A 127,598-nucleotide genomic window follows, 5' to 3' on the forward strand; every position below is an offset into this window, starting at 1 on the left:
TTAACCATTAGAGAAAAAATAACAATTTCATAGATGTAACATTATGTAGAGCGACTTTCAATACCACTGATATTTATTTAGACTGTTTTTCTCCAATTGATAGTTAACTTTGGCAATTACTTCCTCCAAAGCATCAAGGTGGCCACAGATCTGATGAGACAATGCTGTTTGCACTGAAGTCCAGGAACAGAACACCGCTCTGGTTTAGATCTGCCAGGTCATTCACCTCATTGGCCCTCCAGGTCTTACTGTCGTTGCCATTATGAGCATTGAAGTCTCCCACTAAGACAACAGAGTCCCCATGTGGAGCGCTCTAAAGTACCACGAAGGATTCCAATGAGGTCGTGTACTCTGAACTGTCACAAACGCATAAGCACAGACAACAGTCAGGACCAGCTCCCCGACTGCCGTCCGTTCAGCTTTGGTGAAGGTGAAAAGTGATCTTCTTACTGATGCTGATGGTGGAGTCATCTTATCTCTCTGACTCATTTTCACTGCTATGCAAATGATACCCAACATTATCCATCTTGAAGCCAGATAACACACACCAATTAATCGAACTGCAGGAATGTCTTAAAGTTGTAAAGGAATGGCCTTTTGGGAGGACCTCTAATTTTCTGCTTCTTAATTCAGATCAAACTGAGGTTATTGTACTCGGCCCTGAAAAGCTTAGAAATATGGTATCTAAGCAGATTCTTACTCTGGATGGCATTACCTTGGCCTCCAGTAACGCTGTGAGGAACCTTGGAGTCATTTTTGACCAGGACATGTCCTTCAATGCACATATTAAACAAATATGTAAGACTGCTTTCTTCCATTTGTGCAACATCTCTAAAATGAGAAATGTCCTGTCTCAGAGTGATGATGAGAAATTAATTAATGTATATATTACTTTTCAGCTGGACTAAAACTCCCTGAAAAGCCTTCAGTTGCTGCAGCAAGAGTACTGACAGAGACTTTGTTTATATAGCTCCAAATCACAACAAAAGGTGACTCAATGCACTTTATACAGGTAATACATAGACATAATACAAAGAAAATGGTGAAAACCCCAACATGGGACCCCCCCCCCACACACACACTTGAAAACCTCCCTGGAAGAACCAGGCTCAGGGAGGGACGTTCATCTGCCATGACCAGTGACCATCTGCCTGGGGACCATAAATAGAGCTATTCCAGTACTCCAATTACTAATGAAAGGAGCACCAGTGCTTCCTTTATTGCCTCCTTTAGCGTCAGACTAGCATTTATGAAAGGAGAAATGAAAACAATCAACATAATAAACAAAATGGTGCCGATCATCCATCCTCTTCCACTTATAATTATAGTTTTTAAGTATTTATCTTTTGTGATGTTGCACTGACCAGAGACATCTTTCAATTTCATTGTACCTGTGACAATGACAATAAAGAATATTCATTCATTCATTATCCTTATGAGAGTCGCGGGGGGCTGGAGCCTACCCAGCTAGCATAGGCTGAGAGATGAGGCACCCCGTGGACGGGTCATCAGTCTGAGCACAGCTGTCGTGGGTCAAGTAAATGTAAATGTTAACTGTGACTGCTTTTTCCATTTTATGTGATAACTTACTGCTATACTGTTTTGGATTTCTATGACTGAGGTCAAATTTCCTTCCATTTATTACTTATCCTAACTGACCTGTACCGAAGTACAAATGAATCCTGAAGACTGCAATACAGCAAAGCTCAGCTGTAATGAAAACTGATTATACAAAACCAGTGTTACCAGTTCATAGACCATAATCTTTCAATTCAACAACCAGTTTTTACTCCAGTAGTGTGATGGTCAGGGTTCAGCTGTGCGTTTAACAGATCTTATAACGTATCAACAGGTTATGACGTTAAATAGAAAACGCAGTTACAATGAATATTTACATCATCTGCGCCACTTTGTTCATTATGACGAGTTGTGCGCCGCAATGAACTATGGGACTGCGTTTTCTCCTCCCCTTTCATCAAGGATAGCTCGCCGTATCCTATGATAACAGAAGAAATAAAGGACGCGCTGACGCTCATTTCCTTAGAGAACTGAAACAGCTGATGTGGATACTTTCGGCAGCGATTGGTCTTAAAGATCAAGCAAAACACAGTATTTACTTACTGCTCGTGGAAAAACGTTTGTAACTTAAACAAGTGACTCTTGTAGCCGAACTGCATGTGGTGACATGATCACCAGTGTTTTTAATCACATGTATTTCCTCAGCGCGGAGTGATGACACAGCCATGACTCGTGACACACTCATGAACTCAGGAGGACAGAAGTTTCTGGAATAAAGGAAGTCTTCTTTCTGTCATTGTTTATTAACTTCTAATATAGAACTTGTATTTTATTTACAATAATAGCACTGCTGCGTTTGTCTGCTAGAAACAATCAAATAAATGTGCTGTCTGGGACGTAACAGCAGAAAGAAACATACAGTCGAGTTTATTGTCAAGTTTGATACAATAAATCGGTATGTGACCGGAAGAGAGAATCATAACGTTATAAATAAACTTATATAGATTGTTTTATTCTTTGCTTTCATCGTACATAACAGAATAATCTGATAATATCGACAACACAATGGCAAACCAAAACAAGGCATGTAGCACTGCGCGTTGGTGCAGAGTGCGAAGCTGCTGGAGTGCAGCATTCATGACCGGTCACTGTCCACTGACTCCATAAAATATTATAAGTTCTTCGTAAATAAACAAATAGTTCAACATCCAGGTTTATGGTTTATACTGAAGTGTTTTCCCGGAAGTTGTGTATCATTTGTAGTTTGACACGGTGCACAGGTTGACTCCTCTTTGCCACGTTTCACTAAATGATGTAATCCCTCCTACGGAGCTTGACAGTTCGCTGTTGCGGTAACAACACATACTCAGCTGGAGGGAGAGAAAAGGCCGGTTAGCCAGACGTCTGCCCATATCACCTGTTTGTTCACCTTAGCGTTACCGCTGTAAAACGAAATATAGGTCTGTTTTATTCGTGAAAGCGGGTTTCGTAATTTGTGTTACCCCTGACTCGGCTGACACAGTTGGCTAATGTTAGCTGCTTCCTGGTGGACGTTGCAGCCATTTTGGATTTTTACTGAGGAACAGCTAACCGGTTTTGGTTTGGAAACCAGAGTAAGCTAGTCGTAACGAACGCTGTTTATCTGTAGAGAAATAAAGGGGACATTCACTTGAAGAGATACACTATTCAACGAGTCAACAATGAATCCAGAATAGTAAGTATCATACTTACACGTAGACATAAAGTTGTGTTACATTTTGGTCAGCTAGCTAAGACTAGCTCTGCGCTAACAAGTAAGTTGGCGTTGGCAAATAACTTGATGTTGAGTTGTAACCTAGCAGTTGAGCTAGGTTAGCTAGGAACATCAGCTGACCCTAGCCGAAACGTCCAGGCCGATACTGTACTCTTAACACTCTATGTTCACGTGAAGCAGTGGTGTCTTATAGGTTGTCACAGTGCTAGCCAGCTGTTGGGCCAGCACCCTAGAGACTCTGGTGTTGGTTCCCGGTGTTTCAGATGCAGGAAGGGAAAAAGTAACCGCTTTTGTTATGCTTAACAGCTTCTTTAATCTGGTTAAAATTATATTATTGAGCCATCACCCGTATTTTTGCTAAATTCATCAACTTGTCATTACGGGGCCCTAAATAATTTACGTTAGCATACATGACCTGTTGCTGATCTGGTTATTGTATACAGCAGGTGCTGTGGCAGAATGGACCCACTGTTTACGTGCAAATTGTTGTTTTTGGTCTTTGCTGTCTATGAGTCAGTTTTCAGTCTTATAGCCTGGTTGTGCTTTAACGCTCCTTTCACAGTCCCAGTCATGTGTTGGTCACATGATGCAGGACAGACTTCCACGCTGCAGTTTTGAGTATTAGTTCCTTAAGCTTTGGATCAGTCTTATGTTTTTCATTTGTAAATGTTCACATGGGCTGATTGTTGATATTTTCCTCTTTCTAATAAGCTGTTACACAGAGCTCCTGTTAAATATTTTAAAAGTATAGTTTTCAAAGTGACAGTTAAGTAATAACTGTGTACACCTCAGTTGAGTCCTTAATCTTGTGATTCACTTTCTTGGTATAGGCTAGATATTTGGGTCAACTCATCAGTTTAAAAATGAAAAGAATCGAGGAAACTTGGAATTCTATGCATGAATACAGACTTTCTGGTTAAAATGTCAAGCAAGTACTTTAGGAAGGTCTAAATTACACAGTTTGACTCTTTTAAACAAGGAGACTGATTGTAATGGGAGTTAATAGTTTGAACCCCAAAGTTTTTCATATTCTTTTTTCTGGTCAGTTTGCTGCCAGAGTTGTGTTGAGCAGTGCAGTTAGCGTTTCACAGGAACCACCATTGTTCATAGTCACAGGCTTACCGAAGAGGGAATGATTGGAATTTATTACAGTGAGAAAGTAAAGAACTGAGCTAGTCCTCAAAAGCAGGATAACACTGACTGAGATACTGAGAGAATAAAGTTCTGCATTTATGCTTTGCTGTTCATGAAAAATGAAAAGACTGACTGTGGCTATTATTGATTTTATTCACTGGTAAATTATTAATTGTTAATAACTTTGCTAAATTTTATGTTCCACTGAATGTAAGTGTTTTATCAATAATCCACAGATTAAAAATAATATAAAGTACATTTATTGTGTGACAAAAGGAATGCCTGACTTGATATTATCAATATCATATATATAGATACATAAGACATAGATCCTTTTTGAATGTCTTTTTCCAGTGGCTTCCTGCCCTCTCCTCCAGTCACTCTTGACAGATGGCCCCGCCCCTCCCTGATCCTGCCGGAGGTTTCTTCCTGTTAAAAGGACGATTTTCCTTCCCGCTGTCGTCAAGTGCTTACTCATAGGGGGTTGTCTGGTTGTGATGGTTTCTTCTGTGTTATTGAGACTCTTTACCTTGCTAATATAAAACACTTTGTTGGGATTTGGTGCTGTATAAATTGAATTGAACTGGAAGGGTACTGGAGAGTCTCTGTTAAAATGGATGAAGACTTAAGCCTCCTGTTTAAAGTTTGCTTTCAAACCTGCCTTTGTTGCATTTTTAAGGTGATTCATTTGGTTGATAGGGGTTGAATTCTCTACCCATAATATGTAGTTTGTCATGTGCCTCAGCAGGGTTTTTGCCGAATGAAAATGGAGAGTCTGTTACCCACTCTCCACAGTTAACTTCACACAGGGTGGTCCGATGACTGGCTGCACCAAGACACTAAGCCCAAGTTGCTTTTCAATGTATCTGTCCAAGTGTGAATGTGTGTGAAAGCACTTGCATAGAAAAAAGTGCTTCTGTGAATGAGGAACGTTGTATAGAGCACTCTGAGAGCCCAGGTAAAGTAGAAAGAGCTGTCTAACAACCAGTGCATTTGTGGATCCTGAGAGTTGGTTTCATGTGTTAAGTCACACTGTTACATGTACTTCTTCCACTACCTACTCAACGCTACACTACTTGGCTTCACTCATTTACCATTAAAAATAAACACCGTCTCAGTGTGTGTGGGGTTGTTAAAGCAAGGCAGCCCCATGACATAATTTGTATGTGGCAATAACACAACACAGTAGAGGATGTTGACGCAATGATATACCTGATCCTTGGTGTATGGCTTTTTGTGCCACCATGTCTCTCATTGCCGGGTTTCAGAAATGGTGGTGTAAACACGCATGACGGACCCAGTGGCGTTTTGACCATCTTTATTAACCCACGGTTACGGTTGCTAAACACACACAGCTCTCCCGCTGCCAGCTCAACATAACAACAACGTTACCTCAAGACTCCAAACTTTTAAGCCGGCAAGGCGTGATTGCAGATGGCGTGCAGGTGCGTCCATCGCACATCGGGGTGTGTGGCAAGGCATCACAAACACGCCTCGCGCTGGTGCTGAGGTGGGTCCGGGGGTCGCCCACGTATCCAGCAGCAGCCCCGGAGCTGGACCGGGGGCCACCCATGTGGCAAGCAGTGGTGCAGCAGGCGTGGCAGTGAGCCGGGGCTCACGTGCAGCTGGGCAGGCTTCAAGCAGGCCGCACCACACCAGCGTGCTTGACACCGGTCTACCCTGCCCGCCGACCTCGGGCTTAGGTTGCGCAGGCACGGGCACCTCCATCTCCTCACGCGGCGCCTCCACCGCTGCGTCTCTGAGTTGGATCAGCTCCCCGCACGGTGCCTACGCCGCTCCCGCCTGGAGCGGCTCCCCACATGGTGCCTGTGGCGCTCTGCACTCTGGCTCAGGTTGACTTGGTCTCCTCGGCCTTCTTCCGGGCGCAGGAACGGGCACCAGCCCCTGCTGAACCCCAATGGCTCCCACGCAAGGGGTGGGAACGGGCGCTGCAGCAGGCTGGTCACACCCTTGGGGCTGGCACAGGCGCCGGATCCAACCGGATCTCCTCCACTCCGGCGCTGTGGAGCACACTGGTGGGGTTAGCGGTGGTGCCAGCGAGGCCCCTATCTTCCGCAAATGGAGCTCAGTCTGGACCCGTAGTTATTAGGGGTGGGGGAAAAAATCGATACTGTGTAGTATCGTGATATTTTGTTTGCTAATAATGTATCGATGCAGGGACAGCAGAAATCGATATTTTGTTACAAAAAAGGTTTTTGTGCTCTGACTTCAGAGCATGTTGATCCTTTTTCTGAGCAAGAATCCTGACATTCCTTCACTCCCCAAATGTGTTTAACTTTTTTTTTGGCAGCAATAAACATGACCGTTTACTTATTTTAATTTAAGACATGTTTTATTTTAATTAAGTTTAAAACTTTTTTATTTAATGTAAAATTATATTTTGTTTTAATTTACTTTCAAATTCTTCAGTTGCTGAATGGGCTGCATAGTTTTCATAAATTGCATAGTTCAGAATAGCTGTAATTGTACCAGATGGTTGCATCCAGTTAAGTTGGACTAGACTGTAATACAAACCGTTCAGTTTGTCAACAATAAAACTGACTGAACTGAGAGAAAGACTGAGTGTGAGACTTTGTTATTAGATAAAATGAATATTGATAAAGTTTACCTTTATGTACAGAATCTGAATATTGCAAAATATTTTAAAAAATTGCAATAATATCGTATCGTGCGTTAAGTATTGTGATAATATCGTATCGTGGGATGTATGGTGATTCCCACCTCTAGTAGTTATTCCAGCTTCCCGCCTTGCCGGCCCAGCTGTGGGTCTGCTGTGCCCCCCATCCTGGGTTTCAGCATCACTGTAAACATGCACGATAGACCCAGTGGCATTTTGATCATCTTTATTAACCCACAGTTATGGTTGCTAAACACATGCAGCTGTAGCTCTCCCGCTGCCAGCTCAAAATAACAACAACCTTAACTCAAAACTCCAAACTTTTAAGCCGGCTGAGGCATGATTGCAGATGCCACGCAGGTGCGTCCATTGCACCTGCAGCAGCATTGCAAACCACGCCCCGCCACACGTGGTTTCATTGAATGACACCAGTGATCGGCCAGTCGGTGGCACACAGTCTGTCGGCATCACATTTTCAAGTTGACTTGGTTCTCTTTGAACCCCAGTCGAGTAGAAACTAAAACCTAGTACCTAACAGAAAACCCTAAAATCAAGTCGAGCTGAGTTGGTACTAATGGAGGAGAGGCGTTAGCACGCTAACTTCTGTAAATCTGGGAGAGTTCAGCAAGGATGCTTGTCATGTTTGTTTGTTTGTTTGTTTCCCTTTGCTCATAAAATGTAACCTTTCATCTAAGAAGATGTTTAGATGGAACTAAGACTGAGTATTGGTCAGAGCAACCTTATGAATAAGAAGCATGATATCCTGAATGGTTCTTGTGTGTTTCCTTACTATGGCAGCATGAATAATATCTTCAAACTAGAGGTTTTATTTGTGCCCTTCCCTTACAGTGACTATTTATTCAAGCTACTCCTGATTGGTGACTCTGGTGTTGGAAAGTCCTGCCTTCTTCTTCGATTCGCAGTAAGTTTTGCCCCAAAAGCAAATAAAGGGTGTTTCTTTAAGTCCATTTGACTTAAACTGTCTCAGTGTCACAGTATTGGTTTCATGCAGTCCTTTGAAAATGTTTTCACTTGGATAATCTTAAATCATTCTGCACAATAGTAGTTTTATTAACTTATTGCAGTTTCTTCAAAGTATTTATTTAAAAATAAAAACAACTGTCTTGTTTGTAACATTCATTGTAACGTGCTCCATTTTTTGGGTAGAGCAATCATTACTCAAGGTTAAGATTTTTGGCTTCCAGCGTTTCTAAAAATGAAAAAGTGAATGTGATGAATTCATTTTGATCATAACTCTGGTTTTAGTTGATAAATTTAGCAACCTTTTCTTATGGGGAGACATTTACCTTAGAAGGTAAATGAGCCACAAACATAAACTAAGATTACACATGTGTACACTGATTTGTGTGTAACCTTTGAGGACTCACAAATGAGTGTTCCAATTTGTACACAAACACAGAGCGTTGTGACCACATATAAAACGTTTTTACAAATGCGTACATCCAACCTGTTTATGCACAATTAAGTAACTTCAGATTCAGAAATCAGAAATCCCTCCACGCATGCAAATGTCAAAGACCACATGTAACATTTCTCTCACTACAAAACCTTCAGTCTGTGTGCAGCAATCGCCTGATACGCACAGATCGCATCACATGCCTGTGTAAGGTTTTGAGATAAATTTCACACTGCCAACTTTGCACAGATCCTCAAATGTAGGCTGTGTTTATGTCCCAGTCTAAAACTGGGACACCAGAGCTTCCTCTGTCCTACTACAAAAGTCTTGTTTGTTAATTGTGATCCTAATATTGTCTCAAGTAACAAGTGATGATTTTTGCCATAATTGAGCAGCCCTGCCTTGGCTACTATGTCCTAGAGTTAGATGGGTGTGTATATATGTGTGTATCCTGAAGCACAAAGTGAGCAAGATGTATGGATCATCTAATTACCTTTGTTTCTTTTTGCAGGATGACACATACACAGAAAGTTACATAAGCACTATTGGTGTGGATTTCAAAATACGAACTATAGAATTAGATGGAAAGACCATTAAACTTCAGATTGTAAGTACTCTCCTGCTACACGAAGCTGTCTTATGTTCATGTCCGTCGGTCACCATCTTTCAGTTCATGTTCATGTCTGTGTTTGGAAATTTGTGCACCCAGAAACATGAAGAGATTAGTCTGCCATAACTGTGTTGATTTCCTATTATTTTCTTATCGTATGAAAGACGGTGCATTCATTAGTCTAACTTACTGGTATGTCTTGTTTCCAAGCTGCTGCCCAGTACTTTTTTTTTTTAGATTACTGACAACAACAGTGGAAAATCTATATTAGGCTTTAGAACAAACACACTATTTTTAATTTCATTTTGTGCATGGATACTCACAAGAACATGGCAACTTTAATTACAAACCACATGACGAGTGAATGACCTAACAACTCAGGATGCTTGTATTCTTGTATTTTTGTTGCTATTAGAAATTGTTGTCCAGTGAATTTTTCAGTGTAGAGATAATTGTATTGTTATTTTGTGTGTTCTCTTTGTCTGTGTTCATGCAAAGTCAGCTATCAACCGGATAATCTTTATCCTTTCACAGTGGGATACAGCGGGGCAGGAAAGGTTTCGTACAATCACGTCCAGCTACTACAGAGGTGCTCATGGTATCATCGTAGTGTATGATGTTACAGATCAGGTCAGTCAAACGACACATAATTCACACACGTAATACAATTGTAATACATCCATGTTTTTCAGCAGCACTGATAATTTGTGTAGAATAAACTATGACATTTAATCATCTACTGTCTAAATGACAAAACACAATCTGACTGGCTGTTTCTGGGTTCCTGAGGTCCAAAGAAATAAGCCAACCACCATGTTTCCATTTCATGAGCTGAGAGTCATTAAAGATGGCGTTGATCAGAGTATACAGTGTAGCCATGCTGTCCTCAGAGAAATGAGAAAGCATTCCTCTTTGATACACATTTGATGACTGGCCAAGTTGAAATCGTGTCTATCATAGAGCGTCGCCTGTGAATAGATCTCTATCTTCTGTCTAATGTCCAAAGTTCAAACCTCACTGCTCAGGTTTATCGGTTTCTTGTCCCAGGAGTCCTTCAATAATGTCAAACAATGGCTCCAGGAGATTGACCGCTACGCCAGTGAAAATGTCAACAAGCTACTGGTCGGGAACAAGTGTGACCTGACGACAAAGAAAGTGGTGGACTACACAACAGCAAAGGTAAAGTTTCCTCACATAGCTTCCCAAAACCATCTTGAGGTTAGTGTAACATGCAGGACATTCATTGAATGACTTCTTATTTAAGATGGATTACCATTAAGGTAAGGCTCTAATGAGAAATGCACTTCAGAGAGCCCTTGAATGTAACTGTCTCCATGAACCTTAGCCAAGTGGTTTGGGTGCTTTCAGCTGCATAAACAAAATCCCAACTGAATAAGTGACTTATAAGGGTTTCACTGAAACCGGGTTAAAGCCCTGGGGTCATAGTTTACATTAATGGTGCACATAGATAACAGGCGAACCTTCTTACCTTCAGACACATGATCAGTCATTGCATAAAGTGGGCTTGACACCTGACAGGCAGAGCAGATGTGTGTATGTATGTGATATGCATATATGTATATATGACACACACACTACTTTCTTAGGTAAGTGACTCTGTCCCTCTGTTGTATCCAGGAATTTGCAGACTCTTTGGGAATCCCCTTTTTGGAAACCAGCGCAAAGAATGCCACAAATGTGGAGCAGGCCTTCATGACCATGGCTGCTGAAATCAAGAAGAGGATGGGCCCTGGGGCCACAGCCGGAGGAGGGGAGAAGCCCAATGTCAAGCTGACTCCAGGCACTACTGTCAAGACTTCATCAGGTGGATGCTGCTGAGAAAGGAACCACTTTGTTTAACCCCCTCCCCAAGAGAAAAAAATTGGTATGTGAGAACAAGATGAAGTTGCCTGTATTTGTACTGTATATAATGTAGCCACACTACCAAAAAAACAAAAAGTGCATCATTGTTGTCATACTGTCTAGTTATTGACAACAAATTCTAAAGATCCCCATCATTCCCCCTTTCAGAGCTGTGAGACTCCTCTCTCTTATTTGGTCACCTGAATACAAGTTCATGACAGCAGTGTAGGTGGACGTGTCTTTTTCTCTGCATTCCTACAGCAAAGTTGATACATGATTAAGGTTTCTGTTTGTACCGACCTTTTCTTTCTCTCTTCCTTCAGTGATGATTTTGCAGTCTTTTACATAATCTGTCTGTTGCGATACAAGCGTGTTTCTTGTTTTGTTTTGTTTTTTGTCCAAGTTTTCTCACAAACCTTTGCACAACAGTGTCTCAACTGTTAAGCAGCTTTAGTCTAGTGTAACAGTATATGTACATAAACATTATGTATATATCTGTAAAATCAGATTTGGTTCTGTTTTGTTCCAACCATTATTGAAACAGTTTCACTTTCTCTGCATTACATTTGTGGCTGAAGACAACTGTAAGTTGGTTGCTCAAAATGTAACACTTAAATTGAAAATAAATATTGTATTACTGGACTGTATGAAATGGGAGGATGTGTCTGGGAGTTTTAGTAAGATGTAAAAACAAACAAACAAAAACGTGCCTACTTATTTAAGGTTTATGGCATATCTGCTGCCAGATACACAGGGTCTGCAAATTTCTGGGTGTAACCACAATACTGAATTCAGTTTGAAGCAAACTCTGGATAAGAAGAAGTCACAACACGATTGTGTGTGTCGCTGGATGCACATAAAGCTTAAGAAATTCCACTTGCTGTACGGAAATGACCTGTAGCCTGAACCCATGGAGCATCGGTTAACGTCGGGTGAGCCAAAGCATTTGTGCCCTAAAACATGTCATTTTAAATACTCAGCAAAGAAAAGAACACTGAGGCCTTTCTGATCTGCAAACGGGAGGGGAAATCCAAGATAATATACACTCTCAGTCAAAGCTTTGGACACACTTTCTCAATGAATGTTTTTTCTTTATTTTCATGACTCTTTACATTGTATGTTCTCATTGACGGCGTGAAGACTATGAATGAACACAGAAATAACTCAAAACATGTTTTATATTTTAGATTCGTTAAAATATTTGCCCTTTGCTTTGATTACTCCTTTGTGCACTCTTGGCATTCTCTCAATGAGCTTCACGAGGTCGTCACCTGAAATGGTTTTCCAACAGGAAGGAGTTCCCTGAGATGCTGAGCACTTGTTGGTCCTTTTGCCTTCACTCTACGGTCCATCTCACCCCAAACTTGGGTCAGGTGACTGGAGGCCAGACTCATCGGACCAAAGCACAGATGTCCACTGGTCTAATGTCCGTTGCTTGTGTTTCTTGGCCCAAACAAATCTCTTCTGCTTGTTGCTTCTCCTTAGTCGTGGTTTCTCTGCAGCTATTTGACCATAAAGGCCTGATTCACACCGTCTCTGAACAGTTGATGGTGAGATGTGTCTGCTACTGGAGCTCTGTGTGGCATCTATCTGGGCTCTAACCTGAGGAGCTGTTAACTTGTGATTTCTGAGGCTGGTGACTCGGATGAATGTATCCTCAGCAGCAGAGGGGACTCTGGGACGGTCCTCATGTGAGCCTGTTTTGTTGTAGTGTTTGATGGTATTGTGACTGCACTGCACACAGTCAGTTTTAGCCATTTTTAGGACTGACTGACCTTCAGTTCTTAAAGTCATGATGGGCTGTTGTTTCTCTTTATTAGCTGATTGGATCTGTCAAATAGGGCTGTCAACTATTTACCAACCTGCCCTGCACAACACAACTGATGGTCCCAACAGCAATAAGAAGGCAAGAAACTCCACAAATGAACGCTGACAGGCTCACCTGTGAGGTGACCATGTCAGGTGACAACATCATGACGCTCACTGAGAGAAGGCCGAGGGTTTGCAGCCCTGTCAACAAAGCAAAGTGTGGCTGCTTTGAGGAATCTAAAATATGAAACATATTTCTATCCATTTATTTAGTTATTTACCAATATTTTTTCTTTGATACATAATTCCATGCATCTTGCTTCATATAGCTGATCTCATCAGTATGTATCTGCAACTTTTGACTGGTAGTTTACATGGAGAGGGAAATAGCTGGATATCAAAAGCACAATGGGAATGAACAAAATAAAATGCAGATGAAAGAATAAGATAAATGGAAGACAAATGAACAAAAGTAACCAAGGTTACAAACAAGAAAATGAGAAAAGAATAATTATAGTAGTAGGAGATAAAAAAAAAAAACTAAAAATGGTTCCCTAAATTCTCAGAATTGAATGTGCTGATTTCTGTAAAGGTTTAGTTGATGTCTAAATCCTGCAGCAGTGCAGAGTAAAGCCTCTAGTCACAAACTGTCAGACCTTCAAGGACAGAAGTTCATTTATCAACTGCTTACTTACACAGGAGCAGTGTAACCAGGTATGTAATGGCTAAACATGTTTTAATTAAAACGCTTATATTTGCAGCCACCACTGATTAGTGAAGTGAATAATGTTTGGGATTTAGCTGCAGTGTTCATCCAGGAACTGTTGTCTGCTGAGATTTTGTGTGAATGTTAAACATACTGTCCACTTCAGTATGGCTCCACAACAACACAGCCTGGGGTAGCTGAATATTTTCTTGTGACTGCTGTTTTACATCGAACTCATCAATAATGAGTATATATTACTGTACATGGTTGTGTCACTTGTCTCAAGTCTGCAGCATGAATTAGTCAGAGACATAACTTTCATGCTAATAACCATTAATATAAAGATCATACAAGGTCATACAAACAGTTGAGAGTTGTTCAATATTGTAACTATTTGCATTGCAGTGAGTATAAATCATATCAGGATATAAATGAACCGGCTGCTAATGTATGACACACACCAACTAAAGGCGGGCCAATCCTGATTCTTGAAGTCACTTGTTTCATACAACTATTCCATTTTTAAATTCAATTTTATTTATATAGTGACAAGTCACAGTTACGGTTGCCTCAATGTGGTTTATATTGTAAGGTTCCTAACCCTACAATCAGACAACCCCGTGAGCAAGTGCTTTTCCTAGGGAAGTGGAAAAAATCCCTTTTAAAAGGAAGAAACCTCCAGCAGAACCAGGCGTAGGGAGACCTGGTTCTGGATGTCAGGCAATCATAGCGGCTTCAACAGGTTGTGGAGGATATTTTTGCAAACCATTCTATTTGCAAAAGAATAGCTAAAACACCATGAAGATACTTCACTACACATAACACAATGTATGATGGACAGGTTGTATCCAAAATAAATAGTCAGTGTTGGGAAGGTTACTTTTAAAATGTATTCCATTACAGAGTACAGAATACATGCCCCAAAATGTATTCTGTAACGTATACCGTTACGTTACTCAATGACAGTAACGTATTCTGAATACTTTGGATTACTTAATATATTATCATGCTTTTTACAACAACGTGAATGTACTATTGCTGTGTGATTTATTACTATTACTGAAGGTCCGCGACTCCGAACTGTAGTAAAGGGACCTCTGACTAATACGGCGGGGTCCCTGTCGGCTCGTAGCCGAAAAATAGCTTTACTTTGTTGTGTGGGTCAACTTTGCTAGCAGAGACAGAGAGAGGCGTTGAAAGGCTCCAACGGTCGAACACGGTCGAGTCTTAATAGCTTACTTACAGCTGGGCTCGTCAGGCACTCTTCTTGGCTGCAGTGGTTATTATTATATTTATCAGAATCAGAATACTTTATTGATCCCTGGGGGAAATTATTTTTTGTTACAGTGCTCCATTTTAAACCAACATTAAGACAAGACAGACAATACACTAACTAAGAATAGTACAATATATACATATATATACATGCATACATAAGTCACTCATAAATAAATATTTGGAAAAGAAACATGTGTAGTTGTAGCAGCAAACAGTGTGTTAAGTGGATGCGTTGTACAGGGAGATGGCCACAGGCAGGAATGATTTCCTGTGTCGTTCAGTGGTGCTTTTCGGTAATCTCAGTCTCTCACTGAACGAGCTCCTGTGACTGACCAACATGTCATGGAGTGGGTGGGAGGTGTTATCCAACATTGTCTTTATCTTGGACAGCATCCGCCTCTCCGACACCACCTTGAGGGAGTCCAGCTCCATCCCCACAACATTACTGGCCTTACGGATCAGTTTATTGAGTCTGTTGGCATCTGCTGCCCTCAGCCTGCTCCCCCAGCATGCAACAGCATAGAGGATCGCACTGGCCACCACAGACTCATAGAAAATCCTCAGCATTTTCTGGCAGATGTTGAAGGACCTCAGTCGCCTCAAAAAATAGAGACGACTCTGGCCCTTCCTGTAAAGTGCTGTGGTGTTTTTAGCCCAGTCCAGTTTATTGTCAATGTGAACTCCAAGGTATTTATAGTCCTCCACAATGTCCACACTGACCCCCTGGATTGAAACAGGGGTCAAGTGTTTCCTGGTCTTCCTGAAGTCCACGATCAGTTCCTTGGTCTTTGCCACGTTGAGCTGCAGATGATTCTGCTCACACCACGTGACAAAGGAGTCGACCACAGCCCGGTACTCTGTCTCATCATCCCTGCTGATGCATCCAACCACCGCAGAGTCATCAGAAAACTTCTGAAGATGGAGGTCTCTGTGCAGTGGCTGAAGTCTGTGGTGTAGAGGGTGAAGAGGAAGGGGGAGAGGACAGTCCCCTGTGGTGCCCCTGTGTTGCTGATCACCTTGTCAGACACACACTGTGGGAGACGTACATATTGTGGTCTTCCTGTCAGGTAATCAACAATCCAGGACACCAGAGAAGCATGCTTCCAGCTCCCGTTTTTGCTCGATGACAACTCGTACCTTTCCACTCCCCTTTTGCTCCCTCCTCGCTCACAGACCCATAACGTGTATGGCAGTCCATTCTCCCTGCAACACGGACTACACTGCCCATGATGCTACATTCTTTAGAGCTATGCTTGTAGCATTCTGCCTGTTAGCTTAGCACAACAACAACAACGAAAAGGCGCTCTCTCACCCAGGAAGCACACAGTCACAGAGAGAGCGTCGCCCTGTAACCATGGCAACCGTAACGCTGCCGCCTGGAACAACAGAACGTAGCTGTCAAACAAACCCAAACAGTCCTGACCCGCGACAATATGAAACAGGAAAGTACCGCAGTGTAATCCATTTATTTCAACAAAGTAACTGTATTCTGAATACCACCTTTTTAAACGGTAACTGTAACGGAATACAGTTACTCATATTTTGTATTTTAAATGCGTAACGGCGGTACATGCATTCCGTTACTCCCCAACACTGTAAATAGTTATTCTGCAGAAAATGTTTCCCAACATTACTGCTGAAGGCTTCTATTTAATCCTGAGTCTGAGGGATTAAAAGTATTAATAAAAAACAGCTGTTGCCAGCAAACAAGCGACCGTTTAGTTCCACGTTTAGTTTTTTTTTTTTGTCATTTGCTCACTGAACTATAATGCCTTACATTCGCGGGAAAAAATCACATCCGTTATAACACATCTTTCCACTCAGAGGGGTCACCATCCTCTTAAAATAGTTTTGTCTATACATACGATATTCTATAATGTATCAAACAGACAACCTGTTAATTATTTATTAATTAATTAATTAATTCTACTTTTTGTTGCTACGTTTCAATTAATTTCAACCCAAATGTTATTGTCTTTTACCCTAAATCACACACCACCCCGTTTCACAAGTGGTTTCCTCCGAAATGGCGCGAAATTGGAAAGCCCCGCCCATTATAAAAATCTTAGCTCCAGGACTGTAGAGACAAATGGCGGAAACTACATGAATTTGCCTTCAAAATAAAATACAATCGTAACCTCAACTTAGCTTTTTCACGGACGCACTTTTTGTTTGAAGGGCTGTTGTCGGAAGCACGTTTCACATTTCTCTCTGCTTAACAACAACGCGTCATTCGGGCTGCAGAGTACTAACGTCAAACTCTTTTCGTTGAATGTTTTTTCACGTTTTAGACAAAGGAACATTTTCGGACATACTACTCCGACATAGCACAGCTATCATAAATACAAGCAGTCTCTTGGGTAGAGTGAGTTGTATGACTGTTTGGATAACTTGCTTGTATAATTGACGAGGCTCCGCTGTTTTGAGCAGAAACGAAACGCTTTGAAAAGCTTCATAGACAGCTGGAACAACCCGCATTAGTTGGACTGTCTGCTTCGCTGCCAACAACAATGAGCTGGTAAGTGTAATGATCGCTTCGCTCACCGCAGCAACCATGTTTCACAGAAACTTGTATTTACGGTGCAGGAAGCCGCTGCAGTATTGCCCTGAACGATATCCGTCGCTAGGTGTCGCCACTCAGCGTTTTTCAGGAGAATACAAGACCGGAAGACAAGACTTTGTCCAGTGTTTTTTTCTCACAAACACTAAAGTTTTCACCTGCGCCAACATGTGCTTCTGTATAAGTGTATGTTTCCGAGCTCCTGTGCTGGAGTATCATTAAAACCGACACGATTGTACACTCGTGACTTAAATCCAGCTGCGGCGCAACGCGCCGGTAACAAAACTGGAGGGGTGCGCGACACGTGTGACGCGTGGAGCACAAGTGCACTGTAATAACTTGGCTCAAACACCTGTACAGGTGAACGCAAAGGCGGCAGGGTAGCCGCTATAATACTGCAGCCCTGAGTCTCCCCATTCCTAACATAATAATTACAATTTCCGATAAGGTATCCTTTTTTCCCTGTAAAGCTTCAATGCCCGTTTACCAAGGTCACCGTGTGCCCAACTCCCACCCAGACAATAAATGCATCCTTTTTCTGTTCCTTTCTTTATCACCATTAATTAACCAGAAGGACTAACAATGATTTGCAGTATTCTGAGTCACAGATGTTCACTGATTATGAAGTTTCAGATTGAAACTGTCTGAAACTGCACCCTGTATGGTAAGTATCTACATTCACTTTTGTGAGCTTAGTATGTTATATGCAGAGTATTGAAATGCTCATGTTGTACTTCATCCCTTCAAATCAAATGTATCATTTCACCTGGGTTACAGGGCCTAGGAAAGGTCTAAATGGCGTTTACTCACCTCTGTAAAGATGGCAGGAAAAGTTTTACTGAGTAGATTTCATTGTTCTGCTGATAGCCTAAAAGAAGAAACTCGAAGTGTCTCCCCTCACTGCCCCAAACCTGACGAGTCTGAGGAGCCGCTGGGCACAGCCATTGAAACTGGTGCTACTGCAGGTGAGGTCCGCTTTTGATGTTGCAAAGGAAGCTGAGATAGACGCTGGTTTAATGAAGGATGTGTTTTACTGTCCTGCTGCTTAAATCTCAGATGACACTGATGAGATGAGGCCAGTTCATTAGGAACAGGGCTCCGTGTCACATGCTCATTAACTAGTAAATGCTAATTACCTTATAGTAACTTGTGTTACTGAAAAGATGCTGTGCGCATAGTCGTGTTCAGGTGGTGTCAATGTTGTGGTTGTTTTTAAGATGAGAGTATGACAGCTGAAGTGGTGATTACTAAGGAAATGGAGGAAGAAGAGAAGAAGCTAATGGAGCAAGGCGAGAGGAAAGAGGAGGAGATGATGAAGAAGGTATGCTGTTTAATTTCTCAAGGTGGGAGTTGTATTTTGACATTAAAAGCTTCTCATTATTAAACTCATCATTAGTTTTAGTTGGTTTTTTGTGTGGCTGGTACAGATTTTAGGGAGTAAAAGGCGTATAGATGTGTGTCTGTAGCTCACCGGTTCATGTGATGATGAGCCACAATTGAAATGTTTCTACATCACTGATGTTCTGGATGCTTTCGAGCCCACTCATGTTAATGTAATTGCTTTCAACTTTTCCCATAAGGCCAGGGAGTCTTGGGAGAGGGACTCGCATGACATGCGGTTCAAGAGGCTCCAGCATTTGCTTCAGAAGAGCAACATCTATTCTAAGTTCCTGCTGACAAAGATGGAGCAACAACAGAATGAGGTATGGTGTCAAATGTGGACGTACAGGCTGTTTGCACCTGTCCACTCAAGGCTAACACGTCACTTCTGCTCTGCTAATGATTATCTCAGGAGAGACTCGGGAAGGAGAAACTTGAGAAGAAGGCCAAGAAGGTGATAGATTTACTGTCATCATTCACAGTTACAGTCATGTTTTCAGCCGTACTCACGGCAGTTTGTTTCCTTCTAGATGCAAAATGCCAGTGGTCCAGAAGCTGTCAAAGGTGGGCCAGTATGCTAATATTTCAACTTGCAGTATGGAGCTCAAATGTCAGTTGTTTAGTAGCATTTACACTCTGTGGACACTTTATTAGGTACACCTTGCTAGTACTGGGACCCGTGTTGCTTTCTGTCATATGAGGCACAGGAAACATACATACTGGCCATCACACAGTTTGCAGCTTTGATGGCTGCGTATCCACGAGGCAGCTCTCTCGGTCCCCCTCAACCCAAAGATTGGTGACGATCTGAGTGCAGTGAACTTCTGTCATGTGGCATCTCAGTTTAATCACACTGTGGGTACACTGTGTACATAAAGGCGTGGATGTGGTCATCCACAATACTCAGGCTGGGCATTTTAAATGAGTGGGGACAAAGGGATGTGTCAAGAAGATGGCCCCGCCTCTGCTACGTCACCACAACCAACCTAAACCGTTAATAGAAGTGAGGATGGGGCCTTCATGTATCTCTATGCCAACCCTGCCATTCAAATGTGGCAGCAGATATTGAGACTTAGCAGACCAAGCAATGCTTTTCCATCTTGTGTTGGTGTTTGGTGAGCCCATGCAAATTGTAGTCTGAGTTTCCTGTTTTTGGTGGGCAAGAAGTGTGTTCTTTGCTGCTGCTTCAAGGTTTGACATGCTGGTCTGGTCTTTAGCTTTAAGGTAGCAGGTGTTTTTTTTCTTACCTGTCTTTTTAACCCTTGAGATGGTTGTGAGGTAAAATCCCAGGAGATCTGCATTATTTAGCCGTTCCACATTCAAAGTCACATACGTCACCACATTGTCTAAGTGCACTGAGGTGCTGCTGTGCGACTGGCAGATGAGATGTGTGGTTTACAAGCAGTTGAACATGTGTACCTAATGAAGTGGTTGGTGAGTATCTACGGTCCTAATGACGTGACTGTATTTCTGTCAAAGCAGAGAAGAAGAAAAGGAGAAGAGATGAAGACTATAAAATAGCAGATGTGATGTCAAAAGAAGTAAGTCTCACTTTAGTTTGTGTGCAGCTTTAACTTTTATCTGTTTATCTTCATCTTCTCTCATGTTTCTCTTTCAGGAAATTATGTCGCAGGCAAAGAAAGCGAAAGTGGAAGAAGTGGTAGGGAGACTGTTTTTCCCCGCCGTGGTTGAAAAGCAAAAGAAGTGTTTGCACATGATGAATCCAGCGTACAACTGTGCCACACACATGCATGTCATATCTGATTCCAGGAAGCGGCACCTGCCCAGAAGAAACTAGAAGCTGAGGATATTGAGAAGATGAGCGATTCCAACCAAGATATAAAGAACCGGCTGTCAGAGACGGTGCGCGACAACGCTAAGCACCTCCTGCATCCTCATAGGAAGGTGAACGGGCAGCCAGTTCCTGTTCAGCAACCACAGCTCTTCACTGGAGGCGTCATGAGGTGGTACCAGATCGAAGGCATCGAGTGGCTGAGGGTAAGAGGAGATGCACCAAATGGCATTGTGCGAGCAGATTGTCTTTTGTATGTGATCCTCGGCACAACAAATGACGCCTAGATCAGCGGTGCCCAACCTTTCTCGCTCCACGGACGGTTGAATGTCACTGACCGGCCTTTAAGGTGTCGCGGATAAAAACAACAAAATAAAACGATACGACCGAGACACAAACTAAACGTGAATTCACTGTGTAACTTTATTAGCAGCGTCCTCCTGAAATGCACCAACATTGAGAGTAACGTCCAGCTCTGGTTGCTATGGTAACGTGTAAACGTGTCTTTCAAAATAAGACGCATAACTACAACACGGGAAAAGACCCAGGGAAACCGAGTAAACGATAAAAACCTTGCAAACCATAAATTTCCAACCTGAGCCTCAACTTTCGCGGCCCCGTACCGAACGACTCACGGACTGGGACCAGTCTGTGGCCCGGGGGTTGGGGACCGCTGCTCTAGACCACAATAACGTAGCAGTTAGGGACTGGAGCTGACAGAGGCAGACACACAGATGCCCCAAAACAGCAGCTGAGGCCCATCAATCAAAGTGTTAACGATTAGAAGTGTGGTACTGACGCGTGACAATGACGACGGTTAGTCGGCTAGATGACGAGTTGCGTGCGTCCGTGCCACCAATATGCCGCAGGACCAGGAAGGATTGTTCTACCCCTCAGTCGTAAAAGGCTGATGGGCGTCATCACCCTGCTGGGCGGGTGGCTGCCAAGCAACGTGGGCCCAAGTTTGTGAATATGAAAACTTCAAAATGAAGCGGCGTTTCGTCACAGACGTATCTACTCAAACATCTCAATGACCTTGACCCCAGTATTTTTAATGGCCACTCCTCTGAGAAAAACAATGATTTACAAAATATCTGTTTTGACAAAAGTAGGGCTGCTACACACGTGTCAGAAGAGAGACACGAGGAACCTTGTGCAGAGTTGACCTGCAGTAACATGCGTCACACGGCATCGGTGTTCGGTTGAAATGAAGCGTCTGAACAGATGGGTCACACAGTTTCCCTAAACCATAAGTTCACCAGTTAGCTGCACAAGTGCATAGACTCCATTAGATGTTGGATGGCTGGAAACTTTCTTCAACTAAATGAGGAGAAGACTGAAGTTCTTGTTTGTGCTCCTAAAACTTTTGTACCTAGTGTTATGGAAAACTTGGGTCCATCTATCAGGAGCCTTGGTGTTAGTATTGACTCAGCTCTGACTTTGGATGCCCATGTAAAATCTTTGGTTCGCTCCTGTTTTTATCATTTGAGAAACATTGCTAAGCTGAGTCCCATTGTATCGCGCTCCGAATTAGAAATTGTCATTCATGCATTTGTTTCATCTCGTCTGGACTACTGTAATTCTTTGTTTACTTGTTTATGTAAAGCCTCTTTGGATCGTCTGCAAGTTGTTCAGAACGCTGCTGCAAAGCTTCTGACCAAGTCCTCCAAGTTTTCCCATGTCACACCCCTGCTGATTCAGCTGCACTGGCTCCCCGTTAAATTCAGGATCCAGTTTAAGGTTTTGACCTTGACTTTCAGGGCCCTGCATGGACAAGCACCAACACATATAAGTGAACTTTTGCATCCATACATTCCCAGCAGGTCCCTGAGGTCATGTGACCAGGGCTTGCTTGCTGTCCAGCACACGAGGCTGAAAACAAAAGGCGACAAAGCTTTTGTAACTGTGGCCCCCAGACTGTGGAACTCTCTCCCTTTGAGCCTGAGATCTGTGGACTCAGTGGTCTCTTTTAAAAAACAGCTAAAAACCCATCTTTTTAAACTTGCTTTTAGTTGATTTTTATTTTTAGGTTTTAGCTTCTGTGAAGCACTTTGTGATTTTTATCTTGAAAGGTGCTATATAAATAAAGTTTTACTTACTTACACTATTCTCATCCAGGCGAGTGCTTTTGAAAACGGACTGAAAATCTCAGTGTTTACGGTCTCATCAGTCTGTGTTGTTCCTCTGCTGTCAGATGTTGTGGGAGAACGGCATCAACGGGATCCTGGCTGATGAGATGGGCCTGGGAAAGACCATCCAGTGCATCGGTCACATTGCCATGATGATAGAGAAGAAAGTGCTAGGCCCCTTCTTGGTGGTGGCTCCTCTCTCCACTCTGCCCAACTGGATCAATGAATTCAAACGCTTCACACCAGAGGTCAGACAGCAAGCTGCTCAGCGTCTGACCCTGAAACACAAAGTCTGACTTACGAATAGAAATGAAAACCTAGAAAGGTGTCAGCGGTGAATGGCACTAGCTGACACTGAGTCTTGTTTGTGCTAGGTGTCTGTGCTGCTTTACCATGGCTCTCAGCCAGAGAGGACCGAGCTGCTGAAACAGATCTGCCGGCCTCAGGGGCCTCTCAGCATGTGCCCTGTAGTCATCACCTCCTTTGAGATCTCCATGATTGACAGGAAGTTGTTACAGGTACGATCCCTGCTGCTTCTTAAATGGCAGAGGGAGTTTTGGATAATAACTTGGCTTGTGTCTGTGTTCTGCAACAGCGCTTCCAGTGGAAGTACCTAATAGTGGACGAAGGCCACAGGATCAAGAACCTTAACTGTCGGCTGGTGCGGGAGCTGAAGATGCTGCCCACTGACAACAAGCTGCTGCTGACAGGCACACCGCTGCAGAACAACTTGGCTGAGCTCTGGTCCCTGCTTAACTTCCTCCTGCCGGAGGTCTTTGATGACCTCAAAAGGTAACCTTTTTTCTGCTTTGTTTTGCTGCTTTCAATGACAGCCAATCATCTACTGTGATGTGCACAGAAATGTGTCTGTGGGGGAGAAGCAGGACTTCACAGGCATAACTGTGTTTAACATCCCAGTTAACAAAAACTGGGCAAGGTTGTGAGCATCATTGTATATATGCCAAGTTTGTTTGGGAATCATCCTGTCAGTGTGAAAGTGTTGTGTCCACTAAAGAAAGCTGAACAGCAGACTGGTAACAAAGTGAAAGTAACGTTTGAAAAGAGTCCGGTGCAGGGACCGGAGTGGAGATGGTTTAAAAAGCACTTGATGCCTAAAGGAAAATTCCACAATATTCCTCAAGACTGCTTATGAAGCAAATTCAAGAAAAGAAGTTCGCGACTTATTGTGTTACCAAAATAGAAGCTGATTTGTTACAGTGTATCTGAACACCAGACACAGCTGATATCTGTGCTCGATGCTTCTGATTGCTCGGCTTTGATCTCTGACATGTTTGCCTCACAGCTTTGAGTCGTGGTTCGACATTAACACCCTCGGTGAGGTCGACAGTATGGTGGTCGCTGAACGTGAGCAGAACATCCTGAGTATGCTGCACCAGGTCAGTCATCATCGCGGCCGTCTGTGACGCTGCTAAACGTCATCTGCAGAGATACTGAGAACATAACCACAGTTAAGAAAGCTTAAACTTGGCTACCAAGAAACATTTGGTTCCTGTGATAAGTTGGAGGTAAATTTGGTGCCTTTAAGTCCAGTGTTAAATGTAAGGTTTTGTCTGCTAACGAGCAGCAGGTTTGCCTGGATGTTTAAGTTTTTAATAAGGAAATGTAGCATGAAGCTGAAGCATATCCAGTTGTTCAAAGGCATAAGCAATAATCTTAATCTTACATCCATCCATTACTTAGCTGGGCCATAGAGTTTGCAATCCCTGAAACAGTTAGCACAGCTCTTCAGTGGGTAGCACTCGAGCTAATTCAGGGTTTTCAACCTGACGTGACTCTTCAGTCCGTCGAGCACGGCCATGATCTGCCTTTTACCAGCAGTACAGCACATCGTCAGTTGTGGACCCCAGGACATTTATCACCATATACCCTCATCCGAGGCCCGCCCACCACCGGCTGGGCCTGTCATGGTTTCATGTGGTCATTGACCCAGTCTGCTTCTGCTTTAGCCACAGCAGAAGGAGATCTTCTCATGACTCAAGTGACTAACCAATAGGTGGGATGCAGTCTGTTGACATCGTATTTGTAGATCACCTCAGGATTTAGCTGTGGACGAGCTGTGACAACATTTCTAAAACAGTTTATTTTGAAAGACCTGTTTTGTTTTTTCTCTTGAATATTTAGTTCTTCCCACCAATACAAATTCTTCTCTTTTTATTTATATAGATCTATAATTGCTGCCCTACATTATATATAGATATTATAAATGATCTTTAAAACATTAGCTATCAGTTGTCTGTGTATAGACACTGCAGGTAAGCAGAAGTAAGTGTTATTGAAGGTTATCTGTTGTTTCAGATTCTGACTCCATTCCTGCTGAGGAGGCTGAAGTCAGATGTGACGCTGGAGGTTCCTCCTAAAAAGGAGATCATTGTGTACGCTCCTCTGACAGCCAAGCAGGAGGCTTTCTACACTGCTGTAGTCAACAAGACCATTGCCAAGATGCTGGGCCAGGAAAAGGTAACAAAGAGCCAGAGCTGGGAGCACATTAGAGCAGGAGTCGGCAACTCTTTGGTCCTTATAGTGCGGCCCTGCGTGGTTTGGGTAAAATAAATGAGAAGTGTTTAGCTGAAGTGTATTTTATTTGTGTTTAGTTCTTTTTTAACTTGTAGTTCTACATTGGAAGATTATTGTGATATTGAAATATAAAAATTTATATTCTATTATTTTTTCATCACTCAAAATAAGCGTCACACTCGTGGAAGCCGGCGTAGCCGCCGAAACGCCGTGCATTTATCGAGACTTTCAGCCCCAGGTAGGCCAGTTATGGATCTTGGGATCCACATTATGTCACCAGCTGTTCTCCACCGTGAACTGTGTTAAAAACAAACACGCTCACGCCTCACAGACGACAGCTTACAGTCCTGTAGAGATAAAGTGACTTCGTACAGCCCCGACCTGCAGACGCTGTGCGCAGAGGTTCAGGAGCAGAAGTCCCGTTGTAAACATATCACGGCAGACCCGACGATGTTTGTATGAACGCGTTTTTCAGCATCTCTTTATCGACCGCTTTTCACACACGACTGCTGTGCACACAGCCGACTGTAGCTTTGCAGCTCACAGCCCGACACAACAGCAGGGAGAGCACAGACTTGTGATTGTGGGTGCCGCTCAGGTGCGTCCGCCCCCCCTGCAGCGGCGCTGCAGACCACGCCCCGCCACACACATTAACCAGGTAAAATACATATTTATGCTATTTTTTTTTAGCAGCATAGAGCTTTTTAAAAGTCAGGTCAAGGCTCCAAAAGCACAAAGGTGATATGAGGGGGCGGCTCACAGTGTTTTTGTTTGCGTGGAAGCCGGGTCCAAGTGGCTCTTTGGGGGTTAAAGGTTGTGACCCCTGTGTTAGAGGTTTAGGCTTGGGGTATGCAGTGATACCCTCGTTATTGGACAGCACACGTCCAGGTCAGCTCGTGGCGTTTCCATATCATTATGCTTGAGTATCTGCTGATTAGTGTCATTTTCTTAAAAAACATTAACAAACCAGGAAATGAGTCACTCGAACATGCCTGCTTGTCAGAATATAGCTAACAGCTGAAACCCTGTGAGAACCGTGACCTTGTGACCCCTGTGTGTCATCATAGACCCCTCCATGTCTAATATAAAACACTGGCCCACTGGCTGTAGCTTTGACCTTCCCAAGAACAAGACTGTGGTGGACTCATCATTTCTGGTTTGAGTGTGATCCTAAGGTGAAAACCGAGTGGTGAAAGTTGTTGGTTCTCCTGGTGTACTTAGACAGAGGCGCCTGTAGCCCTGACATCCAGCGGCAGGCCGAAGCGGCGCAGCCGGAAGGTAGTGGACTACAAGGAAACGGATACAGACGCTCCATATGACCTGGAGAAATATCTGGAGAGGGTTCGCAAGGAGCTGGAGCCGAGGTGAGACCGCCTCCAAGCAGCTACTGTGACAGGAGAGGAAAAACAATGTTACCATGTTCAGCGTTATTTAGTTTCATTTGGAGTCATCTGCCTGTTATCCCCACCACAAGGTAACAAATCCTCCTTTGACAGACGTTTGCTCACATCTTTTGTCCTCCGCTCTGCTTCAGCTCCCATCCAGTGCTGGATGTCCAGAGCCCGCTGGACGCTCAGGTCAGCCTGAAGCTGCAGAACATCCTCATGCTGTTAAAGAGATGCTGTAACCACCCGTACCTGGTGGAGTACCCGCTCGACCCCGCCACAGGGGAGTTCAAGGTAACGCTGCCTGTGCTCATTTAGAAGCACTAACAGTTCAGTTAAATAGAATAAGCTCGATGAAGAAAAGGCTCGTGCTTGGATAACATGTTCACCCCAATCTTCCTGCAGATCGATGAGCAGCTGGTGCAGAGCTCTGGGAAGTTTCTCATACTGGACAGGCTGCTGCCAGCGCTGAAGAGAAGAGGTCATAAGGTGAAACGAACGCAGAGCTGCATGTGATGCAGAGCTGGGACAGAAGTGTGTGAAAGGAAGAAGGTTGTGCTACAAACAGGAAATGTCTGTTAAAAAAGTGCAACATATTCATGAACCTATTAAACGCTAAAGTCAGCAGTTTAGACACAAAGTGACTCTGAGGACACAGGCAGGAATCGGACGTATTTAGTGAAGATTACAGGAGCAGTCCTTTCAAGGCTGCTGGCACGCTCTGGACGAGGACTGGGGCACCAGCTCTGTGTGAAAATAGGGACGCAACAGTTTTGGCTCCAGGAGCACAATTTCTGCCACGGTGACAAAGAGCGACCTGTGGCAGAAGTGGTTCAGTTACAGGATGCCTGAGCTCTGGAACGAGCTGTTGCAGTGAATGTGGGCTGACGGGCGTAGTTAGTTTCCAAAGTTCAGAAAATGCACAAGAACCGTGATCGCTGACGTCTGTGGTAATCTGAACTACTGAACGTACTGAATTACAACCTTTACATGAAAATGTTTTGCATCAAAATCTACATTTAAAAAACGTTCTCAAAACATCACACAAAATGAATTGGACTGCGTAACATTTTCACCTTTACAGTGAAAGGTGAAGCTCATCTGCCACTGTCTCTCCTCTGTCATACCTCAGCATTATCTTCTTCCACCACATCCATGAGCCTCCTCGTCTCCTCCTCTGACATCCTCTCTCTGCACATCTCAGCCTTGCTTCTGTCTCCAAACAGCTCCGCCTCACCCTGTCATCCTGCTCACTCCCAGTGGAAAGCTTAGCATCTTCAACTCTCCAAATAATATATTAGGAGAAGACATTAGAGAAGCGAGTTTTAGATGGTTTGGACATGTGCAGAAAGGAGACATCGGATAATATTAGAAAAAGGATGTGGAGTATGGAGCAGCAGGAACAGAGGAAGTTTATGGAGCTGGTGTGAGATATAGCAGCAAAGTAGTTTGTGACCTTTGTTCAGAGAAACACTTACAGATGTTGTGCTGCTCTCCACACTGGTCCCTTTTCTTTAGGTTCTAATTTTCAGTCAGATGACGTCTATCCTGGATATTCTCATGGATTACTGCTATCTGCGGGGCTTCCACTACAGCCGCCTGGACGGCAGCATGTCATATGCTGAGAGAGACGAAAACGTGAGTTGTAGATTGTGAACATGTTGCAAAGGTAACAACCTCCTGCATAAAAAACATGTTTTTAACTTGATGGTGCAATATTCTCTCAACTCCAGAGATGTTTAGCACCCAAACTGCCTCTCCGAGTAGATTGTTGAGTCATTCTTGTCGTTCTCGGTCTCTGAAAGATGGCCAGGTTTTCCAAAGATCCAGAGGTGTTCATCTTCCTGTTGAGCACCCGAGCAGGAGGACTGGGAATCAATCTGACAGCTGCTGACACCGTCATCATCTTTGACAGCGACTGGGTTGGTGCTGATGACAAATCTACAGCAGCTGTTTCTTGTACATATCTCATTGAGTCCATGTTTGATGCTTCTGTCATCTCTCAAGAACCCACAGGCAGACCTGCAAGCTCAGGACCGCTGTCACCGCATAGGACAGACAAAACCAGTAGTGGTGTACCGCCTGGTCACAGCCAACACCATCGACCAGAAGATCCTGGAGAGGGCGTCTGCCAAGAGGAAGCTGGAGCAGATGGTCATCCACAAGAGTGAGTGTCTTCACTGTGATGGGATTGCAGCTGTTCACACCTTGCACCAAGTTTTCAGTTCATGTTTTGAAATGTGGTTGATGGTGTCTTTCCTCCACAGACAAATTTAAAGGTGGGAAGGCAGAGCTGAAGCCAAATAAAAGCTGCATTGATCTGGATGAGCTGCGGGAGCTGCTCAAAGCTCGAGGCACTGAGAAGTAAGCACTGACCTCCGAATCAAAGCACCGTGAACGAGCCTCGGAACCGTAACTGAAGGCTAATCTTGGCTGTAATGTTTGTCCCACTCAGGGAGGTTAAAGCTTCGAAAGGGAAGGTCATCAGTGACAAGGACCTGGAGATTCTGCTCGATCGCAGCGACTTGCTGGGTGAGGAAACGCATCATTTCATCAGTACCAAAAAACCCGATTCAATCATAGCCTGGTTTTACAACGAGTGCACCGACAATGTCCTTTCAGTAACCACAAAACATGTGAAGTTCACGGGAGTCGGATTTAGTGTTGCTCAAGACACAGAAGCCCTTCTGACTCGACTCTTTTGTTAAAACCACTTTAACTCGTGAGACAAGAAATGTGACAGTTTCTGTGCATTTTTCAGACAAAGAAAAGGACGGCATGAAGAAGGCGAAAGTGGGAGTCTTCAGAGTGATCGACGCCAAAGAGTCATCGGAGATCACGCTGGGCTGAGAACAGCAAAGCTGCAGCCATGTCACTTACAGCCACTGAACACCTGAAACTGCTGTTTGTACAGTTTGTGTTTTGTATGTAAGGTGCTCCCCTGTAGTCTCAGGAGTGAGGGTTTTTTTGCTTTTGTTATGATGGCCCTTCTACGACTGGACTGACTCCAGCGTGTTCAACTTTTAACTTCATCAGGCAAAACCAGATTCTCTCCAGCTGAGCCAACAAAACTGCCACAAGCTAGTTCACACACTTTGGTGTCACTGTGCGGATTTTTACAGAGAAATATTTCACTGAGATACTCTGCTGCTCGTTAACAAAATAGTGCCCAGGGTCGATTTTCTTTAAGGCTCCTTTTAAAAGCCGTTTATCATCATTCCCAGAATTGTACTTAAAACACTTTGATGCAGCTGGAGTTGGATATGTTCTCATGCCTTGAAATAAAGAGACTTAATTACTGTTTTATTTTCATGCAGTTTCTGATTAAAAGTTTTTGTTAATCAAAAAATGCATCGAGTCAGTTAAACCTCTGAGATATTGATCTGTCAGGTAAGTAGCAGACTGAGGTTGGTAAAGTTTCAGCAGCTTTGGTGTTAAATAATTGCTTATTTCAATGTTTTTTCTCTTCAAATGTGGAATTTCAACCAGGCGCCCTGTTTGGGCTAAACAACGCGTTTACAACAATGTGTTTTAACCCTGTCCTATGGAGGTCATGTAAACAAAAGGAGCTGTAAAAAGTAGCAGAAATGAACTGAAAGTAGCTGCATTGTCTCAGCACTGCACACAGCAAGCAGTGTTTATCAGTAACGTCATCAGTATTACTGATGGTACAGAGGCTTCCTAAGCAAAGTGGACTAAACGCACCCCTAATCCCTGATATGGACCGTATTAATAACTATGGGCAGAGACTACAAGCCCATTATCATCAATGGAGCTCCAGTGGAGAGGGTGCAGTCCTTCAAGTATCTTGGTGTCCACATCTCCTCAGACCTGACATGGGCTGCCCACATTCAGGTCCAGACCAAAAAGGCTAGGCAGCGCCTGTATCACCTACGACAACTGAGGAAGTTCAGGGTCTCTCCAAAGATCCTCAGGATTTTCTATACAGGCGCTGTGGAGAGCATCCTCACACAGAACATGACATCGTGGTTTGGGAACAGCTGTGTGAAGGACCAAAAAGCTCTCCAGAGAGTGATCCGTACAGCAAAACGCTGCTGCAGGATTGCTCTCCCCCCGCTTCAGGACACCTACACCAGGAGATGCCGGACTAGAGCAGATACTGAAGGACCCGTCCCATCCTGGCAACAAACTGTTCCAACTTCTGCAATCTGGTAGAAGGTTCCGCATCTTCCAGGCAAGGACAGAGAGACTCAAGAGGAGCTTCTATCCCCAAGCCATCCGTGCCCTAAACACACACACCCGCCCTCTCACATCATCTATAATTGACTGAGACAGGACTCTTCCAGACACTCTAAACCAAGGCACAATGTACATTTCAATTCCTTTAATTTTAAATATGTTTATATTGTCTATCCTGTAAAATAGTCAGATGTCTATTCATATTAATGTACAGAATTCACCTGCTTGCTGCTACTACTGCACATTCACCCAGTGTATATACTATATATATATATATACATATATATAGTTCCCTGTATATATACAGGGACGAAAACAGGGCGTTGTTGGAATGCTACTACGCAAGTAACCCCGGCGGAAGGGGCTACATGAATAGGATGAGGGACCTATGGATTCTTCGATACCCAACATCCACAATGACGGCGAAACAACTAGTAGCTCAGTGTTCCAACATTCGAAAGAAGGGACTGCTCTCACAGCTAGAGATTGACGAGGTACAACACAAATGCTACGGCAAGGAGGAGTCAGGACGCCAGGTCAGGGGGGAGATATCATCACCCCCACCCGAGATTGGGTACATAGCCCCAAGTGCGATAGGAGAAGGATCGTTGAGTGCGAGAGGAACTGACCTGAAAAATAGGATCATGGCCAAGCTTGAAACCTGGATCCCCCGTAGCCGGTTACCAAGATTACGTGAAGTACCCTCAGAAGGTCTGCTAGATGATGTTAGTGCAGCACTACGGGCAATACCTACAACCACGATTACCGACACTAACAAGCTGATCTACAATACGGCAGCAGTGATCAGTGAGATGCTTGGCTACAAGTTGAACAGCCACAAGGGGCAGTACCCTCCATGGAGAAGGAGGCTAGAGGGCAAGATCAAAGTAGCACGGAGGGAGGTTAGCCAACTAACAGAGTTGCAGAAAGGTGCGACAAATAAGGTGCCTAAGAAATACAGCAAGCTGTCCATACCTGAGGCCTTGGAAACTGCCAAGCAAAGACTCACAGCCTTGGCCAGCCGCTTGAGGAGGTACACCAGAGAGATAGAAGGCAGGAGAATAAACCAGCTGTTCTCCACAGAACCAGCAAAGGTGTACTCTCAGTGGCAAGGGAACAATAAGAGAACAGCACCACCAAGGCTGGAGACGGAGCAATACTGGAAGACCATATGGGAGAAGGATGCAACCCATAACGGCAATGCTCAGTGGCTAGGGGATCTGAGGGCAGACCACAGCGACCTCCCTGAACAGGGTCCAGTAACCATCACAGTGGCAGATATCCAAGAAAGGGTCTCCAGTATGAAGAGTTGGACAGCACCAGGGCCCGACATGGTTCACGCCTACTGGCTGAAGAAGTTGACTGCACTCCACGAGCGTCTGGCAGCACAAATGAACCAGCTGCTAGTTAACGAGAGACACCCGGAATGGCTAACTGAAGGCCGGACGGTCCTGATCCCCAAGGACCCCAAGAAGGGACCGGTCCCCTCCAACTACCGACCAATAACCTGCCTCAGTACTACATGGAAGCTCCTGTCAGGCATCATATCGGCTAAGATGAACAGGCACATGGGTCAATACATGAGCGGGACACAGAAAGGAATTGGCAAGAATACCAGAGGTGCAAAACACCAGCTACTGGTAGACAGAACAATCAGCCGAGACTGCAAGACCAGACTGACCAACCTGTGCACTGCCTGGATTGATTACAAGAAGGCCTATGACTCAATGCCCCACAGCTGGATACTGGAATGCCTAGAATTGTACAAGATCAATGGGACCCTAAGAGCCTTCATCAGGAACTCAATGGGGATGTGGCGTACAACACTAGAGGCCAACTCCAAGCCCATAGCACAAGTTACCATCAAGTGCGGGATCTACCAAGGAGATGCTCTGTCCCCACTGCTGTTCTGCATAGGCCTGAACCCCCTCAGTGAGATCATTAACAAGACTGGCTACGGATACCGACTACGGAACGGAGCAGTTGTCAGCCACCTCCTGTACATGGATGACATCAAGCTGTATGCCAAGAGTGAACGAGACATCGATTCACTGATCCACACTACCAGGCTATACAGCAATGACATTGGAATGTCGTTCGGACTGGAGAAGTGTAGTCGGATGGTAACAAAGAGAGGGAAGGTAGTCAGAACTGAGGGGATTGAACTACCAGAAGGCAACATTGCAGACATAGAGGACAGTTACAAGTACTTGGGGATCCCACAGGCGAATGGGAACCATGAAGAGGCCGCTAGAAAGGCTGCAACCACCAAGTACCTGCAGAGGGTCAGGCAAGTCCTGAGGAGTCAGCTGAATGGTAAGAACAAGATCCGGGCCATCAACACATACGCCCTGCCCGTGATCAGGTACCCTGCTGGGGTAATAGGCTGGCCAAAGGAGGAGATAGAAGCCACTGACATAAAGACAAGAAAGCTCCTCACCATGCATGTAGGGTTTCACCCCAAGTCCAGCACCCTGAGGCTGTACGCTAAGCGGAAGGAAGGGGGCCGGGGACTGGTGAGTGTCAGCACCACAGTCCAGGATGAGACAAGGAACATCCAAGAATACATTGGGAAGATGGCCCCAACTGACCGAGTGCTCAGTGAATACCTCAGGCAGCAGAAACCCAAGAAAGAGGAGGGAGACGAGGAACCATCATGGAAGGACAGGCCCCTGCACGGTATGTACCACCGGCAGATAGAGGAGGTGGCTGATATCCAGAAATCCTACCAGTGGCTGGACAAAGCTGGACTGAAAGACAGCACAGAGGCACTAATCATGGCAGCACAAGAACAAGCTCTGAGTACAAGATCCATAGAGGCTGGGGTCTATCACACCAGGCAAGACCCCAGGTGCAGGCTGTGTAAAGATGCCCCAGAGACAATCCAGCACATAACAGCAGGGTGCAAGATGCTAGCAGGCAAGGCATACATGGAACGCCATAACCAAGTGGCCGGCATAGTGTACAGGAACATCTGTGCCGAGTATAACCTAGAAGTCCCGAGGTCAAAATGGGAGATGCCCCCAAGGGTGGTGGAGAATGACCGAGCTAAGATCCTGTGGGACTTCCAGATACAGACGGACAAAATGGTGGTGGCTAACCAACCGGACATAGTGGTGGTAGACAAACAGAAGAAGACGGCCGTAGTGATCGATGTAGCGGTTCCGAATGACAGCAATATCAGGAAGAAGGAACACGAGAAGCTGGAGAAATACCAAGGGCTCAGAGAAGAGCTCGAGAGGATGTGGAGGGTGAAGGTAACGGTGGTCCCCGTGGTAATCGGAGCACTAGGTGCGGTGACTCCCAAGCTAGGCGAGTGGCTCCAGCAGATCCCGGGAACAACATTGGAGATCTCTGTCCAGAAGAGCGCAGTCCTGGGAACAGCTAAGATTCTGCGCAGGACCCTCAAGCTCCCAGGCCTCTGGTAGAGGACCCGAGCTTGAAGGATAAACCGCCCGCAGGGGCGTGCTGGGTGTTTTTTTTTTTTAATGTATACATATATATATATACATATATATATATATCTATGTATATATATATATATAGATATATATATAGATATATATATATATCTATGTATATATACATATGTATATATATATATATATATATATATATATATATATATATATATATATATATATATATGTATAAAAAAAAAAAAAAAAAAACACCCAGCACGCCCCTGCGGGCGGTTTATCCTTCAAGCTCGGGTCCTCTACCAGAGGCCTGGGAGCTTGAGGGTCCTGCGCAGTATCTTAGCTGTTCCCAGGACTGCGCTCTTCTGGACAGAGATCTCCGATGTTGTTCCCGGGATCTGCTGGAGCCACTCGCCTAGCTTGGGAGTCACCGCACCTAGTGCTCCGATTACCACGGGGACCACCGTTACCTTCACCCTCCACATCCTCTCGAGCTCTTCTCTGAGCCCTTGGTATTTCTCCAGCTTCTCGTGTTCCTTCTTCCTGATATTGCTGATATTGCTGTCATTCGGAACCGCTACATCGATCACTACGGTATATATATATATGTATATATATATATATATGTATATATATATATATATCTATGTGTATATACTGAATATAATTCATTATGTACTCTATGGAGGCATGTACTTCTGTTATATTAGCATTGTACTGTTACTGTCGCCTTCTCATTGGGTGTTTAGTGGAATAATTCATTTTTTTCCCAGTTCAATTCAACTATGTCCATGGTTTCAAACTACGCTTGCAACTGTAGCTCATTACAGACTGTGCAGAAACAGCTAAATATGGAAACAAAATGTGCAAAGACTTCCTGGTCTTTCTTTTGTTTGTATAAAAATCCTGATGCAAACAATAAACGAGGATCCTTATCACGCAGGTTTTCAGCTGACATTGATAACGATGTGAGGGCACAGCTCTGTGTGCGGCTTTACAGCCTCAAAACAGGTTTATTCAGTTTGAACAGGTACGTATCATTTAGACCACAGAATGTCTTGAAATAAAACAACATTGTTTTAGGATTTTTTTAATGACAACAAACTATTAACAATATCAAACATTTACTGTCTTAAAATCATAACTTATACCTGCTTCCTTGTCTCAAACCATCAGTTATGTAATTAACACTCAGGCTTTTGCCACGGTTTACATTTTACTGCTGCACTGGGCCGTTCACACTTTACAAAAGAACAAATGTAGAACTAAAAGATAAAAGTTAGTATGTAACAGCGAATTCCATCATCTGAATGTAACATTTTGAACACAAGTAACCCATGTAACTATATTTAGTAACAAAAATATAACATTTCTGTTATTTCAGTGCTGAGAGGGTTAAGAACTCAAAGGCCCTCATTTGTCCAAAAACACCCCAAAATAACCAAAAAACAAATGAAATCACTGTAGAAACAGCACGTTACATACAAACCTCTTAGTGCCCATTTACAACTGTTACACAGCAAGTACATAAGCAACAACTTGTCTGTTATTATTGCTTATGTTCAAATATTATTTACAACAAGGACGCCTCAGTTCTAGAATCCGTGAGTCTGACTAAACAGAGACACTTGGCTCTTTGTATTTGATCCAAAACAGTTTTACCTTTTTTACCTTAGATTTGAGATTAACAGACGGAATATTGCACAAATTAAAATGCTTTTTATTACGAGTTTTTCCTTCTGTCCTCAGTAACTGTTGTGCAAACAGATCACATATTTCTATGATGCAGATGCAATTAAGAGATCGAGTTTGGGACACTTAATGATTCAAACTCTCCCTGATATTTATTCTCCAAATCTCTAAAATCCAGCATAAGTGATGACGAGCATTCCTCCAAATCTGATTTCATCATTGTTAGTAGCGTAATGCAGGAGAGCACTGTCCAACTCAAAGGTCCAAAATCCCCCACCGGTGTTAAAATGGCTCGAGATCATGTGACTGTGGGTGAAATGTCACATGACGCACACACAGTAAGCCCTTATGTGATCCTGGAAAAGACCACAACCATCAGGAAATGTTTCCTCCCAGGTTAGATGTGATCCCTCTGCTCTTGTAAAAGTGTCAGATTCCAACATTTACGTTTTTCTTTTCTGCTTGGACAAATGGTACTTCTGTTATTCTTTTTTCAACATCAACGCATTTTATACTGGAATGAGCTACAGCGCATTTCAAGTTAAAGCTCAGGTCTTCAGGTTCACATCTTTTAACTGTTCGATCACAATATTAGATGTAAGGATGCTATTTTCTATTTTTGACGTCCTGCTGCTTGCTGACCTGAGATCAGTCAAAGCTGTGCTCACTCAACACCTTTTTAGTTACACAGGCCTTCACTCAGTGGGTGTTTTTTATTTGACTTTTTTCTGCTTTTTAAACTTATATTTTGTGGTTCTCATTGCCTTAAGGCATTGTAAACGTACACGGGTTTTAGCACGTGTGCTGCATAAATAAAATTGCCGTTTCCATATATATCAACACAGGTAGTTTACATCCTGTTACAACTGAAAACATGTTATCTTAAGGTAACAGCAGGGACATTTAAAGATCATGCTGACAAGCTGATGCAATGTGTCCAGTATCCCCAGTTTAATCATCTAAGAAGCATTGAGTGCAGTTACATGCAGAAGCCTCCTCTCAGACTCGTGGCTAATGTTGTTTTCAGCTTGCTACAGATCAAAGAAGTCCTGAATCAGATAAAGAAGAATAACTCATATTCTGATCTCTGGACTGTAGATTTGCACTGTTTTCAGTTCACATCTATTTCACTGTTACAATAAAGGAGAGTCCAGCAACTCTGTGACAATAACATACATTTTGATTCTAAAATGACCTCAAATGGACACAGCACGCAATTGATTTCTATTTATACAGAAAACACAAGAGGTCGCAGCTGACTCTAATAAAACCCACTACAATTTTCTGTGTACAGTAATTCAAATACTGATATATTAAAAGATCTACAGATATATGCACAGAATTCTGGGGAAAACGTCAGTAGACTCATTTTAAACTCACATTAAGTGGGGAAAATAACTTTGATCCACTTTAAAATATATGAAAAATGTTTTCAGTCGATGTCAACATCTCATTTTTTAACATGTCCAGACATGGAAACTCATTCCAAGCTGCTTATTAATATGTCATTAGACAGGTTTCTGACGTGGGCTGCTTCGGGACACTTGAGGTGTATAAAATGTGTATCGTCCTCTGAAGTTTCTCAGCAAATATCATGACAGAGAGAGTTTCTTCTCTACAAGTTAGTCTACATATTGGATTCATTTCTTCAGGTTAGGCTAAAACAAACCAGACGCGGTTCTGATTTTTTACATGAACAATAAAGTTTTGTTTCTGATAAACATAAATAGTCATTGAAACCTTGATGACATTCCTAACATGATTCCTCCAGATGTCATGTGTTAATATTTTTATAGTAAACTCATAAATTAGCTACGCATCTCATGCTGACCAAGCACTGCAGTGAAAGCTCGGCCTGTAAGCTTAGCTCCCACAGGGCAGCAAGTTTATGTAACACTAAGAAACCTTAAATGACAGCAAGTTAAAATTGTTTCCATTTTTAATTTTTTTTTACATTTTTTTAGACATAAAATGTGACTTCAGTTGCCTGTACAGACGTCTAAATGTAGAGTGGATTCCTCAGAGTGTCCATTACCACGTTCTTCTTTGGTGGCCATCAAACTCAAAGTGCTTTGATTGGTCAGTAAGACTAGAAAAGCACTCTATAAATACCCGTCCATTTCCATCCTTTATTATTCTCATCTTGGTTTCTCTCTGCCTCACTCCTCTTCGCGTCTGCCTTTCATGCTCCCTCCTTGGGTCAGAGGTCAGCTATCAGCAGGTCCAGCAGCTCTCTGTAAGCTCGGTAGCTCTTTATAGATGTGATGAGGTGGAAAAACACAGTTTGAGTGTGTATGGGTTGGACCCATCTGAAAAAAGAAACACAAACAAATGCATACTTAGCATAACAGCCTGACTGGTATATCAACTGTGATAAAGATGTGAGGGCAAAAGGAATGGTACAGGTTTGGCTTGATAAGGCTCCCTTCCATGTATTTGCATTTAGCTGGAAAAGAGTGTCTGTGTGTGTGTGTGTGTGTGTGCGTGTGTGTGTATGTGTGTGTGTGTGTATGTGTGCGTGTGTGTGTGTGTGCGTGTGTGTGTGTGTATGTGTGTGTGTGTGTGTGTTATGTGAGAATGTGTGTGTGTGTGTGTGTGTGTGTGTGTGTGTATACCATTGTCCTCAGACCAAGTGAGGACAATGGTCTAATTTCTGTCCACTATGAGATGAAGGAGAACAACAGCCTGATACCTGCAGCAGGCACGTGCAGAGGGGGGGGGGGGGCTAGAGGGGCTTGAGCACCCGCCCCTTTCCTGATGGGTGCCCAAAGTGCCCTTTTGTTGAGGCAACTTTTTTTTAAAAAATTATTATTATTTTTTTAATGTGTGCGTGCGTGCGGAGTCCTGTCTGTGCCCCTCAACAATAATATTTAACTATTAATCACAGTTTTGCTAAATAAAAGGATCTGGCTTGCATCAGTTGTGTGATTCTTACTCTGAATCTGAATAAGTACGCGGGACCACTGTGTGCGGTAAGACCATCTCTTTACTTCCTGTATTACCATCTACCGGCATGCATTGCCAGTGCGTAACACGTAATTACACAATCAAACAGTGAACACATACTGCCCATACAACAAATGTACCAGAGACAATTATGAATACACCACATCTCCCCTTTTAAACAAAAACAGAATATTACTTTTCTCAAGACAGAACTTCCAACCAGACTACCTCTTGATTCTTTTTTTCTCTTTTTCAAAGCCATACAAGAACATCTGGCAAACAATCTGCATTACATTTTTAACCTTTTGTTTTTGTTTTCTTGTTCTTTTCTTTTCTTAACAACTCTTTTTAGCTTTATTTTACTGTGCTCTACAAAACCATTATAACACAGTTACATAACAACAACCTTTTTTTTTTCTTACAGATCTAACTTTTTAGGTTTAACTATTGGCCTCCCTGACTTGGTTCTGACCACATCAGTGTTAACAGGTGTAGCAGGGATCACACTGGGTGTTTGAGGCTTCTGCAACACAGGCACATTAGCAGGTTCATGCACAGGTGAACTTAAAGGAATCAAATGCACACGATTACGCCTCACAGTCCCTTGTGGTAACTCCACTGTGTATGATCGGGGTGTAGAGTGATTTTGGATAACAGTGCCTGTAGTTTTGACATCAGTCACCCAAACTTGCTCTCCTGGGGACAGGCTGCATAAAGGTTTTGCGCGGTGGCGCCTGTTGAAGTTTGCCATGTCCATCATCCTCTTCTCCCTTTCCTTTCGAGCGAGCAGTGCGTTGTCCGGCAGTGTGGGCTCCAGCTGCGATGGAAGCATCGGCAGTGTGGTTCGCAGACGTCTGCCCATTAAAAGCTCTGCAGGGCTGTATCCGGACTGCAGTGGTGTAGCTCTATAGGCAAGAAGAGCTAGATAAGGATCAGCTGCTTTTTTCAGAAGAGTTTTTACAGTCTGCACAGCACGTTCTGCTTCTCCATTACTTTGTGGAAACTTGGGACTGCTTGTGATGTGTTTGAAGCCGTATGCTGCTGCAAAGTCTGTAAAGATTTGACCTGAATACTGCGGCCCATTATCAGACATGAGGACCTCTGGGATGCCGTGACGGGCAAAGAAAGATTTCAGGTGAGTAATGACGTCGTTTGATTTTGTCCTGTTTAACAAAGCAATCTCAACAAATCTAGAGTGATAGTCAACAGCGAGAAGGTAAGTTTTCCCTCCCAGCTCGAAAAGATCTGTGCCCACTCTCTGCCATGGGCGGGCAGGGTATTCTGTTGGCATGAGTGGCTCACTGTTATTGTGTCTTTCTTGAATACACGTTTTGCACTTGAGCAGCATCTCAGAGATTTGTTGACTCAGCCCGGGCCACCACACTGTTTGGCATGCACGAGCTTTACATTTTACCACACCTTGGTGTCCTTCGTGAAGTTTTTCCAGCACCTCGTTTCTCATTGCTGAAGGAATGACAAGCCGTGTGTCTTTTAACAAAAGGCCGTCTTCAACAGTGAGCGTGGCTCGGTCAGGCCAGTAATTTCGCAGTAAAGGCTCTTGTTTTGCATGTTCTGGCCAGACTTCGGTGCACATGTCCATGACGCGAGCACACACACTGTCGCTTTTCAGTTGTTCCTTCAGTGTTTGCATATATGATGAACTGACAGGCATGTTTGCTACAATACTGTCGACATATATGTCTGTGCTTTCCATCAGCTCTTTGTCTGACAGGTTCATTGGTTTTTTCAGAGGTGAGCAGGACAAAGTATCTGCTGTCCAGAGCGATTTCCCTGGGGCGTACTGCACAGTGTACGAGTAACGCATGAGTCTCATTCTGAATCGCTGGATCCTGGGTGGCAAGAGATCCAGAGCTTGTCCTCCCAGTAAGGAAACGAGAGGTTTGTGGTCCGTTTCAAGACAAAAATGTTTACCAATCAGGAAATCACGAAAACGCTCACACGCCCATGTAGATGCCAGTGCCTCTTTTTCCACTTGTGCGTATCGTTGTTCTGTAGGAGAAAGGGACCTCGATGCATACGCCACTGGTCGCCATCCTTCTTCCCACAGCTGCAAAAGAACACCTCCGAGACCATAGGATGAAGCATCTGCTGATACTTTAATGTCTCTGTTGGGGTCATACATTGCGAGCACTGGGGGTGAGGTCAGGGCATCTCGTAATGTTTTGAAAGCTCTCACTTGGTCAGTTCCCCAATACCATGCGTTCTTTTTGGAAATAAGATCTCGCAGGGCTTTGTCTTTTTCAGCTAAATGGGGGATGAACTTGCCCACTTGATTCACCATGCCCAGAAAACTGCGCAACTCTGACACAATAGTTGGCTCTGTCATTTCTGTAATTGCCTCCGTTTTCTTCGGGTCAGGACTGATTCCTGTATCCGCTATGATGTGACCCAAGAAAGCAACCTTGCTCTGGGAGAGCTCGCATTTTTCAACATTCAGCGTTATGCCTGCTTTTTCCAGTCTTTGCAGTGTAGCATGGAGACGGGAATCGTGCTCCTGATGGTTACGTCCCCACACCAACACATCGTCAATGTGACACACCACTCCTTCGAGACCCTCGATGACCTCCGCCATCATGCGCTGAAAGTGTTCGGGCGCTGAGTTGATCCCAAACGGTAGGCGGTTAAAGTGGAACCGCCCAAAGGGTGTGATGAAGGTGGTGAGTTTGGCAGACTCATCGGACAGGGGAATCTGCCAGAAGCCCATGTTGGCATCCAGTTTGCTAAACACTTTGGCTCCTGCGAGCATTCCGAGACTTTGTTCAACCGATGGCAGCACATATTTTTCCCTGCACACATACTCATTTAGTCCGGTAAAGTCTACGCAAAGTCTTAGCCTAGGGCTGTTTTTCTTTGGAACAACAACCATGCCGGCACACCAATCCGTTGGTTCCTCAACTCGGGTAATGACACCAAGCTCTTCCATTCGTTGGAGTTCCTCTTTTACCCTTCCCATCAGAGGCAGAGGAAGCCTTCGCGGAGTTGTGAGTGAGTACGGCACAGCATTCGGTTTGAGTTTAATGTGATAGGCCCGCTGCACTTTCCCTAGACCATTGCAAAGTTTAGGGTAAGTAGTCTTCAGAGTGTCCATTGAAACCGCGTCAACTCGCACCAGCAGGCCAAGAGCTGTAATGGCGGGCAGGCCTAGCAGTGGAGTGCTCAGGTTTCTTACAACATAGACCTTCTCTGTTGTCTGTTTCGCTCCGTAGTTGAGCTGTAGCTTTGTAAAACCTGCAACGTCCAGTGGTGTTTTTCCAGGGCCTAACAAAGGTTTTTCTGGCTGCTGGAGGACTGGTCTGTGTTCGTTAGCAAAAATCTTTGATAAGTCCGAGTCAGCTATTACAGTCACATCTGCTCCCGTATCCAGTTTGAAAGTGATTTTTGCATCTTTCACTTGTATGTTGGCTGTCCACGCCTGGCCGTCACTGGAAACTGAGCCTAGGAAGAAACCTTGCTCCTCTTCCTCCTCAATACTTTGCACTGTCTTGCTTTGTCTGCAGACTCGCTGGTAGTGACCTTTTTTTCCACATAAATGACATTTTGCATCATTTGCTGGGCACTCAGGTTTCGGATGTGGAGAGCCTCCGCACTTGTAGCATTTATTATTTTGTCTCTTGCTATATTGCTGTTGTGTTTTGACAGTTTTATTTTTGAACATGTTGAACTTTGTTTTGTCGTGCTTTTGTATCACTCTGTCAACTGTTTTCGCATTTACATGCATTACATTTGTTTCACTTCTCAAAGCTGACTGTTGCTTTTTGATTTCTTCTGACTGCCTGGCCATATTTATAGCTTTATCCAAGTCCAAGTCTTTTTCCATCTGCATGCGCTCAGACAGCCTCGTGTCGGCCAAGCCCACTACTATTCTGTCTCTTATCAGCTCATCGTGGAGCGGTCCGTAGTTACAGTGCTCTGCTAATGCATGCAAGGCAGTCACGAATGCATCAACAGTCTCATTCGGCTCTTGTTTGCGCATATTAAAACGTGCGCGCTCATAAACAACATTTTTCCTGACAATGAAAAAGTTGTGGAAGCTATCTCTCACTTTAGCATAGTCCCGTTGGTCTACATCACTTAACTTTAGTCCTCTCAGGACGTCATCCGCTTCGTCTCCCATACAATATATGAGAGTGTTCACTTGATTTTCCTCCGAGCTCGCAGACAGATTACTTGCCTGACGGAATCTCTCGAAGCGACGGACCCATCTTGTCCATTCGTGTGGTTTGGAAAAATCAAAGGGCTCCGGTGGTTGGATGCTAAACGTAGCGCTGGGAGTGCTAGCCGCGGTGCTAACTCCTGCCCTCGGACGATCGTCTACGTCGTCATTCGGCATTTTGTTTCCACCTTCCCCTTCTCCTCACACTCGGCAGATGTATGGAGTCTTACAAGTCACACAGCACTTCTGACACCATGTGTGATTCTTACTCTGAATCTGAATAAGTACGCGAGACCACTGTGTGCGGTAAGACCATCTCTTTACTTCCTGTATTACCATCTACCGGCATGCATTGCCAGTGCGTAACACGTAATTACACAATCAAACAGTGAACACATACTGCCCATACAACAAATGTACCAGAGACAATTATGAATACACCACATCAGTCACATGATCACATTTAACCAATGATCGCCCTCGACGGCAGAACGCGCTGGTTACGAGCCGGGAACGAGCTCACAAAGAGCACGCGCATTTTTAGCGGTCCGGAGCTGCAGGAGAAACACAAGTTAACTCAGAGACACAGACTGATGCGACAAAACCAGTAAGTAGGTGTACAGCGTACACTGTAGTGTGTAGCACCCAGGAGTATTAGCTTATTACGTACACGTTGGTAAGTTGTCTTGTTGCAACTGACGAACTGAAACAAACGAGCGTGCTGTGTGTGCAACAGCGCGACAAACATTACCTGTCCTTTTATTAACTGCACAAGTAGTGCTGGTCATAGCTGCTGGCTACCTGTGTAAGGCTGTCATGGGTCTGTAGCTCTGTCACCGTTTTAGGGAACATATTTAGTTTTAAAGTAAGTTTCCGGGCTTTTCCTGCCTTTCTGGAGGGATTATATTTCACTAAAAAACGATCTAATATGCATGTCCACATAATAATTATTATAATTATAATATATTAAAAAAACACACGCTGTATTTTAAAGAACATACATTAAGAAGCAGATTATATTAGATTTATATTTTAAATAAGACAAAAGTTGGATTTTACAGCAGTAAAATGATTGTATCTCTACAGTTTAAACATGTAATAAGCTTTGCCCTGCACAGAGTGGATAGTGAAACAAATGCAATCATCATAAATACATTATTTCATATTTATTACTTCCCCCTCCTCATTGCTTTATTATTGTAGCTCTAGTAATAAATAATAATGTAAGGATTCTGGATCAGCACCATGATGCCCATAGTATATACAGTATTCTGAAGAAGGTCTAAAATGTCACTGTGCGTGCATGTGTGTGTTTTATTTAGATGGATTTTTTTTTAATTATTACTCAGGATATAACATTGTGCAGACATGCCTGGTAAGGACATGAGGAGGAAACAGCAGGACCTGTGTGAGGCTACTAAAGGCAGGGCTATAACATTTTTCTGTCATCATTTTATTTTAGATTAAGTGCTGGAGTTGTTAGGTGTGGATAATTAGATTATAGTTTATTGCAATAGCAAGTTGTGCCTTGTTCTCACATAGACAGCAAGTGGAGAGTGATATATGAAATGATGGGATGGAAGGAAGAAGAGAAGCAAAGAGTGATTCACAGGCAGAGCCTGAATTATTTCTCACAGTTTTTTGTGTCCTTATGGTTCCAAGCGCTGTCACCAATCTTTGCATTTTGTTATTATCTCATGACACTTGTTTAATCAGCTACCATCTCTCCTGTGGACTTTTTACTGTCTACAGTCTCAGATCAACACAGCCCTGCCCTTCCCATATTAGACTCTTGATGAATGTGTGTTGTTGTTATTCAGCCTGGTTCAATGTGCCCCTTTTTAACTTTGAGCACCCGTCCCTTTAAACCTCTCTGCACGGCCCTGACCTGCAGGCCTGACAGCAGCAGATGTATCACTGCTGTAACACCTGTAACACTCAGCAGGCGCCTCATTGTTCTGACACACACAACAAAACTGTTGACTACACTACACACTGACTACACACTGACTACACACTGACTACACAAGATTTGCGCTAAACGTCTCAAATCTCTCACATCTCAAACACGCCGTCACTCCTAAAACGTCCCCCGTTTCTTAACAACTAGATGCCACGTTGCCATATCATTTTTTGATTGGTCGAATGGCACTTTTTTGGACGAATAGGAAAGGCAGAGGGGGGTGGGGTTTGTCTTTGCTCACAGGCTTTCGAGCGTTTTCCTTATGAAACGCCGTTTTTACCGTTTCTTCCCACAGTAAATATAAACAACGACAGTATTCAGGAAGAAAACCAAACATTGCGTGTTTTTTATCATAACTCTGGTTTTACGTGGCCGATCAACACGATTTAAAAACTGGTATAAAGTCCACACTTTTCCCGTCAGTTGTTCCGTCTGTCCTGCTCACATCTCCAATGGTTGTACACTAACGTGGCTTCACTCCACATCAGCCGCTTTGCTAGCTACAACACTGGTGCACTGCAAAACAGAATTGTTAAAGTTTTAATTTTAATTTCAATTCAGTTTTTTTTTGTGCGCAACGCAGATTTTCTGTGCGCAGACACCATGCCAGCAGTGCGCAATTGCGCACGTGCGCAGCTTAGAGAGAACATTTCTAAGAGCTCTTCATATTAAAAGAGAGCCATGCGCTGCTAAAAGGACTTAGCTCTTCACTTTACTATCAGAATCAGAATCAGAATCAGAATCAGAAAGGGGTTTATTGCCAAATGTTGAGCAGGTTTACAACATTAGGAAATTGCTGCGGTGCTTCAGTGCAAACATAGTGTCATAAATAGCACTTAAATAGACATGAAAAAATAAAAGTAGGGATAAGAATTAAAAGTGCTACGTAGAAAGATATGTGCATGAGATATACATGAGATATATACATGAGAATAAGAATTAAGAGTGCTACGTAGAAAGATATATACATGAGTGCAGGTGGTGATCAGTGCCAAACATGGAATGATGCAGTGACACAGCGTAGGGTCATGTGTTAGTAGCGGGAACAGTCATACGGTTATTGTTCATGTGTCCAACAGCAGAGGGGAAGAAACTGTTCTATGGCAAGTGTCCTGGAGGACAGTTTAGGATTTGATGCCATGTAAATAAAATTACATTAATTGGAGGATGTGACAGTGCAGTATAAAATGTAAAGCATGGTTAGTACCGTATTTTCCGCACTATAAGGCGCACTTAAAATCCTTTAATTTTCTCGAAAATCAACAGTGCGCCTTATGTATGAATTCTGGTTGTGCTTACTGACCTCGAACCGATGTTATGTGCTACACAGCGCCTCGCGGGGTAATCTGGGTCCTAAACTCCGTCCGTTTCAGGTCCCAAAGTCAAACGAACACTGTGGCATCACTGAGCATTGAAAACTGTCTGAATTCTTTCATCTTTAATTAAATGATCAGCGTTGCTGCTTTACCAGGTGTAACGATTAAGTTTAACATTCAGGCGTCCATGAAAACAGGATTTATTATTTATTTAACAGAATTAGAGGTTAGCAGGAAGTCCACAGTGCAGACTTTCATCCTCAAGGAATTAAACTAACATTAACTGCATTAACTGTTTAAATTTCACAAAATAATTTTTACAAAATAATTTTTTCTACTTCAGATGTATTTTCCAGCTCCACATTCAGGAATTATTTGTGAAGTTTCCAGCATGAGACTGACAGAGTAGGCAGTGATGGATGTTTTTCTCATGGACTTACTGGGAATCCTAATCTGGTAGTGGTTGAGAACAGTAAGAACCTCCACAGCCTCTGTCTTACTGTCAAACTCCAACAAGCCGGAGATGGTCTTAGAAGAGGCTGAAAAAAGAGACTGAACATTAAAAGGCAGGCGATGACCACATTCACGAGACTTCATCTGTTCAATCAAATGTCTACTTACGTTTGGCATCAAACATCTTAAATTTGACAAAGCCAGGCAGATCATGCTCCGTGCACAGCTACAGAAACACAGACAGCAGCGTGTGAGCAGTTCTGCACTAGGCAACAATTAAACATACAACTTATCAGCATTTGTTATACAATGTGGGAGTGGATTTCTTTATGGCAAAGACTGCTCAAGAAATCAGGCTCAACTCAAGAGGATCTTTGGGCATTTAAGGATATCTTGTTAATTCAGAAAAAAAGGGCAGTCTTCTTAATAACAATGGGTTTTTTTGGAATTTCCAAGATAATAATCATATTAATTCAGGAAAAAACAAGAAATTATGAAGTAGATTTTGGATACATCTCTGTATGATAGGATAGAAAATGTTTTAGGAGGTTTGGAATACCTTTAAACAGTTCTTTACAGTTACACAGAAAAGACGGACAGCGAACAGACAGAAGTACTTTACCCTCAGTAAATGATCCTGTGATATGCACGGAGGAACGTTATAGTAGTGCAACACTGCAGATGGAGGCTGGATGATGTTTTTGGAGGCTTGTCCGGCACTGCTAAAGCGATTGTTTCTGGTCATAGCAAAGTCCTTATAGCTGCTGCTGCCATCCTCTAACTCAAAAACCTGGCTGGGGATTACTGCGTGCTGCTTCGACACACTGCAAAAACCAAAAACATCAACTGTGTTACTTTTCTTATCAAATCCATGCATAACAAATCTACTGATCATGAAATAGTCTAGATAATATACACAGAAATAAAGAAGTATATGGTGCCAAATTGCCTCAGTGCGCTTTATGTTGTAAGATAAACACAAAAAAAATAAAGAAAACTCCCCAACAATCATATGACCCACTAAGGAAGCACTTTGGCGACAGTGGGAAGGAAAAACTCCCTTTTAACAGGAAGAAATCTCCGGCAGAACCAGGCTCAGGGAGGGGCGGGGCCATCTGCTACGATCGTCTGGGGGTGAGGGGAGGAAAACAGAGAGTAGAAGGATTTTAAATTTGACTTTGGAGATAACAGGATCAAATAATGAGAAGCCAGTATGGGCAAAATATGCTTTCTAGCCCTTTTCAGTAATCATGCAGCAGCATTCTGGATTAACTGAATTCTGTTCAGGGAACAGTCCTAAAAGAAAAATGAATTTTGGGGGGAAAGTCTGATAATAATGAATTTGTGGAGGATTAAGGTCACTGGAAAAAAAAAAGTGGGCACGTCAGAATTCAAGTCAGAATTCAAGTCAGAATTCAGACTTCTTTCTCAGAATTCTGGAAAAGAAGAAGAAAAAAAGACGAGCCCACTTTTTTCCCCAGTGGCTCTAATCCTCTTCCGTATGAATTACAGGAGTCCAGCTTAGAAGTAATAAATAAATCAACTAGTTTTTCAGCATCACTCTGAGACAGGATATTTCTAATTCTAGAGATGTTGCGCAAATGGAAGAAAGCAGTCTTACATATTTGTTTAATATGTGCGTTGAAGGACATGTCCTGGTCAAAAATGACTCCAAGGTTCCTCACAGCATTACTGGAAATTTTAGCATACATTTTCACTGCTATGCAGATGACACCCAGCTCTATCTGTCCATGAAGCCCGATAACACACACCAATGAGTTAAACTGCAGGAATGTCTTAAAGACATAAAGACCTGGATGGCCGCTAACTTTCTGCTTCTTAATTCAGATCAAACTGAAGATGATGTCCTTGGGAGCATGGTGTCTAACCAGATGCTTACTCTGGATGGCATTACCTTGGTTATGCACAGATATGTCTTCTAATGATGCTGCCTAAGGGAAGCATGTATAATGTAAACAGAATTGGTCCTAGCACTGAACCCTGTGGAACTCCATAATTAACCTCAGTGTGTGAAGAGGACTCTCCATTTACATGCACAAACTGGAGTCTATTAGATAGATATGATACAAACCACTGCAGCGCAGTACCTGTAATACCTACAGCATGTTCTAATCGCTCTAATAGGATATTATGGTCAACAGTATCGAATGCTGCACTGAGGTCTAGCAGGACAAGCACAGAGATGAGTCCACTGTCAGAGGCCATAAGAAGATCATTTGTAACCTTCACTAAAGCTGTTTCTGTGCTGTGATGAGCTCTGAAACCTGACTGAAACTCTTCAAATAAACCTCTGCAGATGATCTGTTAGCTGTTTGACAACTACTCTTTCCAGGATGTTTGATATAAAGGAAGGTTGGAGATTGGCCTATAATTAGCTAAGACTGCTGGGTCTAGAGATGCTTTTTGAGTAAAGGTTTAACTACAGACAGCTTGAAGGCCTGTGGTACATAGCCGATCATTAGAGAGAGATTGCTCATATTTGAGATTGAATCTCGATCTTGGAAGTAAAGTGTAAAGGATCTGACCTCTTGGTGGCGCTGTCACTTGGTGTTCGCTTGCTCTGCGGTAGAGTATCACTTCCTGTTCCTGCTCAAACACAGTGGTGTTTCTGAGTAGCTTATTTGCTTAGCAATTTAATTAACAACTTTTAAATACATTCTTTTTCATAGTATAATCTTCACGTGCTTCATCCGAAGCACACTTTCTGTGTACTCACTACCTAATTTATAGCCAAAGTATTCACTCACTGTCTCGCTAGCTTAGCTTAGCTCGTAGCCGACTCGTTAGCACCATGGCTACTTCACATGTCCCTCCTGCACTTTCTTGCTCATTGTGTCAGATGTTTAGTTACTCCTCGGCCTCCTTTAGCAGTAATGATATCTGTAACAAATGTAGCATATTTGCAGCTCTGGAGGCCAGGATTACTGAATTGGAGACTCGGCTTCGCACCCTTCATTCACCCATAGCTAGCCAGGCCCCTGTAGCTGGTGCAGCCAAAGATAGCGTAGGCCCCGCTAGCTGTTCCCCGGCAGACCCCAAGCAGCTGGGGAAAGAGGGCGGCTGGGTCACGGTGAGGAAGAAGCAAAGTCCTAAACAGAAGCCCCGGGTACACCACCAACCCGTTCATGTGTCTAACCGTTTTTCCCCACTCGGCGACACACCCGCCGGGGGTCAAACTCTGGTAATTGGCGATTCTGTTCTCAGACATGTGAAGCTAGAGACACCGGCAACCATAGTCAATTGTCTTCCAGGGGCCAGAGCAGGCGACATTGAAGGAAATTTAAAACTGCTGGCTAAGGGTAAACGTAAATTCAGTAAGATCATAATTCACGTCGGCAGTAATGACACCCGGTTACGCCAATCGGAGGTCACTAAAATCAATATTGAATCGGTGTGTAACTTTGCCAAAACAATGTCGGACTCTGTAGTTTTCTCTGGTCCCCTCCCCAATCAGACCAGGAGTGACATGTTTAGCCGCATGTTCTCCTTAAATTGCTGGCTGTCTGAGTGGTGTCCCAGAAACGATGTGGGCTTCATAGATAATTGGCAAACCTTCTGGAGGAGACCTGGTCTTGTTAGGAGAGACGGCATCCATCCCACTTTGGATGGAGCAGCTCTCATTTCTAGAAATATGGACAAATTTATTAAACCCCCCAAAATATGACTATCCAGAGTTGGGACCAGGAAGCAGAGATGCAGTCTTACACGCCTCTCTGCAGCTTCTCTCCTCCTGCTACCCCCCAAAAACCCATCTCCATAGAGACTGTGTCAGCTCCCAAACAGACAAAAAACAAACTAAAAACCAGCAACAAACAACTTAAACATAAACAATTACAAAGAAAGAACAATACAGTATCCACATCTGAACCAAAGAGTAAAACAGTGAAATGTGGATTATTAAATATTAGGTCTCTCTCCTCCAAGTCTCTGTTAGTACATGACTTAATAATTGATCAACAAATCGATTTACTCTGCCTTACAGAAACCTGGTTGCAGCAGGATGATTATGTTAGTTTAAATGAATCAACACCCCCGAGTCATTCTAACTACCAGAAACCTCGAAGCACAGGCCGAGGGGGCGGTGTGGCAGCAAGTTTTCACACCAGCCTATTAATTAATGAAAGACCAAGACAGACTTTTAATTCATTTGAAAGCCTGATGCTTAACATTGTCCACCCCAGCTGTAAAACTCAGAAACCAGTCTTACTTGTTATCATCTATCATCCACCTGGGCCTTACACAGAGTTTCTGTCTGATTTCTCAGACTTTTTATCTGATTTAGTTCTGAGCTCAGATAAAATAATTATTGTGGGTGATTTTAACATCCATGTAGATGCTAAAAATGACAGCCTCAACATGGCATTTAATCTGTTATTAGACTCAATTGGTTTCTCTCAAAATGTAAAAGAACCCACCCACCACTTTAATCACACTCTAGATCTTGTTTTAACATATGCATAGAAACTGAACATTTAACAGTGTTTCCTGAAAACCCTCTCCTGTCTGATCATTTCCTGATAACATTTACATTTACAATAATTGATTACACAGCGGTGGAGAGTAGACTTTATCAAAGTAGATGTCTTTCTGAAAGCGCTGTAACTAAGTTTAAGAATATAATCCACCCACTGTTATCATCTTCAATGCCCTGTACCAACACAGAGCAGAGCAGCTACAGTGGGGCAAAAAAGTATTTAGTCAGCCACCGATTGTGCAAGTTCCCCCACCTAAAATGATGACAGAGGTCAGTAATTTGCACCAGAGGTACACTTCAACTGTGAGAGACAGAATGTGAAAAAAAAAATCCATGAATCCACATGGTAGGATTTGTAAAGAATTTATTGGTAAATCAGGGTGGAAAATAAGTATTTGGTCAATAACAAAAATACAACTCAATACTTTGTAACATAACCTTTGTTGGCAATAACAGAGGTCAAACGTTTACTATAGGTCTTTACCAGGTTTGCACACACAGTAGCTGGTATTTTAGCCCATTCCTCCATGCAGATCTTCTCGAGAGCAGTGATGTTTTGGGGCTGTCGCCGAGCAACACGGACTTTCAACTCCCGCCACAGATTTTCTATGGGGTTGAGGTCTGGAGACTGGCTAGGCCACTCCAGGACTTTCAAATGCTTCTTACGGAGCCACTCCTTTGTTGCCCGGGCGGTGTGTTTTGGATCATTGTCATGTTGGAAGACCCAGCCTCGTTTCATCTTCAAAGTTCTCACTGATGGAAGGAGGTTTTGGCTCAAAATCTCACGATACATGGCCCCATTCATTCTGTCCTTAACACGGATCAGTCGTCCTGTCCCCTTGGCAGAAAAACAGCCCCATAGCATGATGTTTCCACCCCCATGCTTCACAGTAGGTATGGTGTTCTTGGGATGCAACTCAGTATTCTTCTTCCTCCAAACACGACGAGTTGAGTTTATACCAAAAAGTTCTACTTTGGTTTCATCTGACCACATGACATTCTCCCAATCCTCTGCTGTATCATCCATGTGCTCTTTGGCAAACTTCAGACGGGCCTGGACATGCACTGGCTTCAGCAGCGGAACACGTCTGGCACTGCGGGATTTGATTCCCTGCCGTTGTAGTGTGTTACTGATGGTGACCTTTGTTACTTTGGTCCCAGCTCTCTGCAGGTCATTCACCAGGTCCCCCCGTGTGGTTCTGGGATCTTTGCTCACCGTTCTCATGATCATTTTGACCCCACGGGATGAGATCTTGCGTGGAGCCCCAGATCGAGGGAGATTATCAGTGGTCTTGTATGTCTTCCATTTTCTGATGATTGCTCCCACAGTTGATTTTTTCACACCAAGCTGCTTGCCTATTGTAGATTCACTCTTCGCAGTCTGGTGCAGGTCTACAATACTTTTCCTGGTGTCCTTCGAAAGCTCTTTGGTCTTGGCCATGGCGGCGTTTGGAGTCTGACTGTTTGAGGCTGTGGACAGGTGTCTTTTATACAGATGATGAGTTCAAACAGGTGCCATTCATACAGGTAACGAGTGGGGGACAGAAAAGCTTCTTACAGAAGACGTTACAGGTCTGTGAGAGCCAGAGATTTTCCTTGTTTGAGGTGACCAAATACTTATTTTCCACCCTGATTTACGAATAAATTCTTTACAAATCCTACCATGTGGATTCATGGATTTTTTTTCACATTCTGTCTCTCACAGTTGAAGTGTACCTCTGGTGCAAATTACTGACCTCTGTCATCATTTTAGGTGGGGGAACTTGCACAATCGGTGGCTGACTAAATACTTTTTTGCCCCACTGTATCTGAACGCTACTCCAACAGAGGTTGATCATCTTGTTAATAATTTCACCTCCTCACTACGTACGACTCTGGATACTGTAGCTCCTGTGAAAACTAAGGTCTCTAATCAGAAGTACCTGACTCTGTGGTATAATTCTCAAACACGTACCCTAAAGCAGATGACTCGTAATCTGGAGAGGAAATGGCGTGTCACAAATTTAGAGGATCATCATTTAGCCTGGAGAAATAGTTTGCTGCTTTATAAGAAAGCCCTCCGCAAAGCCAGAACATCTTACTATTCATCACTGATTGAAGAAAATAAGAACAACCCCAGGTTTCTCTTCAGCTCTGTAGCCAGGCTGACAAAAAGTCAGAGCTCTTTTGAGCCAACCATCCCTTTAACGTTAACTAGTAATGACTTCATGAACTTCTTCACAAATAAAATTTTTATCATTAGAGAAAAAATTACCAATAATCATCCCACAGATGTAATATTATCTACAGCTACTCTTAGTACCATTGATGTTAAGTTAGACTCTTTTTCTCCAATTGATCTTTCTGAGTTAACTTCAATAATTACTTCCTCCAAACCTTCAACGTGTCTTTTAGACCCCATTCCTACAAAACTGCTCAAAGAAGTCCTGCCATTAATTAATTCTTCGATCTTAAATATGATCAACCTATCTCTAATGATCGGCTATGTACCACAGGCCTTCAAGCTGGCTGTAGTTAAACCTTTACTCAAAAAGCATCTCTAGACCCAGCAGTCTTAGCTAATTATAGGCCAATCTCCAACCTTCCTTTATATCAAACATCCTTGAAAGAGTAGTTGTCAAACAGCTAACAGATCATCTGCAGAGGAATGGTTTATTGAAGAGTTTCAGTCAGGTTTCAGAGCTCATCACAGCACAGAAACAGCTTTAGTGAAGGTTACAAATGATCTTCTTATGGCCTCTGACAGTGGACTCATCTCTGTGCTTGTCCTGCTAGACCTCAGTGCAGCGTTCGATACTGTCGACCATAATATCCTATTAGAGTGATTAGAACATGCTGTAGGTATTACAGGTACTGCACTGCAGTGGTTTGTATCATATCTATCTAATAGACTCCAGTTTGTGCATGTAAATGGAGAGTCCTCTTCACACACTGAGGTTAATTATGGAGTTCCACAGGGTTCAGTGCTAGGACCAATTCTGTTTACATTATACATGCTTCCCTTAGGCAGCATCATTAGAAGACATAGCATACATTTACACTGCTATGCAGATGACACCCAGCTCTATCTGTCCATGAAGCCAGATAACACACACCAATGAGTTAAACTGCAGGAATGTCTTAAAGACATAAAGACCTGGATGGCCGCTAACTTTCTGCTTCTTAATTCAGATCAAACTGAGGTTATTGTACTCGGCCCTGAAAATCTTAGAAATATGGTATCTAAGCAGATTCTTACTCTGGATGGCATTACCTTGGCCTCCAGTAACGCTGTGAGGAACCTTGGAGTCATTTTTGACCAGGACATGTCCTTCAATGCACATATTAAACAAATATGTAAGACTGCTTTCTTCCATTTGCGCAACATCTCTAAAGTTAGAAACATCCTGTCTCAGAGTGACGCTGAAAAACTAGTTCATGCATTTATTACTTCCAGGCTGGACGACTGCAATTCATTATTATCAGGATGTCCAAAAAACTCACTGAAAAGCCTTCAGCTAATCCAAAATGCTGCAGCAAGAGTCCTGACAGGGACTAGAACTTTTTAGAAAGAGAGAGCAGATTTCTCCTGTTTTGGCTTCCCTTCATTGGCTTCCTGTTAAATCCAGAATTGAATTCAAAATCCTGCTCCTCACATACAAGGTCTTAAATAATCAGGCCCCATCTTATCTTAATGACCTTGTAGTACCATATCACCCTATTAGAGCACTTCGCTCTCGCTCTGCAGGCCTACTTGTTGTTCCTAGAGTATTTAAAAGTAGAATGGGAGGGAGAGCCTTCAGTTTTCAGGCCCCTCTTCTTTGGAACCAGCTTCCAGTTTGGATTCAGGAGACAGACACTATCTCTACTTTCAAGATTAGGCTTAAAACTTTCCTTTTTGCTAAAGCATATAGTTAGGGCTGGACCAGGTGACCCTGAATCCTCCCTTAGTTATGCTGCAATAGACGTAGGGATTCCCATGATGCATTGAGTTTTTCCTTTCCAGTCACCTTTCTCGCTCACTATGTATTAACAGACCTCTCTGCATTGAATCATATCTGTTATTAACCTCTGTCTCTCTTCCACAGCATGTCTTTTATCCTGTCTTCCTTCTCTCACCCCAACCAATCACAGCAGATGGCCCCGCCCCTCCCTGAGCCTGGTTCTGCCGGAGGTTTCTTCCTGTTAAAAGGGAGTTTTTCCTTCCCACTGTTGCCAAAGTGCTTGCTCATAGGGGGTCATATGATTGTTGGGTTTTTCTCTGTATCTATGAAGCACCTTGAGGCGACTTATGTTGTGATTTGGCGCTATATAAATAAAATGGAATTGAATTGAATTGAATTAAAGATATGCACATCTTACCAGACATTCAGTCTTTTACCAAACACCTTAATGCTGTTGAGGTGTGTGATGGCCCTGTCCACAGCATACTCATCTCCCATCTCAACCAACGCTGTGCCAGGAACACTCTTCATAAACTTAACCTATAACAAGCACATAGATAACAGCTGTTCTAAAGAGGTACCATACATTGTGAAAGCCGTGTACATGCTTTACTGATGTAAACATTCTTTCATGTTAACCATTAGAAGACACAGTGTACATTAGAGGACATTTGGAAGGCTATCTAAAGTCAGGATATTTTACACTTGTGCTTTTTTGTGACATCAGGTAGTAATTTGCACAATCCACATTGGAGAATATAGCTATTCTGACTGTGTCATGAAATCAACATACTCTATGAGAACACTGAATGGGTTTGATGTTTGGGGAAGTTCTCTAAGTGTTACAGGAGCAGCAGAATCTATTCGTTATTTTGTTATAAGGTAGCGATGAGCAGATATGGAAATATTATTAACCCTCTCAAGGCAGGCGTTGCCGATTTGCAACAGTTAAAAATTAACAACCTGATTACCCCACATACATATTTTATGAGTTTTTTTTAGAAGTACCACTGCAGGACTTGGTTGTGCATTAGCAACAAAAAGTTTAATTTGAGCCTGAGAGGGTTAAAGTGCTGGGAGTAATTTATGGCATACCGAAAGTGAACAGGAGGAGGCAGATAATTAAACCCTAAAGTTAAAATTTCAATTGTATGAGAAAACAATGTAAACAATCTCTGATATCACATTAAAAAAGGAGAATCAGACCTATGTTTGGTTTGGTTTGGTTTGCAGGGGTACATCACATGTCCTGACATTAAACAGAATTCAATGACACACAAGCACATGAGTGACAACAAGAAAACGGATAGTACATTTCTAAATAATGCAGTAGGTGTTGATGTACAGAGGTCTAATCCCATTCAATATACTGTCATTTACTTGTGAGTAGGACTGAAGGGCCAGGATATGATAGACACACACACAATTTCTGAGTTTGCTTCCACTGGAATCTTTTTATTGTTTTTACTAGCTTTTCCCTTCCAGCACAATTTCTACAACCTAATTATTAATTAATTGTTAATAAAATTAACAGCTGTTGCCGTGTTTCTACAAAAACACGCCAAAGACACATGAAGAATACACAAACAAACACTTACCTTCTCAATGTTGCCGTAGAGGCAGAAGAGGTTGAAGATGCGGGTGCAGTTCATCTTGGATGGATGGAGGCCACTTACCATGGCAACAGAACTGGGGGCATGGCCAGAGTATGACGAGGATGACTGCGGCAGTGGATAAGACACCATGTCTGGAACGTCCAATGAAGTGAGCTTGTACCTGCTGTTGCCGGGCAGTGGCAGCAGGGGACATGGTGGACCTGGGAAGGCACACATCAAAACAGTCGCTGTCTTGCAAGAACAATGAAAGCCTGTCTGCACCAATCCAATTCTGAACCACTTCATGCGCCACAGGTGAATAAGTGAGCGCACACTCACAGCCAACATGTCATTGGCATGGAAGCTCTTTACTGTGAGTGATGAATCAAAGTACGCCAAAGTAAACTGTGGGGTGACCACCACAACGACAAATGTATCAACAAAACTAATCAGACACTTAAATCACCCCCAACCAAGCAGCAACATAGGAAGACAACTGAAAATGAGAAAAGGATTGATGCCCTGTTATGACTTTGGATGACGTGCCCTAGTTTTGAGATGTGTCATCATCTCTGGATCAGTGTTGGCTTAGGCTAGTGATGGTGATGTGGGAATGTCAGCCTGCTACATCAGATACAGGTATGCCTCTACAAGTGTGCACCCTCTGTTTGGCTGCCTTTTCCTTAGCTGTAGCCTGGATCTGTTAGGATGCCTGGGTCGTTGACCCAGAGTTTTGAGTTTATTATGTTACTTATCATTTCTAGTCTTTGGTTTCTTTGTTGGAGTTCTGTCTTATGGTTTATGTCTCTGTGTTCTCTAGTTGCTGTCTCTCTGTGTCCAGTCAGAGTCTGTGTCTATAGTTCAGTCTGTGTTATGTTTCCTGTTTTACTTTGAAAATCCGTGTCTCATGTAAATGTGTCTGGTTTTGCTTCCTTTGTCTCGTTAGGCCTGATTTGCCCCAGCTGTGTTTCCCTCCTGTTGTCCATTCCCTGATTGCTCTGTGTGTATTTAAGCCCTGTGTTTCAGTTTGTCATTGTCGTGATCTACTGTTATCTTGCTGTGTGGTTTGTCTGTGTAGGTGTATTTTGTATTCTTAATTTTTGTTACCCTTTTGAGTTCAGCATTAAAGCTGTTTTGAGTTACTTTCTGTCTCCGGAGTCTGCACTTTGGGTCCTTCTCCTGCCTGCACACAGCCATTTCATAACAGGATCTTGTTATAAAAGCAGTGAATGTATAAAAAGATCCAACATCTGCAGATGAAAGTTTCGGCCTGCCTCAGCATTGCAAAACCTCCAGCTTCCAACATCAGCATAAAGAAGAGGAAGCCACTCTCATTGCTTAGTAATGACAACAACATTGTCACCCTTCAGACAGACATGTGTAGGTGCAAGGAAAGACTATCATGAAAAGATTTTGTCACTGCTCAGTGACAAAAATACTTATGAGCCCAGGTCTCAGAAGAGGGTGATTGATTGTCTTAACCAGGAAGAACAGGGCGATGCTATTGACTGGACCTCATACCAAATGCTTTATCCTGGGGATGCTACACCAAGGCTGTATGGTTTACTGAAGACATAAACATAGTGCACCTTTAAGACCAATTGTCTGTATGATCAACTCTGTCCTCCATTGGAGGTAGTTCATAAGAGATTACAAGATGACCCTGACCTCAGCAAGAGGATCACTTTCAGCACCAACTACTGTAAGTACTACACCCAGAAACATGGGTGTGCCATGGGTTCCCAAGTTTCACCAATTGTGGCCAACTTATACATGGAAAAAGTCCAAAAGAAGCTTTTGTATCCTACCCTGGAACACCACAAAGTCACTGATTTTCAGCTATGTGGATGACACCTGGGTGAAAATCAAATCTCAGGACGTTCCACATTTAACGGATTACATTAACTCGGTGGACCAACAAATCAACTTCACCAGGGAGGATATGAAAAGTGGGAGGCTAGCCTTCTTAGACTGCGAGATTTCCATCAGTAATGGGGGACATCTAAAAGCTGACGTGTACCGTAAACCTGCACATACGGATCAGTATCTAAGGTTTGACTCGCATCATCCACTGGAGCACAAACTGGGTGTCATCAGGACGAGCAAACACCATTCCCACTGACACAGCGGCCAGGGAGGCAGAAGAACATCACATCAAGAAGGCCCAGAGGATGTGGTTATCCCAGCTGGACTTTTGTCAAAGCGGGGAAAACTCCTAAAGAAAGCTCCAGGCGATCCAGGAGAGAAGGACAACCGCTGCCTAAGCGAAAACCTTTAGTAATCTCGTTTGTCAGAAGTATCGGAACAGCTGAGGTGCATGTTCTCTAAACACTGTATCTCTGTGGCTTTCAAAGGATACATCTTTCACCATCTTACAATGCTGTGATTGCAGCCATTCCCTAACTCTCTGTGAATGGTACTCATGGCCATTGATCAGTTGCCCATTTTGCCAATGACAATTTACAAAATAATAACCATGAAACTGACCTTGCGGCCTATTGTTAGTCGGTGGTGCTAGTGTCTGTCATTATGCAAATGTACCGTTGGGGAAACCTGCAGTCAGCTGAGACTGAAGAAGTCACTTGAACTTTCTCCCACTGAAAACGCTACATAGAGATGAAGAGAATAGACTTTTGGGGATTTCCTTACCTGGATGACTGAGCATGCATCAAGATATTTACTTGGACATTTTCCTACTAACTGCTCTACTGTAGTTCTGGCAGCACTAAGTGCTTGGAGGGACTTCTTGTTTGGAGAGCGCTCGTATTTAGCTTTTGGAGCTCAGTTTACTTAGAAAACAAGAGTAATTGTGCTGGACCTGGCTTCAAACCAATCACTGTTCTTAGAGGTCTTCGTCCCAAAGGTAGCAAAGGCTATTCTGTTTTCTGAGTTGTGCTGTTGGGCTACAGACAGAGCTTTTGTAAGTTTGGGGGGATCTTGGCAAATTCATCTACTACTACTGCATCTGGGAATCGATGCAACCTCAACTTGCAACACACTGGTAAGTGGTCAGTGGCCAGCTATGTTCTTTGTCCTTGAAAGTACAGTGGGGCAAAAAAGTATTTAGTCAGCCACCGATTGTGCAAGTTCCCCCACTTAAAATGATGACAGAGGTCAGTAATTTGCACCAGAGGTACACTTCAACTGTGAGAGACAGAATGTGAAAAAAAAATCCATGAATCCACATGGTAGGATTTGTAAAGAATTTATTCGTAAAGGAGGAGTTGGCCGTCCGACTGCGGTCTGGAGTGTGGAGCCTTCCTGCTGCTGCGGAGTCGGGGCGGTCTGCCTCCCCCCACCGCAGGGAAAAGGGAAACACCACCTGGGTCTGGGTGCAGTTCCCCCCTCCAGGGGCGGGGGCACCTAGACCCGGTTTGTAGAGTACGCTTGGGGAGTGTGATCGTGTGTACAACGTCTCTTTATGTCTGTCTCCACGTTGGTTGAGTGTGGAGTAAGTGCATATGAGAGCATGAGGGTGGGAATGGATGTTTGTATCTGTGTGTGCCTGTATGTCTGTGTCTATATGTCAGGTTGGGTGTCAGGCGCCACCTCTCTGGGGACATCTCAGGCCCTCCAAGGTTTGGAGGCCTATCTCCCCCTACCACCACTTCCCCTGCCAGTGGCGGACCCCCTCAGACATCGGTGCGTTGGTGGTTCTTTGTGTCCGGGGATGGGCGTCCAGGTACACACCGGCTCACTCCTTGGCGGCCGCTTATCGGGGCCTGGAGCCTGGGGCTCGCTCGGGCCACTTCGGAGGTGGGGTGCCCCCGGCCTCTCGGCCTGGGGCTCGGTCACTCAGGCGCAGCTGGCTGCCGGCGGAGCTCACGGGCGCGTCACTGCAACTCCCCCTGGCTTCTGCTCCGCGGCTGCTGAGTGAGCCCTCATCTGGGACTCTCCTCAGCTCTTTCCGGGACAGTGGCGCAGCTGCCCCTCTGTTGGTCTTCCTTGGTCTCTTGTGTTCTGGGGGCCTCTGGATGTCTGGAGTTTTGATCTCCTCCATACCTGCTTCATGCCCTGGAGGACGGGGCTGTGGCCCCCCCACACCCTCTAGCAGATTATTACATGAAGGAACCTTTTAAAAAAACAAAAAACAAGCGCGTCCATGCTCACAGGTGTACACACGGGTGATCACACCCACAAACTACACCCTTTTTGGCTCCTACCTCAAAGCACACTGTGTTCTGTTGATCTTATGTGCTGCACAATAATGTTTAACATTTAGTATTTACTGTCATATTCCCATATATCATTGTGATGTTGTTTATTCTATTACTCTTGTTCTCTTCTGCTTGCTTTCTTTTTTCTTTCTCAGCAGGTGATCCAGGTGATTGATATATGCATTTTTTTTTCTCTGCCCGTTCTGTTGGTTTTTGTCTTTTGCCCTTCTCCCCTGTCCCTCTTCTCAGCTGTTTCTCTTTCCCTCTTTCTTTCTCCCCTTCTTTCCCCCAGTCAAGTCTGTCCCGTATTCAGTAAGTGAAAATAAAATAAACAATAAAAGGTGAATCAAATGGACCATTACGGCAAGGCTGGGATGGTCAGTTTGGTAAAGTAAATCCGTTGGGCATCTTTCTTTGCCTTTAGACAACAATTCTGATGCAAAAGAGCCAAACGGGACAGGCAAAAAAAAAAAAAATAATAATAATAATAATAATGTTGGTGGCGTCAGTTACACAATGGACCCAGAGCCAGCGCAACGTGCCAGCAGTGCACAGGCAGGAATGCATTTCTAACTTGGAAATTCCAACACCACTTCACATTTAAAGAAGAAAGGGATGAAGGGCGAAATCTGACCGTGCGAACTCTCTTTGCCAGCAACCAAGCTGCTCTCAGCGTCAAAAGACTCCAACCTAAAGAAACATCTGGAATTTCTTTTTTAAAAACTACGTTAGCCTACTGCAACTAACTTGTTTTAGTTGTGATAGCTGCCTGGGTTATGTACCACTTAAGTATCTTTGATGTACTATTGCTGTGTGATTTATTACTATTACTGAAGGCTACTCACCACTGAGCTAACATTGTTAGCTGCCGTTAGCTTAGGTCTACCTAGAAAAGAGCTGAGGAGAGCCATGGATGGGCGTCACCTAGCAGCCACTGTGCAGAAGCCACAGAGGGCTGTAGCGACGAGCCTGCAGGCTCCACCGAGTCTCGGGCCCAGAAACCCAAAGGCCATCCACACCCCAGACGGGGCCCGACAGACCATGGAGTCTGGGAGTGAGCCACTACATACCTCAGCACCCAGCCCTGGACACCAAGAACCAGCCACCAGCGGGTGGGGGCACCAGCCACTGAAAGGGAGTGTGGTGAGGGGAAATATGTTCTGAGATAGGTGGAGTATAAGACCCAACCTGACATATAGACACAAACATGCATTCCCACCCTCATCCAACATAGAGACACACAGAACTGTATGTAGTACACATGCTCACACTCCTCATACAAACACTATACTCCCGGGTCCAGGCACCAGCATCCCCGGAGTGGCAATCCACCCCCAGACCCAGAAGATGGTGAAGAAAACTGAAGGCTCTGCTTCCATTCTACAGGGTGAGCCATTTATATGGATACACCGTAATAAAATGGGAATGGTTGGTGATATTAAAGTCCTGTTTGTGGCACATTAGTATATGTGAGGGGGCAAACTCCTCAAGATGGGTGGTGACCATGGTGGCCATTTAGAAGTCGGCCATCTTGGATACAACTTTTGTTTTTTCAATAGGAAGAGGACCATGTGACACATCACACTTGTTGGTAATGTCACAAGAAAAACAATGGTGTGCTTGGTTTCAACGTAACTTTATTCTTTCATGAGTTATTTACAAGTTTCTCTTTGTTCACAGCCATTGACATGTCGAAGAGGTTAACACGTGAGGAGTGAAATCATGTTGATATCTGGTGAACGCAGTAACCGGGTCATTGCAGCAGATTTCAATGCAAGACACCCTACGAGACCACCCATCTCCCATGCTACAGTTAGCAAACTGCTTGCTAAGTTTCGTGAAACTGGTTCAGTGTTGGATTTGCCAAAATGTGGACGTAAGAAAACTGTCACTACTGAAGAAACATCAGTGGCTATCCTCGCTTCATTCAGCAAGAGCCCACAGCGTAGCACTCGCCGCATGTCACTGGAGAGCGGCATTAGTCGAACATCCCTTCGGCGGATATTAGCTACTCACAAATGGCACCCTTACAAACTCCAGCTACTGCAGCATCTCAGTGAGGATGACCCAGATCGGTGCACAGAATTTGCAGAATGGGCAAAACAAAAATTGGAACAGGACCCTCAGTTCACGCAGAAGATTTTGTTCAGTGATGAGGCAAACTTTTATGTGAATGGTGAAGTTAACAAACAAAACCACCACTATTGGTCTGACACTAACCCACATTGGATGGATCCCTCCAAGACTGTTGGAACAACAAAAGTGATGGTTTGGTGTGGTATATGGGGCACAACGATAGTGGGTCCATTCTTCATCAATGGAAACCTCAAGGCCACTGGATATTTGAAATTGCTACATGATGATGTGTTTCCCTCTTTATGCACTGAAGCTGGCACGTTCCCTGAGTTTTTCCAGCAAGATGGTGCACCACCACATTATGGGTGCCAGGTCCAAGCATTCCTAGATGAACAGTTTCCTGGAAAGTGGATTGGTCGTCGTGGGCCAGTTGAATGGCCCCCAAGGTCTCCCGATCTGACCCCCTTAGACTTTTATCTTTGGGGTCATCTGAAGGCAATTGTCTATGGTGTGAAGATACGAGATGTGCAGCACCTGAAACTACGGATACTGGATCCCTGTGCTGGCATTTCTCCTGCGGTGTTGCTATCAGTGTGTAAAGAGTGGGAGAAGAGGGTTGCATTGACAATCCAACACAATGGGCAGCACATTGAACACATTTTATAAGTGGTCAGAAACTTGTAAATAACTCATGAAAGAATAAAGTTACATTGAAACCAAGCACACCATTGTTTTTCTTGTGACATTACCAATAAGTTTGATATGTCACATGGCCCTCTTCCTATTGAAAAAACAAAAGTTGTATCCAAGATGGCCGACTTCTGAATGGCCACCATGGTCACCACCCATCTTGAGGAGTTTGCCCCCTCACATATACTAATGTGCCACAAACAGGACTTTAGTATCACCAACCATTCCCATTTTATTACGGTGTATCCATATAAATGGACCACCCTGTACTTTTACACAGTGTTGGGCGAGTTACCTTGAAAAAGTAATTAATTATAGTTACTAGTTACTTCTCCACAAAAGTAACTAAGTTAGAAACTGAGTTACAAGATTCTAAAAGTAATTAATTACTTGAAAAGTAACTATTGCGTTACTTTAAAAAAATGTTTAACCCTCTGGGGTTGTTTTTGCTCATAAGCAGAGTGTTGCTGCGCTGTCCTTAGACCGTAAACAATATTTTTATATATTTTATTTATTGTTTACTCTATTTAATTTGTAAAATATGTGTACACACACACACACACACACACGTAGAAAAATATTTAGTATACACATCCAGAAATGCATATACTATTATATATTGTACATATATTTATTAGTTTCAGATGTAGCCATTCTTGTATTTTGCTTGTTTACATTATTGTATTTTGCACAACTCTGTTGCTTGTGAAGCTCGCACACAAGAATTTCACTCACATGTGCTGTACCAATGTACCTGCACATGTGATGTGACAATAAAAGTGATTTGATTTGATTTGATTTGATAAACGTGACGAAACTATTGAGGAACAAACACGCGTATATATTGTTTATCATGACTCTGGTTTTACGAGGCCTATCAACACAATTTATAAACTGGTATATGTCACCTTGTTGCTTTGTCTTTAAGTGGTCATGTTATTGGCTTACCACCACTACTTTATTCTTCCTCAGTCAAACAGCAGCACTCATGCGATCGTTTTGCCCCCTTAGCTCCAGGTTTTGTGCCTGATTATTTAAGACCTTGTATGTGAGGAGCAGGATTTTGAATTCTGGATTTAACAGGAAGCCAAAACAGGAGAAATCTGCTCTCTCTTTCTAGTCCCTGTCAGGACTCTTGCTGCAGCATTTTGGATCAGCTGAAGGCTTTTCAGGGAGTTTTTAGGACATCCTGACAATAATGAATTACAGTCGTCCAGCCTGGAAGTAATAAATGCATGAACAAGTTTTTCAGCGTCACTCTGAGACAGGATATTTCTAACTTTATATATGTATATAAGAATATATTATGGCTTTACGGGATTTGTAAATCATCACATTCTGGGGTTTCTTTTGGGGTTTTTTTTTAACATTTTACTCAGTGTTCCAACTTTTTTAGCCCCGTGGATGTATCGACATAGTGGGAGTTCAAAACAGGTAGATTTCGAAGCATCAAAGAGAGAAACCAGGTCACTGTTGCCATGTGCTTTGCCTTCACAACAGTCGAAAGGAAGAAGTCATTGTAAACACAAAAAGCTGTCTTCAGCAGAACCAGGTCAGACACCTGGCAGATGACGGAAAGACAAAACATCAACTACGAGAGAAAGAAGGCAAAGAGTTAACCGAGTGTCTTTTTTTTGCCATCAAATGAGTTTTTATTTTCTATTTAATTGTGATTATTCCTGTCTTTGTACTGTGCATTGTGTCTTCATGCTTGTGAAAAATCCTTACTTACCATAACCATTATCACTGTAGGAAGATGGGTGTTCGCCTAAAATGGCCTGTCTCTGTCTTCCCTTTCCACGGTCTGAAATACATACAAATACAGATAACACAAACCAATTATGTGAATGCGAGAAGATTTCACATATACTGATTTAAATGACATTAAAGAACACTTGGAAAGTGTTTCATTCATTCACTGCCTCGTTAGAGATCTGTTAGTACCAATCAAATGGTCCATTAAGGCCGAATGCTTGAACGGGCTGGGTCTGACTGTCTGACTGAGCCTATGTTTGGCAGTGCTTATGTGCTCCCAGATCTCAGCGATTAACTTGATGATTAAGTCTTAATGTGTGACAAATAAATAATACTCTACTTCATTATACTGTTTGACAGACAGTCACAAAGTAAAAAAACACAACCAGAAGACAAGAGAAAGTGTCCTCCACTAATCAGAAGGCTGACAGTTCAGTTCCCAGCTCCAAACAAGCAAGTTAATCCTAAAAACGGAAATACAGGAGGTTAACAACAAGGTGGAAACCATCTAAAAGAGTTTCAGCTGAAACCCAAATAAATGCACCAGAATGATGAAAATAGTAAAGAATTCAAAAGAAATGGAAAGTGTACCACAACATCTATCAGACATGGTGGAAGGCAGCAATGAATGACTGCCCGTGGAACAGGGTCGCCGGCGTTTATTGATGATGTGTCTGCTGGTAAAAGTCTGAATTGTATGGTGCTAGATTCTCTGCTCAGGTTCAGTCAAATGGATCTACACAGCGCTTCACAGTACAAATGGATCCTGCCAAAGAAACCCAAGAGTGTCTCAAAGCAAAGAGGTGGGAAACCTTTCAGTGGTCAAGACCTGATCTCCACCCGACAGAGCATGCTTTTCAGTTACTGAAGGAAAAGAGACCAACAAAGAAGAAGCAGCTGAAGTTGGCTGCTTCAAAGGCCTCGCGGAGCGTCTACAGGGAGGAGACAGTGTTTTGGATTCTTGACTATATCTTTAAAAATCAGAGCCAGTTATTAACAGTGCTACATTTAAAATGATGCAATGTTGCAATTTTGAGTTTGATCAATCACGACTCACATCTGGAGCATTCATGAAACAGTTCAGCTGAACGCTCTTTTAAAGCAGGATTTACAGTTTGACAAAAAGGCCTCCGTTTCTTCCAGTGTTCATATTCCTGCAGAAACATCACAGAGGAAATCTGTTTCCTCCATCTATGTTTATTGTGGGATTCATTTGGAACTGAGGGGTAGCTTCTATCTGATACTGTGCCCATGAAAGAGAACGACACAGTCCTGCAGAGCCATGGCAGATGCTGCTAATAGCTGAGATCTGAGACACTAACATGCCACTTCTTTGGTACAAATCTCTGCCACACAGATTCCCTGAAATATTGCCCTGGCTTTCCTAAATATTACATTATATTACAGTATTATAATAAATATCATTGTGACATTTTCTTGGACTGGGAATAACACAGACAACTAAGAATGCTGCTGCTTAACATGGTCAGTTTTTAATACATCAGATAAACTCTCAGTTTTAACAGCTGTAAATCCACACGAGCACAACAAGCATGCTCAGCGGCAGACTACATGTGAAGGTTATTAATGTCCTTTATATGCCTTCATTGTGTTTCCGGTTGAGTTGAGTTGGCCAAATTAAAACGGTCATGCTATGCACATGACAACTCAAGAAAAAGAAGATTTTATCGATGCCATCTGCCATGCAGAGATCAGAATTTCAAATGAAAAAGATCAGAAATGTGAGGTTTCAAAGTGAAATGAAGAGCAGCTGCTGATTTTCTACAGTAGTTTTTTGTGTGTGTTTGTACACATTTATTTCTATTTATTTAATCCCAGCTGCTCCCAAAAAATAACAACAAAACTACTTATGGTGGTAATGGAGGTGAAAAAATAAGAAAAACAGTTTTGTGGTGGTTTTATTCAGAGAAGAGCAGGAAAAACAATACAAACACATGTGAACAGAGATAAGAAAGAGACAGTACCTGTGAGGCATCAAGCTTTCTCTTTTTTCTCCCTCAGCACAAAAGAACATCAACCTGCATTACATTATCATCACAATGATAAAAACATGACCATTATCAAAACTCTCATCCATCAAAGCATTACATACTGTATATGCTACACACATGTTGGAGGCACACTGACATGACACAGACTTTCTGACGATCGGTCCCATACGTACTGCCAGGATAGCGTCTTATCCACAACACGTCTGTCTGCAGTGCTGTGGATCAATCACTGTGTCACATGGCTGAAATATGCACCCACTCAGGATCAGTGTTGGTCAAGTTACTCGAAAAAAGTAATCAGTAACTAATTACTAATTACTTCCCCAAAAAAGTAATCCAGTTACTTTACTGATTACTTATTTTCAAAAGTAATTAATTACTTAGTTACTTAGTTACTTTTAAAAACACGATTTACAACCTGAAGAGGTGATAAAGCGATAGATCTTTCAGCCCAATTCTACTTTTTCTGCATAATCCATCATACAAAATGTAATCAGATGGAAAAGTCTCTTTTTAAAACTTGTTTTATTAGTTTTAATCTTTTAACTTTATGCATCAAGCAAAGATTTAATTATATGCAACATTCTCTGACTGGAAGAAATTAGTTTAACATTTAAACCTATTTTCTGCACATTCCAGCACATAAAATAAAATATTTTGTGTGTTTACACTCAGTCTTTTAAATAGATGCAAGTAAAACACAGCAGAAAATAAATAAAGTCAAAGACTCAGCGGTCCTGTTGCTCTATTTTCACCTGTAAAGCAGGAGTGGGGCAGGCGGAGGTTTACCCTGGTGCAGGTGTGCCGCGGTCAGTGGAAGAATCCGCGAGTTTCTCTGTGAGTTTCCCATTACGTCGTAGCTACTCGGTGCTTGCTCTGAAGTTTAGGGGTTTTTTTCGCTGTAAAAAGAAGTTTTCTTCCCACGCACAGCGGACACTAATGTTTTTGTCACTTTTTATGGAACCAAACTCAAAGTAAGGTCAGTACTTCCACACTTTAAACGCTGCACGCTCATACTCTCTCTGCACTCGATATATGATCCATTGTTGATCTGCACACAGCTGTTGTCACCAACGTCGCACTCGCTTACGTCACTGTCATGAGACATTCTCGCAAAATAAATCATGGTTTTAGTAACGCAGTAACGCAGCGTTCCTACGGGAAAGTAACGGTAATCTAATTACCGTTTTTGCAGTAATCCCTTACTTTACTCGTTACTTGAAAAAGTAATCGGATTACAGTAACGCGTAACCCATCTCTGCTCAGGATAGTGGAGACAAACTGGACTCCATTTCAGTGAATCAAACTGGGATGACACAACCAGTTTTACGTTTACTTTCCACATGAGGTTGGATTTGTGTATTTATGTGTTTGTCTGTTTTCCATGAATAAATGAAATCATCGTTTTATATCTACTGTGTTTTTGTCAACGGCTAAAATTTGCTTGACAATCTGAAACATTTCAGTGAAGTCAAGTAGGTGACAAACAGTTTTTCATTACACTGTAGAAATATGCACTGCAGTGAAATCAAAGGGTTCACAGTACTGTGTGACCTATCAGGTCATTAAAGTAACATACAACACGCTTCAATGCAACTTTCCTTTGATTTAAAGAATAAATTCTCAGCTCCCAGGTGGTGTTAAATTTATCATATAAATAATTCACTAACTATTTTTGTATTCTGGCAAGAATTTAACAGTAAAATACTCTTTTTGCTTTCCCCTGCTAAGCTTAGCAGATTTAGATCATTTTGTTTTGCACTCTGAGCCTGCTTGTGTATTAAAGTATCTGCTATGATGATAATGATAAGCTCAGTGTGCGTCTTTGCTGAGGGTGACCCTGACTGCATGATTTTGGGTTGTCTGACAACAGGCTAAGATGTTGTGAGAGGATCTGTAGTTGACGAGCCAAAACAAACCAGTACATCTGACTGTATTGATTGCAGCTTATGTATGTTTAAATATCCGTCACCTACACCTGCTGATGTTTTGGTCTCTGTTTGCGTTTGTTAAATGTTCAGCTTACATTATATGCACATCACCCATATGTAACATAAGATTCACCCAAATTTCTGTCTGTGATTGAATTGTGATGCAGCTCTCCAACGGAGTTGCACCTCCTCCCAAGATAGAGGATCCACTGGATGCTAATCACTGTGCTATGATCCAATTTCTTTCATGGACAGTATATTTTTACAATCGTGTGATCTCACAAAAGCGAATCAAAGCAAGCCCCTTTGACATCATGTCCTCTTTATGATAGATTAATAGTAGCAGCAGTTATTGGATGAACGGACTTCAGAACCCACAGAAGGGGATTCTCAACATGCATCAGATACCATCTACATGGGAGTGAAGCTGTTAATAATTGTATCATGCACTCCCAGATTTGGTCTGAATACAAAACGAAGAACGTCAAGAGACGTTTTCACCTGTGGTCCCAGGTGAGCCAAGAATGGTCTCTCCAGCGCATTAATTACACAGGATGTGAGGACAAGTGGTCAACAGTCATTAAGCTTAGGTGTGTGGTTCATTAAGTGCAGTTTGCAGACACAAATCAAACATGCAAAGTGTACATAGCCGCATTTGCCTACCTTTGCAACAACTGTGGTTGCTACAGGTTGTTGTTTAACGAGAGGACTACACTATGGTCAGACCTTCCAGTGCAGGGCATAGAGCAGCTCTAGCACCCCATCTTCTCAAGTGGGACAACGGACATACTATTGATGCAGTCTGTATTCCAACAGCTATCAATACCCAACCCACAGAAGCGTGCTTTCACAGGAACACGTCGGGGACTGACATTTCTATTCACCCAAAAACTCTGCAGGAACAAAATGATGAACGTGCAAAACATGGAGGAGTGAAAGCAGCAGAGTATGACAGGGTAGAAGAAAAGGGGCAGGTTGATGGAAATGCACATTGGCACAGAGAAGCAGAGAAAGTCAGAGACGAATGGCGTTCGAAGATGCACTCAGCTGTCTGTGGATGAAAGTAGATAGAGCTCACTGTATGAATGTATGGTTAAACGTGACTTGCTGTCTAAAGTGATGATCATTTTATCTCACTATTATTGTCATTATTATTTTATATTATTGTTCTGTTTATTTTTATCCTTCTGCCAAACTAATTTCCCCTTGTGGGACAATAAAGAAATTGAACTGAACTGAACTGAATTTAAAGTAGAAAAGTATCACGTCAGTATCAGTCCGCTTCCATTTCCATAAGGTTAATAACCTCATGCTAAACGCAGCTACTAAAGTAAAAGGTACAAGTAATATGTCGGTCAGTCTATGAGCCCATAGCTATATGCTCTCCTCTGGTAACGTACCCTTTGACAACATCAACCACTTCCCCCTATGCAGCCAGGGCGACCTTGTTTGGGTAGTTTAACCATATCCATGAATGGCTCTGTTAGTCAAAAGCAACAGAACCTGTGGCTGATGAGCATGTTTATTTTATCAGCAGTGCAGGGAAAAAGAACTCTGTGCTACTTCCAGCTGCTCCCTTATCACAGAGGGCAACTTTGCATGTTTGATTTGAGTTTTCAGTGGCTGCTCTTCCTGACGTAACCTCTCCTTCTCGAACCAAACAGGGGATCTTTTACTTGAACAGAGTTTCAGACAACCGATATTCTGGGTTCCTTGATGTGCTGCTGGTGCTCCTCAGAACACTGTAGCTTGAAACACTGCTGCATTTTTTCACTAGCACAAGGAACTAACAAAGGGGTGCACAGTCACTGTGATAGCGTGACTGGTCTTCTTCTGTGGTGTGGGAGGGACCCAAACGGCTCTGTGGCTTTACCCAGTTTTAGAGGCCGTTCACACCACCTGGCTGCTGCCAGTAATGTGCAGAACTGCATCAGTCTTCTGGGCTAGTATTCTAACCTGTTTTAGCTGACACAACATATTACAGCCAAAAACAAATCTAGGTTTGGGCCCAGGGCTGGACATTCTGGCAAAAGCTGTAAGGCTATAAAGATAAAAATAAGAGATAAAACATTTTAAAATATGATTTGTTTGATCATCTAAAAATGTATTTCATGCCAAGATAATACTTCATATTTATGTGAATCTTCCCCAAAGTGCCTCATTTAGAGAAGGTCCAAAGCAGTCTCCCCAGTGATGGTTTACTGTAGCAGCCATGTTTAAATACAGTCCCCCTCAAACACACGTGCACAAGTGTATGTATAAAAATACAGTTCACTAGCTGGGCCCACGTCCTCATTTGAGGTTTGACAGCGTTTTAGTAGATAATGGTGAATGGTTGGCCATGAATTGAGCTGTGGTTTGGGGAAGGCCTCAGAGGAGACTGGCGGCTCATCATGTACTAAATAGAAGTTAAGAAGTTAAAGAATTGAAAAGGGGAGGGAGGGGCATGTAAACGAGAACGAACAGCTTGTAGAACTGGAGGAACACATATAGATGAGAACCAGAAGGAGCGTGTTTGGAGGCGTGGTCCCTGAAGTTCAGATACTTTATCTCCAAATATATAACTTCTATCAAAGGAACACAAATTCATTCATGTAGGTGCTGGATGGTGGAAATGATTAAAGCAGCACAAGAAAAGAGCAGCTAGTACAGAGGGAATATAAAGCAAACTAAAACTGAGCAGTAAAGGTACTAGCAACCACTATTGTGGAAGCTAAATACATAAAGAAATACATTTTCATACTCCACCAGAGACCCCAACACACCCCAGCCTCACTGGTGACTTGCCCCAGTCTGTGTCAATGCAGTGCACCCCCATGAAATCATATAACACAGCAGATAAAATGTATTTAGTGACTATTTCAACTAAACAGAGTTGGGACCAGTTCATCACAAAAACAATCGTTTAATGAATCATTTTAAAACAAGGCTGTTTAAGGTTATATTAGGCAGCCAAAACTAAAATATTTAGTGGTCGTTAATGGCACTTCGGGGAATGTCAGAGTCTCACAGAGACTGTAACAAATAATAAATAATGCTCTGTGGATATCAAAAGAACATTTCACGGTGAAGCTGATACTCTGGGCAGCAGCTGTTAATGTTGCCATAGACTGAAGCCAGGGGCTGTGAGCTTACCGCTTTCAGATGTCGGGCAATTTTTAATCAGTGCTGTCTGAAAAAAAAACAACAGTTTTTTTTGAATTGAGTGAATTCAGGATGAACTGACTCCAACATCAGTCTCATCACACAGTTTCAGATAATGGACCACACAGGACTGCGATCACACAACACACTCATGCAGTAATACAACGTAACAACTTTTGGCTTTAAACAAGTCACTGATACATAGTAATGAATCTTTCTATCAAAATATACAAATCAAGGAGATTTAGATGGCTAAATGTAGAGCTCCTGATTAAGGCTGTCACAATATACTGGCTTTCACAGTTAGTATTTCTTAGAGTTTGCAGATTCGTGTACCTTTGCTGGTTGGCTGATAGCAGAACCAGGCCGTGTGGTTGACGGTGAGTCAGCACTTTTTCACCTGTTTGATTCTTTCCACCAAGAATTCAAAGGCTTGGCGGTCAACAGCTAACTCTGTCTCAGACACACTAGAGGCTGTCTTTGGTAAGAGCATGTTCATGCTAACTAACCTAAATCCTTTGGTAGTTCTCGAGTTACATAACTTGCTGTTCAAATTAATACTGATTTAGAGTCTTTCAGTCTCATTTGAGATTTGCTATTTAACATTTCATATTTGAGGATCTGCAATAACACCAACACTGCTTTTTTAACTACATGGCAAATTTAGACACTTGAACCCAGATACACATGTGAAGGAAGCTGACACGCCTACTCACAGTCTTTATTTATTCACATGCCTATCTACCAGAATATTTAGCTGTCATCTGAATAGCTACTGTATCTGCTTCTCTCCGTTTTTCAGACCTGTAACAGCCAATGAAATTCTCAATTTAGTGTTCTATCTTAATTATAAGCAACATTGTAAAGATAGTTCTTAGTTTATCGTTTTTGGATACCATTTTTGCAGTAAGGTGTCATTAAAAATCTGATATTGTGACAGCTCCAATTCAGACAAAATAAAGCAACAGAGAGCAGAGTTTTGATACTCATAATGTAGAATCACATAGCCAGAAACTCAACTTATTACCCAATAAGGTGTTTTCATCAGATTTTGAAGAGGAAACAAGGATTTGATTTCACTTGTTATGTCGATGTTTGGTAAAAAACATGCAAGATTGCTATAAAAAAGCAACACTGAAAGTTAAATCTAACATGTCGAGGCTCTGGAGAACAAAAGACGTTGTGCAGACCAGGTGTCAGGCTATGTGAGACTACTTCTGCAGACAAAAGGAGATTAAGAACACAGGGTAAAATAGGTGGAAAGGAGGCAGTGCTATCCTGCAGCGAGTGGCAGGGAAGGTGGCTCCTGGGCATGTTGAAGCAGCAGCTGCATGGTGGTCAGCAGGAGTGAGATCCATCTCTTTTTCTCCCTCTCTTTCTCTCTTTGCTGGGTTGCAAAGGTGTAGATGGAAGAAAGTTGCTGTGCATGGCCAGCCTGACGTTCTCTGCTCTCTCACTGTCCCTCAATGTGTCTCTCTCTCTTTCCCCACAGTAGGCAGAGGTGCAAGATTGTCAGAGGTCGGAAATTGGCTGATATGAGAGTGTTTTGATTGGAGATGTAGAGGCAGGAGGCGTAGGAGTCTCGGTGTGATGGAGAACTATGTTCCGGGACAATTTTCAGGACTACACTGAATCCACAGTCAGAAACAGGCAAATAACAACTGAAGATTTGGCCACGGATTCACAAATCACTAAAAGGTTTCCTAAAAGAGCTGTAGTGAAGGTGAATATGTCCCCACAGAGAATTCATGCTGAAAACAGTCCTACCTTCAACATTACAGCAGCTCAAGTATTGCAAAAAGATAGGAGCACCTCAAACAGTCAACCTGTCTGAGTCTGACCGTACGGCTGAAGTTAAAAGGGAGACTTTGACCTACCTCGTCTGACCAGGTATGGTTTTGTGTAGTCCCAGCTCTCGTTGTCATTCTTAATAACATTCAGACGTGTTGGCTGTTGAAAAGAAAGATGAAAAAAGATTCACGATCTAGCTGGATGGATCTGTGATACCAAGGAGAGTCTCAGAAGCCACTGAAGAAAACTCCAAACACTGCAGTGCATCAACAGTTTATGAGTTTGTCACACATTTGTATACCTGTACAGTCATTTCATGACACAAAGCATAAAGTGCACAAAAAGAAATTAACCAATTTAATTTATTCATTTAAATTCTAAAATGTATTTTGAAATGTGCAAAATTTAAGAGTAACATTTGAGATTTAGTTCTGGTGTGGGTAAGGATCTATTACTGGTTATACTGAGAACCCAAACAGGTTCAGTACACTTGATTTATTTGTATATAAAACTAACTCAGGTTGGTAGAAAGTAGATTTAACACATTCTGAGTATCGTTTGCCGCAGGAAACCTTGCAGTCAGGGTAAATCAGTGCTGTCTACATAGCACAAAAACACTGTGGATGCTGCTGATGTTTCTCTTACCCTTGCATATTCAATCTTTAGTGTACAGCAACCTGCATAGATGTCAGCTCCATTCAGAGCTGCTTTCGCCTTCTGAGCACACTGAACTGACTCAAATCTGCAGAAGCTTGGTTAAGGAGAGGACGTTCAAACACAGAGATATATAAATGACATACATTTGCAGATACTTATCCATAGCTACATTCAATAATGGCAATGAAACCACATAGAAGCATGGGTAAAATACATACATTATTCCTTGCTCTGCATCTTCCTCACTCTTGTTGGGACTGTGGTTAATCCTGCACTTCTCCATGGCTGGTGCTAGCAACAGCAGCCTTTTGTGAATGTGAGGGCTTGTTACTAGTTGCTGGTTTGACTGTTGACCATGCAGCACCAGCAGACCAGACAGCTAACCTGCCGGTTAATTAGACACATTTTGCTGCATTTATTTGTTGTTTCTTTCTCTTTTTCTGGCTTTTCAGCTCCACCTTTTTCAAAATACACTCCGTTCTACAAGTTGTGTGAGTGCACAGCAAAGGTAGGTACTGTTAAGAGATTTGAGTGGGAAACACAGTGCCAGTAATGGAAATGAAAGAATGGGCTGCTGTAGCATGTAGGGCCGGTGTGCACCATCCCTTTAATTTACACATCTGACCAAAAGTGTGTCACCCCATTGGTCAAATGTCCAGTATGCCAGATTACCGTCCAGCCCAGCCTGGTATACTTAAGGACTCTGAGCACGCCTGCTCTCGTCTGATCTGGGAAGCTAAGCAGGGTTGGGGCTGGTTATTACTTGGATGGGAGACCACCTGGGAATAACAGGTGCTGTAAGCTTGGGTGGGGGTGGAGCAGGTCATCTACTGATTGGAAGGTTGGTGGTTCGCTCCCTGGTTCACCCTAGTCTGCATGCCAGATACCATTAGCCAACCCTAAGTTGCTCTCTGATGCATCCATCTGTGTGTGAATGTTAGTTAGTGAGCACTTAAAATCACAGCAGAAAGTGCTTGTGAATGTGGCACGCTGTATTAAGTTCTTTGAGGACTCTGAGTAGAAAAGAATCAGACCAGTTACTGTAGGACAAAAGGCAGGATACAAACTTGACTGGTCCCAGTCTGTTACAGTGCAAATAGAAAGAGACAGACACTTGTATGGGCGATTAAGAACCACCCACTAACCTACCCCTACTGTGACATAAGACACAATCCAATTTACATTTAGTGGCCAACAGAATATGAACATGGGTTTCTGTGTCGAGTCTTGTCTTCTGCCACTGCAGGCTGACACGCACTCCCACAGCCGTTAACATAAACCCCCCTCAGCAGTGTTTCCAAAACTCTCTGTTTTAGGATCCTTAAGCATGAGGGTTATGAATGACAAGAAAGAATGTAGCCCTGCATCAGACTGGCGACCTGTGCAGGTGTACCCTGCCTCTTGCCCTGTGGTAGCTGGGATAGGCTCCAGCCCCCCCACCGACCCTGATAAGGAAGAGTGGAAAAGAAAGGATGGATGATGGAAGAAAAGCACTAAATGATTCATGTCAAATAATGCATGAAAACATATCTCTCTGGATGAGTGTCAAGGATACAGTCAACCCTTGAAATTCACGAGAGTTATGTTCAAAGAGGACCCACAGATTGTGAAAAACTGCAGATTTTGGATGTGGTCAGAAATGCCTATTTTTATAGTTTAAACACCAAACGTGAATTTGGGCAGGATCTTAGGGCTTTCACAAAAAACATTGCCGTGTCCAAATTCATAGGCTGCATCCTCCTGAGGACATGGCCTTCGCGGTCTAGGTGCGCCAGGTCCTCCGAAGGCCGGGTAGGCCGGAAGCGAGCAGCTGTGAAATTGGACGGTGAAGCCTTCAGATCTGCGTCACCGCTGTCTCAGGGGCGTTTAATGAACTCGGCCGTCTGCTCCTTGCTGTCTAAAATATAACAGGACACTGGAGTAAACTCTTGACCGTCTCACACTACTGTTTAATCAGTTTTCTGTTTGACGTTTATTCAGCTGTGTAAAAACTAGAACTTTAATCTCAGCCAAACCGATTTACTCAGGAACAAATAAAAGACTGAAAAAAGCCAAACAATAACATTTTGAAATTATCTAAGTGACTCATATGTCATGTTTAACCTGAGTAGTGAAAGACGGCGGGTGTTTTGAAAACGATGTGCTGGGAGTCCGCTGTTCTCGCCGGCTCTAGTGAGGCTTGAACCCCGGGCTAGCTATCGAGCTGGTGGGTAACAGACGTCTCGGAAAACGTCGGAACGCTTTTACAAATATGTGATGTCTTGATAAACCGAGCAGATATTTGAAGTTTACGCAGCTACATTCTGAAAATATCTTAAAAGTTTGTTTTGTGTCCCAGAAACAGTAATAAGAGTAATATTAAAACTAACAGGGCTCTAGACTAACTTTTTGTCATGGGCGTACCGGTACGCCTAACTTTAAAAAGTTAGGCGTACCACCACAAAAGTTAGGCGCACACAGATTTTATAATAATTAATATAATGTGTTTTTCTGGATACACTGTGCTTTCTCAGCATTCAAAGATTGATGACACTGTGTCAGAGCACTGGCTATTAATTTCAGAAGCATCAGGCCTTAACAGAAAAGTTAGCAATAGTTCTTTTCCTATTACAGCTACATCCACGTCTGTCGTGCCTAGGCTGCTCATAGGGCTGGGTATCATCACTGATTTCTACAATCCATTCGATTCCGGTTTTCAAAGTCCCGATTCGATTCAACTTAGCCTCAGACAGTCAGAAATATTATAATTCTGATCATTTATCAGTACTGACTTCATCAGAATTGTGAACATCACAGCAGATGCCTTTGTGTGAAAGTAACTGAGAATAAAACAGAAAAGCATGAAGGAGATTTTCCTGGTCTGGCTTTTTATAGCAGATAACCTTAAAAATATTCTACAATGTTCTGCATATGAAGTTTAAATTTCTTCAGTATTGAACAACAGAAAAAATAGGCTTTCTTGTCCGAGGTCATTTAAGTGAAAAAAAGAAAAGAAAAAGACAGCAGCCACAGCGCTGTAAACAACGGTAGACTGGTGGGTAATAAGCGAATGAATAATACAGAAAACAGAGATTGGAGACGGGAAACTGTTCTTGAAGTACAGAGAGAGAGAGAGAGAGCTAGCTGTGCATGAAGTGTGATTTTAATAGTTGTGGAAGCAAAACAGCAAAATGCATGACGACATTGATCAAATGTGAAGCGCAGTTTGCTGCTTCTTTTGCTGCTGGCTCGGTGAATTTTGGTTGGAGAGACAAAACCTGCAGCTCAGAATCAGCACAAAAAGACGTAAACACAGCGCGGACCGGACGCATCAGAACCGCTAAGCTCCGACAGCGTGTCCGTCTACGGGCCGTCGGGTGAGAAAGTCGAGAAAGACAAAGCTGATTCTGATGCGTCGGGTCTGTGTTTACGTCTTTGTGTGGAGTCCGTGTACCTGCTCTCATTTGCTGTTTGGTTGTTGTTGAAATGGTTTTGTGAGCTTTAATCTGAGAATCTGGCATTTCTGGCAAAAACACAGTTATATTTAAAAGTCAGGATTTAATGAATTGATATCGCTTTATTCAAGCTACTCACCTCCCACTTCCACCTGCACTTTCAACTGGACCACGGCCAATCAGAGAGGTCCCGCCCCTTACTATCTCTGATTGGTTTAGTCCACGATAGGGGCAAAATGTGTGTCTGTTGTTGACCACAGGGAAGGTTGCAGTTTTTTTTTTTTGCTACCCGAACATTTGGTCGCACAGGTGCAACCAAATATCTTTTTTTAGTCGCACCACTGAAAAATTTGGTCGCATTTGCGACCAAATTGGTCGCACTCTAGAGCCCTGACTAAGTAGCTGCCGCCATTGTTGTAAACCGAAATTGGCTTTGAATTCTGGGATAGGTTGGGCCACGAAGGATACACCTGTATCCCGTCACTGTGACGTAATCGGCCTACAAATGCGGCACCGGAAGGATGCAGCCCATGTATTTGGACACGCCCCATGAGAACACTCGGTGACACACTGAAGATAGCTACGTGTGGTAAACTGTTATGATGCAGAGTGTGAGGAACACACAGATTCACCCACTCAGTAAGGATACTCCACCATGGCTTGGATTCCATTTCGTTTAAAGATGACGATCCTCAGCACACTGCCAATGGGGTTACATACAGTGTACAGAACATCCTGCATCAATTTGGACACACACACACACAAAAAGACAAAATGCAGCATTAGCGTTAATCTATGAGTTTCTAATGGTGAGACCTTCATGTATGAAGGTTAAGACATGTAACTGGAACAGTGATGGTTTTGTATTTTTAACTCCATTCACTTTTATGTATATATTTCTTTATAGCCAAATCACAATGGCAATCATGACAAATATAACTGAGACACCTGATGTAGCAGAAATTTATGGAAGCCCGTTTCCGCCACAAAAAAAAAAAAAAGGATCCATAACTCAAAATTTCGAGTTATTTTCTCAAAATTTCGAGTTATTTTCTCAAAATTTCGACATATTAACTCGAAATTTCGATTTATTAACTCAAAATTTTGAGAAAAGCAACTCGAAATTTCAAGTTAGCGCTGCCAATCAGTAATCTACGTGAATGACGTCCTTTCCTCGTTACCCGGAAGCTGAAGCCCTCAGCTACAAATGCTACAGCTAAGCTGTATTACATCCAGTCGTGAATGCACAGATTGCTGAGTGTTTTCAGCCTGGCTTCACAAATGATGAAATCCCCGTGTTATTAGCTGAATCACATGGTGTTACTATCAGCAAACGTACTCGTGAAAGAGAGCAAATTTGTTGGGATCTGTTTTTGAGTGCGCGCTCCTCTCAGAATCAGAATCAGAAAGGGTTTTATTGCCAAATGTTGAGCAGGTTTACAACATTAGGAAATTGCTGCGGTGCTTCAGTGCAAACATAGTGTCATAAATTACGCTTAAATAGACATGAAAATAAAAATAAGAATAAGAATTAAAAGTGCTACGTAGATAGATACAGTATATACATGAGTGCAGGTGGTGATCAGTGCCAAACATGGAATGATGCAGTGAACACAGCGTAGGGTCATGTGTTAGTGGTGGGAACAGTGGTGGGAACAGTCAGTGTTTGTGTTGGGCACCTCAAGTTTTGCCAGGAAGGAACATGGAGATCAAAAGTTGAATGACAACTTTTGTTCGTGTGTCCAACAGCAGAGGGGAAGAAACTGTTCTTATGGCGAGAGGTTCTGGTGCGAATGGGCCGGAGCCTCCTGCCCGAGGGGAGCATATGCTTCCGGGTAACAAGAAAGCGACCTCATTCACGTATATTTTTGATTGGTAGAGCTAACTTGAAATTTTGAGAAAAGTAAATTTTGAGTTATATTTCTCAAAATTTCGAGTTAATAAGTTGAAATTTCGAGAAAATAACTCGAAATTTCGAGTTATGGATACTAGCTTTTTATTTAGTGGCGGAAAACGGGCTTCCATAGGAATTACACAAACACATTCTGGTGTAAAGTTTTGGTGATGGTTAAGTTAGGCACAGGCGACATATGTTGAACATAAATTTAAAAAATATATGCAAATGGAGATCGTAACACCACACTTGCAGGGATGATGAATACAAAAATCAAAAGAGTTGATGTTTGTGCAAAGTTCTGCTCAGATTGCCCCTCCATTTAAAGAAGACAGACGGTACGACTTAATTATGAGTTATAAATGATTAAAAAACACGCAAGATATAAACCACATCCATCAGCAGATCATAAAGACTATGAGTTATTGTTCGAAGAAGAAGGTACACTTAAGAAAAGAGAGCTGAGATGTCCCTCTGGATCTGTATGTGTGTTTACCGTTGTTATAGGGTAGAGTGGGTTCTGTATGGACAGCAGAAGCACTTTGTTCCCACTGTTGGGGTTGTCAGCATTTGTAGGCCTGGTGATTCTTTTGGATGTGGAATAATTAAAGTATGCTTGTTGACCTGATGACAAAATGAAAAATATAAACACAAACAGTATGCTACATTTGAGTATATGTTACCAAGTAAAAAGGAATGGAAGCAAAGACCTGCGATGTATACTGGCTCCTTGGCTCCACAGGACACACAGCGGTCTGCACTCTCCACTGCAGAGAATTCCACCAAGGCCTGACGCTTGAATGGCATCATCATCACATAACTGAAAACATACGCACAAACACCTGGATAAGACATGGACTGCTGAAAACTGTCTCCCCTTTATACAAGTTCCTTTGACGGGTCACTCTGGCAGCTATACTGCAGTTTTCTAATCTTATAAACAGCACATTTGTACAATGACTGAAACCAGCTTGTAGAAAACCCCTGTGATTTGTGTATATAGACTGTTCCACGGACCCCCTCTAACCACTGCTAAGATGGTACATTCCTCCCATCCCTTGTTTGTGTTTGCGCTGGTCCACCTTGATAGCGCTGGTGGAGCTGGGCTGTTGTACTGAACATGTGTAGTGCGTGTGCGTGAATGATAAGTAAGTGCCTTGTATTTGTTTGTTCTATGGTTGTAACTTATCATATACTTAGCTATGTACATTGGGTGATGCTTAGTAGAGTTTTCCAGCTGTTCGTGTAGCCACGAGACACTGTATATTCACGCTGATTTGACCAAAATGGCGCTACCCTTGTGAACTGAGCTGCCCAAAGTAAAGATGGAGTCTATCCCTGTGCAGCAGCCCATTTGTGTCCACCAGGGGGTGGTGTTTAGTCATTTCTGTTCAACCCTTTCTGTATTATTTAGACCAGTTTGGTTGACTTTAATTGTTTGCTAATTGTAATTTCTGTTATTTTACAGAACCACACACACATATACATATACTCACACGAATTCACTTCTGGAGATGTTTGGATTAAAAGAACCCTAATTATCATTGCTGTGGACCCTCTCTTTCATCATATAAGTCACCTGTGCCTTCTGACCGAGGATAGGAAAATCCTGCTGTAATTTGCCAGTCTATTAAGCACACACATGTCCAGTTCAAGTGGTCCTTCGAGCCGGATTAATTACAGCATTTCCTAACATGGCGACATCCCGATATGATGAAGAACAACAAGGTGCCCGGCAAAGGAGACCACATAGGGCTCCAAGATATCTGGATGACTTCATCTGGACCTATCTCCCACAGCCGACTAACCCAGTTCCACCGAACACTAACGCAGCTACTCCAATACACCAAATCGCTGGCATCGATGGCTCACCAGAGATGGAGAGAATAAGGAGGATGGAGCAGTGTGTTACCCAGGTACAGGAGCAGATGAGGGAGATACAGAGCGCTATACAAGTGTCTTTGAACTTTGGCCAAAGAACCCCCCAAGTACAGTTACAAACCCAGGTCCGGAGCCATAGTATGCCTTTACTAACTGTGGATAATAATCCTACACAAGCTCCTCCTATGGGCGGACTAGAAAACATCCCTCCCATATCTCCAGTAATACCTAGCCCTCAGTTTCATACTGTACAGCAGACCTCCCCTTCCACAGCTCATCATGTTGATAACCCTCAAATATTACAGTCAACAGCTCCTACTCTCCCTGTTAACCGACCTATTCCTCAGCCCCCTCTATACGTCCACTCTTCCATGCCATCAGCTGCTCAGCCAACACCAGTGGTACCCCGGTCTGCATCTACAGCAACAGAACAGCCACATCCTCCCTGGTATCAGCAAAGAGACCTGAACTGGCAGTCATCAACCCCACAGTGGTCTGTGCCACACAGTGCTGCTCAGTTTAGTATCCCTGGCACTATGCAGTACCCTGTCACGCTGCCGCCTGGCATGCCCTCTCCAGGCTATCCGCTTTGGACTTCAGGCCCACCTCTCAGTCAGCCATACGTTACACCAGTACTGCCACCTGCTGTTAGCTCACAGTATACCTATCGGCATCCTGCTCCAGCTGCACCTGTCAGTTCACAGCATGATGTAATTCAGAGCAGCCCACAACACTCCTCATCTCTGCTTTCCTCTCAGAGACCGAACTTGATGGAGATGGCTATTTCCTCTTCTTATGGCATCCCAAAACCCAACCTGATCCGCTTCACCACAGGAAAAGAAAGTGATTTCCTGCTACTGAAGAAAGGTCTGGATGGAGTTTTGGGACCACACCCACATCTGTCTGAGGATTACAAATTCCAAGTACTTCTGGATCATCTAAAGTTTCCTCCTGCGTTTCAGCTTGCAAAGAGGTATGTGCATGACACTATGCCCTTCAGTAAAGCAATGCAGGCTCTACAGCAGCGCTATGGACAACCACGCCAATTAGTCCAAGGTGAAATTAACAACATTTTGAGAGCTCCCACAGTGAAAGCTGGAGATGCACAGGGGTTTGAAGACTTTGCTCTATCAGTTAGTAGTTTGGTGGGACTACTAAACTCCATGGAAGGAGCTGCTAAGAGCGAACTAGAGTGTGGTTCCCATGTGGACAGGCTTTTGAGTAAACTCCCCTTCTCCTATCAAGACAGTTTTGCTGAATATTGTCTTGCAAAGGGCATCTTGCAGAGTGACTCAGCTAACACCTATACTCTCCCTGACTTTGCACAGTGGTTGGAGAGGAAGTCACAGGCCATACAGATATCACGAAGGGCTACAGAAAGCTACATATCTGATAAACCCCGCTCAGATCGTAGAGACAAGTCATCACGACCATTAAAGACATCCTCATCAGTCTACTATGGCACTGACAAGCCTACAACACCGACGGCTAATACCACTTCAGCCACTACTGACAGTAAAGAACCTATGAAAGGGAAGAAAAGAGAGAAATTTAAGCCCTACTGCCCCTTCTGTAGCAGTACAGAACATTACTTGAGTTCCTGTTCTGACTTCAGTAAGCTGAGTACTACACAGATTATTACATGGATTAATGACAATAAGAGATGCTGGAGATGTGGTCGGAGTCACCAGCCTGACAGTTGCAATCTGAAGAAACCTTGTGCCACCTGTGGAGAACAACACCTGCAGATCCTTCATGAAGCTGCCTCTCGCCCAAACAAGAGTATCCTGACATTGAGTACAGCCTCCAGCATGGTGTATTTGGACCAAGTCACTCATTCAGGCAGAGTCATGCTTAAAGTGGTCCCAGTTACCCTCCACAACAATGGGCGATCTCTGTCCACCTATGCCATTCTTGACGATGGATCAGAGCGGACTATTGTTTTATCTGCAGCGGTTCATTACCTGCAATTAAATATCACAGAGGAGTCCCTCAAACTACGAACCATCAGGCAGGAGGTGTCACAGTTACAAGGCGCATCGGTTTCTTTTGAACTGAGTGCACCCAGCTCTCCCCAAATCAAACATCACATCAGACGTGTCTTCACTGCTAAAGAACTTAATCTGGCAAAACAATCCTGCCCAGTGGACATACTCCGTCAGAGATATCCACATCTGGCCGACGTTCCCATCAAAGCATTTAAGGATGTGCAGCCTATGCTTCTTATAGGCTCAGATAATGTCCAGCTCATCACCCCTCTGTCACCTGTCAAAGTCGGTCCACTAGGCAGCCCTGTTGCTGTCAACACTAACCTCGGTTGGGCCATCCAGGGACCGGCTACCTTTCTACATCTACCTACTGAAGCTTCATGTCTGCACACATCCCTGTTACCATCTCCTTCTCAAGCGTTAAGACAGAACGTTGAGAAGCTGTGGCAGTTAGATGTGCTCCCCTTTCGATCAGAGAAAGAGGTAACTCGCTCTAAACAAGACAAAGAGGCACTGGAGTTACTGCAGAAAACCACAGAACGTGTACAGGTGGATGGAGTAGCTCATTATGCTACTCCTCTGCTCCGCCGCAGAGACTCCACTAAACTACGAACTGACCATGACGCAGTGATGGCTCTCCTTCGGTCCACAGAGAAGCGCCTGATTAAAGATCCTGATCTAGCGGCTGTGTACAATGCAGAAATACACAAACTGGAACAAGCAGGTTATGTAAGGAAACTCACTCCTGAAGAGGCAAACCGCACAGATGAATCCTGGTTCATTCCCCATCATATTGTGCATCATAACAATAAGCCTAGGATAGTTTTCAACTGTTCCTTCCAATACAGGCAAGACTGTCTTAACGATCAGCTGCTACCAGGTCCAACTCTCGGTCCATCCTTAATAGGTGTCCTGTTGAGATTTAGGGAGCACCCTGTTGCTGTGAGTGGGGACACACGAGGTATGTTCCATCAGGTGCGGCTTCTTCCGCACGACCGGCCCCTGCTGAGATTCGTGTGGAGAGATATGGAAAGAGATCGGAGCCCGGACATTTATGAGTGGTGTGTCCTGCCCTTTGGAACCACATGCAGCCCCTGTTGTGCCATGTATGCCCTTCAGCGCCATGTGCAGGATCATAAAGATGGCAATGAACAAGTACTAGACTCAGTGCTGCGCTCATTTTATGTCGATAACTGTTTGCAATCTCTGCCCTTTGCTTTGCAGGCACGACCACTTGTCGATAACATCAGAGAGTTGCTATCTACTGGTGGTTTCGAAATCCGACAGTGGGCAAGTAACTACCCAGAGGCCATTGCTCATCTCCCCTCTGAAGCAAAGTCCCCTACCTGCGAGCTGTGGTTGACTGAACACCAACCAGATCCCCAAGAACCAACCTTAGGCTTGGCATGGCACTGCTCCACAGACCAGATTGCCTACAGATGTCGGCCAGTGGTTCCTCAGGAGTCAACCATGAGAAATATCTACAGCATCCTCGCCTCTCAATACGACCCACTGGGCTTCATCATCCCCTTCACGACCCGGGCAAAGGTTATTGTTCAACGTCTGTGGCAGAATGACAGGAACTGGGATGATCCCATCGAGGGCGAGTTACTCCAGCGGTGGCAAGAGTGGGTGAGTGAGTTACAGTATCTACAAGAAATCTGTCTGCCTAGATGCTACATAGCCCCAGCAACCCAAGAGGGAACTTTCCAGCTGCATGTATTCTGTGATGCGTCAGAGAGTGCTTACGGAGCAGTGGCATATTTGAGATTTAAATCGGCAGAACATGAGGTCCACACTGCCTTTATCATGGCCAGATCACGTGTAGCTCCCCGCAAGAAACTGTCAATTCCCCGTTTAGAGCTGTGTGCTGTACTGGCTGGGGCACAACTGTCTAGACTCCTCCTCAGTGAGCTTACTCTGCCCATTAGTGAGACTACTTTATGGACCGATTCTACCACTGTGTTGAACTGGATCCAGTCCGAGTCCTGTCACTATAAAGTGTTTGTAGGTACTCGTATTGCCGAAATACAGGAGCTGACTGAGGCCGCCAGCTGGAGGTATGTCCCCTCGGCTTTGAACCCAGCAGATGACATCACCCGGGGAAAACCATTACGTGAGCTGTCAAAACCTAGCCAGTGGATGGATGGGCCCCCCTTCCTGAGACAAGCATCTGAGCAGTGGCCAGCACGACCTACTGTGAGTACAGACACTGAAGATAATACTGAGTTAAAGAAATCAGCTTTCTGTGCCTATGTCACTACAGATTTGGCACAGTCTGATCCTGCATACAACACCTGGGCTGATTTGGTGCAGGCCACCCACCTGTCTTCTCACGGGGCGGCTGGCCTCCCTATGTCAGCAGCACAACGACTAGAGACAGAAGTTCAAATTCTCAAACAGGCGCAACAAGAAAGCTTCCCTGTTGAAGTACACACCCTTAAATCTGGGAAAGAGGTGTACAAAGACAGCAGACTGAGCAACCTTTCTCCCGAATATGACAGTCAGCTTGGCCTCATACGAGTAGGTGGACGTCTCCGGCGAGCAGAGCAGATGGATGTTGACACTCTGCATCCTATCGTGTTGTCACCAGACCATCCTACTACTCAGCTCATCATCAAAGACTATGATACACGTCTCCTGCATCCTGGCCCAGAACGTGTCTTTGCCGAATTGAGACGCAGGTATTGGATTTTAAGAGGCAGACAGGCCATAAGGAAGCATCAGTATCGCTGTTTGGAGTGTAAGAAGTGGAGAGCCAAGCCTGTTTCACCGAAGATGTCTGATCTCCCTGCTACCCGCTTGCGATTAAATCAGCCGCCATTCTGGTCCACAGGAATTGACTGTTTTGGCCCTTTCACTATAAAGATAGGCAGGAGACAAGAAAAACGGTGGGGCATTATATTTAAATGCCTTACGACCCGCTGCATTCACCTCGACCTTCTCACTGGTATGGACACTGACTCCTTTCTCATGGCTCTGCGCAGATTTATTGCTCGAAGAGGAAAACCCTTTGAAATACTGAGTGATCAGGGCACCAATTTCAGAGGAGGAGACAGAGAGCTGCAGGAGGCATTCAAAGTGATGGAGCCACGACTGCAGGAGAAGCTCAGTGAACAGAGCATCACTTTCCACTTCAACCCTCCGCATGCTCCACATTTTGGGGGAGCCTGGGAACGGGAGATCCGTTCAGTCAAATCTGCACTTCAAGTTGCCCTCAAAGGTCAAGCGGTGCCAGAGGATTTGTTGCTTACTGTTCTTACTGAAGTAGAGGGCATACTTAATTCCAAGCCACTGGGATACGTTTCCTCGGATATTGCAGATGTTGACCCGATCACGCCAAATATGTTGCTCATGGGGCGGCGCGATGCTTCCCTTCCCCAGGCAGTATATGGCACCAGAGAAGAACTTGGAAGGCGAAAATGGCGTCACAGCCAAGTCATAGCGGACCGGTTCTGGACTCAGTTCATTCAGCGCTACCTGCCTGGACTGCAGCCTCGCCAGAAGTGGAACCAGACTACTCCACCTTTGAAAGTGGGACAGACTGTCATGGTGGTGGACTATCAGCTCCCACGGGCTTCCTGGTCCGTAGGACGGGTAACACAGGTATTTCCCAGCCCGGATGGACAGGTGCGAGTAGCTGAAGTCGCTATTGGGGAACATAAATACCAACGGCCTGTGTCAAAACTTATCACGTTACCTGAACTGTCAGCTGAACGTCCTTAGTTATATTCACATGGGTTTTTGATGTTTACTAATGTGCTATACACATTAGGGGGCGGCTGTAGAAAACCCCTGTGATTTGTGTATATAGACTGTTCCACGGACCCCCTCTAACCACTGCTAAGATGGTACATTCCTCCCATCCCTTGTTTGTGTTTGCGCTGGTCCACCTTGATAGCGCTGGTGGAGCTGGGCTGTTGTACTGAACATGTGTAGTGCGTGTGCGTGAATGATAAGTAAGTGCCTTGTATTTGTTTGTTCTATGGTTGTAACTTATCATATACTTAGCTATGTACATTGGGTGATGCTTAGTAGAGTTTTCCAGCTGTTCGTGTAGCCACGAGACACTGTATATTCACGCTGATTTGACCAAAATGGCGCTACCCTTGTGAACTGAGCTGCCCAAAGTAAAGATGGAGTCTATCCCTGTGCAGCAGCCCATTTGTGTCCACCAGGGGGTGGTGTTTAGTCATTTCTGTTCAACCCTTTCTGTATTATTTAGACCAGTTTGGTTGACTTTAATTGTTTGCTAATTGTAATTTCTGTTATTTTACAGAACCACACACACATATACATATACTCACACGAATTCACTTCTGGAGATGTTTGGATTAAAAGAACCCTAATTATCATTGCTGTGGACCCTCTCTTTCATCATATAAGTCACCTGTGCCTTCTGACCGAGGATAGGAAAATCCTGCTGTAATTTGCCAGTCTATTAAGCACACACATGTCCAGTTCACAGCTTGTTGAATGAACAATGGGCTGTGAGGTGACTCATGACCATTGATTAATAATCATGAGTCCCATTCACAGAGAGTTGGGGAATGGCTGCAATCACAGCATTGTAAGATGGTGACAGATGTACCCTTAGGCCCCCTCCTCGATTCAGAGATGGTCTTTCCCTTTTCACGTAAATGGCCTCCTTGACTCAAACCAGCGTTGCTTCCTGTCCAGGATGTTACATCCTCATCATTGAAAGAGTGTCCACTGGCCTGTAGTGTGAATAGACTGCAGAGTCCTGGCCTGACGAGGTGGCTCTTCTGTGTTCTGCCATCCTCTTCGCCAGAGGTTGTTTGGTTTCCCCGATGTATAAATCATTGTCCTGGCACTTAACAGCATGTTATGTTACTATGTTACTATGTTACTATGTTACTCTGTTTGTGTCGGGGGACCCGATTCTTGGGGTGGACCGGTTTTTGGTGCAGCGTGTTTTGGGGTTTAAAAGCCACAGGGACGAATTGAGGATCAAAGCCAGAAACTTTAAGATGTTATAGGTGACAGAGTTGATCATACAGACAGTCGGTCTTAAAGGTGCACCCTGTTTATGTATCTTCGGTAAACTGTACAGACTTAGTGTAGCTTCCCCTGGGTACAGCCTGCTGTATGAGGTCTGGTCAATAGCCTTGTCTTGTTCTAATTGCTTCAGACACAAAACCCCTCTGTATGTCAAAGTATTGTATAATCAAATAAAAGGCCATCTGACCAACAGCTGAAGTTTAGTCAAAATTGGGTCATGCAGAACAACAACAGATATGTTACTGCTGTAGATAGGGGATGGCTGAAAAAAGAAAGGTCTTAAGACGTTGCAATGGTTCAGTCACTATCCAGAGCAATGCTGGAGCCCCGTCAAAGTGACCATCAGTTTTAATATGATATGTAAATACTGTAGTAGTTTTCTGACAAATGCATGCAGTTAAATTGTTGAAACAGTGTAGTTTCTAAAATGGAAACCAATGAGCAGTTCCTTTTGAAACACCTGTGATTTTCTCTGTTGAATATTTATTATTGCTCATTAATTACACAAAAGTCTTTCCTATCTGATTACCTGATTAATCAATGGAGAAATCCCCAGAATACTCAATGACTAAAATAATCGATACCTGCAATCATCAAATGCATTCAAGGACACTTTCAAGTTTCAGATATCTTCAAAGCAGAAACACTCGAATAGTGTACACACTAGTTGCTGTCTCACCATATGGGTCCAAACTTTTCCAGGGCATCTATCAGGTCTGCCTCCACCACAGCCTCACACAGACCCCGAACGTGCACCACGGGACTGGGAGAGATACGATGGGAGTCCTCGCCATTATCCTGGAACACACACAGCCAGTCAGCCACAGTTATTCAATGATAGATGGACTGGTTCTTATATAGTGCCTTGCCTCGGAAAAGGCCCATCTAGAGGAACACAATTAAAAATTCTGTATCTGATAACCCTTCAAATACAGCAGACGTTGTGTAAAAATGTACAATTTATCATCGGACAGAGACATCCTGCATTTAGTGCCTAAACCTGACCAAATTGATATAAAGATTAAATACAAATATTTCACAAACTGCTGTGAGACCACGTTGAACATTTCACGTGTTTCCTTTCTGGAAGTAAAAGACTGAAGAGTGATATGAGGAAGTAAAATGTGTTGTTGTTGCTGATTGTTTTGCCCGTCATTTAGTCAATAGGCCTATTACCAAATTGAATAATGAACTACAACAAGTTTAATTCAAATTCAATTTTATTTGCATAGAAAAAGTCTATTAGCACAAAGTGAGTGAGAAAGGTGACTGAAGAAGAAACACTCAATGCATCATGGGAGTCCCCCAGCAGCCTACGTCTATTGCAGCATAACTAAGGAAGGATTCAGGGTCACCTGGTCCAGCCCTAACTATATGCTTTAGCAAAAAGGAAAGTTTGAAGCCTAATCTTAAAAGTAGAGATAGTGTCTGTCTCCTGAATCCAAACTGGAAGCTGGTTCCACAGAAGATGAGTCTGAAAGCTGAAGGCTCTGCCTCCCTTCTACTTTTAAATACCTTAGGGACAACAAGTAAGTGCGAGAGTGAAGTGTTCTCTTGGGTGATAGAGTACTATAAGGTCTATCTCAATTTAGAAGCCTATATTAGAGGTTATCCAGGTCTTTGTCTTTAATACATTTCTGCAATTAGGAGGTAACACATACCTCCTAATTGCTATGTGTTATCTGGCATTATAGACCAATAAAGCTGGGTGTCATCTGCATAGCAGTGAAAATGTATGGTATGCCTTCTAATGACACCGTCAAAAGAAAACACTGAATAATGTAAACAAAACTGGGCCTAGCACTGAACCCTGTGGAACTCCATAATTAACCTCAATATGTGACTCTACATGAAAAAAGGAGTCTATCGGATAAATGTGATACAAACCACTGCAGCGCAGTACCTGTAATACCTACAGCATGTTCTAATCGCTCTAATAGGATATTATGGTCGACAGTATCGAACGTTGCACTGAGGTCTAGCAGGACAAGCACAGAGATGAGTCCACTGTCAGAGGCCATAAGAAGATCATTTGTAACCTTCACTAAAGCTGTTTCTGTGCTGTGATGAGCTCTGAAACCTGACTGAAACTCTTCCAATAAGCCATTCCTCTGCAGATGATCTGCAGACAACTACTCTTTCAAGGATGTTTGATATGAAAGGAAGGTTGGAGACAGAAAGTCTAGCAAAGTGTTGCTCAAGACCAGTTTAAAAATGACAAGAAAGTCTGGCTCCTTGGAAGGAAAATATACATGAAAATGAGAAGTAGCTTAAGACTTTTACACAGTAGTGTATATAAGTGTATAAAACACCTAAAATAAAGTTTTTTAAAAGGGTGATTTTTAAAGCAAAATGATGAATTACAGCCATTTTTATATGCAGTCCCTTATATTCTGAGGCACAAAGGAAAATATATCGAGTTTTTAAATACATTGATATATTTTTATACAAGATATGAGATGTGACAATATCATTTATATCAATATAGTCTATGTTACGTTATAATTATACTTGTGGAGCCGCAAGTTTGCCTCTCTTTCGTCCACTTCTGTCTCTACGCCTCGCCTCTCTCCTTCACTGAACATGACTCCCCATCGCTTCACCTGCAGGCAACGACAGGACGGACACAGCAGCTATCAAAGAGGAGCTGCTCGGTAAAAAGAAAACATTTGGAGATTACTATTTTAGTGCTACAGCGTTACTCTGTTTAAAAGGATGTTAACGCTATAGTTGCATTACCCGGGGCTATCTGTGGTAACTCGTTAACAGAGATTTGCCGCGTTAATGCAGTTATGACGTTAACGTCATTTTAACGAGATTAACGAAATCTGAAAAATCGACAGTGCGCCTCATGTTTGAATTCTGCTTGTGCTTACTGACCTCAAACCGATTTTATGTGGTAGGAGCCTCGCGGAGTAATACATATTGTGCTTCAACGTAATATTGTTGCTAATTATTTGGCATTATTGCAGCAAACCAGCCTATGAAATGGATGAAACACATCATTACTGGGTTCCAGCGCTACACAAGGGCCACTCCGAAATCCTTGCTTCAAACATACCACCATGCCAATCAGATTACTTCTTGCATGTGAGGGTGAAGGGGTGACCCTCCTGGATAAGACAGAGAAGGTTTGCTGCGTTTGGCGAACAGTGTGGTAGTAAAACCAGGGACAAATGAAAATCACTACTGTTAAATATTATAAATATAAAATATGTTAAATATAAATAGCAGTAATTTTTCAGAAGATACAGTAAATTAAGTAGTGTTAGTAGTGGGTGATATCATGTAAATGCTGTCATGTGTAAACATTGTCTTTTATAAACTATAAATGACATCATTGTAACTGATGTGATTTTCTTTAAAGTGGTTTTAATTAAAGAAAAAAGGCAAACATTTGTTTGTTTCTTTATTCAACTTTTGAACAGTGGGACTCAGTCAGTACATATTCAGTAAATGTACATATACATATATAGTACATATTCAGTAAATGCAAATTATTTACACGGCAGTGCACTACAGGCATAAATCTAGACCCCTAGATAAAACATTATGGGTCATTCCCACAACCCACAGCTTTACTGTGTTCCAGCAAAGTATCCAATAGCAGTGACGACTCCTCCACAGTAGCAGGTGGGATTTTTCTGTTTTGAGGACGGCTCCTTTTACCTGTCACTACAGATGGTCTGTTTATGTTTTGATTGAGAGCCTTTTTTGGGCAGCTGAAGAGGAGAAGTCTATCTTATGGCCAACCTCTGGCTGTATCTTGGTCACATTACCCAGCAAACCCCAGTATGAAGGTTCATCTGTAACAGTCCTGGTGCCATGGATCAGCACTGTTGCAGCGACATGGCTGCAGGTCTCCGCGACTCCGGCCTTACAGCTGCAGTGGGCGTCTTCAACCTTCCCTGTGATGCTCACACTGACCCATGGCTGCAATGCTGGTTCATTCAGTCTTTGAGAGTGCAGGACCTGAAACATACAAAGTTAATTTAAAGACAAGAACTATAATGAGCCAAGGCCGACACAAATGTGTTTGATCTACTTTCTAATCCATTTATCACAAATGTAACAAAGTGTTTAGAAAGTTAGCACATACATGTCATTTTTCATTTCTTTATGTGTCCATCTATAGAACGCTGCAGGTTATAGTGTAAATCTGCCTGCAGAAAATGAACCTAAAGTATGTAATGCAAGGATGTCATCACTTTAGAGATGGAGAAAGCATAAAGTTTGACTTTAAGTGACAATTATGGACACGTAATATGATAAGGAGATTCTGCAGGTCATTGATCAATGTATAAAACTAAAATAAAATTTACTTTTAGTGACACACGATACAAACACGGAAGCAAGATGTATAATTAGGATTATTTATAATAAATATGAATAAATTAGTGTAATTTCTTTAACCATAGAGAATGACTAAATCCTTCAGGACAATGTCACATCAATGCACTGAACTCACTGTGTTATCCCTCTAACAGCCTCCACATGTTCTCACTGTAGTTTCCCCCATGAATGAATTTATGCTGCACTAATCTGAATGTTTGCAGGGAAATCAAACGCATTTTACTCGCAGTACTCGAGCTGACTTACCTTTGTTTGAATGACGACGTACTCACAAATCTTGTACCCAATCTTTGGTGAATTGGATGTGTCCCTCCAGAGATCTATAATTGCGAAACTGGTTCACCTTGCATGCACTGACTCCACAGACAAGGTACGAGAATATGTCAGGCTACGTCAATAGCAGTTGGTCTTCGGGGTTTCTACTCCACGGCCGTATTTCAAACAGGTCCACATTTCCAATGCACGCTATTTTCTGCAAGTACCGTCTCTTTGCATCCGGACGCAAGCTGTCTCTGTACCGTCCTTTTTCTTTTAAACTGCTTTTAAGCATGTTTCTAGCAACCGTCCTTCCAATACAGTGTCTTCGTTTTGATTTGTGGCCCAGAAAAATGGCGCCACGCTCCCACAATAGCTTGTGGCGTGACTTCAACTCCAAAGCCCTACAAGGACCACAAATGGCACCTGTAAGAGACACGGTTAGGAAGCGGATTCAAACTCCAGGCTGTCGGTCACGCAGTAGAACTTGGGAACAGAGCAGCTGTGAAATCTGTGTTTGTTATTATGCTCAGTGTCTGTTAGTTTACATTTTGACTGCACAGCTTTTTGTTGTGCACAAAAACAACATAGTTTTATTTTATTTATGGAGCATTATTATTTAATAAATATTGATCATTTATTTCTGAATAATTGTTTCATGTACATCTGCGCTGTATGTTAATAAAAGTGCCCGTGTGACATCTGGGACACAGCTTTGACTAAGAACTCTCTTTTCGTATATCGCCATCCAGCTAAAGAATATCGAGATATGAATTTTGGGCCACATCAGCCACCCCTACCTACAACTTGTCTGACATAGAGTCGATTAGCCTGGAACTGATTCTGAGCAAAGTTGCATAAATCAGTCTGCTGAAAAGTTAGACCCATTAGGGTTCATTAGGATAGAGAAAAAAATCTGCCTGTTCAAAGATGAAGCTAATAATATTACTCAACAATGGTATAAAGTGTGGAATATATAAGGTTTGTTTTCACAGCCAGTGTGTGGAATGCAGGAGAAAACAATCTAAATGTAACGAACTCAAATGTCTCACCTGTCAGAGGTGCCTGGTGACAGGTTTGTATATTTGCACACAGTGCTTCAGTGTGTCAGTTTATAATGGATGAACCTACTTGCAAAACCAGTCAGTGCTGCCTGTACGAAAATTAATCAGTGGAAGTTTGAAACAGTTGGGAATATCTTAATGTTTCGCTTTGAACCAGGAAATCAGGGGTCAGTGAAGGGCAGCAGCACTGGGATAAGCCAATCATGGAAGAAAGGTTTTGCTGTCACTGCTGAATTTAGGGGTAAGTGAAAACCAGAGGACAGAGAGAGAGATTCTAGTCACATGTTCAGTTTTCTCAACGTTTTTGTATCTTGTATATTTCCTCAGACATTCTCTTGTAAATTGTAATGTGCTCCCTGCTATATTGATATCATTATCTTTCTACTATCCAACCCATCCCCCGTCCTTCCTCTTTCTGTCCTTCTCATTCACATTGACATTCCTTTTAATCTATTTATAGAGGCAGATGGCTCATCTAAGTGTTTGGAGAGGAAAAACAGGGCATGAGACTAAATTTTCTTTCTGTTGACCAGGCTGCTGGCTTCTTTCTTTCAGGCATTTGAACAATGAAGCTATTATGTCTTTAACTACATGGCATGTGAACTGTTAAGGCTTTTATGAAGAAAAACACAGAATTATCATTTCTAAACTGGGCTATGCAATATTCATAACTGTAAAGTACTTTGATACAGGATTATATGCACACCTGCAGCTTGTTTCAATAAAATATGAAATAACTAGAAGTTTCTCCTCTGCAATGATTTTATTTGCCGAACACCAATCAGTACCAGTATCAGCTGCTCTCCAATGAGTCTCTAACCCTGTGGATGAACTCCAACTCCTGTTTGTAGCAACAAAGCTAAATATGCTACTAAGAATAACTTTCCAGGTTATCTTCCCACGTCTCGGTAGGAGAAAGCATACAGCATTTAAGGTCGATGTTCCCATATGTGTTTTATTTCCCAACTACTCTAACAAAGAGGTTCAGATTATTATTGAGATGCAAAATGCTTCATTGCTTTAGTGACTGCATGAAGTCTTAATAATTCACACATATACATTTTCCTTCAGTGGGTTTTCTTGATAATTACTGTTGTAGCCTAGTCTCTGCTATCCTCCTTATACTCAAACCTAACTGTTCTGAGCTTTGATTATGATCTGTTAAATAAAAAGTCCAAACTGAATCCTCAATAATGTTGCTGTTAAATGCCCTGTGTACTATTATAAAATATTAAACAAGACCAACAGAACTGCTTCACTTACTTGACAGCCTGGTTCACTTGCTTTACGTACTCTGACTGCACACTGTGGGCTCACAGCAACAGCTTCCAGATTCAGCTGCCATATCTGAAACTCCAGAGCTTTTTATTAGCTTAGCTGATGAAGAAATAATCAAGCACCACCCACGGCCGCCTGTGTTACAGGTTCTGAGTCAACTGTCCACTGAAAGGCACTCTGGGAACTTCAGATGTACCGCTATAATTGTTCAATGATTAAGACAATGTTTTTGTTCACCCCCTTTAATTAAAGCTGAGATGAGCAACACAATAGCAAAATGACATCTATAACAATGATGCTGTGATAATATTTTAGTTCATCAGATAAACAGCACATTTAACAACACTGCGTTTGTGTTTTTAAACCAGGCACCATGTTTAGTGTACCAACGAGTTTGGCCCCAGTCACTGGCAGGGTTCGGGTGATGCTTCTCCTAGTATGACATGGACTTTACTTAGTTCTAATTCAGTTCCATGCCAGTTTTGTGCACAACTGGTCCTTTGTTAATTCAACCAGCTTTGGTGCTTAGCAGCTAAGCTATCTGGCCACTCCTAATGTTCCTCTCCGTTTCTTGTTTGAATTTCTCCTTGTGTTTCTTGCCTATTACTCAAACTGATTTTGCTTGGTAATTCAATATTTTTTTAAATTTTGTTTTGGGCTCCTCACCTTTATTTGATAGCGCATTGATGATTAACAGGAAAGTAGGGGGAGAAATTGGAGGAAGATATGCAGCAAAGGGCCTTATGTCTCAGTCGAGCCTGAGCTGCTGCATTCACGTATAAGACTATTATTATTATTATTATAATTTTATATGCATACATATATATATACAGGGAGTGCAGAATTATTAGGCAAGTTGTATTTGTGAGGAATAATGTTATTATTGAACAACAACCATGTTCTCAATGAACCCAAAAAACTCATTAATATCAAAGCTGAATGTTTTTGGAAGTAGTTTTTAGTTTGTTTTTAGTTTGAGCTATTTTAGGGGGATATCTGTGTGTGCAGGTGACTATTACTGTGCATAATTATTAGGCAACTTAACAAAAAACAAATATATACCCATTTCAATTATTTATTTTTACCAGTGAAACCAATATAACATCTCCACATTCACAAATATACATTTCTGACATTCAAAAACAAAAACAAATCAGCGACCAATATAGCCACCTTTCTTTGCAAGGACACTCAAAAGCCTGCCATCCATGGATTCTGTCAGTGTTTTGATCTGTTCACCATCAACATTGCGTGCAGCAGCAACCACAGCCTCCCAGACACTGTTCAGAGAGGTGTACTGTTTTCCCTCCTTGTAAATCTCACATTTGATGATGGACCACAGGTTCTCAATGGGGTTCAGATCAGGTGAACAAGGAGGCCATGTCATTAGTTTTTCTTCTTTTATACCCTTTCTTGCAGCCACGCTGTGGAGTACTTGGACGCGTGTGATGGAGCATTGTCCTGCATGAAAATCATGTTTTTCTTGAAGGATGCAGACTTCTTCCTGTACCACTGCTTGAAGAAGGTGTCTTCCAGAAACTGGCAGTAGGACTGGGAGTTGAGCTTGACTCCATCCTCAACCCGAAAAGGCCCCACAAGCTCATCTTTGATGATACCAGCCCAAACCAGTACTCCACCTCCACCTTGCTGGCGTCTGAGTGGGACTGGAGCTCTCTGCCCTTTACCAATCCAGCCACGGGCCCATCCATCTGGCCCATCAAGACTCACTCTCATTTCATCAGTCCATAAAACCTTAGAAAAACCAGTCTTGAGATATTTCTTGGCCCAGTCTTGACGTTTCAGCTTGTGTGTCTTGTTCAGTGGTGGTCGTCTTTCAGCCTTTCTTACCTTGGCCATGTCTCTGAGTATTGCACACCTTGTGCTTTTGGGCACTCCAGTGATGTTGCAGCTCTGAAATATGGCCAAACTGGTGGCAAGTGGCATCTTGGCAGCTGCACGCTTGACTTTTCTCAGTTCATGGGCAGTTATTTGGCGCCTTGGTTTTTCCACACGCTTCTTGCGACCCTGTTGACTATTTTGAATGAAACGCTTGATTGTTCGATGATCACGCATCAGAAGCTTTGCAATTTTGAGACTGCTGCATCCCTCTGCAAGATATCTCACTATTTTTGACTTTTCTGAGCCTGTCAAGTCCTTATTTTGACCCATTTTGCCAAAGGAAAGGACGTTGCCTAATAATTATGCACACCTGATATAGGGTGTTGATGTCATTAGACCACACCCCTCCTACATACATATACATATATATACATATACATATATACACACATACACATATATGTACATACATATACACATATATACATACATATATACATATATATACATACATATACATACATATATACATATATATACACATATATATACACATACACACCCAGCACGCCCCTGCGGGCGGTTTATCCTTCAAGCTCGGGTCCTCTACCAGAGGCCTGGGAGCTTGAGGGTCCTGCGCAGTATCTTAGCTGTTCCCAGGACTGCGCTCTTCTGGACAGAGATCTCCGATGTTATTCCCGGGATCTGCTGGAGCCACTCGCCTAGCTTGGGAGTCACCGCACCTAGTACTCCGATTACCACGGGGACCACCGTTACCTTCACCCTCCACATCCTCTCGAGCTCTTCTCTGAGCCCTTGGTATTTCTCCAGCTTCTCGTGTTCCTTCTTCCTGATATTGCTGTCATTCGGGACCGCTACATCGATCACTACGGCCGTCTTCTTCTGTTTGTCTACCACCACTATGTCCGGTTGGTTAGCCACCACCATTTTGTCCGTCTGTATCTGGAAGTCCCACAGGATCTTAGCTCGGTCATTCTCCACCACCCTTGGGGGCATCTCCCATTTTGACCTCGGGACTTCCAGGTTATACTCGGCACAGATGTTCCTGTACACTATGCCGGCCACTTGGTTATGGCGTTCCATGTATGCCTTGCCTGCTAGCATCTTGCACCCTGCTGTTATGTGCTGGATTGTCTCTGGGGCATCTTTACACAGCCTGCACCTGGGGTCTTGCCTGGTGTGATAGACCCCAGCCTCTATGGATCTTGTGCTCAGAGCTTGTTCTTGTGCTGCCATGATTAGTGCCTCTGTGCTGTCTTTCAGTCCAGCCTTGTCCAGCCACTGGTAGGATTTCTGGATATCAGCCACCTCCTCTATCTGCCGGTGGTACATACCGTGCAGGGGCCTGTCCTTCCATGATCCTTCCTCGTCTCCCTCCTCTTTCTTGGGTTTCTGCTGCCTGAGGTATTCACTGAGCACTCGGTCAGTTGGGGCCATCTTCCCAATGTATTCTTGGATGTTCGTTGTCTCATCCTGGACTGTGGTGCTGACACTCACCAGTCCCCGGCCCCCTTCCTTCCGCTTAGCGTACAGCCTCAGGGTGCTGGACTTGGGGTGAAACCCTCCATGCATGGTAAGGAGCTTTCTTGTCTTTATGTCAGTGGCTTCTATCTCCTCCTTTGGCCAGCCTATTACCCCAGCAGGGTACCTGATCACGGGCAGGGCGTACGTGTTGATGGCCCGGATCTTGTTCTTACCATTCAGCTGACTCCTCAGGACTTGCCTGACCCTCTGCAGGTACTTGGTGGTTGCAGCTTTTCCAGCGGCCTCTTCATGGTTCCCATTCGCCTGCGGGATCCCCAAGTACTTGTACCGTATTTTCACGACCATAAGACGCACTGTACTAAAAGGCGCAGTCTCAGTTATGTGTGCCATTACTGTATTTAACACACACATAAGGCGCACTGGATCATAGGGCGCATACAAGTACCGTATGCGTATTTAAAAATAAAGCGGGAGCAAACCTGAGTTCGGTACCTTACTCACATTTTTATTACCAGTAATCGTCATCATCAACAACACACAAGCATACAAGTGTGCGTATTTAAAAATAAAGCAGGAGCAAAACAAAGTTTGGTACTCACATTTTTATCATCAATCAAACCCATCGAAGTCCTCATCCTCTGTGTCTGAATTGAACAGCTGCGCTAAATCTCCATCAAACATGCCAGGTTCACTTTCTTCACTGTCAGAGTCACTTTCCGTGCCGTGCGGCTCCTCGGAAATGATGCCGGCTTTTGCGAAAGCTCGAACAACAGTGCCAGCAGACATGTTAGCCCAAGCATCTACAATCCATTCGCAAATTGTGGCGTAACTCGCCCGGCGCTGCCTTCCACTCTTGGTGAAACTGTGGTCTCCATCGGTCATCCATCGCTCCCAGGCCGCTCGCAGCCTTACTTTGAACGGGCGGTTCACACCGATGTCCAGCCGTTGGAGATCCTTTGTCAGGCCTCCCGGAATGACAGCAAGCTCACAGTTCATTTGTTTCACTAGTTTTTTTCACATCGGCTGTGAGATGGGCACGCATAGAGTCACAGATTAAGAGCGATGGTGATGCGTGGAAAAAACCACCTGGTCTCCTTACATACACCTCCCTCAGCCACTCTTTCATCATTTCCTCATCCATCCAGCCATTTTCATTTGCCTTAATGATGATTCCTGCTGGAAACTTCTCTTTAGGCAAAGTCTTTCTCTTAAAAATCACCATAGGCGGCAGTTTCTGTCCATTAGCATGGCAGCCAAGCACAACAGTAAAAGAAGACTTTTCGTGCCCCGTTGTGCGTATCGCTACCGTGCTGGTCCCCTTCTTCTCCACAGTGTGACTCACCGGGATGTCAAAAGTGAGCGGGACCTCGTCCATGTTTGTGATGTGGCTGGGCTGGATGTTTTTGTCGCCGATGTGTTTGCTGCAGTAGGAGCGGAAGATGGCCAGCTTTTCCTTATAATCCGCTGGAAGTTGCTGCGCTACCGTAGTCCTGGTCCGGATGGAAAAATGGTACCGTTTCATAAAAAGTGAAAGTGAAACTGCTTTTAGCCGAATGGTGACCGTCGAAACGCTTCTCCCGCTCGTTCTTTGCTCGATGACCCACCGCTCGAGTCTTTCCTCCAACTCGGGCCACCTCGCCTTATGTCCGCGAAAACTCAGCTGCGTTTTCTTGACCTGCCGGAGCTTGTTTTCTAGCTTCCTCCATTTGCGAACCATCGATTCGTTAATCTTAAATTCTCTCGCCGCTGCTCGATTTCCATGTTCCTCCGCGTAGCTGATGGCCTTCAGTTTAAACTGTGCTTCATAAGCGTGTCTCTTTGCCATTTTCAGGGTTGCGCCCACACTTCACCCTTTAGCGTTCTCATGGTGTTCTCTACTACGTCCTCCTTACAACACACAGGGCGCACTGCGCTATAGGGCGCGCCGTACTTTTTGAAGAAAATCTAAGACTTTTAAGTGCGCCTTATGGTCGTGAAAATACGGTAACTGTCCTCTATGTCTGCAATGTTGCCTTCTGGTAGTTCAATCCCCTCAGTTCTGACTACCTTCCCTCTCTTTGTTACCATCAGACTACACTTCTCCAGTCCGAACGACATTCCAATGTCATTGCTGTATAGCCTGGTAGTGTGGATCAGTGAATCGATGTCTCGTTCACTCTTGGCATACAGCTTGATGTCATCCATGTACAGGAGGTGGCTGACAACTGCTCCGTTCCGTAGTCGGTATCCGTAGCCAGTCTTGTTAATGATCTCACTGAGGGGGTTCAGGCCTATGCAGAACAGCAGTGGGGACAGAGCATCTCCTTGGTAGATCCCGCACTTGATGGTGACTTGTGCTATGGGCTTGGAGTTGGCCTCTAGTGTTGTACGCCACATCCCCATTGAGTTCCTGATGAAGGCTCTTAGGGTCCCATTGATCTTGTACAATTCTAGGCATTCCAGTATCCAGCTGTGGGGCATTGCTCCTGTGGGGGAGCTGTTGCATGCTGGGGGAGCAGGCTGAGGGCAGCAGATGCCAACAGACTTAATAAACTGATCCGTAAGGCCAGCAATGTTGTGGGGATGGAGCTGGACACCCTCAAGGTGGTGTCGGAGAGGCGGATGCTGTCCAAGATAAAGACAATGTTGGATAACACCTCCCACCCACTCCATGACATGTTGGTCAGTCACAGGAGCTCGTTCAGTGAGAGACTGAGATTACCGAAAAGCACCACTGAACGACACAGGAAATCATTCCTGCCTGTGGCCATCTCCCTGTACAACGCATCCACTTAACACACTGTTTGCTGCTACAACTACACATGTTTCTTTTCCAAATATTTATTTATAAGTGACTTATGTATGTATGTATGTATATATATGTATATATTGTACTATTCTTAGTTAGCGTATTGTCTGTCTTGTCTTAATGTTGGTTTAAAATGGAGCACTGTAACAAAAAATAATTTCCCCCAGGGATCAATAAAGTATTCTGATTCTGATTGAGTCATAGGCCTTCTTGTAATCAATCCAGGCAGTGTACAGGTTGGTCAGTCTGGTCTTGCAGTCTCGGCTGACTGTTCTGTCTACCAGTAGCTGGTGTTTTGCGCCTCTGGTATTCTTGCCAATTCCTTTCTGTGTCCCGCTCATGTATTGACCCATGTGCCTGTTCATCTTAGCCAATATGATGCCTGACAGGAGCTTCCATGTAGTACTGAGGCAGGTTATTGGTCGGTAGTTGGAGGGGACCGGTCCCTTCTTGGGGTCCTTGGGGATCAGGACCGTCCGGCCTTCAGTTAGCCATTCCGGGTGTCTCTCGTTAACTAGCAGCTGGTTCATTTGTGCTGCCAGACGCTCGTGGAGTGCAGTCAGCTTCTTCAGCCAGTAGGCATGAACCATGTCGAGACCCTTTCTTGGATATCTGCCACTGTGATGGTTGATCCGGGCGACGTCCGAGCCGGCATGCCTTCATATTTATCTGTCTCGTTCATGTCTGCGGTAGGCTTGCTTAGCATAGGGGGTCTAGCCTTAGGACCCTTACTGGATACAGACGCCCCAGGCAGGAATCGAACTTGCGATCCTCTGTTCCAAAGGCATGTAGTCTAACCACTACGCTATCCAGCTGCTATATATATATTGCTATATATATATATATATATTGCTATATATATATATATATATTGCTATATATATATATATATATATATATAGGGCTGCTCAATTAATCGAATTTTAATCTCGATTACGATCTGGGCTTTCAACGATCATTAAAAATGACTGAGCCGATTATTAGCCCCTCCCTCATGCTTTACTCTCGCGCTGCTCCATGTGACAAATCGAGCGCACCTCTCTGCATTTCGAACACGCGTCACAACAATTAAGAGGACCCGAGGGAAGCTCGGAAAGCTAAGCAGAAGTTATTTGGAGAGGAGAGTGACTGCCGTTGGTTAAAAAGAGGTAAAAAAAAAACTTCAGTGGTGTGGAAACATTATGGGTTCAGTCAGACGTGGATCAAGTAGACACAGTGTGTAAACTTTGCTACAGTGTAGCTGCACCACAGAGCAACACTGCAAAGTTCACTAAACACAGATGTTTACATTTTTAATTTATTTTTTATATTGCAAACATTTGCACTGTTATCAGTATTTGCACACTGTTTTATATTATTTTTTGACAATCTTTAAAGTCATTATTCAACACATTGTTATTGTTAAATAAATATCGTCAAATAATCGAGATCTCAATTTCAGTGAAAATAATTGTGATTATCATTTTTGCCATAATCGAGCAGCCCTATATATATATATATATATATATATATACACGTTAACGAGCTAACTGCGCTAACACACTAGCTCCCACCCATGTAATTGAGCATTGCATGGCACATCCAACATACTGTTTTACTTTAGTCCATGACTCGCTTACCTTCAGGGTCATACGTCACATGAAAACCAAAATAATTCCAAACGCCAGATCTGAATGAGGGTGGGGGAGGTCCATGTTGCAAGGAGAGCTGAACTTCTGTCTTGCTAGCTTGCCCTGCGCTCTTCCTTCTGACTATGCTGTCTGTGTTGAGCGCTCAGTGGATCTGCGCTCGACAGTGCAGCCTAGGCGGAGTAGTCGAACGCAGATTCACTGAGCGCTCAACACAGACAGCATCTTCAGAAGGAAAGTTGATAAAATAAATTACAAATGTTGTATTGTTCGATACATATGCGTACCGAACCGAAAGCACTGTATCGAACGGTTCAATATCGATACGAATATCGTTGCACCCCTAATATATATATATATATATATATATATATATATATATATATATATATATATATATATATATATATATATATATATATATATATATATATATACACACATATATATATAGAGTTTAACTGGGAAACATGTCACGGTTCTGGGTAATGTTGACCCAGCTTTCTGTTTTTCATGCTTTGGTGTTTTTCTAGATTATTATTTATGATTTGATTTATCAGTGATACTGTTTTGATTATGATGATTATTTAGTAGACTTTGGTCAGTGTCAAGTCTGTCTCTCTCTGTCTAGTCCGTGTCTTAGTAAAGTGTGTTTTGTTTCCTGTTTTACTTTGAAGGTTCTTGTTCCTGTCTGATGTCAGTGTTCCAGCTTTGCTCTCCCTGTCTCGTTAGGTCTTATTTCTCCCAGCTGTGTCCCCCTTCTGTCTCTAATTCCTTGATGACTCCCTCAGTGTATTTAAGCCCAGTGTGTCTTTGTGTCAGCGTCGCGTCGTTAACATCTGTTCACCCTCACTTGCTGTGTGTTGATTTCCAGTCCTCCTGCATCTCAGTTTAGAGTTTTGTTTGCTTTCGTGAGTTTTGTTTTATCTTGATGTTTTGTTCCAGCAATAAAGCTGCATTTTCAGTTTAAACCTCGTTTCCTAAGAATCCTGCATTTTGGGTCCACCACCTGCCTGCCACACAGCCGACCATGACAGAACAGGCAGCCCTCTACACCCTGCTGCTAATGAAGCATACTTTGCTCATATCATGTGTTTCAATATAACACAGAAGGCAATTAAGCCACATGAGCATTGCTTTGATTAGAAATGTATTTATGTGTGGGAACAAATTTACAAACAATATAATCCTAAAACCCCAGTTAAACACCTAAACTCCTTAGCGATTCAGTCCACAGTTTCGTTGTTGGACTCTACTAGAACCTCCAAACAGTTTTCACTGAGCTCCTGAGACTCACCCATTCCTTCGCAGATGTTTGCAGCAGCAGTCTGCATGCCTAGGTGCTTGACCTGTGGCCACAGAAGTGACTGGAATGCCTCAACTCAATGATTTGGATGGGTCAGCGAATACTTTTGACAGTGTAGTGTAACATTTACCAACACTGTGGCTAACACTGTAACTGCATCTTACAGGCTTTTTCCACCATGTGCTGCATAGCTGCTCAAGCCCCTCGAAGACACACTCACACACACTGAGTAATAAATATCCAAATGTTTTTGTGTAATGTGTTCTTAATTGTGTGAATGCCGTAAGGCATCCACACTTTTGTGTCCCTGTTTCTCTTTATACTTTATTCTTCAGCCTTATTGTAGTTTTTCACCATTCACATTTTAAACTGCTCTTTCTGCTAATGCCAGCTGCATCTTTTTGTGCTCATAACTTTTATACTCTTGGAAATATTTAGCTTTTTATGCACTTTTTGGCCCTTTGAAATGAATGGGACCACACCACAAGTGTAATAGCTGGTTTAGCTCAGCAGAGTGAGCCATGTTGTAGCTCAGTGAGAGGAGCAGCTGGGTTTGAATCATGGCAGCATGTTTTCAGCTGACAGAATTTCAGCTTCTGCAGCTTCTTTTTACCTGACTGTTTTGCTTTGTCAATATTGCTGCTAAATGATTACAATTCTGCAAAGTTTTCATGATTTCAGCAACTTTTCCGATATCCACTTCAACATCTTCACCTCCATTTCCAGTCTCTGAGATATCAGTGAGACGAGCAGCCACCCTGAGCCAGGCAGCGCAGGTTTGACTCCTACCCGTGGCTGTTGCCACACATCTTCCCCACTCACGCTCAGTCTGCTTTCTTAACACTCTTCAGTTTTTCAAATAAAGCTGTCTTCAGCAAACACTTTAGCTTCTACACCTCTTTTCAGCAGATAGTTGTGCTTCTTCTGCATTTTTCCACTACAAATGCAAATTCTTCTAGTGTGAAAACGTTGTTCTTAAACTGTGGATTACTAGCTAAGTGCAAATATGGCCAAAAAAGGCTAATTTTACTGTTTTAAAAAAATTCAATATTTAAGTAATGTGATACCGACCCAAAGCAGAAGCTTCTTATCTAGTCAGTACAAGGAGCGTCCCAGAAGGTTTTTCCAGCCTAAGAAGAGCCTTGAAGGCTGTTCACAGATCAGTTGTAGTTTCACCATATCCTGAGTCACTGTCAGCTGACAGCTGACTTCAGCATCCCTGGTTGGCCACCGAGGCTGATTTTTGACTCCTATCTAGAGTGGCCTCACCGGCCTTGCTACACAGCAAATTCAAAAGTGTTAAATGTTTTGGTGTTAATAGTCTTCTTGCAAAAGTAGAGTTAATTTTACTCTAAGCAGAGTCACATTCTTTTAATGTAACTCTGAGGTGTAAAATGATAGTAGTTAAAATCGAGTGTTAAAAATGAGTGTTTCTCTGTCAAATCTGGAGGTGTTACAATGGAAACATTAACTCTTGACCTCTTAATCAGAATCAGAATCAGAATACTTTATTGATCCCTGGGGGAAATTATTTTTTGTTACAGTGCTCCATTATAAACCAACATTAAGACAAGACAGACAATACACTAACTAAGAATAGTACAATATATACATATATATACATACATACATAAGTCACTCATAAATAAATAGCTGGAAAAGAAACATGTGTAGTTGTAGCAGCAAACAGTGTGTTAAGTGGATGCGTTGTACAGGGAGATGGCCACAGGCAGGAATGATTTCCTGTGTCGTTCAGTGGTGCTTTTCGGTAATCTCAGTCTCTCACTGAACGTGCTCCTGTGACTGACCAGCATGTCATGGAGTGGGTGGGAGGTGTTATCCAACATTGTCTTTATCTTGGACAGCATCCGCCTCTCCGACACCACCTTGAGGGAGTCCAGCTCCATCCCCACAACATTGCTGGCCTTACGGATCAGTTTATTGAGTCTGTTGGCATCTGCTGCCCTCAGCCTGCTCCCCCAGCATGCAACAGCATAGAGGATCGCACTGGCCACCACAGACTCATAGAAAATCCTCAGCATTTTCTGGCAGATGTTGAAGGACCTCAGTCGCCTCAAAAAATAGAGACGACTCTGGCCCTTCCTGTAAAGTGCTGTGGTGTTTTTAGCCCAGTCCAGTTTATTGTCAATGTGTACTCCAAGGTATTTATAGTCCTCCACAATGTCCACACTGACCCCCTGGATTGAAACAGGGGTCAAGTGTTTCCTGGTCTTCCTGAAGTCCACGATCAGTTCCTTGGTCTTTGCCACGTTGAGCTGCAGATGATTCTGCTCACACCACGTGACAAAGGAGTCGACCACAGCCCGGTACTCTGTCTCATCATCCCTGCTGATGCATCCAACCACCGCAGAGTCATCAGAAAACTTCTGAAGATGGAGGTCTCTGTGCAGTGGCTGAAGTCTGTGGTGTAGAGGGTGAAGAGGAAGGGGGAGAGGACAGTCCCCTGTGGTGCCCCTGTGTTGCTGATCACCTTGTCAGACACACACTGTGGGAGACGTACATATTGTGGTCTTCCTGTCAGGTAATCAACAATCCAGGACACCAGAGAAGCATCCACCTGCATCGCTGCTAACTTATCACCCAGGAGGGTCGGCCTGATGGTGTTGAAAGCACTAGAAACGTCAAAAAACATGACCCTCACAGTGCTCGCCGGCTGGTCCAGATGGGTGTAGACACGATTGAGCAGGTAGATGATGGCGTCCTCAGTTCCGAGACGAGGCTGATAAGCGAACTGAAGGGGATCCAGATGTGGTCTTACTATGGGTCGCAGCTGGTCCAGGATGAGCCTTTCCAGGGTCTTAACTCTGAACTCCTACAGGGGCTATGACACCAATAGAGTAAATTCACAGACTCCGCCCCCAGCACGGCTCCAATCGAAGCTGAAGTGAAGCCGTTTCAGAACATTTTGCTCTACATGTTTGAGTTGTTTGCCCTGCTTGGTAAGTCATTTTTTCAAAGATTGTTTCAATTATTATTATGAGCTTTTACTTCTGTGGCTCTTTGGAGTTGAGACAAAGCTGTGTGAAAGGCATTAGCCATGTTGCTCGGTGATAGCATAATATTCTGTTTTAGCTAGCTGAAAGGTATTGTTTGCGGGCAAATACCACAGCCTTGAAAAAAGCTTGCATGTGAATTTTCAGTCAAACTTTTGGTCAAATACACCTAAAACAATGTGTAGAATGTGAAATGTTGGTATAATGGTGCTGCTTGAAGCCTGAAAACGATCGCCCATAAAAATAAATAAATAAATAAAATAAAAAAAACACGAGCAAACAGCAGTAGCAGGCGTCCTGACTGGATTCTACGGTAGCATAGATCCCTCCAGAGTTTTGTGCACACGGTTTAGGTAAAAATGAAAAAGGTTGAGGTTTTACATTTAGTTCAGTATTACCTGTTGCCTGTGTCCTTGTCTTTTGGGAAAATACTTTACACAAGTAATGGCTCAAAGAGGATTCCTTTTTTTGTTTATAATTAATGTTTTTATTACAGCGCTTTTCTTCTGTACTGCAGAGTCTGTGCTGCAGCCTGCACAACTCCCACTAAAAGCCACCATCTTCTCACTGCTCAGCCTGGAAATCACGCTCTTAGTCATCAGCGCGCGCACACACACACGCACACACACACGCACGCACACACGCACACACACACGCACGCACGCACGCACGCACGCACACACACACACACACACACACACGCACGCACACACACACACACACACGCACACGCACACACACACGCACGCACACACACACACACGCACACACACACGCACGCACACACACACGCACACACACACACGCACACACACGCACACGCACACACACACACACTTTTAATTCCCCTGGCTTTGGGAATTTAAAGTGTCTTTAACAGAAAGTGAATGAGTTGTAATGTAAAATTGTAACTCCTGTTACAAGAATATAAACTTGAACAATACTACACCGAGTGATGATTCAAGGCCATAATGAAAGGCTACAGTATACTCACTTCTACCCACACACTGTACACTCCTTCAAAAAGTAATCTATTGTTGCTCTCAGTCAGTCTGGGGAGGGGATACGAGGCCATTTCCACACAATGTGAAGTCCGACTTTCTATAGTAAGAACTAACAAGTATATCAATATCAGGTATTTAAATACTTAGGATTCTCAACCTTATGGCTTTAGACTGAGTCAGAGGTGAATGTCATCACAAACCTAAAGTAGGACAGTTGCCTCTTCAGGGCTCGCAAAATTTCAAAGTCCCTGGCAGCCCTTCGGGCAGGGACTCTTCAGTTTTTGGTAGCCCAAAATAAATTTAAGTAGCCTGAATAAAAAAGAGAGCAATTTTTTGATTGATGTTTTGTTTCTGTTACAATATTATACATTAAAGTATAATATTGTAAAGGAAACAAAACATTAATCAAAAAATTGTTGAAAAACAAATGACAACATTGTATAAAAATTACAATCATCAACTCAAATACTTGGTTTTAATTGAACAGAAATGTCTATGAACTTGTAAGAACTGTGTAGGACTTGAATCAGTCTGTGTCAGAGCCTGAATTTGAAATTTCCACTGAAGTCACGGGTAAGAGACAAGTGGAACCAAGATCGAGGCCGTTTGCTTTTTGAAGTTTGCAAAGACTGCTAAATTGTGCCAGTGGTAGTTCACTCTTTGCAACATAGTAGCTGTTCTAAACAGATTTTCAGGTTTATTTTTAGTCTGTTATTTGCAATTGGTGTTTGTTCTGGGAAAGATATTGCAGACTGAGCAATAATGCGCTTCTTGCATTTCTCATGGGTTCTAATGGGGGCCTTTCTTAAAATGACTGGTCCCAGTAACAAAGGCGCTTGTCGACTCAGAAATCGAGGGAAAACCAACAACACACCCGGCAGAACATTATGTTATTTACACGGGTGCACATAAGTGGTCCGCATGTGCGCATTCGCTGTCAAAATAAAAGACGCACCAGATAAGAAGTTGCAGCGCGCGTTTGCGTCCATATAAAAAGCTGTTTTTGTCCTAGAGTGGGATTTTCACGGCACATTCTGCACCACATCTCTGTGCGTTCATCATTTGTTTGAAGCCAGCTCACCTCCTGCAACCACTTTTCCGAGAATACGCGCTTCTTTTGTGTGTGTATGTATATATATGCGTTTAATCTTGTTCTTATTTCATTTATTGTTTCTTTTACTGGGATCCTATTTTTAGACTTTCAACTGTATACATGTGCTCTGTTCTGACTCTAATTAATGGCTGAAGCAACACACAGTAGCAGCGCATCCATTTTCTTAATCACCCTCTAATGATGAAATGACGTATGTGTAACCGTGTACGTGCATGCATACCTAAGTATTCGGAAACTAGACTACAAGCATGTAATGCTGATTACATGCAAGGTGATCCCACCTTCACTCAGAACCCAGAATGCGTGTGTGTGAATGTTCCACTCTAATACCCCCGGACGCTGTAATGGTGAGACAACGAGAAAGGAAACAGTCATATACATTACATCCTTCTACCCAATTAAAAAAAGCCCTTCTCACTTCTCTATTTACTCTGTTGGTTGTTTATCTCAGCAGAGAGCTGCATTCTTCTAACCCAGCTACCCAGCCCACACAGTCAGCAGACCACAGACCCACTTTAATAACATTTGTCAGCTTGCTGGGAGTCCTTTAGCCGACACACAGCTAATGCAGAAAAATGTTTGTTTGTTTTGTTTTTTAACATTTTAAAAACTAGGCTTGCAACAGTGAGATTTACATGAAATGATAAAAGCTAGAGTTATTCAATTATTAAAAAAGGTTTGGTCAATAATGGCATTATAGTTATTTAACACTATTACTCACTGACATGACTAGTGACTGAACTGATGTTAAAAAGTATATCTGCTTGAATTTTAAATACATTTCAACTACAAATATAGCAAAGTCAAGTCTTCCTTAGCAACAGCTTCCTTACAAATATAATGTTTCAAATAGGAGAGAAACTAATATAATCTGGCTTCATCACAATCTCACAGAAGATACTGCTGCAACGCTGGCTCCTCAATCAGCAGATACATCAAAGGCCAGACTTACTGCGGAGGCCAAATTATCAGTCTCAATACAGATGTAAGTGCAAAATTCAACAATAATGGACCGACTTGTAAATGGTGATACAAAGAACAGTGCAATGTAGCAGATCAAAAACATACAGCAGTGATGAGGCAATGAGTGATGTGCTGATATAGGTACAGCCTGTTATGTGCAATATGCCAAAATAATTCTGAGTAAACAAGCACTCTATGTATGCATTTCATATGAAAAGGAAGGAGCAGTTCATTTACTGCCTGCAAGCGTTGACAAAGCATACAATATTTTTGTAATACTGTGTCATCAGAAATATAGTTATTGGAAATGGTCTTAAAATGTTGTCTTGTCACTTTATAAAACCTGAAGTCTGTGTAACTTGTAGAAGAACATTTCCTGCCAGATTCAGGATCCGACCCTGACCGACCCAGCCTCAATAAAGGTACTGCAGTTGTGGCACATATGTATTTGTGCATATTAATTTTTAATTTCCTGCACGGTGTGTGATACTGCAGGTATTTATTATTGTTGATGGACGAGGACACACAGCCAACTGTAAGTAAACACAGAATCTGCAAACTTGTACGCTGGCGAGAGCAAGTCTTCAAATCAGATTTGATCAAGTTAAGGCACGAGGCACCTACCCAGCTCAAATACTGGAAGTCAATTCAGTTTCATTTGGTTTTTACTTATAATGCACCAGATCAAAACAATCAAGAAGGCAAAGGTGGAGACTGGGATAGTAGAACTTAATAAATGATGTTCACGTGGTCATGAAATGTTGCGTGATGTGGTGACCGTGGCCATGTACTGGAAAGGTTTGTACCCTACCCGATGTCTTATTTCCTGCATATTTATCATCAAATGCTTTAGATAAAAAAAATATTTTATTAGACAAAAGTAACCTGAGTAAATGCTAAATGTAATTTTAAATACTGATTGTATTTACCAAAGGGGAAAAGCCATCCAAACCTACCAGCTACCAGGCCTACCATGTTACATTTTGAATTAACTGTTTAACCATATATTTTGAAATGCTAAGTTCAAATTTGATTAGCTACAAAGCTAATTTGACAATGTGAGGTAGGCTAAACAATCAAAAAGCAACACATCATGTCACGATCTAAAATTAATTTGAGAACAAATAAGAAAAAAGTCATGACATCTATTAGTCAGGAAAATGTTACAAATCCATTTCTTCAAAGAACCACAGTGAGAGTTATTATCAAGAAAACCTGCCCAACAGTGGCTGACCCCAAGAGCCCCTCACCAAATCATCCAGGAGGTCACAGAAGAACCCAGAACAACATCCGAACAACTCAGTCAGTGTCAGTGTTCACGACTCAACCATAAGAAAGAAACTGGGCAAAAACTGGGAGAGAAAACCAACCAAACCAACCAGAAAACCAATACTGACCATAAAAAAACCAAAACAAAGGTTCATCCTCACATATTCAAAAGCCCATCTTGCTCCCCAAGACTTTGGGAAAGTTTTCAGGGGACTAATTAGAGAAAAGCAGGACTTTTTGGAAGGCTGGTGTCCCGTTACAGCTAGCATAAAACTACCCCAGCATTTTATAACAACAACATCGTACCAACAATCAAACATTGAGGTAACAGTGTGATGGCCTGGGGCTGCTTTGCTTGGAATCATGGATTCTACTCTGAAAATCCTGAAGGAGAATCTCCAGCTCCAGTTCATGGCCTGATGATGAAGAGCATTTTGGTTATGCAGCATGATCTGAAACACATCAGAAACTCCACCTTAAATGGCTTAGAAATAATAATAATAAAGCTTTGAGGTAGAGCTGGGCGATATGAGATTTCTTCATATCACGATATGTTTTTTTCATTTCAGGCGATAACGATATCTATCACGATATAAGCCAAATAACTATATTTGTAAGATTTAAATGTGCCGTTGCTCACAAGTAAAATGTGAAATAATCAGCAGCTTGTTTTTATTTAAATATTTATTTCCCATAATAAGTTCAACAGGGTAGATGTACTTAAGGAACATGAGACTTTTTCAGATAAATAAAGGCAAATATTGCAAACTACACAAAAGGCAGCCGCTAAAGCGTTTAAGTTTCAAAATAGAACAAACGAAACAGACTACTAAATTGTCAATTCCACTTAGAAACAAAATATTAATTCTAAAAATAAATCTTAGTTTGTTTTACAGAAGAACAGACAAAACTGACTAACTTTTGTCAATATCAAATAAACTGAGAACTAAAAGGAAATTCTCAATCTCTCCTTGTTGTATAGCTGAGCTTTTCAAACAGTTTTAACAGTTACTTTAGTCTGACAAAAGCCGAATGACGAATTAGCGCTTCCAGTCAGAGACTGAGGCTACGTCCACACGTACACGGGTATTTTTGAAAACGGAGATTTTCCGTTTTCGTTTTAAAAAATAATCCCGTCCACACATGAAGGCAGAAATGAAGGAAAACGCTGCTATGAACATGCCAAAGCAGCAGGTGGCGCTAGATTCCTAACCGTGCAGAAATGTTGGCCAATCAGAAGTCTAGAAGCCTCGGTGGGAAAAAGTAAACAAAGCTGGGGCATAGAAGCAGAACCGAGTCGTATGTGTGGACGGACAGTAACTGTGTGTATATGTAAGCATTTAAACACTGCAGAGAGTAGAATTAACAGTATTGTAGAAATTCATTTCACCGAAACAATAACGTGGCGCACAGTGTGACGCATGCTCCAGTTTATTGTATTTCCAGACTTGCTTTCGGCACAATTTACAGTGCACGCTACTCTGTTTTTTGTCAGACTTGAAATAGCCGAAATACCTTCACACTACGGAACTTCTATGGCTCTTCCGTTCAACAATCTCTCCGGCATTGGAACCATCATCTGTTTTCTCTTCGGTCACGCTCGGTTGATTTTTCTAGTCGGCACACTCATTTCCTCCATTACCCGCTGGCTGCTTCCCAAACAAACACACGTGCGGCTTGGCACTTAGAAAAAGTAAATATTTTAGATAATGTTGACAAATGTAAGACAATCCTAAATAAGTGGTTACAAAGAGACATCACAATTTTTGGAAGAATATTATTAACCAAAATGGATAGTTTATCTAGATTTATATATCCAGCTTACTCTCTATCAATATCGAATAAAGTTATTAAAACAATTAATAGCTTGAATTTTAATTTTATTTGGAGGAATAAGTGCCATTATATATCTAAAGATGATTTGGTTAAACCATACATTGAAGGCGGTGGAAACGCAATTGATTTTGACATAATGAATGGTGTTTTGAAACTTAAATGGTTAAAATCCTTCCTAAATAATCCACACTCCATTTGGTTTTTTATACCAAGTAAGGTCTTTAACACACTGGGGGGTATCGACTTTCTCCTAAAGTGTGACTTTGAAATTACTAAGCTACCTGCTAAACTCTCTGAATTCCATAAACAGGTCCTTCTTTATTGGAAAATGTTATTTAAACATAATTTCACTCCACATAATAGCCCAATTTGGAACAATAGATATATACTGATGAACAGAAAATCTATTTTTATTCAAGATTGGTTATCAAAAGGTGTTTGGGCAATTGCCCATTTTGTAGATGAGGAAGGACATGTTCTAGGACATCAAGATTTTTGCCAGAAGTTTAATATCCAATGTTCTAAAAGTAAATTTAATCGGGTTATAAAATCCATTCCATTGTCACTTAAAAACATAGTTGTAAATGATATAATATATTCTGACATCTCCCCCAAGTTAAGGCAATTATATATAGATGGTATTCGATTTTGTGATGTTAAATGCAACAATAAGTTTCTTAGATCTTCATTAAGGAGTCTTTATTCTCCAAATTTACTTAGACGTAATTACATATTAAAAGATTTCCAAAGGGAAGAAATTGAAAAAATAAGAACTGATTATATCACCTTCCCTATCCCTCCTAAAGGGAAAGAAGTCCAATTTAAAATCTTGAATAAAATTTACCCGATAAATAGACTCCTTAGTGATAGATTCAAAATAGAAACGGGTAATTGTGTATTTTGTGAAACAGAAGAGGAGGATTTGGACCATCTATTCTTTTTGTGCAATTTTGTACAAATATTTTGGTTGGATTTTCATACCTGGCTTTATTCCAGTGGGATTCAAATTACCCCATTTACCTTAAATATGATAATGTTTGGAGTGTTTTTGAAAGAAAAGAAAGCTAATTATGGTGTTAATGTGTTATTAATCTTGTGTAAGCATTTTATACATAAATGTCGCTTTTTTAAGATTAAACCAACACTGGCTCACTGGAAAAACGACCTAAACCTGTTGGTTAAATCTTTGACTTTAGTTAAAAAGAAAAAGGCTGCTTTTTTTGTTTCCTTTGTAGAAGATTTTGATTTAGTGAGTTAATAATCTGTTAATTTATGTGACCCCATCTTTATATTTTATTTTCACTATATATGAAAGTTGCTAATATGTAAGAAATGTTTATTCTCTGAATCTGTAATATATGGTGCATTTTGTTTGTATGTTTATATTACTAATAAAATAAAAAAAAATAAAAAATAAAAAGTAAAAAAAAATAAAATAAAATAAAATAAAAAAAATAAAAAAAATAAAAAAATAAAAAAATAAAAAAACGTGCGGCTTGGCACTTGTGCTGTACGTAACAAGTCACGCGACGTGACGCTGCGGCTGTGATTGGTTCGGCTCTGCGCTACTTAATTTGGATTGGCTGGTCTTTTTTTTTTTTTTTTTTAAGAGGTCTATCGCGATAGCTTAATTTCTCTATCGAGTAAAAGTTATATCGCGATACATATCGTTATCGTTCTATCGCCCAGCTCTACTTTGAGTGGTCTAGTGAAAAGTCCAGACTTAAATCCAATTGAGAGGCTTTAGCATGACCACAAACAATTCCATTCAGTTTTATTTATATGGTGCCAAATCACAATAACAGTTAGGGTTAGTAAGGTGCTTAAATTGGCCATTCATACTCGAAAAACGTCCAATTTGTCTGAATTCACACAACTGTGCAAAGAAAAATGGGCCAAAATTCTTCAGCGTGAAATGAATGTCTTGCCAGTTATCAGCATCACTTGAAACAAAGGGGTAAATACTTTTTCATGGCACTGTAAATATCAGATGGACTCAACATTAGCAGATACAAGAGACACTGGGTGAATAACCAAAGAGAAACCAGGACATCTGTGTTAAACCCAAATTTAGGCTTCTGAGTTTCGTGTGGGAAACGTTAACAAGTCGATGATTTGTACTGAAAAGCCAGTGACCTGAGAGGAAACCACAGCATTGCAAGGAAATACACAAATACACAACAGACACCATAGAGTGGAAAGAACCGAATATTCAACATCAAAAGTCAAACGGGACATTTTGCACATTTACCACCACACACATTTTATCGGACAATTGCTTTGGCTGAATGAACACAGGCGTCACATTGAAAAATTGGCCTGGATTTATAGCTCAGGCTCCACTGTGTCGGTGATGTCGGCGCCGACATATGTGTGACAGGTAGATGTCTCTTGGCACAGACTGCATGACAGCGCGCGCGCACATGCGCGCGGCTCGCCCGGCTCGGTGTGTGATGCTGTGCCGCAGGGTACCGTTAGGTAACATTTTTGCTCTCCTTACCCTCAGCCCTGCTCCGAATTGGCTCGCGCTCCACCGGGCCCGATTGTCTGTCGCCGACTCTCCGTTACCGGGTAGCGATCCGGAGTCCGAATCCTCTCCTTCCTCCAGCTCCTCTTCCCCCTCCTCTCTCTCATCCGCCTCCGTCTCCTCTGTTTTGAGCCGTTTAGCCGCCCTTCCGTACTCCCCTTCCTCACGCTGGCCGGCTTCTTCTGGAGTAGACATGCTCGGTGGTGGATCAGGTGGACGAAGCGACAGTGTCTGCAGCTGGTCACTCTGACACGTCCATGCCGAGAATGATCCTTTGGTACCTGTCTCGTCTCACGGGTCCTTTCCACGGATGCGTCTGTCTCTCTCCAGCGCCAGTGATTTTCTATATATATGTCCCGCCCAGTGCCTTCTGTTATTGGTGAAACTGGTCCTGCGCCTTACAGACACGGCGTGTCATTGGTCGGAATCGAGTCGTCAACCGACAGGCTCTCTCCAGGCTATGCAGAGGAGTGCACGGAGGGAGCGGAGAGGAATGGTGGGTAACATACAATGCAGGGAGAGGCAGACTGAAACCACAGAGGGCTGGAAAAAGCAGAGAGGGGGGGGAGCATCGGTGTGAATGTGCAGCATCATGAAAGGAAAAGTCATCTTTATCCTCTGTCATGCCCGGATTACCCAGAAACATGGTGGGATTTAGGAAAACAGCTCATTGTCGCATAAACATGTTTTTAATTTCCTCACATTACATTTACATTTAGACAGGTGAAAGGTTAACCCTAACCCTTATGTAGCCCTCTGAGAGCAGCGTAACCTATCCTGACTTGGTCTCCAGCACAGGTACTGACTGAAATCCCCAAATCCAACTGAACAGCCTTTTTGTTAGACGCCTTTCCCAGTTCAATCTGTCAAAGTTCACACGTAACGGTTAGTTCCTCTAAACAAGAGCAAAAAGCGGATCTTCTCAGTTCCTATCTTGGGTATCCTTTCTGCACATAGTTCTGGTTTTGTTCCTTTTCCATTTCAACAGTAATGACAATAAGTGTGCCATTGCATAGGCACACTTAATAATAATAATTGTATTATTATCAGTAGTAGTAACACTCTATCACATTTTCCAAACTATTTGTCAGGTCTTACTCACAAAGATTCTAATTATTATGCTGAACTCAGTCTGCTATTTTATTTTTAACTGCAAGCTTTCTGTCAGCATATCTTGAACATAACAGAAAAACTAGATAGTAAAAACAGACACCCTCATTCAGAGATATTATCAAATCATAACATCACGTCAGCACTGCCTGATGCGTCGATGTGGTCAGCAGCCTTATTTCCTGTTGCTGCATGGGAATGTACAGTCACCAACAGCCAGAGGTATTTTAATGTGTAGTCTCACCCCCGGCAGTCACTTACACACTGTTTTGGTAAGAAAAGAAGAAATGAGGTTTTACAAAAAGCCTTAACTAGTTTGAACGACAATGCCGTCGTTCAAACTAGTTATTTTAGTAAATAGTATAGGGACGGCACATTGGTGGTGATTAGAGTCTTGGACATGTCAAAGATTAGCCACCGAACTGATATGATTGGATTAGTATTTTTTGTGTAATAGCAGATACTCCCTCTCAACACCTTTGTGGTCAAAACTGCCCCATTGAAACCAAACGTTTGAATCTCTCTGCTGTTCCAGTATAAAACCACAGATTCTGTAATGTCAGCATGTCATTCTGAAAACAAAAACTAGTGATATTTGACATTTTTACTGCAATCCACCAGATTCCCCATTGTAGGCCAATGCAGGAAATTCTTGTATTTTTGCCAGTTATATTATGGAGCCGTGCGACCACCAGACTTGTATCGACGCGTGTCTGAATTAGTGAGAAGATGCGTGCATGTGTGCGTGCATGTGACGCTGTGTAAATGTGTAAACATGCACTGATCATTTCAGGGGTGAAGAAAGGTCATCTTGGAGCGATGTGCTGTGAAGTGGCGCTCGAGCAGCGACGTGGCCTCCTGCCCTTGCTGCACTCTAGCATGCAGCTTGGCTGAGGGGTCATTTCATTAGTGAGCAGAGAAGAAAGACCTGCAGCAAAGAAAAGGAGAAAAAATGAAGAAACAGTTTAGTGCAGAAGAGGGTTTAGAGAAGGTCATGCAGCCTTTACCTGTCAGGGAGCTGCAGGACTCATCAGAATAAGACAAGCTTAAACGGAGAATGCATACTGCTCAGCGGAGAGCTCAGCGGAGAGCTCCACGTCTGTGAGCGCCTCTGACACTTCCCATGAACATGGAGAGGACTCAGAGGATCCTGCCCATCCTAACAGTGAGTCGACATGTCATGTCCCGATGTTTGATCTGAGGGTCTGTGAGATACGCTGTCTGTCTTGACCTTTTCTTCACTCCTGACATGATGCAGTTGATTTTGCAAAGGACAATGTCATGGTCCTGGGTCGTGTGACCCAGTGTGTTATGCTTAACCTATTTTGATGTTTATTGTTTGCTTAGGTTCTTTAAGGTAGTCCAGTCCTTTTTGTAATTATGTTACCCTTGCATTACGTCTCCCTTGCCCTTCGTGTGTTTATGTCTGTGTGTCTTGTACTGTCAAGTTCATGCTGTCAGTCATGTCACCTCCCCCTGTACTACGTCTCCCTGGTTCATGTCTCATGTTTCCTGTTTTACTTTGAAGGCCTGCATTCACTGTCTGTGTATTCAGCTCACTCCTTCTGTCCTGTCTTTAAGTTCATGTGTGTCAGCTGCGTTCCCATGTGTGGCCACTTCCCCTGATCATCCCTCATGTGTATTTAGTCTCTGTGTTTCTTACAGTCTGTGTCGCGTCGTCTGTGTTCCCACCCTCCATGTTTCCATGCCCGGTCTGTTGCATTCTAAGTCATAGCCTTACCTTAGTTCATTCCCAGTTTAGGTTTCTGTTTAGTTATTGCTTTCGTGCTGCCCTTATTCTTGTTTGTTTCTCTTGCGTTACCAGCCACAATAAAAGGCTCGCTTTTGTTTAAAGTTCACTCCCGTCTGCTCACTTGTGTTCGCACCTGGGTCCACCACTCACACCACCGCACGGTCTGTCACAGCGGACCGTTACAGACAAGCCTACACAGGAGGCGTTCAGTGAGTGTCAGGATGAAGTGATGTGGATGTCCAAGAGATATCATACGTGGAACTTCTCTTTTTTGTTTATAGTTGTAGGAGGCAGACCACATGGTGGCCTCTTGACCTGCTCTTCAATCGCATTGATGTCTCCACCTTCAATGCTGTTGACTGCTGTGGATCCCTCCTGAAACCAGCAAAGAACATACACATGAAGGTTTTCGTGCAGAGAAAACACCTGCCATGCTCAGTATCTGCTGCTGCTATAGCAGTAGAGTTACAGCCCGCTGCTCCTGCCTGCACAGAAAACAGACACTGCTGGTTCTGCACAGGCCTAAAAACAAGGTCCTTTACCAACTGCACAAAGCGTAACAAGTGCATTTGTAGAGGATTCGCAGCAGGTGAAATACTGCAGGCCTGTTGGCCTACTGCTGGGAATAAGCACACACACACACACACACACACACACAGAGATACATATCAGATATAGATATATATGTATAGAATAGAATAGAGTAGAATAGAATAGAATAGCAATTTATTGTCATTGTGCATGTACAACAAAATTACGGGTGCTCCATCTGTGCAGGCACTTTGGAGAACAAAGTGTTTGAAGTAGTCCAAAGGACAACAACTTAAATAGCACATCCCATTTGGGATTTGGCAATAGGACACACAGAAGAGTACCAGTTGAGCAAACTGGGAAAATGGATTGGGACTGAAATCAGCTGGTCTGCAGGGTTGCTAGCTGATCTTGACTATGAAGTTTGCTAGAACAGTATTTCTGCTATGCTCAGTATCTTTTGTATGTGAGCAAAAACCATAAACCACCCTCTGTCTATGGTCTGTCTGTCTGAACGATGTAATGCCTGTGCATGCCTTCACAGCATACTGGTTTATGACCCAAAGTTTAAAGTGGGGCAGACTTGTGAAAGGGTTTCAGTTACATTCAAGAGCCAATGGTCACATTATGTGCAAATTATTTGTGATTTTCATAATTAACTAAAAAAAATAAGGCAAAATAAATAACTACTTGAATCGCTTCGCTAATACTAATGTGTACTACTGGCAAGCTACTAAAATATCTAGTTAAACTACTAGTTTAATGTCAAGTTCTCTACTCTGCACCACAGAGGTTGTGCATTAATTATAGTGACATTGTTCTTCAAGTGATCCTAATGTTTGAAAGGTGTGAGGCTGAATGAGGCTGAATGAAAGTTGTTTAAGACGCTGGTTAAAGGCCCATGCACAACCCTGCTGCACTGTGGTTTGTAATTCCTCTCTTACTACATGTGTGCTTGGCTGCTTGCCTATGCGGTCTGAAACTAATGTCACAAACAGAATAACACAATATAGCCGAGCCATTTCCTGTTCCTCCTTGTACACACGCTTAATCATAAGTGTGTGGTCCTTCATGCAGCCTGTTTTCACACTCATGCTGTGATTCAGATCAGCTTTCAGGCAATTCAGCCTGCTGGACAAGACTAAAGCTGAAAGACGAGACTGTTAATATGATCCTTTCACTTAATACTTTTAATAGGGTGTGATTCACTTGCTCACCTACAGACACACACATTATTATTAGATGGGAAGAGGAGAGACTAATGGTTTCAGCAACTATATCAGCTAGCTTACATAAATACAAAATGTTACATGTATAATTTTAATTATTCTCATTCACATGTTGGTTGGTTGTGGCACAGCTAGTTCAGGTTTTAAATGATATGTTTGATTTCTTGTCCAAGTACAGACTATACATGAGATACATGAGAATAAACTTGCTACACAGTTGTGCTAAAGCCTGCCTGCTCAGGTCAGATGACAAAGGTGAGGATTGTAGAAAAAGTTGGGTTTGGGTGCTCAGTCAGTAAAAAAGCACTAAGTATCAAACCCTGTAAATAGGACATTCCCAAAGGCAGGCAGAGTTTTGCACTGTTCCCTCACAGTAAGATGCTCCTGGGCTAAAAACTGTGATTGTACAGATTTCCTTCATCGATGTTTGTTTGCAGGCCGAATGACTCGGGGGAAGAAGCGGTTTGTGAGTCTGGACCTGAGGAACCTGATTGACCTGAGGTGCCATCCAGAGGCGAAACAAGTACTTGGTAAGCAGGGTGCAAGGGGTCAACTATGATGGCCCCGGTTTTCCTGAGACAGGAGGAGTTAGCAATGGCCTGCAGGGGTGGCAGAGGACAGCCAGTGATTTTTTGACCAGTGTTAATTACCCTCTGTGTAGGTTTCCCGTTCTCAGTTGTGGCAGCAGCAGCTATTTTTCCTCAGGACACGGTGGAAGTGCAGCCATTGCTGTGCCTTCTTTACCAGGGTGATGGCTTTGTGGGTCTCCGGAGGCGGAGATGTGGGTGTCCAGAAATGAGAGGGGACTGGACCTGTCTGTGCCTCCTGGAGTCCACGATGAGTTCTTTTAAGCATGTTTATTTTCAGGCCATTTTCTGAGCCCCAGAACAAATTCTCTACCTCTGCCCTGTACACAGTTTCATCTCCATCAGAGATGAGCCCAACCACAGAGGTGTCATCGGCGCACTTGACGATGTTAGGCGGGTGGCAGTCACAGGTGTATATGGCGTAGTGTAAGTGAATGAGAAAACAGCCCTGTGGGGATCCGGTGCTGAGTGACAGTGAGGGGGAGAGGTGGAGGGAGAGGTTAATTGGTATTTCTAATTTGGCCATATGGGTAAAAATGAGCATAAACGCCACTATGTCCATGGGGTACCCAGCCTTTGCCCCCCTGCGTACCTGAGAATGCTAATCTGTTATCTGTATACAGAGCATCATATATAATACACAACAAAATATGATGCTGGTCAAACATTTCCAAATAAAAACAAAATAATTCTGAAGCCTAGCAACTAGCCTAAATGTAGCTTAGAGATAGATATCACGAAGAAGAACATTTTCTTTCTGTCTCTTAACAGATCCAGAATCAAGTGAACCAGTAACCTACTGGTTCTGGTACAATGTTGCTGTTGACGGGTTGCTGCTGCTCTTGCTCCTGATAGTGCTGGAGGGCGATCTCAAAACAGTAACAGTAAAATGCAAAGACTGGTGACAGCGCTTGAAACCATAAGGCAACAGATTTTAAAAAGTGTAGGAAATAAAATAGACTCTGCCTGTGACTCACTCTTCCTCCTTCCATCTCCTCTCATCCATCACTCTCCACTTGCTGTCCATCTGAGAGCAAGGCACAATTTGCTATTGCATTGATCTATTATTTAATTTTCCATACTTAACAACTCTCACACCTAATCCATGATAAATTAGTGATAGAAAAATTTTATACATCCAAAACACAGCAATTGTGTTTATTATAATTTTTTATACTTGAATACCTCTGCAATGCAATGACTGGTACATGTGTTATTGTTACCTGTGCCTTTAAACTAAATATGTTCCCTAAAACGGTGGACAGAGCTTCAGAGCCCTGACAGCTGTACCCAGTTAGCTAGCAGCTAATGACCAGCACACCTGTGCAGTTAATAAAAGGACAGGTAATGTTTGTCGCGCTGTTTCACACACAGCACGCTCATTTATTTCAATTCGCCAGTCGCAACAACCAACAGTTGACCAATGTGTGCATAAAAACCTAATACTCCTGTGTCAGAATTCTGACTTTTTTCTCAGAATTCAAGAAAAGAAGAAAAAAAAAAGACGTGCCCACTTTCCCCCCCCAGTGGCCCTAATCCTCTTCCGTAGTGCTATAGACTACAGTGTACGCTGTTTCATTTGCATCAGTCTGCGTCTCCCAGTTAATTTGTGTGTTTCCCCTACATCTCTGCACTGCTCAGGTGGCAAAAACTGCGCGTGGTCCTTGCGAGCTCGTTCCCGGCTCATAACCACCGTGCTCTGCTGTCAGGGGCGAGTTTTGGTTATTATTCATCATGTGACTGATGACAGCCAAATCCTTGTATTTAGCAAAATTGTGATTAATACCTAAACGTTATTGTTGAAGGGCACAGACAGGACTCCACATGCACACAGGGCGCTGGTGCCTATCTACTTCTAATTACCCTCATGTGTATACATACTGCCATCTTCCTGTCAGCCTTTGTTTCATTGTATGTTGGCCTACTCGTGCTTAGCAAGTTGTTTGGATTCTTTGCATTTTTCTTTATGGACTTTGCATTCATCTGCATTAATGGTATGCCTTCAGTTAATTTAGCCTTTTTCTGCATTCACACCTTACATCCAGAGTTCAAATCACAAATGTAATGAGGATGTCTGCAGCAAAATCACTATTAACCAGAATTTGAAATTAACTGTACAGCTGGATGCTTTCAATGTGGAGGAGCAGCCCCTCCTTAATGACTGAACTGCTCACCCTATCGAAAGGCTCATCCACGCCTCATACAAAGCTCATTTTGCCCTTTGTATGTTTGTATGTGTTATTCTTACGCATTTAAAAGAACTAACAATAATTGTTTCTCAACAACAATGCTCCATCCTGTGGCAGATGGCTTCAGAACATACTGGACTCAACAATTTAGCGGCATTGGATATTAATTAAAATGTAAAACTATTAGAATAAATGACTAGTGCGTTTAATACTGAACACATCGCAAATATATATATTTGCCCTTCAAGCTTTAATATATGCTTTACTATATTAAATATAATGTAAAAACTGAAATAAAACTACTGAAAATTAATGAATGAACAGATAAAATAAACACATGAACAAGAGGAGCCTATGGAGAATTTATAGAGCACATCTTTTCATCAAGTCTATTTACATATATAAGACATTACATGTAAAAATAACCCAGAAACATCAGAAACAACTTTTTCTTTCTTACAAAAGTCTTTTTATTAGGCAACGTTTCAGTGCAACGTACAATACAGAATACTTCAGAGTGTTCACATTATGGATTCCTCCCCGCCACAAAGAAAGAAAAAACAAACAAACAAAAAACCAAGCCCCTGCTGGCTATTCACAGACAATAGTTGTCGGTCTTTCAAAGAAGTCCAGAAAAGGAGACCACAATTTATAATTTTTTTTTAATCCACGAACTGTATATCTAATTTTTTCTAAATCCATACAAGTCATTATATCTTTTACCAATTGTGCATGTGAGGGGAGAGAAGAATATTTACACTTGAGTAAGTTAACTCATCTGGCCAACAGTTAGTTCCAAAAGTTAGCCAATGAAGGCCAGGACCACTACATGTGAATCAGTGTACTAGGAGCACCCCTACACCTTCTACAGGTTGGGCCCATCTCTGGATATATCTGCGCCGACTTGGCCCTGGACCAGTGCACACGATGAACTATCTTAAACTGAACAATATCAAGTGCGTAGCGAGCACACACTTGATATATTGTGAACTTGGTCAAAGACAGAATCCCACAGTTCATCTGTGATATGAAAGTTAAGGTCTTGTTCCCATTTAGATTTGATGCACTATTGAAGAAAATTGTAAATTGTAAATTAAATTGCACAGAACTGATATTGTGCCCTTAGAAGTTGGTTTGACCATTAAAATTATCATATGGAGGTTTGTCTGACCCTTAAAAACTGAGCAGCTGCAATGCCAAATTTGGTAGATAGTTGAGAAAAACTTGCAAATTGTCCATCTACATATAAGTCCACAAAAGATTTAAAAAAGGATTTGGCACTCAGGATGGGAAGGCATTGAAATACATATAAAGATTTTGGAAGTAGCATCATTTTTACAGAGGTAATCCTGCAATAGTCAGCGTAGGAGGTAACAAGACGATGAAAACGAATGGATGCCGACTGGGTGAAAAAAGAAGGACGTAATCTGTGTTGCGCAGATGGAAAGAGGCAGAACGGGTGAGATTACTGATGTGAGATTTATATGATAGTGAGCTGACTAGGATGACACCAAGGCTCTTAACCTCAGTCATTCTAATTACCAGAAACCTCGAAGCACAGGCCGAGGGGGCGGTGTGGCAGAAATTTTCCAAACCAGCCTATTAATCAACCAAAGACCCAGACAGACTTTTAATTCATTTGAAAGCCTGATGCTTAGCCTCGTCCACCCCAGCTGTAAAACTCAGAAACCAGTCTTACTTGTTATCATCTATCATCCACCTGGGCCTTACACAGAGTTTCTGTCTGATTTCTCAGACTTTATATCTGATTTAGTTCTGAGCTCAGATAAAATAATTATTGTGGGTGATTTTAACATCCATGTAGATGCTAAAAATGACAGCCTCAACATGGCATTTAATCTGTTATTAGACTCAATTGGTTTCTCTCAAAATGTAAAAGAACCCACCCACCACTTTAATCACACTCTAGATCTTGTTTTAACATATGGCATAGAAACGGAACATTTAACAGTGTTTCCTGAAAACCCTCTGCTGTCTGATCATTTCCTGATAACATTTACATTTACAATAATTGATTACACAGCGGTGAAGAGTAGACTTTATCAAAGTAGATGTCTTTCTGAAAGCGCTGTAACTAAGTTTAAGAATATAATCCACCCACTGTTATCATCTTCAATGCCCTGTACCAACACAGAGCAGAGCAGCTATCTGAACACTACTCCAACAGAGGTCGATTATCTTGTTAATAATTTCACCTCCTCACTACGTACGACTCTGGATACTGTAGCTCCTGTGAAAACTAAGGTCTCTAATCAGAAGTACCTGACTCCGTGGTATAATTCTCAAAGAAAATAAGAACAACCCCAGGTTTCTCTTCAGCACTGTAGCCAGGCTGACAAAAAGTCAGAGCTCTGTTGAGCCAACTATAACGTTAACGTTAACTAGTAATGACTTCATGAACTTCTTCACAAGTAAAATTTTAACCATTGAAGAAAATAAATTCTTATAAATATGCATTATGCATTAATATTGATCATTAATATGCAAATTATCATTGACATGACCATTGATCAGCAACCACTAATCAAAGACCAGTGGTTGTTTTTACTGTGAGATTTCCATCAGTAATGGGAGACATTTAAAAGCTGATGTGTACCATAAACCTACGCATACGGGTCAGTATTTAAGGTTGACTCTCATCATCCACTGGAGCACAAACTGGGAGTCATCAGGACGAGCAAACACAATCCCCAGTGACACAGCAGCCAGGGAGGTAGAAGAACATCACATCAGGAAGGCCCTGAGTATATGTGGTTATCCCAGCTGGACATTTGTCAAAGCTGGGAAGGCGCCAAACGTAAGCTCCAGCTGCTCCAGGAGAGAAGGACAACCGCTGCCTAAGCGAAAACCCATAGTGATCCTGTATGTGTCAGCATTTTCTAAACACTGCGTCTCTGTGGCAGTGGTAAGGTAGACCCTACAATAATACATACAGAGGAAAACCCAACACTCATATGACCCCCTATGAGCAAGCACTTTGGTGACAGTGGGAAGGAAAAACTCCCTTTTAACAGGAAGAAACCTCCGACCGGTTAATAACAAGTATGATTCAATGCAGAGAGGTCTGTTAACACATAGTGAGTAAGAAAGGTGACTGAAGAAGAAACACACAATGCATCATGGGAATCGCCCAGCAGTCTACACCTATTGCAGCATAACTAAAGGAGTACTAGTGTACGTAGTGCCGATGTGAGCCTAATCTTAAAAGTAGAGATAGTGTCTGTCTCCTGAATCCAAACTGGAAGCTGGTTCCACAGAAGAGGGGCCTGAAAACTGAAGGCTCTGCCTCCCATTCTACTTTTAAATACTCTAGGAACAA

The 127,598-nt window shown here is 42.8% G+C and overlaps 3 protein-coding genes across 6 annotated transcripts; 2 read left to right on the forward strand and 1 right to left on the reverse strand.

Annotated features, from left to right (window-relative positions):
• Nucleotides 1-2,801: 2,801 nt before the first annotated feature.
• On the forward strand, nt 2,802-11,590 carry LOC309720738 (ras-related protein ORAB-1-like). Of its 2 annotated transcripts, XM_082557875.1 has the most exons (7): nt 2,802-3,232; nt 7,893-7,965; nt 8,972-9,067; nt 9,605-9,700; nt 10,118-10,249; nt 10,709-10,955; nt 11,102-11,590. In XM_082557875.1, exons 1-6 carry the CDS (start codon nt 3,219-3,221, stop codon nt 10,907-10,909), a joined length of 612 nt encoding a protein of 203 aa, XP_082414001.1. In that variant the 5' UTR covers nt 2,802-3,218; the 3' UTR covers nt 10,910-10,955; nt 11,102-11,590. The 2 variants fall into 2 exon arrangements, with proteins under 2 accessions (XP_082414001.1, XP_082414000.1); XM_082557874.1 differs by having other exon boundaries at nt 10,709-11,590.
• A 5,210-nt stretch (nt 11,591-16,800) lies between these two features.
• hells (helicase, lymphoid specific) lies at nt 16,801-29,808 on the forward strand. 3 transcript variants are annotated; one of them, XM_082556847.1, is made up of 23 exons: nt 16,801-17,244; nt 18,154-18,251; nt 18,504-18,607; nt 18,867-18,989; nt 19,079-19,120; nt 19,197-19,230; nt 20,146-20,207; nt 20,285-20,326; nt 20,437-20,664; nt 22,653-22,835; nt 22,962-23,105; nt 23,183-23,379; nt 23,891-23,984; nt 24,904-25,065; nt 26,344-26,486; nt 26,657-26,801; nt 26,913-26,996; nt 28,026-28,145; nt 28,313-28,429; nt 28,515-28,674; nt 28,775-28,871; nt 28,963-29,039; nt 29,269-29,808. In XM_082556847.1, the coding sequence occupies exons 1-23, from the start codon at nt 17,237-17,239 to the stop codon at nt 29,355-29,357; spliced, it is 2,553 nt and encodes an 850-aa protein (XP_082412973.1). In that variant the 5' UTR covers nt 16,801-17,236; the 3' UTR covers nt 29,358-29,808. The 3 variants fall into 3 exon arrangements, with proteins under 3 accessions (XP_082412973.1, XP_082412974.1, XP_082412975.1); XM_082556848.1 differs by having other exon boundaries at nt 20,149-20,207; XM_082556849.1 differs by lacking the exon at nt 16,801-17,244 and adding an exon at nt 17,261-17,950.
• Nucleotides 29,809-36,747: 6,939 nt separating this feature from the next.
• On the reverse strand, nt 36,748-117,293 carry hnrnpll (heterogeneous nuclear ribonucleoprotein L like). Its single transcript, XM_082556864.1, has 14 exons — nt 116,833-117,293; nt 89,795-89,913; nt 80,935-81,044; nt 80,721-80,848; nt 78,980-79,065; nt 74,885-74,981; nt 74,326-74,398; nt 65,339-65,410; nt 56,687-56,904; nt 55,507-55,628; nt 47,293-47,494; nt 46,839-46,896; nt 46,658-46,756; nt 36,748-38,127 (listed from the first exon to the last, which is right to left on the reverse strand). Exons 1-14 carry the CDS (start codon nt 117,052-117,054, stop codon nt 38,072-38,074), a joined length of 1,662 nt encoding a protein of 553 aa, XP_082412990.1. The 5' UTR covers nt 117,055-117,293; the 3' UTR covers nt 36,748-38,071.
• Between the last annotated feature and the right edge of the window lie 10,305 nt (nt 117,294-127,598).

This window comes from Aulonocara stuartgranti (assembly GCF_965226115.1).
Source record: "Aulonocara stuartgranti genome assembly, chromosome: 13".
NCBI lineage: Eukaryota > Metazoa > Chordata > Actinopteri > Cichliformes > Cichlidae > Aulonocara > Aulonocara stuartgranti.

Coding starts and splice junctions, on each gene's coding strand:
- LOC309720738 (XM_082557874.1), top strand. Junction 7,966..8,971: donor GCCTTCTTCTTCGATTCGCA/GTAAGTTTTGCC, acceptor TTCTTTTTGCAG/GATGACACATACACAGAAAG. Junction 9,701..10,117: donor TGTATGATGTTACAGATCAG/GTCAGTCAAACG, acceptor TTCTTGTCCCAG/GAGTCCTTCAATAATGTCAA.
- hells (XM_082556847.1), top strand. Junction 26,997..28,025: donor TGAAGAGAAGAGGTCATAAG/GTGAAACGAACG, acceptor CCTTTTCTTTAG/GTTCTAATTTTCAGTCAGAT. Junction 28,675..28,774: donor GCAGATGGTCATCCACAAGA/GTGAGTGTCTTC, acceptor TTTCCTCCACAG/ACAAATTTAAAGGTGGGAAG.
- hnrnpll (XM_082556864.1), bottom strand. CDS start 117,054: ATGTCTACTCCAGAAGAAGCCGGCCAGCGTGAGGAAGGGGAGTACGGA. Junction 74,399..74,884: donor TAAAGATTGAATATGCAAGG/GTAAGAGAAACA, acceptor TCTTTTCAACAG/CCAACACGTCTGAATGTTAT. Junction 46,757..46,838: donor TAAGATGTTTGATGCCAAAC/GTAAGTAGACAT, acceptor CTCTTTTTTCAG/CCTCTTCTAAGACCATCTCC.